Genomic DNA, 144,179 nt, shown 5'->3' with positions numbered 1-144,179 from the left:
TTTCTCTCTTCTGGTCTCTTTTTAAGTAAGTGAAGCTGATATACAAATCATGCAATTACTGGCTTTTTTCTCCAGACTGTTTTCCTTAAAGGGAGACATTATACTTGCAGCTTTGAAAGCCAAATATTAGTTATGAAATGAATACAACAAATTAAAAACATTATTAACATGAGAATTAATGAACCTAGAGCCCTTATTACGTCTGTCAGACATCCAGAAACCCAAAGGGTGTTTGCACTCATACGAGCCAGTGACCTGAAAAGATTAAGCATTACCAGCTAATTATGATGTCCTTATAGCAGGGATCCTTTGCATTAATACTGAGACTTTCCCTTTTTTTGCCCCAGAGCTTTTGTGGACCATCAGAACTACAATCTGTGAGTGTGTAGTTACTGCCTTTTCTATTCGCTGAAGAGTACATCCCTGTGCCAATAATAGTAATTGCCTGTATGGGAAAGAAACATCATGAGAGCACTTAAATGTATTTGTAGCTATTTCTAACTGTTGGAAGTGAAGAGAAGGAGCCAGAAACATGTGAGGAGGCAGCTGCTGTTGGCAGCCAGTCCCGTGTGCTCTGTGGGACACAGTCTGAGAACCTCTGTGTTGGAGGAGGAGGCTAGATTGCAGTTGCAACCTATGTTGAAAAATACTGACAGCAGAGCTTTGCCCACTGAAATGACACCAGAGAAAAGTAATGAAAACTTTATTACAAAGTAAAGTAGTATTACTCAATATTGAGAAAAGTAATACTTAGTTAGTATTACTTAGTTGTGCACCTTCAGGTGTCTTGAATCACAAGACACACACAATCACAATTAAATGATATTTTCTAAGCTGACTACAATGAACCCTCTCTGGGACAGCTGATGAATTCAGTTATTAAAAGAACTGCTGTGTTGGAACAGACCAAGCAAAGATTTCTCTGTCATGTAATCCTCTCTCCAGTATTGCCCCAAGATGGAAGGAAAGAATATGAGAAACAGTGCAATGGAAGGTGTGTCCTCCTGCCATACCCTTCATTCTTCCAGAGAAAGGAAGCTTGGGAACTCAAATAATTGGCTGTTAAAATCCACCAGAAACACATATTTGGTTTGTGTTTCACTCCACTGCTGGCAGCAGCAATTGCCTCCATTGTCATTCAATTATCCTGGAAAATGTCAATTTTGATTAAATCTCTTGTTGCATTCCACAAAGCTTTGCCCTAATCCCAGAACATTTATATAAGCTTCTGTGACGTTGCTGTTCCAGTCTGAATATCACAGCGCTCCCTCCCTAATCTGACATGCTCTGTGGCCTGGCACATCCCTGTTGTGCTGGTTTTGGCTGGGGTAGAGTTAACTTTCTTCACAGTGGCTGATGTGGGGCTGTGTTTTGGATTTGTGCTGAATACAGGGTTGATGATACAGAAATGTTTTTGCTGCTGCTGAACAGGGCTTGCACAGAGCCAAGGCCTTTTTTACTTTCATACTGCTACGTTGGTGGGAAGACTGGGGATGCATGGAAGGCTGGGAGAAGACACAGCTGGGACTGGTGATCCCAGCTGACCAAAGGGATATTCCAGACCAAATGACATCATGTTCAGTATATAAAGTGGGGGGAAGAAGGAGGAAGGGGGAGACATTTAGAGTGATGGTGTTTGTCTTCCCAAGTCACTGCCATGTGTGATGAGGCCCTGCTCTCCTGGAGGTGGATGAACACCTACCTGCCTGTGGGAAGCAGTCAATTAATTCCTTGATTTGCTTGTCTCTATGGCTTTTGTTCTCCCTATTAAATTGTTCTTATCTCAGCTTAAAAGTTTTATTTTGACTGCCCTCTCCATTCCACTGGGTTGAAGGAAGAACAGGGGACTGAGAAAGCAGCTGCGTGATGCTTTATTTCCTTCATTTTAAGCTGGGCTTAAACCACAACTTTCAGCAGGACTTTCAGGGCTAGTCACACATCCTTGTAACTAGCACAAGGAAATCCTGTCAGTACTTCTTTTATCACTACCTTAGGTCAAAACTATCTTAATAGGAGGACTTTGAACCAAATAGGCTGTCCATTTTTTTTAGCAGGAACTTCTCTGAAACAAGGCAGATGTATATGAACATGTGCATCACAGACTCTGTAGTTCTCCCTCTGCTGAATGGGAAAGACAAACAGCAGACTCAGTAACAAAAGCCAATTCCCTACTCCAGAGGCAGAAGGAATTCAGTGAAGATGCCACAGACACAGTTAGGAAGAAGATGATCTTCTATTTAGGTATGTCTGGGGAACCATCTAACCAGTGTGAAACTAAAATGAAATTTATTACACTCGGCCTTCTTCAAACTAATGTTTTTACTTTGGCATGAGAAAAACAACACACAGGACTACATTCCTCTGTTTTGTTCTGTTTCATCCATACTCAATCACCCTGAAGCATTTTTGATAAAGGTGTCATCACTGTATGGAATGGATATTTCACAGGAGCTGTAACTCTCAGTGTGTCCCATAGCCCTAAGCTTCTTCAGGGAGCAATGCAAAAAGTCAGAAGAATTGAAAAACCTTTAAATAATCTTTGAAAAAGACCTTTAAAGAAATAGCTCATATCAGGAGTGGATTAAAAATATCAGTGGTGGCCCAACTGCTGCAACAGGAGCTGGGCCAAATTACTGAAATCTGAAAACTGGTCTAGATAGGAGTGGGAAGACAGACTGGATTTCCCAAGGTGCCTTGTAGGCCCCTTCTAGTCCTGGACTCAGCTGAACATGTATGTGGCCTGCAATTTGAGCCCCTTTTGGAAATGCTAAACTTTTCCCTGGAAGGTAATAGCAGTCTGTGCAAGAAGTGCTCAGCTAAACTCTACCTTACAAATGTCTAGGGAGCGAAGAGAGTGTACTGAGAACAAGAATTCTTTCCATGAAGTTTCCTAGAAGCTCTACAAGGCAGAGCTGGGAGGGGATGGGAACACTAACCACGTAGAACAAGGTTATAGATCAGTTATCAGACTGGCAAAGAAATCTTTCCTTCTTTTGACAGATTGTTTGCTGAGGATCATTAAACATTTAGGACATTTTTTTTCCTCTTTCTTCCCTAAATTTTTTTGGTTGCAATTCCTTTCAGACCTAGTTTTATAAATATGAAACACCATTATGACAAAATAATATCCCATTTGTTTTCTGAAGCCAATCGTTCAGTTCTGATTAGAGAGAAGAGGTGGTGGAATTTAATATATTCAGTAGCTCTGAGAGCAGACTGCTCTGTAGAGGCATTTCAAGGTCTCAGTAAACAAACAGAAATGTAAACAGTGCTCCTGCCATTTAAACTTGAAGCCAGCCTTATATTTCCAGTCAAGGATGTCCTCAGGCTTAGCAGAGGAAGGAAAAGGAAAGAGGGACCCATCTCTTCTCCAGTGAAATCTCTCCAAATCTTACAGCTAGGTTCAGTGTGATGAGGGCATTTATGTGGTTTTTTTCAATTTCAGTGATTGCCAAATGGTCAAAATAAAACCATCATTTCCACCACCTACCTCATGATGAGTTCTATATTCAGTGTCAGTAATGATTAAGTTATTTTTGGTTGTGAATGTCATTTTTCTTATGCAATTGCTACAGCAATACAATCCCTAGAAGGAACAAGCCTGAAACGGGGTAGGATTATTTCTATCAGTACAAAGTATAGTCATACTGAAATGGATATTTCTGTATCTCCATAAACAAAGAAGGGTTTAAGCTGTATAAACATGAGAATCTGACCCAAGTGAGTGAGGCAATAGAAGGAGGTGTTGGATGACATGGGAAAAATGGGAAAATGTAAAATCACTACTGTCTTGAATGTAAAGAGAAGCCTCTATGAAAGTCAATGAATCACAGACATCAAGATGCAGGAGAAAGAAGAAGAGCTGATTGGAAAATCAGTTTTTTACTCATATATTTTCTGGTAGAGAATGAAAAAACCTTGAATAAGGATCATTGTTTGAGACTTTAACTGAAAAAAAATGAACCACCTACCACATTTAAACAAATGCTGGCTGTCACTATTGACAAACAATAAATGAAAACCTAACTAACATCTCTGCCCCCCACCTCTACTTTTGATGAGAAATGAACTTTTCCACAGAAATGCATGTGCTAATAGAAAAAGCCAAGGCAGGGGGACAGACCACAATGAATAAAAAATTTCAGACACTTTGGGTTTTCCTTTCTGCTATGCTTCCTGAGGCTGGACTAGCTGCTTCCTAATCTTTCTTGAGGTCCATATCCAGAACACAGCCGGAGCATTAGCAAACAGCCCTAAGGATCTTTTCTGTGCTTCTGCACTGCATGTGCACAGCACTTACACTCTAACAGGAGTTGTGCAGGCCCTCAGGAGCAGAGACCCTCTGAAATCCACAGCACAGACAAAGGTGCCTCAAAGCTGAGCTGTACCTGAGCCTAGCTCAGATATGACTCCAGCAGTTCCCAGTGATGATGCTGGTACTGAAGGAGCACATCTTCCCATTGCAAACCCTTCTCTTAAGCTGAGTGCTTTCTAGTGAGGCTCAAGTAGGCCATATTGAGAATATATGGGTTAGTTCCTGCCCAGCTAACACCCAGAAACAGGGTTTCTTTTCCAGTTCTCTACATTTTCTCACTACTGAAGTGAGATAAGAGCCTCCAGAGGTGATTTGCTGCATCTGTGAACAAGTTTTTAAGACAAGCAGGAAGAAAATCCCTTAAAGAAGCTTCAACATAGTTTGCACAACATATTTGCACAGCAAAACCCTGCTAAAGTAAACCCCATCTGTATTGTTGGCTAACTCCTGGTGTTGCACTGCTTGGATTTACTAAGTCTGTGTGTTGCACTCCATGTTCAAAATTAGAAAAATACTCTTCACATAGAGCAACAGGCTCCCCAGGGAAGTAGTCACAGCATCAAGTCTGACAGAGTTCAAGAAGCATTTGGACAATATTCTTAGGCACATGGTGTGATTCTTGGGTTTGCCCTGTGCAGCTGGACTCAATGATCCTTGTGGGTCCCTTCCAACTCAGCATATTCTGTGACTGACACAGTTCCCAAACTCCAGGAGCCCAGAGCGTCCTTCCCCAGCTCTGCAGCTCCACCACACACCTATGCAATAGACACAGCCTTTTGGCCATCTCTGCAGATAAGTTGTCATCCCCGTCCCCCCCCGTGTTGTAGGGCCTTGTTCATGCATGTAGGTTGGATTTGCAAATGTTCACTTCCTCTGACTTCCAGAATTAGAAGTAATTGTTTTTTTGTAAAGAAGGCAGGTTAAGTGTTACACTTGCTATACCCAACTGGTGCATGCCATATTCCTGCTCCTTCTCTGCTTCCAAGTGACCCACCAACATGGAAGGGCCAGTTCTGAAATGCATCCTTACCAGCTGTGACCTCCCTCAGAAGGTTGAAAATCACTCCCCATTGCCAAGAGCAAGAAGACAGTCTGCAGCTTTGAGGCAAGCACCTGTTTGCATAATAAAAATAACCAGTTTCTTGCTATGTCAATAGGAGGCAGAAACTTCTGTTGTTCAGTGAAAAGCAAAAATAAAAGAGGGTATCGCTTGGCTGTGACCAGGTCATAAACATCCTGCAAGCACTGCTGGTGAGCTGGGCAGAGCCAATGGGAAGCAACAGCCCCCCCTATTCCCCTTTCTCCCAACATATCTATGCCCAGCAGGTGCATGAAGCAAGAGAAGACACTGGGCTGTAATTTTCCTCTCACAGCAACTTTACAGGATGATGAAGTTATTCTTGGTTGCAGTACTGGTCCTGTGGCTTGTGACTGAGTAGTGCTCTACTCAGGATTCTTCTTTTATCACTTCATAGCTAATGGGGTGATTTCAGAGTGTTCTCGTATACAGTGGCTGAAGTTTCATTATATATTTCAGTGCAATTACTGCCTTGGTTCCATTCTCACACAATATCTCTTCTCAGGACTGCATTTCCCCCATTCTGTTTTGTCATGTTTGCTGAGTGAAATCAGAAAAGAGGCTAGAATTGTTACTAGATGTGCAATAGTCCTTTGGAGCTTAAGATTCCTGTAAATTTAGCTTCACCCCTCCCAGGTGCAAAATTGCTTGTTATCTCAGGTTGAGTAGGACCATGGAAGAATGGAGGGTAAAAAGAAACAACCAGGAGGGTTGTAAGACAATAATGAGGGAAGAGGTGACACAAACTGATTGGCACATGGGAGTAGTTAAAACAAGAATGAGGAAGACAGGCATACATATATGTGTGTGTATATATATATATATATATGTATGTATAATAGAACCATAGACTTATAGAATGATTTGGTTGAAGGGACCTTAAAGATGCTCTAGTTGCAATGTCCCTGTCATGGGGAAGGGACACTTCCACTAGACTAGGTTTCTCAGAGCTCCGTTCAACTTGGCCTTAAACACTTCTAGGGATATAAATTTACATGTTTATTTCCAGGGAATCTAATGATTTCAAGACAAATCTTTTGGACCCTACGCGTTAATATGCTTCTGAAAGACTGACACAGAAAGCAAATCAGTTTGGAAGTATTACAAATTTCACAGTACAGCAATCTCGTAAATTGACAAGACTGAGATAAACCCATTGTTTTTGCTTTAAATTTCAGATTGTCTTATATAAAAGGTACCCTATTGTGAGAAACTGATTTGTAGCGAGTTAAACTTCAACCAATATATACATATATACAGGCTTCAGTATAACATTATTTTCTCTGGCCCACCTCAACCACACCTGGAAGCAGGTTCCCAGCAATGCTTACACCACAGGTAATTCCATGCCTCTTTGAAATTAAAAGGTTGCTATAACAACATGATGCATTTGTTTCCATATAGCTTTCCTTTGCTTATTTCTCATAATCCCTTTTAAAACATCAGTTGCCATAACAACAGAACATAGTATCTTAAGTGCACCTTTCATGTATATTTATACGGTATAATTAAAGGTATGGGATTGGGTCAAGCTCTGGGTTGGTTTAATTCAAATCTCTTCCATGAAACATTCCAACATTCCCACTAGAAGTAAGAGTAAATTCAGATAGGCCCAGCTTTGCATTGACACTGCCTCTTGCAGCTGTAAATATACTTAATTTTGCAATGCCTCCACTGTTAATTAACTGTTGATGAGTCTTCTAAGTTATAAGCTATCGGCATGGTTTACTCTTTGGGTCTTTTTCTAAGCAGTGATTTCTACTAATTATAGTTGTGTTTCTGTTCTTATTAGCTATTTCCTGAGTGAAGCAGAGAGCTGAAACAACGAGCCATCTCGCTTTTTGAAGGAGACTGACAGGCAAGTTCTGGCACCCAGGTTTTTTCACCACTATAGTGGTATGACCCAAAATCACCTTGAAAAGAGAATGATGTCTCCTCATGTAGATGGACCTATATCCCTGAATCTTCCTTTTATACAGGAATAGTCAGAGAAAGAGGTCATGTCGAGCTGGAACAGAGCACCCAGCTCCCACATGCTGCTGTGCTGGCTGCAAAGTGCTGTGAGTGAGAGCAGCTCCAAGTTGCTTCATTCAGAACTGTATTTGTCAGTGGGGTGAGCACCACCCTCCATGGGGACACAGCCCATATCCAGTCTATTCCTTTTGGAGCTTGTGAATTCCCCAAGGACACATTAGAGGGCTCACTCACCCAGAAGAGGACTCAGAGAGGGATAGCACAGGAGGAAGCAAGGAAGATACTGTGATAACTGCATCTTTCATTATGACTGTGGGGACAGTTACTATAAAAGGAAAGCAGGGATTTCTGGTTTATGGCCAATATCTGTACTTTTTCATGGAGAATATTGTGTGATCTGGAGTGCCTTGAGTTAAGATACAGGGCAAAAGCTGCATGAAAAATGAGTTATGGAAATGATCTCTCTGACCTCCATGCTAACTGTTAGTATGAGCATAAAAATAATCATTGAGGAGAGGAATAGTAAAAGATAGAAGTACTGATACTTTCAATTTTAGTCTTTTAACATTGACACAGAGTCATAAGTGCAAATTACTGCAATCACTGCTCTGAGTGACTAGGTCAGGTTGATGTCATACTATTCACACATACTTCTTTAGAGAGAGCTCTGCTCTGGATACCACAGATTATAAGTCACCACAGGCTATCAGCTCTCTGCATGACTATCAGAGAGATCCAGAGTCCCTGCAAAATCCCAGCCGGAGCATTCTGTGATTATCAAAATGCAAAGGATAGGTCTTTGTTATTTCTATTCTGCTCTTTTTCAATAAGCCAGTAGGGCTTTGACTGAGGTAAGCCAGGACTTCTACCAGCCCTTCAGCCCCTGCTTCAACAGTTTTCGGTGCTCCCCTTGACACCTGCAGGTTTCCCAGGCAGTTGCAGTTCCAGCTGTTTAGCAATGAGGGCAGATGAGGCACAGCTACCCTCAGGAACACCCTTGGTCTCTTCACTCAACCATGGCATTCTGCCACATGGTCATGGAACGAACGGGGCATCTTGAGGATGCCTGGACAAAACCCACCATTAACCCCAAACACCACCCATGGGGTGTCTCTAAATAAAATGGAGCCATAAAAACAACCCAGTCTTAATATGGACAGCACTCAGAGAAGTAAGATCATCCCCCGTCTTCAGGCCTGTAAATTTATAGGGATTTTTCAGACACTTACTTAGTACTTATTTAGCTTCTACTAGACCATTCAAAAATGTAAGCACACTTGTGTCCTTGTCAAACCCATATTAGTCACACAATACTCAGGCTGTAATGCTTTAGTGGGTACATCAATTCTTCAGACTACACTATGGGGTTGGTGCATCCTTGCATCCACATCGAGGTTGGTATTAGAGGATTACTGAGAAAACTACAAAGCATTCCCACCTCACTTCCCTGAGCTGTTGGCAAGAACTCTTTCAGTAGCAGATTCCCTAAGAAGACAGATGGATATGTCCATTAACATGATGGTTACAGATCTGTGACTTCTTATTAATAATCTAAAAAAAATTGCGTAATATCCTCTCATTCTCCCCCACACTCAGATTGCCAGGACCAAGTGCTCTTTCATCAATGTGGTTAGTACTTCTGCATCTGTCAAGCTGAGCTTGGTCCTGAAGGTCATTAACAAAGGGAAGCAGCTGTGTGATCAGGATGTGCCTTAATGATCTATGGCCATATGTGACTATTAAATGGTTGTAGGCATGCACCAGACAAATGAGGAGTTCAAAGATTTTCAGGGGGAGAGAGAGTGCAGTGTGTGATAGTCCAAACCCCTGTTTGGGTACGGCAGGACCATGTGGCTGCAGAGCTACAGTGCAGTGTCCTGCTCACTGCAAACTGCTTGGCCAAATGTGCTTCATTCTGACCACACACATTCTGAGTATTTGTCAGTCTTTGTCATAAGGCCATCTCTGCACTTTGAGTGTAATCCATTTCCAGCATAAGCAGGCTGCTCTTAAAGAGAAGGGGAGCCAGGAGAAGTGGGAGTGGGGTAGAAGGGACAGTGGCCTCACAGCAAGATCACGGTCCCCCCGTAGTGAAGCAAAGCAAGCAGAGCAAGTCTAGTGAGGGTAACCAGGATCATCCTCCAGCTCAGCAATCATAGTGAAAAGGAAGGTCCAAAGCCAAACCAAGAAGATAATTCAGCACAGCAAGGTCAGGATTAGCAAGTTATGAAGATCTGTAAGTGTACTTACAGTAAAGCTAAGGAAAGAACAAGTGCAACAATTTAGATATGAATATAAGTCTAGAAGCAAAGGAATTAGCTGTTGTTGTCACAGCTATTCAAGATTAGGATGCTTTTCCTGCTTTGGAAATGCTGGTCTTTATCAGTGGCTTTTTGTCCTGCTGCAGAAATGTTCCATAAAAAATCAAGAACCATTTGTCTGACAACACTGATTGTTGGCCTTCAGGTAGAAAGGAAAGAAGTGAAATCTATGTAATGAGAAGAATTTCAGTGATGGGAGTGGCAGGCTGAAATCACTTTTGTTTCTAACACCAAGAGAAAAAAGCAAATTCTCCTGGAATAGACTGTAAACCAGTTCCAGGAAAGTTTGTATGTTGCTATGGTAGACACCTGGGATATGTGTCACAACGGTTAATATCAGCCTCAAGTCCCTTGAAAAGATGAGCCGCTGTGTTTGCACTTTGGATGCAACTGAAGGTGAATTCACCTGCTTCTCATGAGCATGTGCTGGAGCTTAAACACTCTTTTCTTCATAAGCAAGTATCTCCTTCGTGTAAAGGTGCCTATTTCAGCAGCACAGCTGAACACCTGGTCACTTTTTTGAAAGATTGTATCCCTGTGAAAAAAGATGATAAGAAACAAACTTGCAACAAATCTGGGAAATATTTAAATTCTATAAAACTGATTGAATAAGTGAAGACAGACATTTCATCCTGATTCTGTGAGTTGATCAGTCATGCTAGGAAATGTGACCACTGTTTCTTACTATTTGGTCTGTGGCAAGAAAGTTAAGACACAGAGAAACTGTTTATTCATGTGTTTGGTCTTCATATGTGTGGTCTATTTTTCTAGCCGAAGAACTTCAGGTATATATGTGTCCACATGCATATGTGCATACATGCATCTATATGTATCTATTTATCTATCTCACATAGCTAAGGAGATCAGAGTGTCATTGAGTTTGAAGGTGCTTCAGAAGGTCATCTGTTCTACCCTTTCAGTAGGGTCAGCACTGAATTGAGACTGGGATGTAATATATCCTCATCTTTCCATTCAGAAGACAGAAAAAGGTAGCTCATGTGCCAGCTCTTTAAACTTTGCATTTCCAGCAACTATTTGTTCAGTGCGACTCCTTCGTCACCTCTAGAGCCCCAAACAAACAACAGAGTAGCTACTCTTCAGAAAAGCAAAGTTAAACTCTCCTCAGCAGCAGCAGAGCCATCCCTGAATTATGCTGGGGGTTGTAGAAATGTTACTTGTCATTCAGCTTCTCTTCTCCTTTCTCAGCTTGTGCAAGGAAGGGGAAGCGAGGGGGGAAGGAAGGTGCTGGGCTGTGCGTTAGAGCAGATGAGATGAAAATGACCTTGTCATCGTCTGAATTCTGCTTTGAGCAGTGCTCTGTATCCCTTAGAGGTGGTTTAGGTTTCTACTGACAGGCTCTGGGAGATAGAATTTCCATTAGAATTAAGGGACGAATATCTATTAGATAGATACAGCTCCTTATCTGCACCTTGTCTCCTTCTCAAACTGTCTGTGTGCTATCTCTAATTCTCCTTGCCTGCTCTCACAGTTCCTCTGCTCATCAGATTTGTCTTGCTCTCTTCACCTCTCCCTGGGCTCTTCCTGCAAAGATAAAATAGTTCCTTTTGCCAGACATGTTGTGCCGTTGCTTGTCCTTCACTTTCTGTCTTTGTCTTCCAAACAAGGGGCTTCTCCTGCTGCAAAACGACTGGACCAAGCCACATGCAGATTGTGCAAACCCACAACATGCCTCTGTTTCCAGCAGGCACAGAGGGAACTGCTGGGGAAACTTGTCCTGAAATCATCCCAGGTCTCTACCCAGCACCATTAAAACTTCTTTAAATTAGGCCAACAGGTAAATGTAGGTTTGTACTCTGAAATCACACAGGGGTCCCAGCCTTGTTATACAGGGTCATCTACTAGTGCTTAAGCAGAAGGGGGCCTGAATCTGAAGCTTTTTTGCACTCTAGTTGAGAGCTGTACTGGAATAACAGAAGTGGCCACAAGGATATATGTAGCCATCAGTCAAAGCTGTGCTCTTATTCCTGCAGTCCCTGTTGGACTCTTCACTAGGAGTGTTTCTTGTGCATTGAATATTTTTTCCAAGTCAGAGAATTCTGTTGCCACCAAACCTAGGAAAAACTCATTTTGCAACAATACCCATAGCTGAACCTGAATAATTCAACCTTCAAAATTTCATGCAAAACAAGACATACTGTTTTTACTTTACAGAAAGCCAAGAACCAGTGAAAATTAAACCACTCTAGTCCTGACTTTTGTAATAAGACACTAGATGCCAAATAAAAAACACTATCAAATGGAAAATTTTAATGTTCACTCAGGAAAGAGCCAGGGGAACACTTCTCACACTTTAAAAATAAACTCTCCTCTAAATTGACCCATTTGGGTAGAATCACAGAATCCAGAATATTTGCCATCAGTACCACTTGAAATTTTTCTTGTGAGCAGGTTGATGTCTGCATTCATGTTCCTATGAAAGTCAAAATACATTGCGAGTGACCGTGAATTTACACAGCACCACAAACCAGTTTGCACTTTGATCTCTTACGTCCACAGGACCCTTCAAAATATCTGCTAGCTATGCTTGATAGAGCAGTGGGCTACAGAATAGCAAATACCATCAGCATTGTTTCAAAACACAACATTTTCTGAAGTCTTCTTACTGTGATTGGCAACCCTAAACATAGCAATGTTTTATAATAAATATCCACTCATGGATATTCATGCGTGGTAATTCCGACAAGCTGGACAGTTGTTTTGCATTTGTGTTCTTCAGCCACTGGCAAAATAATGTCTACCCTACCTCACATCCATATGTTTTCATGACTAAGATTAATTCCTGCACAGCTCTCACAGTCCCTCAACTCTCATTCTGCACTGATCTTCCAGAGTTGTCTTTTGAGAACTGGGAGCTCCTTGAGGGAAAAAAAAAAAGTATTTTGAAGCAGTATCAATGATGCAAAAATCTGGAAACTTGAAAGCAAAAATACTTTCACATGAGACAGAACATTCAGATAATTTTGTGGTAAAAGAGGATGCTGCATTAAACACATCATTGAAACCTCCTTTCTAAATGTAAACCATACCACATTGCTTTCTCCTTTGCACTGCAACATTCATTAAAGTTTTCAGCTGGGAAAGCTTGCTAGTTTCTCTCTCCATTATATGCCATTTATGACTCCTCTCTTTGTTTTTCCAAAACAAGCATGGATTTGGTACCATGGGTTGGGTAATTCGCTCCCATCTCCTGGAAACCTTTTCTGTCAATAAGATACAATTAGGAATGCCTGCCTGCCCTGCTTTGCAAAGGGAAACTAGCAATACCTGTGGGTGAACATACCATGTTCATAACAAGACCTGGCCTCATCAGCTGCATAGATTGAAGCAAATGGTGCAGATAAATAATGTCCTCCAGTTCATTCATCATGAGTCAATGTAGACCTAAGTTGCAAGTATGGGTATTTTATGATGCTTGTTTCAACTGTAATGTTATTCCCCAGCCCTCCTCCCACAAAGTCCTATTGGTACCACAAGCTAATGTCTTATTTCAGAGAGGAAGAGCTATAATACTGTTTTTTAAATACAGTAATACCTTTCTTGAAAATGCATCAGATAAAAAAGATAATTAAGCCATTATACAAACACCAGAGAGAGAATCTTAATACACACAGGCAAACCTTACAAATGAAGCAGAAGACTAATTGTGGCATGCTGTCTCCAGATGCACTGATTTATTTTTTGCTCAGAGGAGCAGGAAACTCCATTGTGCCTCTTGGCCATTTTTGGCCATTTCTGCTGTCTTGCAATCAAAGGGATGGAGTATTTGCTTAAAGCCATGCAATGGAACAAGGAATGTAAGAACAAACAGGGTTTTGAGGATTTTAGTGAGCAACCCTAACTGAAAGGACATATCTGAAGTACTTTGTACTTTGCAGTATCTCAAGGGCTGATGAGTCTCCCTGACAAGAGATTCCTTATGCACAGAAGAGCCACATAGTAGAGATCAACTTTCATTGTCTTCTGCCACCTCTGAAGCCATGTAATGACAGAACTACATGCTGCATTTGAGATACTTTTAACTTGCTGAACTTTTATTTCAGTTGCAATTGACTACCAAAGTTCCCTGAGGCTGTGAAACACAGCATGGTGTAACCCTTGTTCCATGGTAAGGGGAGAAGGTTGTAACCAGTCCTTTTGACAGCATTAGGAAATGCCAGGCACAACAGAGTCTGGCTCAGGTAGCTAATTAAAGCACCATTCTCTAAACTGTATTCTTATCCTGCAGATTTCCCCCAGAATTTAAAGTATGTCACAGTGGGCAAAAGCCCACTGGTTCTGCAAGAGAGGGTCTGTCACTAGTGAGATGGAAGTTCTTGGCTAAAAAACATTTAGTAATCTTATCTTAGTAGATTTACATCCTGACATTATGACCTCATCTACAGTTTAAAATAGACTCTAAAGCAACACCAGGAGCATCTCTTTTCCCAAACAGAGATGTAAACAGAAGGACAATATAAATGCATACTCCATCAGAGTGAAAGGGAATTGGCAGGCATAACCTGGCCCTATGGACAATCTCTGGTGCTGCTGATATTTTAGAGAAGATTCAGTTACTTGCCTGGGAAAAATATTTTTGAGAGTTATTAGTTTGAAGTCTTGGCTAGAAGTTTTTTCACATGTAGGATAGCCCTGAAAGTGCAGAGCTGCTTTCCTTAGAATATGCCAGGAAGATAAGGAAAAGAGAAAGGTTTTGTCCCCACCCACTATCTGCAGGTGTTAGTTGTTGTGAACAGAATGCAGCATCAGAGAACCATACCTTTGCCAAATATTTTATGTACACAAGATCCCCAGTCCATAGAGGGGTAACCATTGGACCTGAACATTTCTATTTCTACATGTCTCAGGAAAATGCTTATGAGAGCTTACAGTTTCCATCATCATTAAAGGCTGATAATGTAGTGATATTCTTCTCTCAGTCTTTGTAAATCATGGTTCAGATATGTGTGTCTTTCTTGTGGTGGAAAAACAACTGTAAATTTGGTTCAATCAGTGAGACAACTTCAGCTTATGGCTTGTTGCCTTACAGTAACAGCTCAAACCAGCCAGAGGACACTAGAGAATCTGGCCTTATATATCAACTGAAAAGGATGATTTAAAGTCTGAAGCTAGCACAATCACCAGGGCTATTAGATCCATCTATGGTACCCTAAGGTTAAAGATATTACTCTTTCAGATTCTGTCCCTCCAGGTCTCCTTGAGATCAAGGCCCTCCTTGCTGCTATGAGAGTCGGACAGATCTTGTGCTAATGTCAGATGGAGATTCAATACAGAAAGCTCCGAGGGCTCTGAATTCCTATTAATGGTTTGTAAAAATGTACAGTAATCTGTGCACAGAATTAGCTCAGCAAAGCTCACATTATGTTCTCAAAATATAGATTAATTTCTTTATGTTTTAAGAGTCAAACCGCAGTGTGTGAAATCATGTTTTGTTTTTAAAATGCAGTTTTGCTCAGTTTAATTCAATTCAATCAACCTGGTCTAAGCCAGGCTGCTTTGTGTGCGGGCCTAATGCAATGTTTTATCTGTTACAGTACTGCAGACTGGAGCTTACATTTTGGGATCTGCTTACTGCCTTCTTTGTACATCCTGACCCAGGGCACCTTTCACACAAGCAGCACATTAGTATAAATCAGCCTCAGGCTTAGTTATGTTCCATCTAATTATACTAACTTGGGGCAGCTTCTTATAGAAAATTGCATTCTCCCTGTCTTCTTCCTTACCATCACCCTTAATGCTCCCAAATGCCCCCTAAGTTAAGGAAGGTCTGGAGGAGGAGGAGTCTGGCCAGCTGTGCAGCAGCTGGTTCTTGCAGGACCTGTCCTCAGTGCCCAGGTTAGCAGCAGTGAATATTCTGTGCTACAGAGGCTGCACAGACCTCAAAAATGACACCAGGGATTCAAGAAAGCAAAAGACTGAGATTCAAGTGGCCCCTCCTCAAAGGGCTCAGATTTCTGACTGTAGTCAGCCAGGTTCTGCTGCCTGCCATTTTGTCTGAATTACATAAACTGATAATTTCCTCATAGAAGTAAAATTTTAAAAAGTAACTCCATTCTACACAGTTCGGATCATTTCGAGCATCAAAGTTTGAAGTCTTAGGATTAAGTTTTCCTTGAGATCACATGGTATTTTTTCAATTAAGGAAAAATAAATCCTGTTTAATCCACCAGTAATTCCAATGATTTATGTTGTTTCAAGAAGCTCTGTTGGTAAATTTCACCAATAAAAATGCTGGCCCAGAATAAAACTGAACGTGCCAGAAGATATTTCATGTTATTTTTGTGATGTTTGTTTGCTTAAAATTAAGGAAATTGAAAAACATATGAAGTGCTGCATAATACAAATTCAGAGCTTTAATTTTTGTTTAGTCAAAGCTTTTCTTCATATCATCAGATGTCAAGCATCAGAAGGTTTCGTTTCTGATGCTGAATATTTCTACATATTTCTAAATATTCAGCATCAGGTGATTCTCCCCATCTTCTTTGCTCCTTTGAAATCCCACCTGGAGTTTCACATCCAGGTCTAGGGTTCCCAACACTGGAAAGACATGGACCTGTTAGAGCATGTCCAGAGGAGACCACTGAGTTGATCAGAAGGCTGGAGCTGCTCTCCTGCAAAGACACACTGAGACAGTTGGGGCTGTTCAGCCTGGAGGAAAGAAGGCTAACAGGGAGACATTATTACAGATGTCAGTAGCTAAAAGAGGCTTACATGAGAGCTGGAGAGGAGATAGGACAAGAGGTAAAGGCTTTGAACAGAAAGAGAAGAAATTTAGATTTCAGGGGAAAAAATTCCCTGTGAGAGTAATGAAGCAGTTGAACAGGTTGCCCAGAGAGGTTGTGGATGCCCCATCTCTGTTCAAGGCCAGGCTGGACTGGGCTGTGAGCAACTTGGTCTAATGGAAGGTTCCCAGTCAGGACACTATGGCTGGAACTGGATGATCTTTAAGGTCCCTTCCAACACAAGCCATTCTGTCATTCTATGACTGTAAAAGAATATACCAAGCTTATAATCAATGTTTAAAATATAAAAATAAAATGCTCTAGATCTATTTTATCATGATCACAGCTTAAATTTCTAACCCAAATAACAAGCAAATTATAAGTTGTTTCAAAATGAAGTATTGAAATGTTACTGCTTAAGTATTTTTAAATAGAAAATTTTTACCTTATGAAAATAACTTTTTTGTCCTGTCTTTCCCTCTGTCCCATTAGATGATGTGCAAATCTGCATTTTCGTATGAGAAAATATTGGATTGAAAAATTTCTGCTCAGTTCTGTTAATTAAACTTTCATGTGCACAGTTCTGTTCTTGTCATTTGAAAACGAAGATGTTTACAGACCTCTGGTGTTCAGTTTTATCTTGCTGGGGAAATTAAAATAGGGTAATGAGTCAGGCAGGCAAGAGATGGAGGAGCGAGAAAAAATTAAATATAACCCTACCAATTTAACTTTATTTACAGTGTGGTTTAAGATTCTGGTTCAATAGAGAAAAGAGCAGGTATTTTAGGATTATATGTCCCAATAAAAATATGAATTAATATTTCCACCAAGCCTGTGCTTTTCATTTCTCATTATTTTTATTTTGATCAAAGGAAAAACGTAACTCTAGCACAGAGCAGGAATAAAAGCTGTCAGATTAAAGCATGTTCAAGCAAAATGCACTGGACATAGTATTAGTAGTGAGCTTATCATGTGGCACTATTTCCATATTACACATCAGAGCCTTTTGGAAATTAAGCCATCTTTTTTATATCTGTCCTTTAAGCAGCAGAGCAGGAAAATGGTATATTAACCAGCATTTGCAAAAGTGTGAAAGAATGCAGTGGCAGCTGGGGGCATCAGGCAAAGGATATTGATGAACTTTGCTGAATATAGTTGTAGAGAGACAGCTATAGTGCATAGAAGCCTCCTGTGTAATCACTTCTGACATCAGTTAACTTTTCCATTATCATCACTTCCAAACATCCTTTCAGCCTCTTTCTTCTAGACATAGAACTTCCTTTTGTTTCCAATGCACTGCAATTTTATGTTGTCCCACTGCAAACAAATGTGAAATCAATTTTGTGTTTTTCAGCTTGTACGCTCCTTTTAGTCAGGCATCAGCAAAACTAACATCAATTCCAGGGTGGTTCAACCTTATTTAAAATATTCACCACTTAGAAATTGTACTAGGCTCTGTAAAAGGGGTGAAGAAGGTAGCCTGGAGGTGGTAAACACATTGAAGCATCACCTGAATGCAGTTAAGTAGTACTATTAATATTTCAGAAGTCACTCCAGACCAGACCAAGAGAATTATTACAGAGAACTCCAGACAGTTTCCAAGGTACCTCACGTTGTTCTGTAAGACCTAAAATAGATTAAAATACAGAGTGAAGAATAGATATCTATGACAGTTACTGTACACCTTCTACCTGGTATTTATCCTTGGCTTTTAGGTGCTTTCCCAGACATCATGAGACAGATAATGATGTGAGAAAAGAGAAAATAATTTCTTTCTAGTGACAACTAAAGTGCAGGGCATCTTACAACTACCTTAAGACAAACCCCAGCCAGTATAGCTTAAACTTGGTTTATCAAGAAAGGAGAAAAAGGAGATGTCAGCATGGAAATGTTCTGTGGGAAGTAACCAGCCATAGACATTTAAAGTGAGAAGGTCAAACTACTGAGGTACACCCAGTTTGGAGAGAAGAAAGATGACCAGCATTTTCCAAAAGGGAAGAATGTATTCTTGTAGGGGTTTTTTTTGGTTTTGGTGGTTTGCTTTTTTTAGGCAGGTCCTGTGAGGTCCATTAATGAGTTTTATCCTTCCTGTAATCAGGTTTTGATTTTACTTCTTAATTTTTAGAAATATAATTTCACTTTTGTTGATGTGGAGAAAACTGAGTGCTTCTTACTTCTCCCCTTCTTACACACTCCCTTTGTCTCACCTTTTGTCTCTAAGACACACATACTACCCCCCCCCCCCCCCCCCCACACACACCTTTTTGATCTATTTTTGCTCTGCACTGACACTTCCTTCACACAGCATGGAGCACTGAGTTTCCCTGCTCAGCTTTAATTTCTAGTACTTTTCCATCTTCCTTCGTCTCCCCAACTCTGAAGACCCACTCCTGAGAAGACCACAGATTAGGGTCTTCCAACCTTTTTTTTTCTTTGTGTATAAGAAGAAATCTTCTAGATGGGCCTGACAACACTTTCCTAACTGCTCTCCAGATGAGGTAGCTACTGAGTTGAGTTACACTCAGAGGAGGCAGGTTTACATGGTTTTCAACTCCCCATTACCATTATTGTACTTATGCTAAGCACATGCTATTGACATCATATCTGTCATATTTACTATAGAATAGTAGAAAAGAGAAAGCACTCTTCTCTGATTTACAGGATATTGAATATACCTGAAATTTAATCAAGAACACATTTGTAATGAGGCTGAAAATGGCCTGTCAAATGCTAGCTGATGATTTCTTAATTAAAAACAACAATCAATCTTCTATATGAGAGGTAAGAATATTTTATTAAGGTATCAGTGTGGGACCACATAGAATTCATAATGAAAAACAAAAGGAAGAAAGCTGAACACCTGCCTTACCACCCCCCTCCCCCCACAAAATAGCAGAAAAATTCTCATCTTAATTCTATTTTTCAAAACATGCACAAATACCAATCTAAAAGTAATAAACCAGGCATGACCAGTACCTTGGAGGGACTACTCAATAAATTGCCGAAAAAACATTACCATTCTTGGTCTGATGTTTAATGCTAGAACTCAGCTCTTGTTTTTCATGCCTTGCTTCAGCAGTATGCCAGCTCAGTGGCAGCCCTCCTTTAACAGCTATCGACTTCATACTTTTAAAAGAAAAGGGTTCTTAGAATTTTCCCAGAGACTGAAAAGTGAAGTCCAAGCTACTTAATGCAGGCAAGAAAAAAGACTGGATATATTGCACCAGTCCTTCACATGCTGTCCATAGAACTGATCACAAATATTTATGTTGTGGTTTAACCCCATAGGCAACTAAGCCCCACAGCCCCTCTCACTCCTCTCTGTGGGATGGGGAAGAGAATCAGAAGGGCAAAAGTGTGAAAACTCATGAGTTGACATAAAGCCAGTTTATGAGTTGACACTCATGAGTTGACATAAAGACAGTTAACTTCTGGCCCTGCTGCCACCCTTCCTGCTTTTCCCCACAGCTTTTATTGCTGAGCAAAATGTCATGTGTCGTAAGTTAACAAATCTCCATTTTTTCTATTGGGTTGAGCTGTCCCAGCTGTTTCTCCTCCTGCCTTCCTGTGCATGCCCAGCCTCCTCCCTGGCAGGCCAGTGTGAGGAGCAGGAACAGCCATGATGCTTTAAAGGACTGTCCAGAAATAGTTAAACATTGGGGTGTTGTCAATGCTTTTTTCAGCACAAATCCAGAATACAGAACCAGACAAGCTATTAGGAAATTAACTCTATCCAGGCAAAACCAGTATGATTAATTTGCTCTTCTCTTTGCACCCAATGGATCACTATTCTATTTGTTTATCTTTCCCACAGATGTCTGCACACAGCACACATATTTTCCCAAAGGAAAAATGCCTAGTTTTGACTATGCTTCCCATACAAATCTAATCTGGGCCCCAGTGGGGCTGTTCTGTTCACAAGCAAGACCACAATATACGGATAAGATTTGTCATACACGGCCAAATCAAATTTACAACTACCATATAAGTCCCACAGGTATGGGCTGTGCATGTCAAAACAAGACTCTGAGCTCCCTGTCCCCTCAGCCATACCCCTCCTGTACTGTTCATATGGGGTAGGGATTGCCACCTTCCAGTCTGAGCAGTCTTCTAGACCACAGCACAGCCTGCAGGATCTAGCAACTCTTTGAGAATATCCAGCACCAGGTATCTCCAAACACCACACAAGAGCAAGTTTGAGGGCATGCACACATCCTTACCTCTGTGTCCTAGCATCTTCAGAAATAAAAAGCGTTTACATTGTCCAAATGAAATCTGGGGTACACATCAGCCAGCTCTCCAAGAAAGGTGATGGGAACACTGGGATTCCAGGACATACCACAGTTCCTATCTCCTGCAGAGCCTTCTCATTGCCTTTTCTGCTTTGGAGGTAGAGATAACCTTAGCTATAGCTAGGAGGTCTAAGGGAGCATTCCCCTTTACTTGGCAGTCCTAATCCTGCATGTAGAGTATTCTGTCCAGTTCTGGATCCCTGTTGGAGAGAGAGTGATAGCTACATCAAATTCGGTGGAGCGTTATGAAGATGGATAGATGGCTGGAGAACATGGTCTGTGAGGAAAGATGGATGTAGCTGCATTTCTTCATGCTGGAGAAGGGATGGTGGAAAGGGATTTAATTTCTTCTGCTACAACTGAAATTAGATTTATAGGGAAGATGGAGCCCATCTCTGAGGTACACAACAAAAAACCAAAAAAAAAAAATCAATTATCAAAAGTCTCAGAAAAAGTAAATCTGACTGGATATAAGGGAAACAATCTTCACTGTTGAGAGTGGTTAAGCTCTGGAACAGGGGACCAGAGAGGCTATGGATTCCCCATAAACAAACTGGAGAACTATGGACTGAGTTGATGAGAGAGTGGAAAACTTGCGTGGCTCCGACAGTGGCAATCTACAGTAACAAGTCCAGCTGATAGTCTTATCAATGGCATCCCATAGGAACTAGTACTGGGACAATATAATTTGTTATGATTGTTAACAACCAGAGTGTTGAGAGACAGTTCACTCCTGGCAAGGCTGCAGATGATACCAAACCAGGAGGAGCAGCTTTCATGAAAGAGAGTGTGACCGCTACTCAGAGGGACATAGGCTGTGATAATGGACTGACAGAATCATGAAATTCTAGGGAGGCAAATGCCAAGTTCCCCACAAGGGGTGGAATAACTCCATGCAACAGTGCAGGCCAGGGACTGAAGGGCTGGAAAGCCGATTTGCATAAAAAGACACAGAGAACTGAACATGACTTCACAGTGTTTCCTTGTAGCAAAGGCAGCCAAATAGGCACTGGGAGGTTTTAGGAAAAGGGTAATCAACAGGCAGAGGGGAAGTGATTATTCCATTCTGCCTGGCACTTCTGAGACAGCATGTCCCCAGTGCAAGAGCTGTTGACATACGGGAAAAATCCAAAATGTCACTTGTCAAGACATTTCCCCTGGGTTTTCTTAGCTTCTGCTGGTCAAACCTTCCAGAAGTACCACAGACACTCAGGAGTGTCAGCTTGACTGACTTTCCATTGGATGTACTCCTTAGGATGCTTAGGTGGTTCTGAAGCTGTTGCATTTAAGAAGGAAAGTAAATCACTCTGCAAGAAAAGACAAAACAGGTTGCAGTGCTGGCAAAGGAAATCCAACTGAAAATATGTTGTATCAGCTCCTTGCCCATATGCTTTTCTTAATAGTGCTGAAAAAGGTTTTGTACTCACTTCAGCTAAACTGCTCCTATCCTTGCTCACCAGGAGTAATTCTCCTCTTTTCTTGGCCCCTGCATTGGTAATTGGAAAGAGTGAGACAAGGAAAAAAAATAATCATTATAGAACGCAATTTGAAAATGAGAGAGGGAAGGGGGGAGATAGGCTGAAAAGATCTGTAATTTTTCCTGATGTTTCTTGGTGTAGAAGGCACTTTATGAAACCCAAAATTCTGCACTAAATGTCCAATTGAGATGGTTCTTTCTATTTCTCATTTTGGTTTCTCTTACATGCAGTAACTATTTACCCACATTAGACATGCAGTCCTGAAAAGAAAGTCTGACATATAATTTCAAAGCCATGTGTTGCTTCCAAATAATTTATAAAAAGAGACTTCATAAATATCCAGAGATATCACTCCTATGCTATGCAACAGTAACAGATATATTCAAAACACCTAATGCAATTAAAGTGCTCAGGAGAGGCAAAGATACAGCAGTGAATTAAAAGTAAATGGCTGCCAATGTTTAGAAAAGTATATAGTGAAATAATAATATAATAAATTTGAGTAGAGAGAGTCTAAAACAATGATAGCTAAAAAAAAAGGTTATAAATAACCATTTAATTATATCACACATGACATGGGTACTGGTGCTTGGCTCACTGGTGCTTTCTAATCTTTCTTTTTGGAAGTCCTGTATGACTTGGTGGTTTTTCTCCCATGAGCAACTGAAGCACACAAACAGGAATGAATGCTGCATTTCTAGGTCTGCTAGTAGCTCCAGGAGGATAGTGACCTTGGGAGACTATCCACAGACAGGTGAAGCCCAGCACCACTTGGCCCCTGCTAGGTGTCCTGCTGATGGCACCTGTGTGACCGGGGAAAGAGAAGAGCACCCTGCCATGAGATGGATGTTCACCATGTGAGCAAAGCACATAGCCCCTGAGATGTGCTGTGAGGAATGGATGCAATCCTCCAGCTTCCCTAAGACAGTCTGCTTTCACTCTCAAATGCTGTTACAAAGAGGAGGGATGAAGTCCTGACACCATCAATGTTAGTAAGAAAAACAGACTCCACAGAAAGAAAAGTGAGAAACCTGCACTCTTTCATCCTACTCTCCACCTGCTCCCACATAAACCTCAACACTTGCTTTTTATTAAGCTCCACTGTTGCTGCCCCTTTTCTTGGAGTGGATGTTGCAATGTGCATTCTGGGGTGTAAGGCCATAGTCCCCAGAATTAATGAACATGTTGGAGATGCAGAAACATCCTACGTGTCTGGCTACTCCTGTTTCCCACTGCCTTTTTCTAGATCATCATATCTTGACATTATTGCAACACTGTTTTGGAAACAGAGGACAGGATACACTTAATTATACATTATATCTGTAGGCTATCAGGATGACAGTTTGGTTTTAACAACCAAACACTTGATGACAATCAAACATAATTTTTGAGTTTAGCTGACAATGTGCCAGCCGGAAGAAGCCCAGCAATGCAAAAGATGTGGGGTCTTCTGCAAACATGGCAAAGCCATCCATCCACCTGCCTGGCCCCAGGGCGAGGACCCCAGTGTTGTGCTGCCCAGCAACCTCAACAGTCAACGTTGAGCTCTACAGCATTTGTCTACCAAAGTGCTGTAAGGAAGATTTAGTTTCTGGAAACTTTATTTTGACAGATTGGTGAGAGGCAATAACTTCATTTCTTTTCCTTTTTCGTAACCTCCTATGAGAGTCCTCCATATTCTCCTACTCTTGATTCAGCATCCAAATATTCTCACTGATATTTATCTGGTAAAGACTGAGCAAGGACTATCATCTGAACCACCCACAATGATCAAAAGATTCTGAAAGATCATGATAGAGAAGCAAAAGCTCTCTCTATTGTGATATTTCACCTTTGTATGATTGCCAATCTCAGATAAATACCACACCAGGTTTTCTTTACAGCCAGATCTGAATTTACCCACCTCTCTACACTGCAGTGCTTATAAAACCAGCCTTTCCTTTCACATAAACCCTGCATCATATCCAGAGCACAAAATGAAGCTTTTCTGTATATCCTAAGAACTTTCAGCATATTCCTAGTCCTTTTTGTAGCCTTGGTCAGCCTTTTTCTCTCTGGTGGCCAAATATTGGCTGCAAAATGCCAGACTTACCCATAGATGCTCTTTATCTCCACTGATAGTCAAAGCTCCAGGTACAAACACCTTCAGGCTCTCAGCTTCACAGTCTTTGGAAGCAGCTTTTATTCTGTGTACACACCTTCATGAGACATGCCTAGAGACCTCTCTCAGGGCCTGAAGCTCTTCTGTGACACATCCCACACTGCCAATGCAGTGATACAATGGAAGTGATGCTTCTTGTAACTGCAGACCATTGCTGGACAAGGAAATTTCTGACACAGTGAAGATTCTTTTGGAAACATTAAAATCAATTTTTCCCTATTGCTCTCACCACCTACATGAAAATGTAGTTATTTCATTCTAAGAAGGTAAAAAGGAAAGTGGTTCTCTGTAATAGCTGAACCATAATAATAATCAGAACAACAAAACACGGAGAACAGTTTCTTAAGAGAGAAATTTGTCAATACTTCAAAATTATTTACTCTGCTTTATGTAAAAACAAATACTCTATTATGCAATCCTCCACAGGAATGAAGACTCTTTTAAAACCCTCTCTGGACCTCCCTTCTCTCTAGAGGTTCATTTCCTTGTTCATTCCAGATGGGCTGCTTTCCTGTCCTGTTCAATTTCCCTCTTTCCTTTGTAGGAAGCCGGAGGATGAAAAGCTGAGTTCCAGCTCTTCCCATCGCTTTTGCCTGTGCTATTCATAACAGATCAAATTGCTCCTCAGACAGTTACTCCCAAGTCCTGTTGCAGCAACCAAGGTCTTTAAATGCTGGGGGTGTTCCATTCCCTGGCACCAGGTGGTGATACTGGCATGGACAGGCAGGGTAGATTTGAAAGCTGCAGGCGTGGTTAGTGTGAAGCTCCCCTTGGCAAAGCCTCCATAATCACAGCACCCACTGCCTCTGCTGGGCGGCCATGGGAGCTTCTCTCTGCCACCTTTCAGTGGATGCTCAGTGCTCAACCCTTCTGCACAAAATGTGGATCAAGGCCTCCAATGGATGACTCACTCTGGAGTAATCTTTTTGTCCAGTTTTTCCACTGTTCCAACTTGGAGTTGTGATAAAGATCTAACTATAACATGAAAAAGTACAAATATAGTAACAGTTCAAAAAAGTGTTCCAGTGACAGCCCCACATCCAGGGGAGAGGAAGTTAAGAGTGAGGTACATGTCTCACATTTACCATGTAGCTTGCCAGCATGGGAGGACTATTTGTAGTACAGTTGTGATATTATTTAAATAAAGTAATTTTGAATCTGAATTATAGATGATGTTTTGTACTTTAACAGATCTCAGTGGCTAAATATTTATCTTTTCCTCTTTCAGGTGTCTCCTTTTGTTGGCAGATTTCCAGTTCTCTCTGCATTGCTTCTCTCCTTTGGAAATAAGGCACTGAATAAGGATCTCTCTTCTTCAGAACTTGGCTCCTCTTTCACTTGGCTCCTGGAGCAAAAGTAATTAAGAGCAATTGATTGCTATAGTAATATTAATATTTATTATTGGTACTGCAGCAATATCCTGAAGCTGTGATATAAATATATGTGAGAGCAATAATTGTGGTAGGGCAGCTGAGGATTATTGCATTGATCACAAGGTCAGTAACTCTGCCATCACATAGTTGGGCTCTGAAAGAAGTGAAGTAAGGAACCTCCCAGAAAAAAACACTGCAAAACACAGTTGCAATCATTTGCAAGTAACACAAATGCAATAATTTTCAGCCCTGTTTCTCTTGAAAGGGTGTCTGGGAACGGATATCTATGACTCAGTCTTTTGAGAAGCCAATGAATATGAATTGAACGAGGAAGAATCCTCCATTTAAACTTTTTTACCATGGGTCAGCATAGCTTCTGCAGTTGTTCTGAAGCACATGCTTCATTCTGCTGAAAGTTTACTGCAACTATCAGAAAAGTTTGCCATGACATTAGCACAGCAGAGAAGCATTTCTATATTGGTGTGCCCGGACTACCAAACCATCACATTAGATCATTAGCTTCTAATATTTCATCTAAAGTGTGTCCTATACTATCTTTCTTTTAAGGAAGAATATGATGGTGAGATATGTGAAAGCAGACAGCATTCGTATCACCTTTCTACCACTTCCACCTGCAGTATCCCTGTCTTTAGCCAAGACTGAAGCAATTTTTAAGGTTTTCACTCACAAATATTATTTTGTCCAGAAAGTCAGCATGAAAATAATATAATTGCAGTAGGTCCCAGATGATACAATTTCAAGGTACTACAACAGAAGGGCTATGAGCAAAATTCACACATTAAAGAACATTTGGGGTATTTCTAGTTTTTCAAATCATGATATAATTGTCTGAAGAACATGAGACATTTCTTAATGAAAATTCCTATGCCTTATTCCTTTATTCTGCAAAAAAACACTTCAAATAAAATTTCACCCTATAGTGCATTGGTGTATTCCTATTTATGTACACAAAGATTAAGAATATATACACATCAGGAAAGTGTTTGAGTGAGTTTTTAACAGTTTTATCTACTTATCCATGAGTCAAGAGGGTTATAGTTAGATCATGGCATGGGATGACAGTGCACTTTAAATATATAAAGAGATTTTATAAAAATGATGAGGGACAATCATTCTAATTAGCCAAGGAAGAGAGAACAAAATGTAAAAGGATTAAAGGAACACTGTCAAATTACATTTTAGAAACCAGCTAATTGTCAGAAGTCTGTATTATGACAACTTACAATTTTAATAGCATGTCCTGGTTTTGAGGTTATTTAAAATTCTCTTAAGAAGGAAATTTCCACTTCCTGTTCATTTTTGGAAGAAATATGAAAACTGGTTTCTCTCCATAGAAGTCTCATAAGTAATTATATGTTGAACAGTTTATTGGGTTTTACATAAATAAGTTAGAATAAAATAACTTCTTCTAATCTGCCAATTACAGCCAAATTTTCATCTTAGTTCCATTAAAATACATGGGGTTTTTTTAAATAAATGTGGCATTTCTCTACCAGACAAAGAGAAATATGATGTGCTGTGTCTGCTATGCTACTGTCTGTGTTCCAGTGATACCATTTAGAACAGATATTCAAAAAGAAATATTGGTTCTGGGAATCTCCTTTTTCAACTTCCAATTTGGGACAACTGAAAAAGCCCATTTTTCAAAGTTGCAGTACTTAGGTCTTTCTGAAAATTAGGTTCCAGCTCAATGTCTCAGAAAATGCAGGTCCCTAAAACAAACAGCTGTTTTGAAAAACTGCAATTTAAAAAACATTGCATAAGCTTTACAGAAGTAGCACATCAGGGAGTTAAGAAGAAGCCTTTGGTGTCTTTTGGTATTTTCCTTCAAATGTGTCATCTTGTGACAGTAATTCTTCAGAGGAATGATGGACTAACTACAACATGCTAGCACAATTGCAAATATCCTCTTTCCTTTTCCTGCAGAGATACAAATCTAGATTTAAAATTCTGTTATGTAAGTGTATTAACTAGTCTGCCCTAAAAAATCATTGACAGTCTTAAATGTCCCAGTTCAAAATATTTTTCAGTGACATCAAACATTGTGTGGATTATTTCTTGTTTCGCTTGCTTTCTTCTTCTTCTTCTTCTTCTTCTTCTTCTTCTTCTTCTTCTTCTGCTTATTTGCTGTTTTTTTTTAATGCCACAGAAATATCCCACATGTTTAGTTAAGAACTAAGGTAATTTTTTCTTTCAGGATAAATATTTACTATTTCCTAGCCAGCCACAATGTTTTCCTAGATTAAACCTGCCGCGGGATGCTGCTAAGTACCATTGAGAACTGCTTTCCATTCCAGGTACTGCTATTAAAATCAAAAACTTCTTGAAAAATATGAAGATGTGCAAATAAGTGCAGTAGAAAGCAGATATGCTGGGATAATAGGAGAGCTAGGGATGAGTGTAATGAGTGCAATGAGAGCCAAGGATCTGTTGGATAACTGAATGACTCCATGAACTGGCTTACAGACAGATGATGAATGCTTGGCACAACTAGGTTTTCTAAAAAATGAATGGTTGTTGGCATAATCTGCTACCTGTACTCATAATAAAGAACAAATAATAAAGAGAGTACTGTTTAGAGGGACATAACTGGTCATGACTTGACTATTGCCATAACCTGAAAGTCTTGACAATGCAAGTTATAGCAAGGGAAACTTCCTGACAAGATCTTCAGGTTGTTCAAAATTACAAAGCAGGTCAAGGAAGCTGAGTGCCTTAGGCTAGACTGGGCAATAGTTCAACTTGTTGAGTACACATTTTACCATTTCTTGAATTTCATATCAGGAAATTCTAGAAAATGTTTTAGATGGCAAAGCCAAGGTACAAACAAAGAAATGTTCTTCAGCATTATAATTGCTGACCCTGTTCCACAAAAGCTCTGCAGAAAACTTTCAAGAAAGGACCTTTCTGCAACTCTCCGCTTCTGTCACTAGTACAAATAGAGAGTGCAGCCGTAAGCCTTTGGAGGTAAGATGAACTAGATGATGCAATAGATCATATTAATCTCTATTTTTCATGAGTGCACAAACAAATATTCATGTCTGGGAACATTAATCACTGTTGGGTAGAGGTCTAAATCAAAGAAGGGAAATAATGTTTTGTTCATGCTCAGCACACACTGTTCTAATGTTTATAAGTATGCAATTTCCAAACCAAATTTCTTGAAACACAGCAGTGTACATCATTCAGGAATATGTTCATTTTCAAGGGTGAAGTTTCAAAACAAAGTTGTTTTGAGTTGCTGGGGCTGAAAAGCATATGTAAAATACCTTAAACGGTGAAAAGAATTTTTTCCCCTCCTCTTCACTGGATAACTTTGAAAAAAAATGTAAACAGTTGGATTGATGTTTATGAAAGTTTCTAAAACCAATTGAGTCTTGAACTGAGACTGAGCATGAAAAATTTGAGCTCCAAAGATAATACTTTTTAAATAAAGTTATAAATGGGGGTGATTTAGAATTGACATGTCATTTTCAAGCTTGTCAAGATCATCACAACTGCAATGCTACATTAAATTGTGTAGTGCAAAGCTGTAGCAATAATAGAAAAGCAAATTCTCCTAATTTCCACTGACATGCAGCAAGTTACTCTGTCAGAAATCTGTCACAAAAACAGAAAACAGACAGTAAGAAACAGGATGAGTAGAACTAAGAAGAGAAGAAAAGGAATAAGAATGAATTATAATCGGGGGAATGAAAAACAAAACAGCAACAAAATAAAATGGAGCAGAACCATTTATCTTCAATTCCTCTATTTCCCCAGGGGAGGATAAGAGTTCTTTAGTCAATGTTCATTTCTCACCACACAGTGGTGAAAGATACAAGACATATAAATGGTAAAGAAGAAGCCAAAAAAAGAGATGAAGATTGGAGGGAAGGTAGAAGTGGATAAAATAGGGAACTTAAAAGAGAAATGATCAAGGGAAGTAATTTTGGAGGTATTGCCAGAATTCCTTGAAGAGTCCTGGAATGATTCTCTCAGTTAGAATTCAGTGAGAGCTCCACTTAAAACCATTTTTAGAAATCTGCAAAAGCAGGACAAAGAGAGAAGTAGGCTGTGTGGAGTCTGGGTGGAGAAAGAGCCTGGAATTGTCCAAGGCTGCCAAACCATATTTTTTATTTCCTACCACTTACTCTAACAACATAGATCTGAAGCCTTATCAGTTTTCTGCTGATACCATTTTCACTCTTCTCAGATGCAAAACATGTGCCCTGTATTCTGCATTTCCTACTTGCCACCAGGTTGTATTATATGAAGGACTCCTCCACAAGTTTGAGCCACAGGCCTCACTCTTATCTTCTTCTAAACCACCCTCAGGGGGTGAGCATCATTCCTAGTTTTTTCCTGGATAAACCAGTTGTCACATTACAAACACCCATTCAGGTTCTGATTTGTCTAGTTAAGAGTGAACTGTTCCCTGCTTCGTGACCATAACCTCATATGGACAGGCAACAACAGGAAAAATCAACCTCCCCTCTCCTCTGCCTACAGATATCCTCCTTTCCCTACTGTTATTTTAAACTAGCCATCCTTGCTCCCTAGCCAACAGCAAGAAAAGTTCAGTGACTCATTTCACCCATTCTGGTCGTGCTGACATTTAGAAACAAATGTCAAGTTGATAGCTTCTATGGGAGACGAGAAAGGCATTGTCCTCAGCTATTCAAAGAACCTTGGTGCAACATTCTTGGCACTTTTTTCAATATTCTACATATTACATATCTTAAAAGGTATAAATTATATACAACTTCACCTTTATTTTAGCAAATTCTGAGCAGGTAATAAAAGAGTATGTAGCAGGCACATCAGAATAAATAAAGCTGATAAGAGAGTGCTTTGATCCATAATTTCCTTCTTCCTGGGAATATATATGTATGTTAGTTTTAGGGACATCTTGCACAAAATGCAAGAAGCTTCACTTAACCCTAAGGATGCCTCATGAAATGGGTGTCACATAACAGAGCCCACAAGCAAACATTAGGTACAGTGTAAGGGTGGTGAAAAGCAGGTATCTGGCAGCATAGATTCAAAATTCTGCTATTTGAAAAGTTTCCATTAGGACTGTTTTTCGAAGACAAATATCTCTGACAAATGTGTGCACATAAATATTTTGATCTGGAAAATGCTGATTCTGTAGAAAAACAAAGCTCCTTAAAGCAGAACACATCTATAAATCTCTATCCACATCTACATCTAAATAGAAATGAATTTTGGTTCTCACATACATCAATAACCATAAAGATGCATTGCAGGACAGAGAGTCTGGTGTGTTGAAGTTCAAAACCTCTGCATTGGTTTGAAGTTCCCTGGAGAAAATATATAATTTTAAGTCTTGTAAGAGGCTGTGAGGCACTCCACAGGCAAATAGCTCTATAATACTGTGGTATGGCTCTGTTTATTGCATCTCTGAGACAAACAATTTTTGCACCAATATATATGGGGTTTATTTCTTCACTAGTACTTAACTACTTACATCAGAAGGCAAAAATAATTTTCAGGTTAATTCTTTAGAAAACAATAACATGTACAGTAAATGCAAGCTAATACACAGGAGTTTTCAGCAATAAGGAGGCTTAAAATGAAAGCTGGTCTGGGGCTTACTCTGCGCCCTTAGGGGGAATGGGTAACAGATACAAAACTTCACAGGACTGTGGTACTTGTTGACTTCCTAACGTAAAAAACAGTGAGATGCCTCTCTCATTCCCATTACATGGTTTTGCTATTTTAAGGACAGTAAAAAATTCTAGGCATGCTTTATACCGAGAGATATACAAGGATAAGATGAAATTTCATTTTGAGGGAAGCTTTTAGGGATAATTAAATCAGCTCTTACATAATTTAGGTGAACGGCCTAGGCAGGCAATTAGAAATGTATCCCAAGCTCAACAGCTCTATGACAAAACATGCAAAGACAAAGTGGACTTAATTGCTTTTTTTTTTCACATTAATAATTCTGCCAGAGGGAAAGTCTAAGAAACATTAAATAATTTGTCCAAAATGTCCCCAAAGTTGATGGAAACACAGACATGGTATCTGACACGGATTCAATAAGAATAATACTCTATGCAAACTAAGTACGTCTTCTGGGTAGCAATCACAATGGCTCAAGTCTGCCTTGATCAAAGCCAGGGTCTGATTGTAGGATGAGACCTGACAGCCTCATATTTAAAAGATTTGAAGACTGTGCAGTTGAAAGTTACAATGGTTATCTACAGCAATGGGATCTATGTATCTTGAAATGAAAACAGGGTCTGTAATGACATCTAGTCACTTCTGGTTTTAGTGAAAGTCAGAACTTAACTTTCTCTTCAAATGGGGATACACTTTTGATCATGAAACAAAGAGGAAAAAAGAATGCAGAACATACACTTTTTATGTAATTTTTTTTTCTAGAGAGGTACAAAGGTTCTAGGTGTTTTCAACAGAGACTTTGGATGACTTAGTAAAGGAAAATATTCTGGAAATATCAAGAGCAGTACTCCATGTGGCAGCCTTCAGCACAAAAGATGGCTTAAGGTCTTTCTGCCCACTGCCTGCTTTCCTTCCTCCCTCATCTCCAACACTCTCTTGGTGCTTACCAGCACCTTATCGGTGCTCTGCTCCATATTGCATCTATGGGTAGAGTTTTCTTTAAGAGAAAGGAATCTCTTATGGAGAGTTTTTGGGTTCAAAACACAGAGCTTTATGTGTGCATGTGTATTAAATAGATTTTCCACATCTTTAAACCAATCCCATACAAGTAGTAGGATGAAAGGAGGTGAAGGAGTAACTTTTGTCAGGATGTAGTTCACTTAAAGTAGCTCTGCCACCAAAGGGTTCATAACATGAAAAAAAAAAAAAAATTGCAACACTGGTCTCAAGAAGAGCAGCATTTTCCAGTCTTACACAAAACATGTTTCTCCACACAGACTGATAGATTTTTATTGAGCTTTCTGATTGTTCTATTTTATCACTAGAGGCAAGCAACAAAGCTATTAGAGGTTTGTTTTAATTGTTTATCAGGTGCTATTGCAGTCTTTTGGGTCTGTTTGTGCTACACTGTTTTTAATTAAGAGGTTATGGACCTGCTCACACCCATGAGACTCCATTAAATGCCGCTGGGTGGTACATAATGCTCACTGAATTACAGCACAAAATCTGTGTGACTGTAAACGTGCTGTCTTAAGATATGTCCAGCAAAAATGCAATGAAAAGTTTAATGAAGCTTGTCAGCTTGTCTAATAAAGAACACTGCCACTGTACAGAGCTGGAAAGCACAGAAAATTTTGTCACAGTCTTTTTGTCAGACAAGATGAGCACTGAAGCCCAAGCTGAAGTATAGACTACAAACAATTGCTTTTCATTTGACATAGTTAGTTGCTCCCTTAAACAAATTGAGAAAAGATGTGGAAAAGGGAGAACTGGGAGTCTGGAAGGAGAGAAACAGAGAAAGAGAGAGAGAGAAGGAAGATAGTAGTTTGCATTTTGAAATAGCTCAGTAAGAGGTAAAATGAAAGGAGGGCTTCTGTTGAACATCTGGTGAATCCAAGAGTTCAGAGTGTCAGCACACAAAGAGTTTTTGGGTGATTAGAGTTGGAATGACTGCTTTGTTAGGAAGGTCTTTCCATTCATACCTGGGTCCTAGTCTGCTCCAGGAATTTGTTGTGCTGTGGGGTGCTTATTGCAGTCCACTGCATGGTTTTCATTTCAGTCTGAGAAAAGCAGGGATTCATGTATTTTAGTATTTCTATTGCAGGATCTCTGAAAATCTTACTAATCTAAGAAAGCAGTTGTTTTTACATTTGTTTTTCTAGCACAATGTGGTTGTTTCTTTAGCACTATTTAATGTTATTTGCCACACTCGGTGTTCTTTACAGGTGATTGGTTTGTGGAGGAATATGTGGCTGTGCTGGGGGTATTGAACATGACTGTTGCAAAATGCATTTATTTTGTAATGTTAATTATGATAATTAGAAAGTGGAGATTGGTGAAATCCATGGACACTCTAATGGTCTGGTGGTTGTTAATAAATTGTTGAAGAAAATTGCTGTAGGATTTTTAGGTTTTAGGTCAGATTAGGAAATTGTCCTCATACAACATAGATGTCCTGCTATATACAACTTCTCACAAACCTATTAAACCATGATATTTCTCTGATTATTATTCCCTCAAGAATAACTGCTTGTATCGTTCCATGGGAACTGGTGAAACTCCAAGTGAGTGAGGAATAAATGAACTATTTTGCATTATGCCCAGTTTTAAAATCTGCATGCTGCTATGTTTTTCAAGGTGAGACTGATGGTAGAGGATCCTGGTAAAATGCATGGATATACTCTGAATTATCAGAGAGGTTTTATGCTGAGAAATTTTTGAGGTATAGTTTGTCTGAGAGAAAAAATGCTGTCTGATTAAAAAAAATTGACACAGATATTCTATGTATCCTACTTCTATTACAAACGTGGTTGTGTGTGATGTGGCTACCTGAGTTCCAGTATTCATCATTATTGAGAAATATAGAAAGCTCTAGGGAACGAAGAGAGCTGATAGTGCAGCTTTTTGTTGGAACTCTCTGAGAAGTCATTAATAGTGTCTTTGAGTTTAAAGACCCAGAAGTGTGTGGCTTTTTGCCTTGGGTTCCTTTTTCTTCTGAGTATCAGAAAATCACTTGGTTGTATTGCTGATGCAGTCTTGCCTATGCATCATTTCTGTAGCTCTTACAGAACTTAAAGACCATCATTGTTTTCAGTGAGAGGTAAAATATAGCTTGAGTGGAGATTATTGGTTACTCTCATCCATCTACATGAATATAAGGTCAGATTTTGGGCTTTCAGATGTGTCATTCCCAAAGCAATCTAATTTAGAGCTTGACAAGAGGAAGAGTGTCTAAAAGCAGAAAATATTGTTCCAGGAAAAGAAGTTATTGATATGTAGCTATAGGAAAGAAGACTAAAATCTGTTTTACCATAAAAGTCCCCCCAGCTGGGCTGGCCATCACACACCATGAAGGATATCAGGTCATCCATCCTCATTAGCTCTCTTCCTACCACTAGCTGTCTGCAGAGCAGGGAGCATCTAAGATGAGACAGGGGCCAGAGATTTGGTGGAAACTCCCCATTTACTCAGTCCGTGTGAAGAACAGAAACTGTGTTGGAAAGATAAGAACAGGAAGGACAGAGGAGTGCTGGACAGTTCCTCATCAGTTCCCCTCAGCCCACTATTCTCCTTCCTTCACAGGAAACAGAAATGGAACATTTTCCAAGAGTATATAGAGAAGAGAGAGAAGTCGTGCAAAGGGAAAAAAAATGGAGCAGAAGAAGAAAAAAGCAGCAAGAAAAATACTGACATTTGTTACACTGTGGCATGGCCTGAAGGTCCCATTTTGTTTGTGTGCCCTTCTACACACTATTATTTCAAACATCACAAAAATATAGCCATTACTCTGGGAGTGTAAAAATAAACAAATCCTGCAAGAAACAGGGGAACCAGATTTACTGTCAGAGGTCTGAAAATGCTGGTAGCAACAAAACATGTTATAGGGAATGGATATAATAAAAGAGAACTGTACAGCTTCTTAGTCAAACCCACATAGATTTCAACAATACCCAGGTCCTGCAAGACATCTTTCAACACCATCAAAAGACAAGGAAAAAATTGTCCTTACTGAAAATAACTTTCAATGTGCTCAATGGCACAAAAAATCTTTTGGTTGCTGGGACCCAGCATACCAAAATCTACCTGCAGAACTGTAAAATATTTTCAGGCATCAGCAGCTATCTAAGAGAGAGGAAATCAGGCTAGTCTAGAGGATGTATTTTACCATTGTAGGATATGCCAGCATGGCAAAATCAAAACCAAGCCTCCTTTGAACAAGCAGAGTGAAAGAGATTTTGAAACAAATTCCTTGAGCATTTTGTCCCCAGCTACTTGGGATCTTGGATTCTGATATGCCATACCCTGGGAATATGTGCATTGCTGGTGGAGGAGAGGCTTTGTGCAATTGGAGTCCAGCCTTGGATAAAGGCAGGAGGAAGGACCAAGCATCTGCCAGCAGCTGTGCAAGGATCACATCTCACATAGCACGTTGGTTTTTCCAGGCAGCTGGTCAGAGTTCAGCTCTACTCCGCTGACTTTTTGAAAAAATGAGCATTATGCTTGCTCACTGGAATTTTAAAGCATTTTTCCAGGAACATTTAGCCCTCATATGCAAACACATTTTTTTAAAAAACTGCAGGAAAACTCTTATTTGCTCAGAAAACTCTGGCAAGCTTTTTTAATGCATATGTTAGAATCTCTAAGAAAGCCAATGAGGAGAAGAGTGAATAAGCAAATAACAGCTGATTCTAAGGTTTAACTAGTAACAGGGAAACTGGTATACAAAGCATGTACTAATGCCCATGGAGTAACAGTAACATTATTATATAACAGACAGAGAGAGTAGTAATGCTCATTGCTATACAGAGTACAGTTATTATGCTAAATATGCCTTTTCTTTTCTGTTTAAGAATTTATCCATGTAAAGTAATATACTCAAAGACAATTACATATTGTCCCTAATTGCAGCAAAAGGTGTTTCAATCCTTTTAAGGAAGGTGAAAAGGGGAAATACTCTATTCCTTTGATTTTCGTTAATGAATTTGTTCCATTTTTGTTTTTTGAAAACAGATTTTCTAATATCAAACACAGACATGACATTTGCTTGCTGGGGGAACTGGGAAATAAAGAAAAACTCTTCATTAAGACTGACAAAATTTAGTACATTTTGTATGTCAGAATTTTTACACTCATTAAAATTCTCTAGACCTACCAAACTCACTTCACATTTTCCCTATGTATTGTGCATGTTTCTAAACTCCCCTAAACCATCTCTTCTGTGTATTTTGACTCTCATAACACTAAGTCTTCCCTCCTGCCAGGAATATGAAGCAGCATCTAGAGGTCTGGAATCCCCCACTGCAGAGACCTGGCCCTTCCAACAAATAGTTTTAGGCCACAGCTGTGAAATTTGTGCTAGCTTCCACTCCTGTACTTAGGTTTCATAGACAACAAAGGTCTACTGACTATATCAGTTACTCTGTTAACTGAAAAAGTAGGGGTTCATGTTGGCACCCAGCCTCCCAGGGAAGGAAAGAGAGTTGTTCCACTTGAGACAGTTTTGGTGGAAAAGCCAGGGTGCAAGTCCAGTGAAAAAGTAAGCTAGCATGCCAATATTAAAAGTCTGAAGAGGCAAATTGTAAAGCTGAGAAAATGTCAAAACTGTACTCAGCAAGCATACATTGCTCTCTACTCCAGTATTCTTGTTCAATACACAGAGTGGATAATGGAGGAGAGAAGGGATGAACAGAAGGGATGTTCTCTGTTTCAAAAGCTGGATGGCTGAGCTTTATTCCAAATTCAGCTGCCACTTTTGTACAGAATGATGGAAAAAAAGTGTAGCAATAATAGATATATACAGGAAAGGTTGATTATGTTGTGCAACTCACCTTGAATCTGCTAATTCTTAACTTGATTGTCATTTCAAACTTAACCATTTTTTAATACATTTCTTTCAAAAAACATTTTAATATACTTTAAAATGGGTCTGTTTCTCACACCCTGGAGTGCCTGTTGGCAGGCTGTCCAGTGCTGATCTGTTGCATCCAAGGAGCTGTTTTTCTTTCTACTGCAGTCCTGTCTGCAGGAGCCCTGCCATCTCAGTGCCTCACTTACACTGGCATATATGGCAGTGTGTCTTGATGACCATGTGGAGCTGTTCATGGGCAGGCAGAAATCAAGCAGGTTTTAAGCCACTGTAGACAATGCCATGATTTTAATCTAGTTCTCACTGGTTCTTCACCATAATAATTATGAAAACATTATAAAATCATCTGTATTGTCCATCTGAGACCTTGAATAAACAGCAAAAAGTCTGATAAATGGTAAAAAGTCTGAATAACAGTAAAGAAAGTGCACCCAGGCTATATGCATGCATTGTTTGGAGATGTGTATGTGTGCATGTATTCATGATGTATTACAGGCTCATGTCATAACCTTTCTGCAAGAACGCTGCATAACAACATACTGCTTTTTACCTTGTAGTTGACTGAGTTTTGCCATTTTGCATAATTATCAAAGAGGAAAACGCAATTTTCTTTCAGTTGTTTTTCTCCTGATATTTGTGAGAAGGCTGGAATCAGCACTGACCTGTGCTAATAGGAATCACTAGCCAAAACATCACAGCTGAAGAGACTGACCTTCTCCAATAGTGAGTTCGTTTTGTGGAAACCAATGGACAGGGACAGAGCAAGAGAGCGGGAGACAGCTCCAACAGTAATGGGCTGTAATTGAGTTCTCAGCCTTGCTGTAAGTGCCTTGGTGCTATTGTCTGTGAAAGTTGCTCTGTTTGATGCTCTTTGTTAGGTTCTGTCAAGCCCCATTTAAAATAATGAGGCCCCTTCACTCACTTTCTCCCCATGCAGTTCATAGCAGACAAGAGAACTTTCAAAGGAAGAACAAAAACTCATCTGCAGAGAAGAGGGGAGCGTTGTTAATTACTGATACCCAGGATTCTTGCAGAGGCAGTTAGCCAGGTGTGACCTTGACAAAGGACAAATCAAACACACATTGTCCAGTACTTTCAGCCAACACCTTCTGTTCCCAGGAGATTCCAACTCACTCTGGATGACCTATAGAGCTCATGCTCTCTAGCAGCTGATCACATGTCACAGGAGCAGGATGGATATAAAGAATAATGGGTCTTAGAAGTGCCTTTATGAAAGTTGTGTTTGAATTGGGAGCAAAGGCCATGTGTGGAGAGATGCTGAACACTCACAACCATGCATTTCTCCAACAGAGCTGAAATGCCCATAGTTCCTTTTCATGTAGGACAGCTGTACTATGAATCGATTGATCTCATGATTGGGTATGTGCTGTAACTATACACAATTGTTCAGGGTGCAATAACCTGCATATGACACAATATCCATTAGCTGATCCTGCTACTAGAGGCACAAAATGAAAAGATATTTTGCCCTTACAGAACTCCTCTTAATCACTTTTGAACAAAATGTAAAATATTAACCGTTGTTCTAAGACAGAGGTGGGCACAGGTTTAATTACTACTTCCTTCCCTTGTTCTAAGAGGATTGGAAATCAGACACAAGTCCAGCTGACTGCACGATCTTTACTGATCAAAGTAGGAGCTTAGGGCTTGAGGGTGGAATGGTCTATTACTTCTGGGCTGAGGAATGAAGATCCAGTTGGTTTGTCTCTATCACAGCAGCACCAAATTTCAGCATCTCTCACTTTATAACCCTGTTTTGAGAAAGGGGTAAATATCTAAAACTCTAAGATACAAGTTTCTTTTCTTCTCCAGAATGGGAAGCCAAAAGAAATGAGCTGATATACTGAAAACCCTATGGAAAAGACATAAGTACCTGGCAAGCAGAAGCCTGGAAAAATTCATCACATGACACCCATTCTAGCACTGGGGTTGCTTGCAATGTATGAACAAACCATTAGATGTCCCTTTGCGCATTGTAAAGCTCCAGATAGGGCATAGTCCCTAGGTAAAAAAAACCCTTCAAACAGGAAAAAAAAAAAAAAAAAAGTTGGACCTCATGCTGTGCAGAAACCTTTCTGACTTTTTTTGCCTGTTGTGGGGCTTTTTAGTAAATTCCACTCGTTCAAGAAAGAACATGTTTCATGATATAAACAAACTGCTGGCATTCTCCACTCTCTGTGTTAAGCATATTCTTCTAGTATGTTGGCCAGTTTTGAACTTCAAGGCTATTGAAGCATTATGTAGAGGGGCAGGTAGATAATGTGCTCATGCTAAGTTTAAAAAGGAGGTCCAACTCCAGAGCTTTACTTTGCCCTCCTGCAGGAGGAAAAGTTATCCTAAAATACTGAAACAGCAGCAACAAGTGCATCTGCCAGAAAAAAATGGCAAGCAACATGTGGCTGGGAGGAAGGGTTTCTCAAGGTTGTTGTGGTCCAGAGGAGGGACCCTCTGTAAGGTATTGAACAACATCCTTTCTTCACAGGAAGCAAGAAGATGAGTTGTCTTTGTTCTGGATGGTTGCCTCTTAAGCCATCTACTCCTGTATTGTCAGCAGCTTACCACATTCAGCATATGCCTTAGGTATAAAGAAAGGAAGCACAGTTTATTATTTAGTCATAAGTATAATTTTATGATCTCTAAATTGGTGAAAAGACAAGAATTGTTTGCTGTTCCAGCTCTGACCACATGCAGGGCTGCAGAAAGTGACACAAGGCTGAGTATGCAAGAAACTTTATCATAACTCATTGCTAACAATCCCCAGAGCTGCTGCTTTTCTTCCACAATATTGCTTTTCAGAATTCATTACATTTTTTTCCTTCTTTCCCTTTGAACACTTTTCTTTTGCCTTTTCTCAAACATCCCATTACCAGTACTCTCACCTTGCTTCTAACTATCTCAGAATCAGCTAATATTTTTTTACACTGGGTTGGGTTTTTTTCCCTCCTTCTTCAGTGCATAACTTTGTTCTTCTGAGTATAAGAAGACTTAGACAAAGCATTGTGAACTCCGGTCTTTAAGTTTGGCATTTATTTGCCTTCTGGTTTGTTTTATCTTTAGAGCTATTTATTATTGGCTGTTCTCTTCTTTGGTGCTTCTCAGTGGCTGGCACTCGGCTCCTTTATTATACACACCAGCTGAAATTTATATTCACTGTTCTCTCATAATAACAGTAAAAAGAAGGGAAGATATGTTGTTATGCTGTCTGTTTATTAGCAGCCTGGAAGGTCTCTTTGGCACTGGTGTTGCTGATATAGTTCTGGAGCCACCAGATTTGAGACAGAAAGTGGCATTTGCAATGACAAAGACTTTACATTCCTCATCCTTCTGACTAGCTTACTGTCAATTGCTTGGTTGCATTTTATTAAGACAATGTTTTATGCTATTATTTTTTACTTTGCTTATGTTGCTCGTGTACTTTTAGAACTGCTGTTCATCTTGCTGCTCAGGGCTTTCTGCAGCACAGGACGCACATGGACTATGACTTAAGGCTGTCTGTGGAAGAACTGGGGAGCTGGGAACTATGTGTTCACAGAGCCTCATCCATTAAATGTTAGGAACTTGGTTTGGGTGGTAGCATAGAACTCCAGGGCAATAATGTTCTAAAGGTACATGCTCTGCATGTATTCGCCCGTGGCACAGAACAGCACAACAGGGGCTGCCTGCCAAGCAGACACCCCAAACTCAAGGCAGAGAGCACATACAAAATAGCCAGAGGAAATTTTTGAAGTACAACCAGTGCCACACCAGTAATTTAAGAGTTATGTTTGAAAAAAACTGTGCAGGGTCTGGGGACAGGTTGTCAATTCCATTTTACCTGAACCACACCCTAACTTGAGGCTAGTCTGAAAAGCTGACCAAGTAACATGCTCTGCCATGAGTCTCTGATATTCTTCAGTGTGGGTGTTCATTGCAGTAGCCAAGTAGAAGCTTGGAGGCTTTAACTCATCTGCTTGCTGCATCATCACCTAGGGAAGAGATTCAATGTCATATTATTGTTATTGGACTCAAGTTTTAGCTTTTTTTTTTTTTTTTTAGTTTTATTTAAGTAAATAGCTTTTGTCTATTTCCAGTCATTTCTCAAAGGTGGCTTGACTTTGGCCATGTAAGAACCAATCCCTACAAGACTCATTAGTATTGTAACAGCAGATGGATTGCACTGTTGTCGTTCTTTGTTTACAAGAAAAATGTTGCATTTTAAGTAAACCACCCATCTTCATTTGTGATCATTCTCTCTCCTTTATTGTAGCCAAGTCAGTAGCAAGAGAATAGAAGTTAGGTGGCTGGCCCATGCTAGTAATAGTACAATATTTGCAGAAATATGAAATCCATGCTGAGATCCTCATCTCAATCCTAAAAGCGTGGAAGTCTCTGCTGGCAGTCTTGAGCCCCAGTGAGATATTATGGCTCAGTACAAGAGCCTCCAGGTGTGCATCCTCTTGTTTATGCTGATTTTCAGGCCTGTGAGGCAGTGCAACATCCAGAAAGGTCCACTTTCTTGCAAAACTGGTTGGTCTGAAGCTGCAATGAAGTTGCCTTCCTATGATAACTGGTCCAGCACTGCAGGAAGTCAAAATTCCACCTTAGGATTTGGAGGAGAAAGGAATCTCTGGGATATAAAGAGCTGCCCCCTGTGAGAAACAGGACTTAGGCAGATAGCTGAAGAAGTCAGCAAGCTCCTCTTGAGCTGGATGGGATTCAATGAGTTTGGCATAGCTCTAGGAAGCAAGAAGAATACGGGAAGAAATATTTATAAGGAATCCACTTACTCTTTAACTGTAATCTGGATTTCAGTTTTTTTGACTTGGATATTTGGGGGATGTATAGAAAGAACACTTGAGTTCCCAACAGCAAAACCTGGGATGCAAAAAAAATATCTAGAGGGAAGGCTTTCTTTTACTTTGCTACAAATCACTTGTCACAATCTTCTTTATGTGCCAGCCTGCAAGAGCCTTTCATGCCTCTGATCTCAGTTTTAATTAAACTCCACTCAAAACTCTGTCTCAGTGGTTCTCACAGGAGACAATACAGCAGCCTGCAAAAGTGATTCAGGTGAGAGGTGAGGAGCAGGACAGTGATGGAAGTTCCACTTCTATCTGGGCTATTTTTGTACTGCTCTCATCAGCACAGTACCAGGATGCCTTCCACTAGGACAACAAGCTGTACAATTAGCATCTTGTAACTGTGCCTCTTTCTCTTCCCTCCTGCCTCCGCTGTGCACAGGGGGTTTGTGGTTTCAGCCAAACACTTTATATGCAAAACTAGAAGTTTATAGATGTTCAGTACCTGATACCAAAGATGGTGCGTTGTTAATGGCTAAGCCAGAAGCATTCTGACAATGTAATATAATATAACATAACATAACCCAGTGTAGTGTAATGTAAGCGGTCTTCACCCATAGCACTTATTTCTTCCTTGAAAAAAGCTAAAACCTAACCTATAGAAAGCTACCAGCATAGTTATTGCCAGCAGGGAAGATATAAGAGCCACTTCCCAACAGGAACAGTAGGCATCCATGTTGGTGTCACGGGTGAGAGGTAAAGGCCAGGTAGGTGTGTTGGATGAGTAGCAGTGGTGAGTCAGCTCCCAGTGACCCCATATTCACCACAACAGCGAGGCGGACAGGAAAGGGAGGCTGAAATACAGCAAAATGAGAAGGGAAGCTACAACTAAGTAAAACATTTTTCCTGGGCTACGAACTGGGGGAATACTCTGGGCCTCACGTGCCTGCCTCCTTCAATGCCATTTGATCTCTAATTGCTGCAGCAGCTTTGATGGGCTGTGATCCCCACTGTGGCTTTGAGACGAAGTAAAATATGGGCCAAGTAGGAAGAATCATTGATTCTGGTACATAATTAATAAAACTCCCATGTAAAAGATCCAGTTCATGAATTCCAAGTTGATGAAATATTCAAAGGAAGATAAATATATTTGCAGGTATTAGACTCCCTGGCACTTAAAATCTCTCAGGACATTGTGCCAGAGAGTTCCCAGCCACATTAATCGTGCTGTGCTGTGAGTAACCTGCTGCAGAGTGCATACTCTGCCAGATAAGGAGAGGTAGGAGACCAGGCAGCTGGAGAGCTATGGATGGCACCAAAACCACCATCCTGGCTTCCAGTCATCAGGGTCTTGGGGTAGCTTGGTGCACCCTATGGACTTCTTTGTGAGAGGATATTGGACAGAGTGAGAAGCCTGGGAAAGCCCCCAGAAAATGTTTCTTCCAAGCAGAGAACTGGGTTGTTCTGGTCTGAACCAGGGCAGCACTGAAGCATGGAAGCCATTGGAGACCAAGTGGACAAGGCACTGAAAGGTCCTGAGTGGGCAAGGGAGGGCACCAGTGACCAAGTATGCAGTTGCTGTCAGTGATCTCTCTGGCATATTATCATGGCCACCATCAAAAGCCCTGGGGAGAGGGACTCTGTAATGTGGTGTTGGGATCTCCCATGCACCAGGGACTGGAGACTGCAGTCACCACTACTCTCTGGGCATACACATCTTCCAGTCCTGGGTTCTGCTACCTTCCAGCATCTGGGTTCTGCTACCTTCAGCTCCTAGGGACATCACATCTGACATCCCAGAGTCCCTCACGGCATCAGGTACACACCCCACAAAGCATCCCACACACCGCACAAAGCATCATCACTGAAGGCACAGACACATCCAGTTTCACTTTTGAGGGAGACATAGTCTTTAAAGTCTTGCCATGATAGTCAAGTCAGTTGCACCTCAGTGAGCAGAAGGTTATATCAGTAGTTAGAAAATATCTACCTGCTGAAATATGAGGGAAGCTTTACCCAGTAGAGCTTGTCATCACCTCTCTTCCCTGTTAAGCTAGTCTCATTCTGTAGAAGGAAGAAAGTCATACTCCCTTTTCAAAGCTCTGGTGTGAGACTTGGCCAAATACTGTATCTGGCAGGATCTGAGCGGTCTTTTGCATGCTAGACAAGAAAGTCAGCCAGATGCAAGTTGAGAGGGAACAGCAGAGGCCATTGAATTGGAGCTTTTGAGGATCTAGAAAGTAATATGTCAGAAAAGTGTCTAAGGTGCAGCAATATATGGACTTCCTGGTGTCACTTAGCTTATGAACTGCTGTATTTTTGGATGGAAAAATCTGGATCTTGGCTGGAGTAAATATTTCTTTTCTTGTCCATTTTTTTATATGTTTTAGCTTTATAGCTCAGAGTTTCAAGAATATGCTTATAGCTGTTTTCTGTTTTCTCTTCTTGGATGGGAGTTAAAACCTCAGATTATATGATGGCAAAAGGCAAGGACAAGTCCCTGCAGTGATGACATCAATGCAGAAATATCTTAATGGTTATTATAAGCATGAACTTCTTACTCAGTATCTAAGTGTGTGGCTGAGAAAACAGGAGTCACAAAATCTAAATTATGGGAATAAAGCAACACTGCAGGAGAAAAACAGTCAAAGATAATCTGAGAAATATTTCGTAGTAATCACCACTGATTGGTAGTGTGTCCCAGTAATGTATTTCTTTGTATGCTTCTTTGTAGGTTTCATAACCAGTGCTGGAAATGTGTTTCCACTGTAATTCTGGGCAGAAATCCACAAAGTCTCAGAGAGGTGTCCATATGCTCCTAAGCAGTCACGGGCATATAAATGTAATTACAAAGATAAAACAAATCCAGCTGGTGAGCTGAGGAAGATTTGCTCTACCTCTAAGAGTCAGTCACCCAGTGCCCAGAGTAATGGCAATCAGATCGTCCTTTCTTCTCCAGAGCAGTGAAGATGGAACTAGCTGATATTTGGTACAGGAATGTCAACCTTCCCCAATCTTCAGATTCCAAATGCTCAGGATAGGACAAGTTTGTCTAAGGTCAAGAATCAACTGTTACAGAATTGCAATCAATGTCGTCAGGAAGGCAAAACTGTCTTAGTTTCTATTTTCTTCTCTTTCATTATTAATGCAGCTAATGGGCCTAGGGTAAATAGGAGCAGAAAATATTGTTGCCAAACATCTTAAAAGGTTTTCAGCTGGAGTCCTGAGAGCTATTACATTTCCAGAGAGCACAGAATAATTTGTTTATCTCTTCAGTAGTTATACTCTTTCATTGAATGCAGTTGTGAGTTGTTTTATTTTATTATACTAGTGCAAACAGATCCATAGAGAGACTATTTACTTTCAAAATGAAGTAACCTATGTGTGTACATTAAGATATGAGTATGAAGGGTACTCCTAAAGGCTAATTTAGGTAAAAATAAAGGAAATCAGCCTGCTCAGTCTTTTTCCACAGTCAATGAAATGAGAGACTCTTCTAAGCAGGCCAGCTCATGGCAGTTAACATTACGTATGTAACCATTATCTCTCCACAGGCTGTAAAGTGAGGCTGGCCTGCCCCATATTATCATTATTCTCATAAATACCCCTATGGCTGGAGCATTTATTGACACAGTGACATTGAGGAAGGTTAAATCCAGCTTTAAAAACCAAGTGCATTTATAATGGATTAGATAAACTGCATTAAATCCTTGCACAGCCTCTGGAAAATGGAAATAAACTGAACTGAATAAAAGCTACATTTGTTCTGAAGAAGCATCCATCACAAGGTTTAAATGGAGTCAAATGGGTTTTAAATTTTTTTTCTGAATATTACTATATGGACAATATTCCTACAAGTGTCAGCACAAAGTATATCACCTGCTGTATGTTTATACCCTGCTTTGCTGTTCCGTGTTTTTTCTACAGACAGACTTGAGAGACTAATGCATCCATCCTGGAATTGCTCATCTGCTTCCTACTAAGCTATTGCTTTTGCAGAGGGATCTCGGTTTCCAGACTTTGCTGACTAACCTGGAAAGACCTAGAGAGGTTAATAGATTTCCAAGTGAAAGTGATTGATTTTTTTACCTCTCTTTTTATTATTTCTTTCACAGTATCTTGTTTGGCAAATTGTGCCAGGTGATGTTTGTCTGCATTTCCCTCAAGACACGGATTATACTTTATCAAAACTTGTCCTTTGTTATTCTTTATATCTGGTCTGGAAAAATTCAGTAGGTACAGACAAGCGTTATCTCAATATCTCACTTGTGACTTCACAAGAATTATGGCTTTGACTAAAAATACAAATGAAATAAAGATTCCCAAAGAACATTGCAGGTGGTGCATGAAGAAAGATGTTTTTGAAACAGACCTAAACTGGTATAATTGCAGATGGTTTCCCAGGTCAGAAATGAGATGCATCATCAGAGCCATCAGGCAGAGTTGCAGATAGAGGAAAAGAAGTGAAGTCCTGGTCACTGCCTGATTATGGTCTCATTTGCTTGCTCAGAGTTTGCTTGATGGTATTCATTCCTTGTCTTCCCTTCCTTTGGCAATCTGATTATGGAGGAGCATACAGGTGTTCACTGTAAAACTTGCAGAAGCATGTTTGCTATCTTAATCTTTGGAAGCTCTTTAAATTCCTGTGGAGACAAAAAATGCTATTTGAAATGGAACTGATTTAGGATGCCATAAGGTAGACTTTCTTCCTCGTGCATTCCACATTCCTTTATTCATCAGAAAAATATGGTCCATGGATAAAATACAGAAAATACACCCAATCACAGAGTGTGGGTTGATAGAATAGATGTTGCAGAAGATTTCAAGTGTAAAAGATCTCTTCCAAGCTGAGAAGCATCACCCAGGAAGCTTCTATAAAATGAATTTAATGCTGTTGTTTGCCTGACACTTGAACTAGACTTAGCATTAGTGGCCAGCATCTCACACAAGAATGTGCAAAATGCAGTCACAGCAGGTCACTCACTGGACTTTTCATGGAAAGACAATGTCTCTCTTTTTTGCTTTAAGTACTTTAATTCTGTGATGGGCACAAACAAGATTTAGTACAGAACTGTCAGTCTTGACACTATGGGAAACAAAGGAAGATTGAAGTCCAGTTATCTTGGGATGAACAGCTACATTATCAAGACCCACTGTGTTTCAAGGACCTGCTCTTGAAGGAGACTTTTTGAGATAAGCTAAGTTTTACAAAACTGAGCACTGATCAGTCGCATGCAAATAAATAAAGCAGCAAATATCCTTTCAAAAAGAGATTAGGAACATCATAAAATATTCAACAAGGCAAACAGGACAAGGTTTAAAGTGAAGAGAAAAAGCAAATTATCTGCTGAATGGCACTTCACCAGCTCAGCTCTTTCACTTCCACACCAGAGATGGCTACTTATCAAAAAAAGGCAAAAGATTGTACCTATACAATCATAGGTCAGATGAGAAGAAAAAGTGAGACTTGGTTAACTGCGTAGTTAGATAGAAAAATATCCAATATCTAAATATCTAAAAATATTGAGGAACAATAGCATCAGTGGACCCAGTAGTTCAGTATATTTTCCCCTCTACCATGGCCCAGGTCTCCATGTCCTCTGTCTGACATTTTGTAGCACAACCACAAGCATGGCTGTCCAGAAATAGCTAGATTCACAGACAAAGCAGAAATTACACAAAAGGATCAAATAAGGCCTTAGTTTTGTGCCAGCCCTGATGATGTGTTTGTGTTTTCATAGAGGCTTTGTTATAACCTTGGGGAATGTCATGCTACTTCTAATTCCACACAGGATCGAGATGAGCTGTCAGTTCCCACCACAAGACACAGTGAATAGCTTTAGAGGGAAAAAGTTCCCACTGCAAATTTGAAAGACCAGCCAAGCACAAAATCTGCTGGTTTATATCTAAATAGTGGGGAAGGAGACATTATTGTCAGATTCATCTCACCTAACTTCCATTTGACTAAAGAGCAGTGGCAATGATGCAGTTGGATATATCTGAATTAATGACCTTGGCTTCCCTTCACAGCTAAATGAGACCTTGTCACTGTAGCCAGTAGAGACTAGACAGCAATTCTTCCTTTTCCCAGCTTTTCACAGAATATTTTCTGGTAGTCCCAGAACCTGTGTCATGGAGGGTATTGACCAGTGTGAATAAACATGCTAAGAATCATTACTTTTCCCAGAGTATTTCTAGTTTGGTTAGTCAAGACAGAAAAAAAGTGGGAGAAAAGCATTATTATCATGTACTACAACTGTGCTGTTTCTTTCCTCTTGTTCCTAAGTGATGCAAACTGCATACAAATTAAATTTAAACCAGGGAGCATCAGGGGGATGTGAAATAGCATTATTTGGAACAGAATTCTGAAGGAAAGTGTGCAATGCATCACTAACTGTGATGCAGCCAGACCTTCAGATCACCTTTCTTGCAGGGCCAAGCATACATCAAACTGCTTCATGGAAAAATACAAAATACAAATAGTGTCTCTTTCCACCAAAACACACTGATGACTCATGCAAACGGTCACATTTAAGCAGTGCAAAAATATTGTGGCATGGCAGATGGCCCACACTTGCACACTTAAACTCTGGCTAATGCAATGCCAGTAGAGTGAGCTCCATCATGGTGGTTTTTTTTTAAATAAGGTATGGAGAGGCACACAGAGAGCTCCAGAAATGTCACAGTTCTGTGGGTCAGCAGAGGTTGATCACGAGCCTGAAAATGAGATTTAGGGGGGATCTTATTTTCCTATTCTAATTTGTGATTATTGCTGTTACTTCGCACAGAGTAGGTCTTATTCCACAAGTATTCCCATCAGGCTTAGGTGCAAATTTTGCCTCCATTTGCAAAATATGCAGAACATGAGGATAACAACGAAGAAAAGACAACATGTTGCTGGACATCTGTGGAGGAAGTAAAATTGCTTACACACAAGGTAAGACAAGATGATTCATAATTGCCTTTTAATCCATGAGACAGGACTATCTGAGAGGGATAAGGGAGATAAAAATCAGAAAGGAATGTAAGACTTTGCTCATAAGTCTTGACAAGGTTACTTTGTTTTTAAATTTGAATGACAATAACTACCCACATGATCATCAGATAAATCCCACTAAGAAGGTATTTTTTTTTTCTGCAGTGAAGATAGGATGTGCCTTCGAGTATCCCATCTGAAATTTGGCAGGAAAAGTGTCAAACTGACATTTTTTTCAACACTGTTGATACGTCTTTCATAAAAAACAGCAAACAGCAGTAGGAATAGGAGTAAAGTTGGCTATCCCACCTTTCTTTGGATAGAGCCAAAATTAATCTTTCATGAGTTTCTTGCTGGTGGAGGTGAGCTTAAACAAAGTAAAATTTGTGTTCATATTAATTTTCCTATTTGCATTCATAGTAATAAACTCAAGTGACAGAAATCTAGCTTGAAAAGTGTTAAGAACTGAAAAGGCATATGGGTATATATGTGTGTATACATATATAACTGGAATTACAGCTACTTTATGGAAGAGTGTAATATCAAACACAAACTCTCTACCCACAGATGGTATTTTGAGAAGACACCCTGCACTTATTTCTAGAATAAGTAGTTGTTATCTCTAGATGACTTATAATTGCACAGAACAAGATATTAAATGGTAGAGAAAAGAGGTGTATGTCTTCCTCACTCCTTGAATTTACGCTTTATGAATCAGCTAAAACAAATTTAAAAAAATATTTCAGCATGCCAGCATAAGCTTTATAACCCAGATATCTTTATCAAGAGAACTCTATTCCACTTACTCTCAATAAAGCTTAATCTCTTAAGGGCCTCTTATTTTGAACATGGGACTTAACTCCAGATCCTCAAAGATATTCAGTCCTGTAGCATCTGGTCATTTGAATGGAAATATGTTTGAGAATACGAACTCTAAGCAAGTACGTGAGAAAATGTCACTCTAGCATTACGGACATATCTCCAGCTGAAAATTAAACCACATTCTACTAGAATGTACATTTGAAGTGTAGGAAATATTCTGGAACAATTCTGTGAATGAAAGTACATGATCCTCCACCAGCAACCTGTGGTATTTTAACAAACAGTTGACTTATGGTCACACTAACACTCTAGTGGGGCAGTTTGTGCACTTGCTGCTTGTAAGGCAATGAGGTTTAATATGGAGCATCATCTGATGATACGAAAATTAGTACTTTTTTCCCCCATAATCTGTAGGTGGGCAAGCTTACTTAGTGTTTTGCTTTTATTCCACTAAATTCACTGTCCAAGCAGACCACATTAAAGTGAAGTGGCACACTGTTACTCTTGAGTATGTCTGTACCTAAATCAGTCTTTCAGGTAAAACCAGGCAGTTCAGCCAGACGTCTGGAAACTTAGGTTTCTTCTATAGCCCATAAAAGTGGTGGAGAGATATAACCATGCTGGAAGGCAATTCATCCTCTTCAAAGACAGCATCTAAGAGTCTCTATCGGCTGGAGAGCAAATCTAGGCAACCAGGCTGCAGAAATCATTTACTGTTTAGAAGGCAAAGGTAAGAAACATTAATCCCATCACAAATGTCCAAATACATTTGTATGAGCTGTTCAGCAATTGTGGAATAGGGTTTTTCAAGTAATTCCATGCACAGGATAGCTTTAAATCTTTATAAACTAACCACAGTAATATGTGGAACACCAGACATGACATCCATTTTTATTCTAAAATTATGGGGGAAAAAAAAGGCAACTACTGTGGGGCTCTTGCTTACCATGTAATATTTCAAGAATAAAAATAACTGAAATAATTTAAAATTTTGCAGTTCAAATAGAGCTTATTTTTAGGAAAATGCAGCACTTATATTATAAAACAAAGATTAGAATGGGAAGTGAGATTAGAATGGTCCATCCCTCCATGATTTTCTTGCACGCCAAAATACTAGATTTTAGGGTGGAATTTCTAAAAAGGTGGCTGAAATCATCATCATACAAAATTATTTACTTGTGATATTTTCTCATTAACATAGTGTTGTATCTCACGCTTCAGACTATAGGCTTACAAATGAATCAATATGAGCAGTTTACTGAAACATCTAGTCTGTGCCATATCTTTACCCTGGGAGGATTCACACATAGTAGTTACCCAACTGTAAAGCACATCTTTCATTAACAGCTAAGAAAGGTGAAAAGCTCTGGAGTTAAGGTCTTTGTTTAAGGGATCAAACAAATACTTAAACTCTACCTGCAATTCATTACAGTCAGTGTCTTTTTGCCACTGTAAGAAAAACACAAGTCAGTTCTTTTGAATACTGCTCATCAATATGCAATGCAAGAAGAAATTTATCTAATTTTTATCACTGGAAAAGCAGAGCTGTGTAAGGTTATGGGGATACACTGATATTCAAAGTGACCCAGTTGCTTCAGTCACATGGTCCTGGAAGTAACCAAATGCATTTGAACCATACGTTTGTGTGTATGAAAGGCCAGAACTCTTCCTGACCCTGTGCAAGTGAAATTCAACTTCCCTTATATTGGGTTAATAAAACTATAAATGTTGTCAATGGCCCTAGAATCATTCATTCAATTTTAAATCTACTGACTGCATTTGGTTTGATGACCTTGTCTGGCAATAAACTAATTCTACAGATCATTAGTTGCTATTGGGAAATATTTGTATATTATTTCAAAGCTGCAAATAATGCCTCACAGGTATGAAAAAAAACACAAGGAGAGAGATTCCAGCTCCATGGCTCCATGGTTTCTTTTTTTTTTTTTTTTTCCCTCTTGTTATGCTGTAGGTAATTCTCTCTGATATGCAAGGCTTTCCACTAGGGTACTGGGACTCTGAGGCTGGACAAGGAACTGGCTTGCATGACTCTCACCATCTCTTGGAGCAGACCACACTATGCACTACATACACTCAAAGCAGGCCATGAAGGCAAAAGCAAATTGAAAATATTTATTTACAAATCCAAGAGAGATCTTATAGTTAGAAAGAGATATAAAGACATGGGTGACAAAATGGAAAGAAAACTATATTTGAACTATTTATCCCAAGATGAAATATAAACTTTGTTGTATTCCCTTCTGTGTAGCTGACAAGCTTTTAGACAGTTTTTTAACCCACATGGTTAGGGAAACAGTCATTGGGGTCAATCTACATCTTAACTTACATTTATAGGCAATACACTTGAGCTGCAAAAATATGCTAGATTTCATGTCTAATTATTCCCTTCAGTTTTACTTGGAGGTCAGTGTAGATTCTTAAATCTCTGTCTCTTTTAATTTCTTCCCCTTAAGGATTATTGATCCTTAATTAATTTCATATAAATATGTCAAATGACATCCACATTTTATACAGACTTTTTTTCTGTTCCTTATTGAGCCCAGACATAAGATTAGCCAATCACACAGAGATGATGGTAAGTCTGGATGATTTTTCTCCACCTTTGCTTTTATAGGATGAGGAATAGTCCCACTTTTTTTCTTCATGTATCTTCTATTCTGGTGGTTGGGCTGAAAGAGCAGCACTGTTTCTTTTGGTTCAGTTTATGGAAAAAAAAAAAAAAAAAAAACAACAAAGAGTGTTTTTGTCTAAAGTATCCTGGTTAACATGACCCAAAAGTTCACGGACAAGTCACTGCAAAGAGAGTGAATGCTCACCACTACTGTTCCACTCAGAGCCCCCTCTGGTGCCCCTTTACCCTGGCCCTAGGCTGCAGTAATCCCCTACAACAAAGGTGAGCTAGCACTGCAAATTATACCCTTGTTCACAGTGTGGGGCCCTGGAATGGAGGGAAAGGTGCTGGCAGGGAGGGAAAGAAGTCCATGTTGATTCATTGTGCAGAAGGCCTCCAAACCAGATTAATGAGAAAAGGCTCCAGAGCTCTGTCCATCTCTCTCACTGCAGGCATCTAAAGCCATCTGGGATGCCCTGCAGTATACTCCTTGGCTTCTAGATGCTGCTTCAGGGTGTCCCACAGGTCCTGTGCCATGTCTTTCAGACCTCTGGGAATGTTCCACTTACTCCTGGGGTATTTCAAATGTTCCTAATGCTTATGCTTGGAGGGAGTCAATTAAGTATTCAATATCTATGATCACACCACTTACTCAGAGCAATGACATTTATTATTTGTATGCTTCTCTCACACCTCTTGTTTGGCAGTTAAGGACCTTCACCAAAATCAGAGCCTCTGTGTGCCAGGTGTTCTGCACAAAGCTAATGAGAAATAGTTCCTAACCTAAAAGGATGGGCGAGAAAAGCAACACGCTTTGCCCAAACTTACACAAGGGATCTGCTGCAGAAAAAACACCACAAATTCACATCCTCAGAATACAGACAACAGCTACACAATCCAGACTCTCCTTTTGTAGGGTAATTTTGCAATATCTCCTCTGTCTTGTCTGCAAGAAATCTAACACCTTGTGACCCAACAGGGTCAGTGAAGGAGGACTGTCTGAGTCTGTAAAATATAAGTTGAATTAAGACAAAATCAGACCTGCAATGCAATTATCCCTTTTCTGTTCCTTGAAATATCTCCACTTTCCCTGCTTTTTCCTACCTTCATTTCATGCCACTTGGAGTAGGATTTATTTTCAAGCAGAAGTAGTGAATTATGTCTACTGTGCTGCAGCCTCTCATACCCTATATATCACAAAAAGCTCTTTACCAGCAATGTATTGCTAACAGTATTTTTGCAAAAACTTCAGCTACTCCATGGGGATTTCCTTACACCCACACAATGCAAAAAGCAGTTCACTGTTATGATGTTTATATCTTTTATTCTTGTTCTGTTCAGACTGGAGGCTGTATTTTGCTTGCTCTGCTCAGATTGGAGGCTGTATTTTGGGGACCTACTGGGTGTCAAGTGGGAGTGGATTTCTTGGCAATGACTCATAATCCCTGCCAAACTAGAATTTTGAGCAGAAAGGACCACTGAGAAAACAACCCAACCCTAAATCTCAATTAACTTTGGAGAGCCCCACATTGCCCCCCTTAAGGCAGAGTTCCCAGGGATTCACTCCCAGTTTCACAATGGAAAGAAGAAAATGTACACAAGACACTGACCTGTTGGGCAGTTGTGACATTCAGGTCTAAGGCTGTGACTCTCAGGGTTAGCCTCTTGCTGGTAACCACTTTGCCCTGCATCATCTGGCCTTTGCAGCACAGATCAAGCTCAAGGAAGCATTGCAAAGCTCTGAGCTTGCCTCAGGCTCAGGGCAGAACCATTGCTGACACCCAAACACACAACACCCATCACCAGGTAGTGTTCTATACAGCTGAACCACAGGTTGGCAGCCTGCTGTGTGTGAATGGCACCACCTTAGCACAAAGGAATAAGTCTGAGCTTTGCCCTTGTCAGTGCTGAGGCTCCATGTGCTTCTGTTTCCATTTCCGTCTAAAACTATGGGCTCAGACGCGACTTTTATTTTCCACTCACTCATCACTGGGAGATGTTCATTCACAGGTCTAGCCACTCAGCACATACAGCCAGCCACCACTTCCATAGTGAGAAGAAAAGAGACTGAAAAAGAGAATGGAAGAGAGTTCCACTCCCATTAGGAAAATGTGGAGCAAATGTTTCAAAAAATTAAGGAGGCAGACTATACCAGCAAACCAAACACCTTGCCCCACTTCAGTTTAACTAGAAGCATTTATTTGATGAGATGTTCTGAAACATGTATCAGAATAAACAGAGACAGATAATAACTTCAGGAATTGCTATATAATGCCAAACCTTTTGCCTCCACTCAGTTTTGGTTTGTTACCAGTTTTAAGCAGCTAAGTGCTGTGAAGACTAGGAGACCATGCCAGTTAAACACTGGTTTGCATTGCCCTGGTCAATCTCATAGTGGAAAGGCAACCTTATGACAAAACACTCTGATATAGATTGCATTTCTGTGGAGTTTCCATCAAAAATAAGTTGTTTTTGTAGCCTCTCATTCTGAGAAAGGGTCTGATCAATCAGATATTGCTGGAGAGTGCTGACAAAAGGATTCTTGTGCTGCATAATAGAAAGTACTCCATGGACACAGCAATTAGTGTGACATCTCCACCAGCACATGACCGCCAAGAGACTGCCACATTTCTAAAGGAGTCTGGGTGTCTGTGCACTGCAGTGTTGTGAAGTTCTGCTGTTTGTTGTAGTACTTCAATTGGTGATAACCTACTTTGGAAAAAATCTAGTCCTAAAGATTTAGTCCTTTGAGTCTTTGATTCCGACTGTTGGAAACAACTGTACTTAAAAAAAAAAAAAAAAAAAAGGGAAGGAAAAGGTTTATTTGCCTGATGAATCCCCAGCAGGGAGTCACAGACAGATATAAATTAGAATCCTTAAAAAAAATAAAATACAAAAGAAAAATAATCGGTAATTGCAAACCAACCTCAAAAAGCCAAATTGAAAAATCAACTAACTGCAAATCAATTACATAGAAATTGATAAAGTAAAGAGAGAAAGAAATTGGTTGTCTGGTTGGTTTGCTTTGCTTTACTGTCTCCTGTTGCAGTGGATAGGACATGCACATTAGCCCCAGATGGATTCATAATGATCAACACAGGCATTACATGACATAACAAATAAATAATTAATGAGAGAACACAGAGTAGAAATCATCCCTTATGCAAGTGGTGGTCAAGGGTTCAGCATGCTGAATTGCCAGGAGGGAGCAGCAGTGCAGTTACTGTTCCCAGTCTCCTACTCCCCAGAGAGTAGGAGGCACCATGACCCAACATTTCTTGGTAAGTGTCTGCAAGGAAGGCAGCTCTTGCACACCATTTAGAACAATCTTTTTGCCTAACTGAAGACTGGCACGTTGTGGCTTCATCCAGTGTTTGTATCTCCTATTCAGAAAAAATGCTTTTGAGTAGTACAATGTCACAAAGAGGAAAATGATGGGACAAGGCCTCTGAGCTCATTAGCAGACACTCAGGCACACCAGGATCAACAACTCAAAGAAAGATATCTGGTATGTCAACCACAACCTGAAAGAAAAGAAGGCATTATGAAAGGAACAGTTGGTTTGCTGAAACCACCCAGATCCTTCACTGGCTGCAAGAGATAAAATAGCTGCCACCTGCTCTTCCACACTGTCTCCCACATCTCCTAAGCTGGCTGCTGCCATCTGGATTCCTGGGGCTTGGAGCTCTGCTGTCACTGATCCGTACCACCACCTGTGGGATACAAGCACTTTTATTTTGTGGGGCTTTAAATGGCTCTGGCGTTAGCTCAGAAAAGGTTCCCAAGGCCTGCCAGGCAATAAACACAGCTCAATTTTTTAAACAAGCAAGAACTTGTAGAAGTCCAGCAGAGACAAGTCTGGGGGTTTTATTTTGTCCCAGGCATCAGTGTGTCTTCCTTCTTGGATAACACCTTCCTCTTTCCCACTTCTTAAGGGAAAAAATTAGAGATGTTTGGAGAACAGTGTGGAGGAATACTTTGGAGTTGTTTCTTTGTTGAGGAAGTTTCTTCTGGAACATCCTTTCTACTTTCAACTGTGGTTATACAAGGCAAAGAAAATAGAGATTCTGTCATCCCTCAATTTTCCTCCCTTGTGTGCATCAGACTTCCTAGAGCTGTGTCAGGAAAGAGTTTGGAGTAATTTGTTTAATTTATATCTCATCTCCTGGTGCTTTAAGGATTCCTGAGGTTTAGATTTCCTGAGGTCTCAGTGAACAAATGAATGTTTTGGTTTTTTCTCTTTTCCATTAGGTCAATTTAAAAAAAACCCCAAAACCAACCAGCCAAAAAAAAAAAAAAAAAAACCCAAACAAAAAAAAAAACCCACCCTCATTGTAGCAGTAATACATGGTTTTCAATAGGTAGCAAAGGCAGTGAGTCAAATCTCCTTTATTAGCCACAAAGGAAAAGGGAAGATGCTGTGCAAGGGCACAGGGATTGACTTGGGAAAATGTGAGAGAGGGGACCCAGAGTTTTTGGGAAAGGAAAGGAAAGGAAGGGGAGGACACTGCCCACATGGGGGCAAAAGGGAAAGGGAATGTCATGACCTGGGGGTGGGAATGCAGACTGGAAACCTTGGGGGAGCAGGGCTGCTTCTGTGGCTCAAAGTCCTAAATGAAGGGACTCACATGTTTCACTTAAACTGGAGAGAACAGCAGTTCTGTTGCCAGTTAACTCGATACAGACATACTGTCAAAGGAATATTTGTGCTCATGGAAAAACCCCAGTGATGGCTGCAGCTGCGTTTTTAAACAGGGCTCTGTTTCATCGGCGTGAAAGCTGGACTCTGCATGGAGGGACGGCACAGGCAGGGAGGATTCGATTCCAAGGCAGAGGTGCTCTCACTACCTCTCTGATTTGTGCCTGGCTTAACCTGCCTGCAGTGCTGTGGCTCGGGGTTGCTGTCTCTGCTCCCTCGTATGTTAGTCTGGCACCCAGCAAGTCAGCGTTCAGCAAAGAGTAGCTCTGCTTTGTTTGATTTGCACCCCGCTGGCATGAACGAGGTCACAGAGTGCTTGTGTTGCCAGCCTCCAAAGCTCTCTGGGGTGGAGGCACACCAGAGTGCCTTGGGAATCACATATCCCTCCCGTGGAGCACGGAGGGCAGCACAGCCAGCCTAGGCAGCAGGAGGGTCAAATCCAAATGCAGAGGAGGGAAAGGCCATCACTGTTTAAGTGGAGACATCTCTGATGTGGGTACTGCTGGTGTCAGCCTAGAAACAGGTCTGTCAGGAGACCAGAGCAGAGCATGTGCAGCTACTCCCTTGTCTTTGCACCCCAGGAGAGCAAACCATGCTAAGGGGAGATAGCTCCTCAGAAACCTTCATGCCCTCCCACAAATCCAACCTGAGCTGTGGCTGGTTTTACATGATGAAGCAGCAGCCTAACTAGTGTGAACTTTCTCCTGGCTTTTAAACACCCTGCAGGTTGTGAAGAGACGCTACTTAAGCCCAGTTTAGTGTGCTCAGCTTTCAACTCTTTTCTGGCTGTGCTCACACTGCCATGCAGAGACAGGAAAGACATGGCTGGAGCAGGACTGACCAGGCAGCTTCAAGGCCCGGATGCTGAGACCTTTCATGGGAGCCATGTGAACATTTGCCCTCGTTACAGGGTTTCATAGCTCACACCTCACAAAGATTGTAACTTTCCAAGAAGAAAGACACACACAAGCACCTACAAGATGTACTGCGTGGCTCAGTACACTTCAGGAGATGTGAAGTGTAGCTTTTCTGTTCTATTCTCAATTCTGCTGCTACTTTTTCTTGGTACCATCTTTCAAAGGCCAACTCGTTCTGTCTCATATTTCCTGGAAAAGGATTGAAGAAACAGACCAGGAAGATGATGAGGAAAAAAATAGATGAGACCCCCTCAGTCCTTGCATGGCAGCTACAGACCTTTCAAGTCAGGGAGGGTGAGACAGCAGCTGGGTTGGACTTACTATACTCCTGGAAAAGTTCAAGGAACACCCCTTTCTCATCTTCTTTTATCTCCAAATCTCTTAAGAAACTTGCTGCTGCTGCAGCCGTGTCTCCTGGCCAGACCTGATGGAGTTAAAAGGATCCAGCAGTGCAAAGAGAGGAGTCCCACAGCTTCCAACTGGAGAAATTCTGAGTTCCTGTCAGTCAGTTCAAGAAGGAGCAGCAGGCAGTCATTTTTGTGCCTTTCATCTGGAGCTGTTTCAGTATTTGTATTTATTTTCTTGCTTTCTTTATGTCTTTCTCCTTATTAAAAAAAATAAGAGGAGAAATAAAACAAAATGGGATAAAAGGGAACAGCTCTTGTCTTCTATTAAATTTGAAGGTGAGGGAATGAGGATGCAAATTAGCAATAACACATCAAAACAGAAATTATGATAATGTGTAGTTAAGTCTTTTAAATTTCTCCTTCAGCTCTGGGGGTAAGACAGGAGTGTGGCAGTTCAGGAGTCTGTAAAAGAACTAAGATTTGTATTTAACTTTCAACTAAGCAGCAGCAGAAATAAATCCTCAGGAGACACTTAACTGCACCTGTGGAAACCTATGCTAAGGGCTTGTGCTCAGGAAGCAACAGGAGGGGCTGAGAGATGCTCCAGATGAGACTTTCTGTGGATATTCCCTCTTCCTCCACAGGTAGAGACAGAGGAGGGAACATGATTTTTTACTGTTCCAACTTTTAACAGTAATGGGAAAAACTTGTAACTCTAGCCTTTCACTTTCAAGAGTGAAAGTGTAACTTTCACTCTTGTTGTGAGCTTCAATTAAGATTCTGGTTCCTCCATCCCCCTGTAGCTCACCCAGTGCAGGATGCATTGATCTGGGCTTCAGGTGCCAACAAATGATCACTGCCATCCTCAGCTGCTGGCTGCTGCTGGGGCCAGGGCTGCCTCATTATTGAACTCTTTCTAGGTGCTCAGAGATGGCTGAGTTGCCATACTGCACTATTATGAAAGCCACAGATCAAGAAAAATTATTGTGCCAAGTTATTTTTGCCTCTTTTAACACCTATTTTCTCTCTTTGTTTCTGTCATTTGCTTCAGCTACTACTGAGTAGCCAGTACATTGTCTTTTCCCTGTCAGAGATAATCTCCATTGTTACAGAACTGCCTGTTTCTTTCCATCTCTCATTTATCACTTCTACAGCTGCATGGATAGCAAAATAAATGTTTTTGTGTCCAATATCTAGAGTAGCAGTTTTCAGCTATTTGGCTTATGGATACCTATCAAGTCAAGTAGATGTAAAAACAACTTCAGATATTAAATAATAATCCATTTCCTCCACATCTTTCTTTCAGTGCCTGTGAACATCCAGTGACATCCTACAAGCATCCAGTAGCATTTCAGTGCCATCCTACAGGCAACAGACATTTTGCAAAAAAAACCCCAAAAAAAACCACCAAACTTCTCTAGAAAGACCCAAATCCTCTTTGGTTCTTATGTTTCACTTTTTTCCCCTTTTTCTTTCATTTTCCTCCCTTTTATCTTCTTCCTCTTTTTTCCATCTGGTGCTGGTTCTTTTTCCCTCTCCATTATCTACTTTTTTCCATACCTACTGATATTTATCTTTTCCTTTTAGCTCCATTGTCAGAATGGTGGAAAAACTCTTCAAAAGTTCTATTTCTTTGCTGCTTAGTGTCTTCTCCCATTGCAATATCAGGAGTGCTCCTGACGATGTGAATACAGTTTTCCATGCAGCTAGGAGATATTAATATCATGTGCCAAGACTTGTGCCTAAAGCCATTTGGATCACACCAATACAGATGGTCTTGGAAAGGCAATAATAGCTCACACCACTGAGTTCCCTGTGCAGAAATGGGCCAAGAAAAAGTGTTTCTCTTTAGGAGGGATTTTCAATAGATATTGTTTGTTCCTGCCATAATGCCAACCATCTGTGGGATTTAATTACGCTCAAAAGTCAGAAACGTGCGAGAAGAAAAATTTAAAAGGAGAATCTGATTCCTGCTGAAGTTTTCTCTGGAATACTCATATACATTAAAATTGCACAGCATTCAGTTTATCTGTCTGGGTAAATGTGGATCTGATTGAGATCCTTAGGACTTTCAACTAGCAACTTCACAATAGGAAAGACAAATCTAGATGCAACATTGCCAGTCCAAAACATTCAGATAAATCAGGTCTGCTCCCCAAAACTATGAGATTCCCCCCTCTGACCCCGCACCTCAAAAAAAACAAACTCACATCTGGAAACAATAATTTCCTGGTTTCTGTTTCTTTGACTCACAAGCAGGAAGTAGGAACAAAGCCCTGCTGGACAAGACCCAGTGTGAATGCAAGATACTTAGCAATCTGCAAGTGAATTGCCTCCCATAGAGGAATGATTGGAAAGAGGATTTGGTACCCGTGTATCTACCACTGTACATAGCTGGTCCCCCGTATCTCAGCTAACAGCTGTGTGCAGGCTAAGTCTGCAGAGACAGATCTAAATGTGTATTCAGAATTGTATCAGATCAAACCCAAGCCTCATTATTACCACCAGGTGGTTTCTGAACTGGAGCTAGACTGCACCCATGCCTGTGGGCATGGCCAGCTCAGCCTCTCCACATCTGTGTACATGAAGGTGCCCAGAGATGCCTACACCCTTTAAGCCATCCCACATCACTTCCTTTCCTGACAGCCTTGTTCCCATGTGCTTTACTCCTTCCTTCTCTCTCCATTGCGTATTTTTTCTTCATCTCTTGCTTTTTCTCATCAGGTAGAACTTGGAGTCAGAAGTGATATGTGTTTCAGGGGAGCTCTCCACAGATACAGAGGTCCATGGCAAAGGGAATTTCACAAGGCTGCAGCACTTTGCCTGTGACTTGTCAAAGTCTTACCTGTATGTGTTTAACTTTAGGCACTGTGAAGGTGCACTCCAGGCAGCACTGAAGTCAGCTGAACTGCTCACAGAGCACAAAGTGCACTGCATGCTGAATGCATTGTGTGAGCGGAGCCTGAGGCTAGAGACACTCTGGGGCAGGACTTTTCTCCTTGCAGTTATTTCTATCAGAATGATATCCCACTCAGACAATGTGTTTCCCTTTTCCCCAAGGTGCATTACAAACGAAATCAGCAGCAGATCCATTCTGCAGCAGAAGCAGCAGAGGAGCAGAAGAGCATGCGGCACTAATGAGTCCTCTCACGTTTGCCGTTTAAGCCCTGTCCCTGCAAAGCGCCTTGAAATTTGAAGGTACAAGGTGCTCTAAAAAGCTGTCTTACTTCCAGTCTTGCTAGTTTATGTGACAGAGATGCTACAGCAAAATATGATCTTCCAGGACATGAAATGCTGTTTTATTCCATGAGTGACCCAGCTTGAGAAGCAGGCCAGTGTTCTGGGATGCTGGGCATTTGATTCTGTCAATATTACACATCATGCCACTGCAAAATGGCCTCTCTTACTGCCAAAGCTTGGGAATACCTGTGCTAATTAAAAAAAAAAAAAAAATTAAAATCATTACGCTGAATTTCACAGTTTCTCCAGGAGACAAATATTCCCTATCAGTTTTGGCTTAATTTTTTTTCTTGTAGATGTGCCTTTTTAAAAATTGAACTACTTTCTAACTGCATGAAGCAAAAGGTGGCTGAATTTTCTTCAATGTTTTGGAACTGCTATACAAATTTTTAACCTCTCTTCTCCATATTCCCCCTCCCCTCAAATGAATTAAATTAAAAAAAAATACAGGAGGCAGAGGGTCTCCCTAGAGATACAGGAGTAGAGCCCGCCTTTTCCTTTGCAAGTCTGCACAGAGAGTGTTATCTGAACACACAAATCAGAGTTATTATGCACTTTATAAAAAGGTACATCTAGTCTATGAATAAATTTAGCATAAAATTCACTGTTCTCCTGAAACTTCAGGAATTAGTACAAAATCCCTTGCTGACTCCAAACAAATAGTCATTATAGGTTTTTTAAGTGATGACCACATTTCCTTGGTGAAGCATCTGGTGAAATTACCTAAATCAACTCCCACTGCTTGGAGTTGTAATGTTCTCACCATACTGAAAATCTTTTTACGGAGTTTGGGTGAGAGTGAGATTTTAGGTATGATTTCTTCTCCATCAAGAAAATGTTTCCTGCATTGTTGTGAACTTGGTATTGCCAAGTTCAAGCAACCTTGAAGTCTTGGGAAGCTCCAAAATCTTTGATTGTATTTAAAACTCCCTAAGATTTTTAAAGAGAAAAATAATGTGATATTTTTATGTCTTTATTTTGCTGTCAAAGAATAACCAAAGTGTACTCAAGTTTTGTGGTAATGATGGGAAATTGAATCTTGCCATCTGAGCTGAGATAGACTAAATTGTTTCTGTCCTAGAAAATGAGACTAATGAGAAAAATTCTATAATCCACGTGTTTCATGTGTCAGAGTTCTTACAGAAAGTCTATTGGTTTCCTATGGACAAACCTCTCATTGCTGTCAGAAGGCTGCCATAGGATAAAAATTTTGTGTGCCATACATTTGCCTTCCATAATTGTCTGATTTTACCAGAGTCATCAACACTACCCACAAGAATGCTCAGGTAGGACCAAGGCATGTGAAAATAGGACCTGCCTGTAACCTCTGCATTACAGATCTATGCTACAGATTTTCCAAGAATTCTGAGGACAATCATAACAAGTACAGTACATTGAGAAGAACTGGGAAGGAGAGGTTAACTTTAAAGAAGCAACCTGAAGACAGGTTGAGAAATTTGTGTTGAAGCACAGACTGTGCACAGACAGTCTGATGCACTTATGCATGACTGGCCATAAGGGATATGGCTCAGAGGGCTTACTGGCCCTGGGAGAGGGAGCTAGAAGACAGATCCTGCTTTCCTCATTTCCTCATTTCCTCCTTTTTCCTTTCTCCCCTACTCCAGCTTCCAACTCTGACACTATCCTAATGATAGCAGAAAACACATTGAGAAGAAAAGGAAGTAACTGCCCTTTTGTCAGTTCACTGAGCTGAATCAGGTTGCTGATGGCTTGGAGGAGAGCTGGAGAGGACACAAAGTAGATGATGGGCAGGGATGAGCACGACAATCAGTTCAGCAGAAGTCATACAGTCAGCACAGTCATTTTTGCCTCCTACATCTTCATTACAAACCCCTGGCTGCACTGACAGCAAAGAAACATCAGTGCATATTTCCAACACAGCCACCAGTAACTTGTTGGTTACCTATTACCTACCAATAGACTCTGATTTCTGGAATATATTTTCTTCAAGTGCCACACACAGTGAGCAACAGGCCTATTATTGTAGCGAATTGGAAATTCCCTGTGCAGTTTACATTTTCCTTCCTGTAGAACTGCTTATTCATCAAAAATAAATTATTCTTTGACACAGTTTAATTGCAAATGAAGTTGCTGCAAAACCACTGACAGGCTTCCAAACCTGACTGGAAACTTCACCTGGCCTCCTACCAGCCTGCCTTTCCAGCTGAAGGGCAAGAAACCTCATTTTTTGGACTCCCCTCTGCTTGACAGTTCACTTTCCTGTCAGGCTGATGAGGGATGGAAAGCCCAGACCCTGTGGGATACTGAGTTTACAAGCTTCAAAGTCCCCAGCTCCCCACCTCCTGCCTGTCACAAGGCATTTAGGCTTTCATTACTCCTGGGCTTTAGGAATGCCGGATTGCAGCTAAGAAGTGGAGCTGACAAGGAACTGAGAACCTGGAAGCTCCTTATTCAGCAGATACTGTGAATAATTTCTTGTTTCTCCTCCCCAGAAGAAGTTGTATTTCAGTAGAAGTATGATTGTTCTCACTTACCTCATGAATTTGAAAACTTTTGATTTTCTAGGTTTAAAATGAAAACAGCAGCCAAACCCTGGCATAAAATTTCTGTATAGAGTTCCATCTACTAGTGTCCTTTGTAAATAAACAATACAAACTCCCAGAACCTCTCTTGGGTAGAAGTCTACAACCTGTCAGTCACAGTTTTTAGAAGCATTACAGCCCCATGATAATTATAAAAATAATCATACTCATCTGTTTAAAGAAGACAAAATTCCTTTCAGAAACGACAGTTATTTAACCAATAAATAACTCATTGTGGGTCCTGCAAGGATATTATTTTGCATTCATTTTTGTCACAGCACGTACTTATTGCAATTGCACAACTTATGAAGGAAGCCACGGGCTTTACAATTACTTATGGTGTTATTTTATTTTATTTTAATTTCTTTTTCTTTGCTGTCACTGTACTATTAAATGTAGTGTTATTACAGCTTAAGCAAGGCTCCTCTCCACTAGGTCAGTTAACAATAGCAGAAAGCTCAGATGTATCTAGAGAGTATTACCCTAATTACTGAAAAGCTACATTTAAATGAAAATCAAGAGGATCAGAGATAAACATAGGAACAATGAATGCTCCCCAGAGGGCCACCTTGCTTGAAAGATGTCATGGTGTCGCCTGTATTGTGCAGAAAAATGTTTTTTCTGTAATGGAAGGTCCATTTTCAATTCTTTAATGAATCCAGAGGAAATGTCTGCACCTATAAAAGTATAATCAAATCAATATAAAAATGCAATTCCACCAAGCAAAACAGCCGGATCAAGAAAGGCTTTGCTGTTTCTATTTTATCCCATGCCAGTAGCCCCTAGACACCTGCATCCATGGACAACTTGAGAATTCCAGTCTTGCCAATATCACTGCTTGCATGAGGTTGATTGCTCAAGACAACTTCAGAGATGCTGCCATGAATACTGATCATGTAGTGACAAACCAAGTTATGTCCCTGACAGCAAGAATTTCAATATAACAAAGACTGAGACATAATGAAACATTTGAGAAGACTGAGTTTGGACATAGGGCTGACAGTAGAAGTTTATAATGGAAGTAAATTGCAAATCAGATTCAACACATCAGAAATGTTAGTACAGTAGGAACAAAGAAGCCTCAAAAAGTCCTTCATCTGGGTCTGAGTTTTACTTTGCTATCACCTCCTCTTGTGAAGAACATTTTCTGTCCCTTCAGACTTTGCTCTGTGGGTCTGAGTAATGGGTTTTTCAGTCTGCTGCCTTAATTCTTCTTTTTCTCATATCTATCTAAGCTTTGGTTTTCACTTCCATGTCATCTTTAGCATTTGAAAAGTAGGCCACAAACTACCATGTAGAGACTTATTGCCCTCTGCTACAAGACAGATATTTCTGTGTTCCTTTGTCTGATATGTGTTAGGCATCCAGGGTCCATTATATTGAAGATAACACCAGAAGACAGTTGATTCAATTGACTCTAGAAAGTCTCTGAAAAGGGTGGAGGCCAATCTGAGGGGCTGACAGCAGTCTCTGTAGCTAAGAACTCAACATATGAGGTGGCTGAGATCCAGTGCAATGTAATGGAAGTGTGAATGACTGAGTCCACAGTTCACTGACCATGAGGACCAGACAGATTCTGCTACCCAGGAAGATATTACTGAAAAGAAATTACAAATGTCAGTATAGGTCAGTTTAGCACAAGAGGCACACAAATATATGCCTACAGTATCAGCTGAACTGGTGAATCTTGGGTGTGTGCATTCAATTCCTGTGACACCTACTACTGTAATTTGCTACAAATACAACAAAAATATCCCTTTTATGAAACTAGTACCTGTCTTAATGGAGCCAACATGCAAAGAACCGTTTGAAAATAAAGGCAACACTTGACCTGGGTGGTGGTATAGTCATAAGTGTTAACAGCTGAAGAAATATCTGCAACTTGGTAGCACCTGTCTGTTCTGTGTGATCACCAAATGGCTGCATGTGGATTTGAGAAGCAACAAAGGCAATTGACACCTGTGGTAGCTCTGAGCTCTGAGTATGGTTCTAGAAACTGAGAGATGCACCATCTTGGCAAATTCAAAAAGGCATTGAACCATTAAATAAAGATGAGGAATGAGGACCACAGATGACAATGAAATGAGGCTGGATCATATTCTGAATCAAGTTTTATACTTGGAGCTTTCTCAAACTACCCATTTTGGAGAAGAATGAGGATTAACAGAAAAATACTTATCTGTATCAACTGAAGTTGTCATTGTAAGAACATCAGCATCTCTATGAAATTTTTGTCAGAAAGGTTTCCTAAGCCCAGGGTAGGACTTTAGGTCACAGCCAGAAACAGAGCCAGTCGTTTCATCCTGATACAGATGAGGAAACAAAATGTTCATCTTTGATATTTAATGATTTTTGTATGGGCAAGTCTCCAAATCATGTATTTTTCCTCATGAATTTTTAATATTCACACAAAGTAGAACACAGAAAAAACCAGTCTTATTTCCTACTGTCATTAGCTGGGTATTTTCCTGGGCGAGTCCAGTTTCACATCCATACTCTGAACTGGTGAAAGCAGAGGATTTGATTGTTGGTGTTCTGGGGGGAAATTCGAGTTCTCAGAATATTTTCCGAGAGACAAAGTCATGGATTGCTTTAAGCACCACTGCTGTCTCCTGGTTAAAGCTGGAACTGCACAAATAACATGTACAAACAGTATTGTTAACTGTAAATTAACTTTCTCCTAAGCACTTTGATCTGTGCACATCCCAAAGTGAGCTATGAAAGCTCTGCAAAGCAAGGCATTAATGACAATTTTTAATTCTGTAGTAGAAAACTTGCTTCATAATCCCTATAAATGGTAGCTAATGACTCTGTGAAATAGCTGTAATTGTATTCTTATTTTAGGAGAGGGTATGATACTTTTTTGTTGTCTCCTCTCACATAAGCTGTACTGCTGTGAGAGGGACTCATGTTACCACTCATATCCAAACACTGGAGAAATACAGTTTAAGAACAGTGGTCAGGTCCTTAAGCTAAATCTGCTTAGCTTGACCTAAATTCTCCATCATTATTCAGTTGCTCAGATACTGACTAAAAACAGAGAAGGTTTTTTCCACTGCTTTGGCTTGTTAAGCAAAGAATGAGAGAGGATAACTCTGTCTCCAGTCAGGAAAAATCAGGACTCCATTATCACCAAGTATTGGAGATACATCATGGTACCTTTAGGGTATCCATTCCAGCTCCTCATTGTGGTGCTGTTACACCACCACCACCACTTCTCACCATAAGGACTTGCTCACAGGAAAATTATTTGTATTTTCACCTCATCAGCAGCAAGGATTTATCATCCCTGCTATTTAATCCTCATTAGTATTATCTTTTGGAGATATAAATTTGATACAGCTTCAGGAAGATATCTCAGAGATATGATGAAAACTTGGCCAAAGCTTATAATCTATTACAAAATATTAAGTCTTCCTCATGTTACTTGCTATGCTCTGTGCATAAAATTTGCCCAGAGCCTGGTCCTCAGACTGGGAGAGAAGATATTCTCTACTGACACCCGAATCAACCTGTTTTGTCTCATGGCTGTGGTGGCTGCCAAGAATCCTCCATTCAAATGGATATATTTCTCTCCCCTTTGATATCTCTAGATGTGTGTTCATAAACTATAGAAGTAAAATGTGTCTTCATCCCTGGAAAAGGTTTAAAGGTTTAAAGGAGATTCATGAAGTGTTGCTGGCTTATCATCATTTATCACACTAAGGAAAGTTGACTTCATGGCAAGTTACTGCAGCATGGGTCATAGCTAAGCAGGGGTACATGAGTAATGCACAGCTCTGCTTGCAAGCATCCCTCTGCTCTTGAGGTGCAGGAAGGACTGGAACACTGCCAGAGCTGCCTCATTTTCTCCCCTAAATACCTAGTATGCCCGGGGAGAATGTGGCTCTCTGGTCTCTGTTACCTCTGACAGGAGGAGCTGTCATGGGTCTCTTGGTCTCTCCACTTCTGTTCACAGGTCTCTTGGCTTTTCAGCACTGAATCTCATTCCCCTAAACTTAAACCTTCACTCCTATGGCAAAGCAAGTATTTTGATGGAGATTATGCATCAGTATCTCATTAGGATAATGAATTAGGTAAACCTTGGGAGATAAATTATGCAAAGAGGGTTATTGTGTCAGTCTGAAGAAACCAAGGAAAACCTAATTGACTCTTCGACTAATAAATCTTCAGGTCTTTTGTGTTATTATCTTTAAATACATACTACTAAATAATTTTTATTTTTCTTGAAGAGGCTGTCTTTGAAGGTCTGCACCTCTGTATATATCCCAGGAAATGGGTAACTTACAATTCGTAAGACCTTTGTATCCTATAAGTACTAATTTTATGTGATATAATGAGGTCCTGGCTGAGTATTTACATAAAGCCCAGTTCTGCCTTTTGGCAGCTCTACATAGTAGTTTACATTAACAGTAATGTAAGCCCTTCACATCCATTCAAGACCTTAATTTAGCCCTAGGCAGTATCACATAATTTCATGGTAAATTATTTCTGTCTTTTAAGGCACAGAGCAAATTGCAGGTAAATTATTAATAATATTACTTAGATCTTATCTTCAAAGGACTTTACTAACAGTAATTAATTCCTGCACGGCTTTGAGGTAGGTAGTTGCATTATTACTTACATTCTTTACAGAAGGGGGAATTAAGACAAAGGAAGGATGAGATCTGTCTGGAGATGCTATGGGATGCTGACTACCTGGCAAGTGTGGGCAAGCATCCAGGACCAGATAAAATGCTCTGCCTCCAACAATTTACCATTTTACCCTGCTGGAAGTCACTACTTCTGAGACAGACTGAAGAACAGGACTCAAAGTCAGACCCTGTCCCAGCCCCTTCTTTTTCAAGTCTGGCACCTTTAGTTACACCTCCCATTTGGGGCTAGCAATTAGGGGGCTGCACAAAGTTCATTGGACTTTGTCTGGGTCTGACTCTGAGGGTCTGACTCTGAGGCTGGTTATCTCAACCACTAGAAACAATACACCTGGGCTAGCATCAGTTTAAACCATTAAGTCAAATTTACTGTAGGTTATTTACTAGCAAGCTCAATTTCAAATATGGAAGTAGAATTCCAGAAAAAAAGAGAAAAAAAGTCAGACTCTCAAAAATATTTGTTTTTTTAATCTTCCAGTATTTCTTACCTGGCTTTCAAAAATAATTCTGAATTTTGTGTGGGTTTAAAAAAAAAAATTTAATTAGACCATATGACATTTGTTCCTACTGCTGATGGTACATTAAAATATGAATGCAAGTGGTCACTGAAATATCCTGGTATTTGTCTGCTTTCAATTATTGAGGGCAATCACATTGAGCTAAGTAGAGTATCAGTTTTTTTTTGTGAATTGGATTAAATCCTACCTTCATTAATATCCAAGAGATTGCTTTATTGTACAAAAATTAAAATGAGAGCATTTCAACAGTGATCACATGAAAGAAGGCATACACAAAACAGAAATATGAAAAATGCATAGAAAAGTAGTACCGATACAATTTTCCTGTTTCAAACTGAAATTTTGAAATGGCATCCTAAATTAATTTTTATTTTAAAAGTTTTTCTCTTGCAGGAATTCCACAGAAATTCATACGGTTTTGCAAAAAACTAAAAATGAACTTAATTAAAACACTTCTTTTCTAATGAAAACTGTCTGGGAAATGTTATCTAATCAGCCTGACTCTAGATAGCTTCCAGGATTCTGCTCACACCTCTACAGCAAGCTTTGTTCTCCTTTGAAATTACATGGGGCTGTATCATCTCATTCCATAATGAAACCTCTGTTAAATAGCCTCAGGAAAGGAAATCTACACAACAGTGCCTTCACAGAATTATAATATGCGCACAACTCAGAGCTAATCTACTGTTGGGGCTGGATTTATCTTCCCAAAATTCATCTGTCAGCAGGTGCAGAAGAAGAGCTGCGGGTTTCTGCAGTCAGGAGTGCTGGTTGCACCCATTGCCCTCTGTAGTCCAGTCTGCTTATATCCAAACCATGGGCTGGAGGTGCCTAGCTCTGTCCTTTGGCAATGAAAGAAGCCTGGGACGACTTTGGTGATCTAGGTAAATGCCTGAAGTTGGGGCAGTTTTGCTATAGCAGCTGTGCAGTTGAAGGGATTCAACTGTGGCCATGGGGAGAATGTGTAAAATCTTCTCTGAATTAGAAGTGGATGTGGTCCACCTGTGTTAAGGACTCAGAAAAGTATTGCAGAGTGTCTAATTGCTCACAGATATCTGCTGACTAGTTACCATGGAATCAGAGAATGGTTTGGGTTAGAAGGGAGCATTCAAGCTCCAACTGCTGTGCCACTAGACCAGGTTACTCAAAGCCCTGTACAGCCTGTCCTTGAACACTTCCAGGGATGGGGCACCCACAGCCTGTCTGGGAAACCTGTTCCAGTGTCTCACCATTGTCACACTATGACATGAAATAATTCACACAAGCAGGCTAGATGTAATAGGAAAGAAAAAGAACCAAAAAAACCCCAAACTTTATTTTCTGACTCCATAGAATAGCAAAAGTGACAGTGGATTGGAGGGTGAAATTACCACCTCTCCAACCACACTGGTCAAACCAACAGTCCATCAATTCTCTTCACCCACAAAGAAGAATGCAAAACAATCATTATTTACATGAACAGTGTGAGAAGATTAAGTAGAAATATATAAACATCAGAAGGCACAAGAAACTTCTAGAAGAACTTTAAAACTCTCAAAAGAACAGGGCAACACACCATCCTCACAGCAAAGAGTTTCTTCCTAATAACTGATTTAAACCTACTCTTCCTCAGTTTGGAACCATAACTCTTAGTTCTATCACACATGCCCCTGTAAAAAGTCTCTCAGGTCAGAAAACTCAACCAAAATAAAAGAAGTTCCCACTGGAACACCAGTAACTAAGGATCCAGGACGTTGTGCTCTTTTTCAGGTGTTGGTGCCTTACAAAGTGTGATCTGCTAGTTGTTCCAGCTCTAACTAGGAAAATCACTCAGCACATACTTAAACCCATCCTTCTTCAGCTCAGGCTTTAGTCCATGCCCAAAATGTGAAGAGTTATCTGTTTGGAAAAGGTTATAACAAGCAAAGTCAGCTTGGCAACAGCTAGGGAGACATCTATCTCCTCCAGTGTTCTTGGTCCAGACAACATTCCAGGACTGGAGACTAATCATTTCAGTGAAGGAAGTCCAGGGATCTGTGCTGAGGACAAGCCACCCCCTGTCCCATCTACCTGCACCCTAAAAATGACCTAGTAGCAAAATAGACAAAACTGTACCTGATTCTTAAGCAGTTATTTCAATTCCTGTTGCACTGGAGTCCAAGCTGTAAGCAATGGAGAGGACACAGCCCTGCTGTTCTTAAATGCATTTTTTTTAAAGTTTTGTTTTACTTTTTCAGTTTTCATGCACCAGGAGACCTTCCCGTACTTTATATTTCCTCGTTTTAAGGGCATAGCATGTGACTGTGTGCCTGCATACACACTCAGTGTCTATAACTACCACTGGGAAAGAGCCAGGAAATAATTAAAAAAAAAAAAGGCCCACAAAGTTTTACTTTCCTCACACTCTCAAGCACATTCTAAAGAGTATTTTTATAGGACAGGATTTAGGACTGTTTAAAGCCATCAGCTACAGACTGTCAAACTAGGCTAGTGAATTTATTTTCCCCTTGTGCCTGGCTGGGCCTCTGTTGCAGCAGTGGGAGAGAAGCTGCCTATGCAAGACACTTTATGTCCATGTCTAGATAGGTGATTCAGACACCAAATGAACATAGGTCTGGTGCCACCATCTTTTACCAACTCTTGAAGTTTAGTTTCGTTACATACTTTTTGTATGCATTTCCAGCAAATCACACCATTGTCACACCCTTCCCTTTCCAACAGTTTTTAAGACTGGGCATATGTGTTTGGTTGGTGACTGCACAAATGAGGTGATTAAATGCTGCTTCTAATATTAAAACTGGAGTGTGTAGCTCTGGGCTTCTCATAATAAAACCAGCTGAAATTAATATCTAGTTTGGTAGTGTGTAGTCTTGAATTTTTTTTGTTGTTTGCCCAATAGCTTCAAGACTATGTACAAAATCCATACTAAACTGCATTTACTTCTCTGCAGGTGCCAAGCCTTTAAGGAATGGGACAGATCTCAGACAGACATCCCAAAAGTCTGACTAGATGTCCACCTACATACTTTACTGTTTTTACAGGGAGGAATAAAGAAATAAAAACATCCATCTGTATTGAAGCTGAGGCTATGTAAAAAGCTTTATGAATCTGTGTAGCTATTCCTCAGAGTCACTTCAAATTTAGTAGTACCTGAGGTATTAAAAGGCAGATTGGTACTTTGAATCTCAAACAAGCCAGCAAAAGATAAATTGCTGAGATGTGGATCCATATAATCTCCATTTGATGCCCAGCATGTGGGCTGTTCTTGCATGGCATTGCAAAGAGAAATAGCAGTCACCTGAGAGAGGGGGAGAGAGAGAGATGAAGAGAGAAAAAGTAGAGGCACATGGTACAGGGAAAAGAAAACATAATCCCAAGACATTCTTCTGCCTTCTGTTTATGTTTCCAGGGCAAATATGCTTATGGGAGCAAGTCTGCCTGGAAAAGGCTCTGTTCTTGACTGGTCCCTTCTGTGTAGCAGCTGCTGAAAAGAGCCATGCAGTGCAAGATGAGATCAGAACTCTGATTTGTCTCCTATTCCCAGCCTCAGTCCAAGCTTGAGTGTCCTGTCTCTTGCATGGGCAGTCTAAACCTCTCAGCTCAGTCCTGCTTCAGCAAATGGGGTCTGAGCATGGGGTGGAGGGGGGAGAGAGCACAAGGTGGGGCTCCTGCCACACTCAGGCAGGTTGATCTGAACCCCTTCCTGACAGCTGAGATCAGTTTGGGGAAAATAGCAAACTGTGTGAAGCCAAAGCCCAGGGCTCAAGTCTAGGATGAAAATACAGTGTAAATATAACCATTCAGAGATGTGGAGCATCTGGCATACTTGGGAAATGCCAAGGGCACTGCACAAAATCTCTGAGTGCAAGTATTGGAAAATTTTCAGGGGCATTAGCTGTGCTCATGTTAAAAAAGGCAGGGAAAATAAGGTCAAGTAGAACTCTTATTGGGATGGGTATCAGAGCCAGTATGGGCACTTCTGAGCTACACTGTGCTGTGCTCCATTGTTGTTTTGATGTTTTGGTGCCTTGTCAAAGATGCAGCTGCATGCTTGCAATCCACTGATCCTCAACAGAGCAGGGCAGCAAAGACTGAGACCCTCTGAAAGCACCATAGGAATAGTCCTTTTCAAGCAATTCTATAATCTACAGGAATATTCTTTAATTTTCCTTCAAGTGATCTGGACAAAGAGGAATCTCTCTATTGGCTTAGTTACATTAAAATAAATATTTAAATATAAGTGACCAGATATCTCTAGTCCTTTCCACAAAAGCTTGAATCCAATATTTTTACCAGGAATGCCTAATACAAGCTGAAAAATGGGTAGATTTTTCCCACCAGTCTCACTGTAAGGCTGGTAAATGAGACAAAGATTGATTACATGACTTGGCCAGGTCAACCTGCAGGCCAGTGACAGAGCTGAAAGCAATGCTGTCGTCTCCTGAGTCTCATCTGGATCCATCAAACCACAGCATCAAGGCAAAGTTCTCATCTTTAAGCTAGAATGACAGACTACACTCGAATGGCCAAACATGATGCCTTGACAAAGAAAAAAAAAAAAAAAGAAGTTGCTTCAAAGCCTAGAAGAATAGAACTATCCTATTATAAAAAAATAATTCACTTTCCTGGAAGACATGTATTTCCCAGTCACTATTTCTCTCTGTACCTTCACATACTCGATCAAGACTAGAGCTTTCCTCCATCCTTCTTTCCTTGCACTTACATTTGTATAAATATTCCTCTCACCTGTCTTATTTTTAACTCAAGCAAGACCCTATGTCTGGGTCCTTTTATTACCATAGACCCATTCTGAGCAGAGAGACATTAATAAAACCTTCCTTTGCTTTATTTCGTTTTCTCTTCTTGCTGACAGAGTGCATTGAGCTACATGATAAACATTTACAGCCAACAGCAGAAAAGAAATGAGGACTTTAATAGGGTCTTGCTTTTTGTCTTTCATTTCTAAGACTGCAGCAAATATTACTCAGGCTGCAGGTGCTTTGGGTGGATTGGGTACCTAGCTCACCTTTCTGTGGCCTCTAATTAAGATCAGCCCCATACTCTACCTCCAGTGGAGGGAGAATCTCTCACCTTTGTTTTCAAGGTTATAAACACCAGAGAGGATAAGCAATGACAGAGGGGAATGGTGGGAGAGGCTGGCAGTGCTTTCTGCATAGCAGCTGGCAAAGACCCAGTGGTGATTCTCCCAGTCCTCAGTACCCATGATCACCTCCTTCTTCAGCTCTTGGTGGGTGTGAAGGGTCAGGAAAGGAAGGGAGGCAGGGTAGCACAGCCAAGGCAAACTTTAAAAGCAGTTCCATAGCTTCACAATAGATTCAGCTCCAAGATGATAATGACTATGTCTAGCAGTTTATAAAAGCTGAAAAAGGGAATTGAGACATCTCCAAGCATGTCCCTAAGCCTTGGGAAAGAAGCTTCATTCAATATGGTTTTGTTTGCTTTCTTTTCTTATTGCTGTGGGATTAGGAGCCTCAGTATTTGTTGGGGAAGGAAGAATAGTCAAGCAATCACAATGCAATATTAGATCTGACTCAGGGAAACTCAGGTGATGATGGTTGGGCAGGGAATCATCTGGGATACTGGAAAAGTATTGGAAACCAGAAATCAGGGTAGCAGTAATGCTAATGGCAAGCAAAATTTAGAAGGGACAGTGGGCTGTGGGTGAAATCAGCATGCTGAGAAGGAGGGCACTTTAAAATGCTGATGGACCAAAAGAAACTCAATGGTGAAGAGGGAAACTCCCTGTAATGGAACCAGGTCTGGTACTGTTAACAGAGTACTTTTGCTGCTGCCCAGGTTAGCTGGGCACCCTGCATCTCAGAAGATGGTCTAGCACTTATTCTCTGTTTCAAACTGCCTTTCAATGGCAGTTTGAACAACATTCATTTTAGGGTTTGTTTCCTTCACTTAGTACTAGAATTGGAAAGTCTGTCCAAACCGTGAAAGAATTGTATGATACAGTGAGAGTGAAAAGAACAATTCTTCTGAAGTTCTTAAGAGTAAGAAATATCTGAGAAGAGATGCAAGATCACACATAGAGCTCAAGGCCTCTTCATAATTAGTATGCCCTGGTAGAAACAGGAAAGGAACTGGGCCTGTACAGAAGACCAGGGACATTATATTATGATTATTTTGTTTTAATTGTGAGGAAATTATGAGGAAAATGGTAGAACCCTTTCACATGGAACTACTTGAATAAAGTCTTAGTTAATGAACCAAGAACAACTCTACATTAGGAAGATGTACTGGGTAATTATTTAGTCTCCAACATGTTATTTTTACAAACTGCTTGGACAGATCTGTTCTTTAACCTCCTGACTCTACAGAATCACCTCTCTACCTCTTTCAATCTGCTGCAGTACTATTGACTTTAATGAAACAGGGCCAATTTTACCATCTGGATTGGCCCATGACTACTTTTTAAAAAGGAATTATTATCATAAAAAAATATCCGACCGAGGATTCATTTCCAAAGGTACTTTTTACAGTATATATATTGGATTCATGTACTCCTCTCAGCTTCACAAAGAGCATGGATGAGAAACAAGTTGCACATGCACAGTTCAATCAGTGTTGCAAACTACAAGGTAAAATCAAGAATGAATATTAGCAGGACACCATTCTGGCATAGGTAAAGAAAGAGAAGGAGCCAAGATTCTCCTAGACTCATGTGTGTGACAGCTGCACAGGAAGAAATTTCTCTCTGGCATATTTGCTGCCACAGGAGAGCAAATGATGATTGACCTATGTCTGTTGATTTACTTTAATTACAACAGATTGCTTATTCTCCACCTGCCCACTTGATTTCTTTTAAATCCCAGTGGGAGGTAGGGTGATGGTCACCACTGAGACAAGGATGTGCAGACTTCAGGCAGAGATGAAGAGGAAGCAGGGCCCTGCAGGTCGCACTTTCTGTGACAGCAGAGGCAGGTGTGAGGACAGACTGCTTAGCAGCTCACTGTACAGCACATCCCTGTGTTTACCCCTGAGAATGGTTAAAGCCCATGAGGCTCTTGGATAGCATTAAATTTACATGATTTAGGAATACAGCCTTCTTAGTATACAACATCAACAAGAAACTGAAATAAGGAGAGGCTAAAGGCATTCTTAAATCCTTGAATAACTAGTTCAGGTCCTGAAAGATTTATTCCTTATGAAGAAAAACTTGTCAGGTGTTGCTCTGACATCTGTGCTAGCAACTTCTCCAAGTTTCCCAGGTTTCTGTAGTGAATTTGTCTTCCTGGAAAGCCTTGCTGGGAAAAGACAAGCTGCAATCTGACCCCTGACAGCCCCAGGGAGTGCATAGGAAAGCTTCACCATCACTAAGTAGCAAGGCATGCTTTGAGTTTGAACCATAGCATTCCAGCTAGCTATCTTGCAGGAAGCAAAAGGAGTGGGAATAAATGGGAGGATGCAGAAATAGCTTTCTTTATTGAAAAAAACCCAAGTCCAAATAACAGCATTTGAGAAGCTTCCAAAACCATTTTAGAGCCACAAAAGTACCTCTTTGAAATTTCAAAGGAGACATGTCTCCAGGCTGGCACCTGCTATTTACATGTAGTACCTGCACATCCCATTAATGCAGATAGTAGAAATTCAGTGCATAATATTTTGTCACAAAGCAGAACAGTCAGCAGGCTTCAAATTCTTTGAGCCAGCCATAAAAGAGGAAAATTGGCAGATGGAAATAAAGTATTTTCATAACCGCATCACTGCATGGAAAGAAATGGTAGCTCTTCATCCATTGCTTAAAAGACCAAAGATGATGTGCCTCACAGCAGTCCCCACCACTGTGGAGCTGACCTCTATAGGGATGTTCCATGGGAACCACACACAGCAAAGGGAACATGCACAGAGCATCAAACATGTAGGGGAAATTAAAAACTGCAAAGGTAATTCAGAACACTCTCTGTTCAGGGTCCTGACTTCTCTCATGCACACCTTTCCTTCCTGTGTTATCTTCAGACCATAAGAATGCCAAAGAAAAAAACTATTATATCTATCTACAGAATTGCTTTTACTTGTTTGGACCTTCTTAAATTCAATGAGAAAGCATTTTTACTGGTTTTTTTTTTTTTTTTTTTTTTAACAGGGAGGCCAGATACTATCTCATCTCCAGGGATTTCATTTCCCCCTTGCCCTCTGATGAGCAATGAAAAAAGAGAAGACACAGTACCCTTCACTACCCACTGTAGGTAAATAATTCTCCAGAGCTGTTAAGACAGTACTTTTCACTGGAAACAAATTCCTGAGTTTGTGAAGTTTGCTTTTTTCTATACATTTTGCAGTCATCTTTAGAGAGGTGGCAGAAGAGAGTTAGCCCTGCTGTGCTGGCACTGGGATAGGGTGGGGAATCTCTTGCAGATACCTCTCAGCAACTTGCACATGTTCCTCAGGTCTTTCAGTCTCTTCAGTCACATGGGAGCAGACTAACCTTGCCCTCCAAAAATTTTAAAACATCTTTTACTAAATGTGTAGTCACTGTATTGTTAGGTTCATTTGATCCTCTGAGATGTGAGAACTTCAATAGGGGCCTGAACCCTGGTACACTGTGAGATACCTCTCCTAGGGTTCATAATTCATGCTTCTTTTCCAGGTTTTGCTGTGCAAATTCAGGTACACAAACCCATGTCAAGTCAAACATGTGAGCTCAGCAGTTTCCCATGAGATCTCAGACACAACATTTACTGTAATGTACACATTTCTTACTCTTCTGCCTCTATGGTAGAAATTAATGTGCCATTTAAATCTCTTGCTGGCAATATGGCTTAAACAGCTGCATCATCAGTTTAGGAGTTTCTTCTTTTTTTTCTGTGTCATTGCAAGCAGGGGAATGAGATAACAGGTAGATGCATCTTATAAATGACTTTGTTACCTTTTTCTTCCCTGCTGGCCAATTTTGGGTCCTTTCTGCATGGAGTGAGCTGTCCTTGCAGTACACTGAGAAAATCTCTTGGAAGATTATTTTGCAATTATGGCTGGCAGTGAGGAGGTTAAGCGGATACACAAGGGGTGGGGACAGGTCTGACTGGAACTCTGAGGCACAAACCAGTAAGTTTGACTAGCATCAGCACTGAAGTGAGAATAAAATCTATTTTAAGAATCTGTTTTTAAACAGCTGTTCTTTGAACTGATGTGCATTTTAGTCAAGCTGAAATTGGTTACAGAGTTATAGAGAAGGAGAAGAGGGGGAGAATTATTTATTTACTTAAAGGCAAGAAAAGACCTATCTGCAGAGTTTTCTGACTGTGCACTCTGTTATGTAGAGGTTGTGCCTACAATATAATTGGCTGGGAAGGAGGGGTCCTGGAAGTGGGCACAGCTGCTCAGGTATATTCTGGAAGAATGGATCACCATAGCACTGGGGGCACATGAACATTCAGGTACATTACACAGAAGTGCTTTATACCTGTCAGTCTCACTCTTAATAATTTATTTTTTCTTCTATTTTCATATACAACCTTCCTTGTCCTCCTAATGAGTTTCCCATGAGGCCTGAATTTGGATCTCTCATAACAAAAATCATGAGTGAATCTATTATTGATTAGGAGCTAAGGCACTTCTGGGGTTAATGTTAATCTCCTGTTTAGGCTCCCCTTTACCAGTGGGGAAAGGTAAAGGCTGTACCTGTTCAGTAAGAGTTGCCACCACAGGGACCCAATTCCTCATAAATGATCATCATAGAATTCTTCAGGTTCCTTTATGGAAATTCCTGTACTTGCATGCTTACTCAGTCTAATGGAAGTCAAGAGTGCTGCCTGGAAAAGGGACCCATGCACAAGATGAGCTGCAGCATCATCCTCATTGCTGCTAATGCACCACTGGATTCCTTTCAGCAGCCATATCTGCATTTCACCATCTGGGTGAGCTTTTCTCTTTTCTGTTTCCTACACATTCACCAATCTTTCAAATGCTCCTCTCTAATCAAGAAAAACAAACCTGTACTGTGCTAAATGCTCAGTACATGCACTGGCTAGTGGAGCAGTTAAAACACCAGCCTATAATTAGACAGCTTTCAAAGCTTTCCTTTTCCTTCTGTTCTTCCCCATCCCACTCTGATAAAACCACTCTTTCCTTTCTCACTGAGGGGGGCCAGAGGTCTCCTCCCAGGCATTCATTGCTTCCCATTAGTGGCCATGGGAGTCACAAGAGCTCATCATAAACTCTTAAGGGAAAGAAACATTTGACAAAATCCAGCCACCCTGTGCTAGGGCTCTGTATGAATTCTAAGAGGTTGGATCTAAGGGAAATGAGGGCATATTTGCCCAAGAATTTCTCTGAAGTACAGAAAAGTCTGTTTTACTCTGTTGTGTCTCTGAATGTGATGAAAACCTCAGATAAGGCTCGCTTATGACTGGTATGTTGCAAAGTGGCAACCTTATTCAACTCTGGTAAAAACTGAAGAGAATGTAAAAGATAAGTTGATCCCTTTCCTGTGATTTTGCCAATGGCATCCTGGCCTGTGTCAGGAAAAGTGTGGCCAGCAGGACCAGGGCAGTGATTGTTCCCCTGTACTGGGCCCTGGTGAGGCTACACATCAAATCCTGTGTCGAGTTTTGCACCCCTCACCACAAGAAGGACATTGAATTGCTGGAGAATGTCCAGAGAAGGACAATGAAGCTGGTGAAGGGTTTGAAGCACAAGTCTTACCAGCAGGTTAAACATAACCAGATGTGTGTAAGCAACAGCAGCCTAATAAATAGCCTAACCTAATTTCATCTTAGTGAAATATTTACTTTTTTTAATTAATCTCTGTTAGTAACAGAACACTGATATGATCCCATTCTTCTAATTACCTCTGGTTCCCAATTAACAGAAGAGTTATAACCTCTGTAAAGGCCTCTCACTCAACAGCCCATTAGGAAGAGGCCAATGATCCAAGCAAAGGAACCTCATTAGTTAAACCACACATTAGTCAGCATTCAGTCACATACAGGGACCAAAGGGAACCAACCTCATAGCCTCTCTCCTTCTGAGACAGAAATCAGACAGTACTTTGTGTATTTCCTTACTGCATCACATCTCTGCTGTCTTATGCTGGAGACTGGCTAACTCTCTTGACTTCTTTGGAGTTCTTCCAGATTTACATCACACAACTTCGGATCTCAGCACTCCTTTTCTGGATTAAATGGAACAACACTTCTGATATTTGTTCATTTCTCTCATTATAAGAGGATAACTTTGTTGTGTAATTAACATGCTGGTAATTAAGGATTCCAAGTTGATGTACTAATTTCCCTCTCTCTCTCTCATACCCACACTCTTTCAAAATGTTATCAGCAGTAATTGCATTAACATCTTTTCTTTTCCTGTTCCCTTTGGGAGTTTATTAAGCTTTCACTTAGTCTTTTTCTCATTTCATAAATATACAAACATTTCCTTCACTACTCTGAATATTTGCTTCAGACTTGTACACTTTTGAGCAGCTTGACCCACTTCCTGTGCAAATACAGGGGAATCTTCAGTGCCATTCATTTTTTCAAACGTTTAAATGGAAGGTGGAAACTTGAAACTTATACTCTATTTTTTTTCCATGGATAGAAGTTCAGATAATTCTTGTGATAGCAAGATCGTTCATGTTGATGCACCAAGTCAGCAGAAATTGAGATGGATTTATGATTGTGCATTACTATAATGAAACTCTAAGGAAGTCTTAAAATTGTCCTATGGACAGTTCATTGCTTGTGGAACATTTCTTTTTAGTGATCTTAGGTCAAGGTGTAGAGGACTGTAAAACAGCCAGCAGTTTTTTCCCAGTATGATAAAATGCATAAAACAAAGTTAGCAGACAGCAGAGGATGGTTCATCTTAGTTCTTATTAATTTTCTGTCTATCATTTCCTTAGACTTTTACAATATTTTATTCCAAGTTTGAACTCTATGGCTGAAGTTACAATGGGGAGCTTAGTCTGTGTTGCTAGTGAGTTTAAAAGCTAAAGCATAAGCCCAGGATTTTTGTATTCAACCTTACAGCAGTTGTGCCCCCACCTTGATACCCTTGCAACAGCATTGCTCCCATAGTTATAAGTCACAAGCAACATAGTCTTTTGCTCTCACTGTTGGTTTTAGCTTTCTCTTTCCCAGCCATAACACATTCCTAAGACAATGATGTTAGGCATCCAGCCCTGGTAAAGCCTTGGTGGGCAGTTGGACATGCTCCTTTAAGCTCATTAAGGTGTAGCTTCACTTTGTTTCTTGCAGTTTAAATGTGTGTGAATCCCTTTAAAAACAGTCCTAGTTTCTAAGCTGAAATATTAATATTTATTATTGCCCTACTGCCCCAGCTGTGAAGAGTGAGGCGGAAACATGATCCAGCCTTTGAATCATAAGCTCAACTCAGGTATTGACCTTGACCTGCAACTTCAACTTGTCCAAAGTCAATTCCCAGTACATGCCTGAGTCTGAAAATAATAGCTACCCATTTATCACCACACTCTGACAAGAGTGCTCATTCTTTTTTCCTATCCCTTCACTTTCTGCTGCATTTTATCTTTCATCTGCATTTATTAGCCTGTCTCTGTTTGTCTGGGGAAAACAAATTTGCTGAAATCTATGACCATAGTGGCAAAATCACAGTGTTTGGTTGCACGCCAGCTTGATGCTGCTTAGATGATAAAATGGGCTGGGAAAGAAACAACTAGGTTTGTAGCTTCCTTATGTGTATAAGTTTAAAAAGGAGTAAATCTGCATTTTTTTCCTCTTCTGTGACTGAATTTTGCCTGAGACCACAAATGTGATCCCTGCTTATGTTTCTGGCCAGAAGGAAGGAAGGAAGAGCTGCTGTCACTGCCAGAGCAAACTCAGGATTCTGTTTCTGGAAAGTGAGATTTTGCTGTATGGTTGAAAGGACAAACTTGAGGCAGCTGCAGTTTTAGATTTTTGCAGTGAGTGCTCACCCTGTACAATGTGGGGGAACACAGTCATATCCAAGCTGTTTCAGGGATGGAAGTGATCCAACTGTGCTACCACAGAGCTAATGCCAGGCAGTTAATGCCTTCTCTATGTTGTCTCTGTGCTTGAGGTAGGAAACATCTCATGCCGTGGTTAACTTGCATGACACAAATATTTATGCAAACTATTTCAAGTGCTTGGGAGGTAAGAAATTGCTAATGTTTGGTGTGATAGAGCCTGATGAATGGCCTTTTGTTTTGTCAGGTGAGATAGCTGGTGTTGATGCAAAGAAGAAAAATGCACCCAAAGCTCTCCTTGCCCATGCTGCCCAGCGATGAACATTTCCATTTCCACTGACAGGCTGCAGTGCGAACTACATGCTAAGCTGATACTTGGTTTCTCATTTTTCACATCTTAAGATTTCTTCTTCAGGAGTAGACTGATTTCCTTGGGAAGGTGGAAGGATAGGATATGAAATACCAAAATACCTTCTTAACCGAGCCACACAAGGAGCCTGTAACTAGCGGAGAAGATTATAGGTCGGGGAAAACCTCAAAACTGATAAAAAAAAGCTGAATGCATCAAAGAAACATGTAGTTTGTTATACAAGATTAAGCTATCAGTTCTTTTATTTATCTGTTATGTATTTAATGCTGTTTATCCAGGAATAAGGCTCTCTGTGGGATCCAGTCAACTGAAATGAAGGCTGTATGTAGGGCAAGGGTCTCTCTGCTGAAGCAGAAGTGGGGAAAGAGAGAATATATGATGAGAACATATGGGATTTTTAGTCTGAATGGAAAAGATAACCCACTACCTTTGCAGCAGCCTTATTTTGTTTGCTTTTATACAAATCACAGTGTGCCCTCCATCACTCTGACATGGGAGAATTCCATGGAAACAGCAGGACTCCATTTAAACTCTGATGCCCAATTTCCCTGTCAAGCGGAAATCAATGTGTTGGTAACAGGAGACCCATTCAGAGTATCACTTAGATATGTTGCTTGTGCAAAAGTCTCTGGAGGAGTGCAATGATCTGCCTTACCCCATCACTGTTCACCTGGACATGATCCACTGCTTCACTCTTCTTTCCTTTCTTTCTTCTATTTAGTCAGCACTATCTTCAATTGCATTGTTCACTTTCTCTGCCTGACCTCACATGTAATTATCACCCTCCCTGTCTGGGGGGTTATATAGAGAGGGAATTGGCAGTGCCTGGATAAGTGTCCTGGTTCTCTACCCAAAATCAGGAGCATTCATGTAGCTGGGAAGTGAGGCTTATTTATAAACTGGAGCAAAAAAATCTAAAAAACTGAGAGGCAGACAGAATTATTTAAAGACACTTTTTCATGTCCAGCTGAGAGGGGAGAGAAGAGAAGGGATGGAAGAAAAAGAAGAGCAATGAGTTCCTTGAAGCACATCATAGCCCAGATCTTTTCTCAGCTTATCTTCTTACATGCCTCAAGCAACTACCTTTTTTGTCCAACTAAAATTGGTCAAGAACTTTAGATCTCTTTTTGTGGATTCTACTACTTAAAGGTAAACATGGTGCTCCAGGGTGCTCCTGTGTGCTTCATCCCAGAGCATGGGCATACCGAGAGAACATTGATCCCACACTTCTCAGCTGTTCGCCTTCCACTGAGGAACTAGAATGTGACCAGCACCCTCCACATATCAACCCAAATCGAGCTGTCAAGATTAGCTCCCAGTCATGATCCTCTGTCTCCCAGATATGCTCCAAAGGCAGAAAAAGCCAGGGAAGGAGCAAAGAATGCACTATGTTGGTGTCAAAATGGGAAAGAATTGTGAGACAAGTCTGGTGAATGTGTTAATATTCTTCAGGGTGAAAAGATCCCTTTAGAAAGCTCTTTGCAAGAGGAGGTAATTTGGAGGGCATCATTGCAGGGTCACAGGAAGACCACCACACCAAGATTTCTTTCCTTGAACCATTCCCTCTGATGGCAAAAGTTGGGGACACAGTCATCCTCCAGGACTGTGGGTCCTGCGGGTTATGTGAGGGCACAGCAGTCCCACTCGGGACACACCTCATAGCTCCTGCACATGATGCTCTCCCTCCAGCTAAATATTCCCCTGCTATCACGTCTATGTAGGCATGAACCCAACTCCTCTCCCCTTGCCTTCATACCTGCTCTTTGCCTACCCACATAGCTGCAGAAGGAGCTTAGCTCTCTCTGACATTTTTAGGTGGCCCTTGGACTCTGCAAAGTCCATACAAAAGATGCCACACAGAAGAGCTTCTTTTAGTCTTCAAAGCCTGAGAGACCAAGTCTAATCTTAGAAGGATTTCAAGAATGATACAGGGGTTTGATATTCAGAGTATGAACTTTTTCAGAAATGCAATTTATCCAGCCCTTGCCATCAGGTTTTTCTTTTCCCTTTTTCTGGGTACTTTCCAAGCTTTAATATATTTTTAGGTGTGGCCCTCAAATAAAGGTATAAGTAATTCAGACAACGGTGTCAGAAAGGGAATTGTTTTAATGGGAAAGGAGATGCAGAAGAAGGGAGATGTATTGGGAGGCTGAAGAATACACCCTACATTAATGTAATTAAGTACAGATGAGTGTAAGACCCTGGAGCTCTGGATTCCCAGTCCTAGCCTTTAATCACTGCATATCTTTTCTTGTCTTAAACCATAAGCAAATCTTAGGCTGCAGATAAAGGTTTCAAACTAATCATAAATTACTGTCAGCCCTGGGATAAGGGCTCAAGTACACATACACTAATCTTCCTAAAGGCTATTTTAAAAAGATTCTTACTTTTTAAAACCTTGTTAATCTTCTCTGCATATGTATCTTGTATCTTTTTGACTGCTGGCTAGTGGAACCTCCCTCTGCCTGCTGCAACTGCATACTGTGGGAAAACAGAGAAGTCCTTCTTCTTGCATAGCTGAAACAATGGAGAAGCAAGATCAATTTATCTCAACATAGTAACAAAGCAAAAATATCAGACTGCTAGTTTATTCCTGTCAACCTCACTTCAACATTACAAATTACACTTTCTGCCCAGCCTGTCAATCAGGAGCTGTAATGCATTTAGGAAGGTGCTTTCTCTTGATGAACAAATATTTCCAGGGTGGCAGGAAGCGGGAGGAACCTGACCAGCCTCACAATCGGGTTGGGAAGGTTTCACAGAAGACCCTGCAGTGCAAAAGGCAGCCAGGAACAGAAACTGGATACAATGCTGAAGAAAACTCAACAGAGAGCACTGCTAAAGTCCAGCTGTTCTTTGTATTGCAGAGGGACATTGCCTTTTGTTTACTGTGACCACCTGCAGCATTGCCAGGGAAAGCCCAGGTGATCTTTGCATGCCCTTTGTAATCCCTCATGCCCCATCCCTGCTGTTTGCAACTTTCCCAGTCTGCTCCGGCAGTAGCATTTCTTGTGCTGGGGAATGTGCCTCTGAACCTTTTCTGCCTCTTGACATAGCGTGCTGCATCGAGATGTACAAAAGGGACCATTGTAGCCTTTCAAATGAATCAACTAAGCCCTGTTCTGCCATGAGTCAGGTTTATCTTCTGTGGGGAAGGGGAGGGAAGGCTTTATGTAATGTAATAGGAGCCATTGGGTTCCTGATGCCATTAATGAGAAGAGCAAAAGATGCTGTTAGTTGCAGGAGGTTTTGCCAATAAAGTAATGGAATCATTTGCCCTGGGTAGCCTGTTCCAATGTTTGATCAGGAAAGGGAAAACTGGGAACCACTGAATTGGGAAGACAGAGGTGAACTAGGACAGACAACATTGTGACAATGAAATTTGAAGGCTTGAGACAACCTCCTTCCCCACAACTTGCCCAGCTGCAGCTGGAATTCAGAAATCTCTGTCTCACTATTTCAGAGTGCCTGCAAGTACCTGTGAAACCCACAAGCATCTCTTACCCCCTGCTAGCCCTGCAAGGCTTTCCAGCACATAGAGAAATAATAATAACAACAGCAGCAACAACAAAATTAACCAACACCACCTCCATTCAGAATTATAAGGCTTCCAATTCAAATGGTCTGTCTTAGACAGTGCCAGAAGTCACCATCATACAAAACTTAACTCCTCCCCAGTTCACACACCTACTTTTCCTGGGAGCTCGTGTCTTGAGTTACAAAATACTACCCTTTTAAAATGAAACCTGAGCTATTGTTACTATTATTAGTAGTATTATTATTTTGCAATACACATTTTAATACAGTTAGAGTAAGGCAACCTAACTAGGATCAGGCTTGTCACTTCTAGAGGCTGTACTGAGAGGAAAAAAACAGGCCTGTGCCTAGGGAACTTAGATTAAAAATCCAAGTTAGTACAGGGAAACTCCCATGTTTTTTGGTGACAAATGGTGGTATTTGCTCTTAAATTTGCCTAGATCAAAGCGTAGCTGGAAACTAGCTGTCAAGAAGCAATTCTGTGGGTCCTTGCAGATTAGCAACTGCTGTGTGGAGTTGACAGAATTACTATCTTTAGCACCAGTGTTTTGCTATCTCTATACTTTCAAGTAATTTTTGAGCCAGAGCTCTTGTGGAATAGAATAAGTGACATCCATCCATTGAGCCATGATCTGAAATATTAAAAAATCTATACATTCTGTCTGATGGGGTGGATTTTTGTTTCCCCTGTGATGATATGTGATTGCCTTTTAAAGGGAGAAGCAAGATATACCAAGCAATGCTAATGAATTCAGAAGTATCTCATTTGAATTTGCCAAGAAACTCATAAGCAGAAGTTAGGAAGAAGTGGGATAAGCTGCATCATCCCTTCTGAAAAATCAAAAATCTATGTTGCTCTTTCCTAGCCACTGAAACTGGGTCTGCCTCCTGCTGCCATCACATAACCACCACACCTAAAAAACTTAATGGTCCCTCTACCTTCCCAGGCAGCCAAAAAAAGTGGGCTGCAATACACAGGATGATTAGACAGAAAAGTTATCAGTGTTAAACAGGTAGTTCAAGGAAATGACTAAGTAATTTTCTGAACAATGTGTTAGCTTCCTGAAACTCTCAGTTGAAAGTCATAGAAATTATACTGGCTAAAAAAAAAAAACAACCTTTGAGGGTTTGTCTTTCTGTGATGCTTTTCTTAGAAGGGTAGTTCTAGTGTCAGTAAAAGAGGAATTCTGACACTTAATGTAGCTTTCTCTGCATGCGTGCACATGTGTGTGTTTGCAGATAATACAGGGATTTTCCTATTAATGAGAGCTAACTAATATATTCCGCATATCTAAGGCATCCCTAACTTAAACAGTCACTTTCTAGAATCATGCATACATGAAATTTTAGATTGGGAATGTTATGTGATTAATCCTGAAAGCATTTCTCAGTACATTTTCATCTGAATTTTGAATGTAACAAGCTGCATCATTGTGATACACACCACAATGTTTTTATGTGGCCTCCCTTGGCAAAGCAGAAACATTGGCTCCTGTCTGACCATCTGTAATTTGAACAGACTATCTAAATGAACACCACTATCACCTTTGATCTGGGAGTGACTGACACCTTGCTATATCTGACATTCAGAATGGAATAAGATGTTCCAGCTGGTGCTAATAATGTTATGTTGTGCTTATGCCTGGCAGCTAACTGCTGTCCTCCAGTGTGTTAGATAAAGCTTATAAGGTTGTTGATTTATTAAGAGTGGATTAATTATCCTGATAATTAGATTAATTTGTTTTGTTTATATCAACGTAAATTAAAATAAATTGGGTTAATATTTATTTTATGTTACACTTCTTAATTCCTTGATTTCACAATTAAAGCGCATAAATTGTAAAACAGGAGGACTGGAGGATGAGGTTTTTTCTCTCTCTGGAAATCAGGGCCAGGTCTCTGAGGAGTTCTGAAGAAGCTAATACCAAGCAATTGTGTGTCCCATTGATAACATATGCAATGAATCATTGGTTACTCTAACACTTGTGACCCCCACCTACAGAGGATACATGGGCCAGTTTTGTAAAGATACTTTAGTACCTAACAATACATAATGAAATTTAGTTTTATTTTTTAGAACTATGGACACTTGTCTGCATCTTTAGGCACATTTGATGTGCAACACCTTTAAAACTCTAGACCACTTAACTTCTAAGAATGCCAGAATGTCTGGGACAGAAATAGTTTGGAGAGAACCATGTTTTCCAACAAAAGGAGATAAAATTTATCACATTTTCAACTACATTTTTGAATTTGAAAGGGAAGAAAAAAATCTTTAAACTTTTTCAATCTGAAAGATTTGGCAACTCTCTTTTTTTCCTTTCATTTTCTACCAATTGTCAAATAGGCTGAATTTTCAACGTGTTGATACTTGGGGAGGAAAAGAAGCCTGTTAATATTCTCAGTCAGCTTTGATGCAATCCCACTGACAGGACAAGCAATGCACATCTGCTGTATTTCAGATTTGTAACTCCCCCCCTCATACTGGTAATGATTATCAGTATGGTGCTATATAGAGATGCATATATATACAGAGACTCTTTTAGATATATATGTATGTAGTATAGATATTTAAAATACATAGGAATGCATTCCACAACCTGCACAAGGGAAATCAAAGAAAACCCACAGAAATGAAGGTGGAAAGCCTGTTCAGCAACTCCAGCATAACATCTGACATTCCTCATCCACCAATATGCTCACACTCATCATACCACAGCAAACAGAAATGCTTCTGCTGCCCAGGTCTGGGTGACCACAGGCACTGGAGGAGATGCTGGGATGCTAAAGACAGAGTTCATAATAGTGCCAAGAGTAGTGCTGGTTTTCTTGACTTAGGTTTGCCTCCTGACACAGCTGTTTCACCTTTCCAAAGCTGCATAAATGGTATTCCACAGCAAAATGAAAGAACCCTGCAAGTGGTAAATAAATATTGCATGACCCTGCAGGTACACGCTCTGCTTGCTTTCCAGATCTGTTCTGGTGATTTAGTTAGCAGAAATGTTCTGCCAGACAGCTGCAAGGGAATATTACATAATGGTTATGAAAAGTGAATTTTGAACTCTCTAGAGACTTTCATCCTAGTGTTACATTTGCCCAGCACAGGCAGAGAAATACCCCCACTAAAAACAAGTCAATGTTCCTGTGATTCCCTCCACACCATTTGTGCATGGTCAGTCCAGAAGCAGCAGGGGAAATGGCTTTGGAGAGAAGCAAGTGGGCATTTCACCAGCAGCTCTCTCCTGCCCTCTTGTTTGCACCTGAGAGGAATCTGTGGCCGGTGACATCTGGTCTTTTGGCTGCTTTCATACAAATGAGAAGGTGGAGGAGGGGATTTCCCTGTGTGCCTGGCCAGTGATGGAGCTGCAGCTGGGAAGGAGTTGGAACACATCAGGTGGAAGCTTGAGACTGTAGCCATGGTGAGAGCTCAAGTCCAGCCAAAGGGCCCCAACATGCACAGCTAGCAGCACAATAAGCAGGCACAAAGGGTTTGGGTCTCCTGGGAGGCACCAGGGTCCTGGCTTGCAGACTGGCTGCATCTGTCACACGGCTTTGGTTTTGAACGCTCTCTAGGGGCCTGCCTGAGGATAAGCTACACATGCAACATCGCTCACAGGAAATATTCAGGGAGTAACATATGACTGTGAGGATTGGTCCTCACACAGCCTGAGAACAGGGAGGAGACGAGACAAATTTTGGCAAGTAAATTACTCATCATAAAATGCATTCTTCCATCCCCCCAACACGCACCAGAGTTTATCCAGAAGGTGGCTATTGTATGTACAAGAGAAATGGAGGCTCTAAGGCCTTTCATCAATGCAAGACTGCCTTATTGAGTCATCCTGATGATGAATGCCTGAAGCCTGCACAAAAGTGCAGTGCAATTACTGCTGAGTAATAGCAGCAGGTGGAGCTTTTCAGCTGCAGCTGGCATGTGAGAGGTGATGGTGAATCAATCAGTGTGGAAGAGACCTTGGTTTGGGAGACAGAGGGGAAATATGGAGGAGAGATTTTCCTTGAGTAGCCCCTGAATTTAGGGAAGAGAGAGCTTAAATTGGTTAAGAGTATTATGAGTGACTGGAGTCAAATTTATTGTTCACTAAAGCTGCACCTGAAAGGAAATATATCTGTGCTCTGTGGAGCAAAGTGGTAACTATCCCTGTTTAAACAAGGAAGAGATAAAAACTCTAACAGGGCAAAGGAAAGAAGTGAGAATTGAGCATGTGTACTTGAAAAACCCCAAATAATTACAGCAAGTGCAATCTGCTGATCTTTCTAAGAGCTCCAGGACCTTTGGGAAGGCTGTTTTGAGTGCCATGAGGTTTGTCAAAGTAAAATGCCAAAGAAAGTGAGAGACTGGGCCCTCATTTTCTTTCAGTCAGGATGTTATTTGGTGTTTTGAGTGATTTTCTGCTTCTTTTCTGGAGAACATGAGCTGCTGAGTCTCTGAAAGCACATCACTGACTAGAGTAAAAAAGGCTTGGATTTCAAGGCTTGGCTGGTACTTTCATGATGAAGAATTGCCCAACTGTGGCTGACACAGATGTACCAGGGAAAAAAAAAGGCAATAAACCACTGTTGTTTATTGCATGGGGAGGGATTCTTTTTTAATGCTTGAGCTAACCAGTAATTCCAGCCAAGGTTGCAAACAACCAAAGGAGCAGCTGGAGCCCAGCCAGCATAGGTTTGTATGCCAAGGCTGTCCATGTTTTCTTCACACCCCACAGCTCCTACTAGAGAGCAGGAGCAGAGCAGGGCTAGGACTGATGGGCTGGAACAACCCCTGAGATGCTCTACTCTTCACATGCTCCATGGGAAGAATGGCATATCTGTGTTCTGCTGGTAGTTGACATCCTGGGTTGGACAGTCTAATCTGGAGACTGACAGAAAACTCATCAAAATCAGATACTGGGGTAAAGAATAAAAAACATATTTAAGGAGAGGAGAGGGAAGCAGAGACCATGGATAAAATTGATACCAGGCCTTATCAATCTTCTGCTTGAAAATGACAGGTGATGCCTATAAAACCTACTTAAAGCTCCTGTGTGTAATAGGGACACATATTACCATGTGTGTAATAGGGAACATTCTTTTTTCCAGAATCTTGAAATAAACTGGACAATTATATATTAAACCAGATTTTATTTCTGTTCACCTGTGTTTTAAAGCTCTGAGCTGTGCATGTTAGATGATATGTCAGGCAGAAACAGCAAATGGATTATTTATTTCTCTGTAGGGAAAAGGCTTGACCAAAAGCAAAGGAAGCAGAGGTTCTCTGCTGCTACAGTGCTGACTAGAAATAAGGAATAAAGTTCCACTTTGTCTTAATAAAGGGGTAGGCAAGAGAACGGGCCAGATGGACAAACTGGAATTGAAATGGACCACATCTCCCCTGGCTCTGGCTGACTGGAAATACTCTTTAGTATTCACACTGATACTGAGCTAATGCAAAGGAAATTTATTCCTAAAAAATGTAGTAAGAGACCCAGAAGCTTCATGGTAATGATGAAGTTTGAATCACATGGTCTCACTTAAAGGAAACACAGACCCTAAATCACTGCCCTTTCCCTCCAACCTTGCTGGAAGGAGAAATGTTTATTCTACCTGGCTGTGGTTACTGCTCTGGGCTGAGAAGTCTGCAGCTGCAGATGGAGCCTGAGTAATCAGTCCAGTATTCATGTAACAATCCCCCTTGACTACTGCCTTCCTGGGAAAAATGGGACCAAAGACTCTGATCTTCAGTGCTCTTCTTGACATGCAGTGAAAGAAAAAAAATGAACAAAAAAATCCTCAGCAAGTTTGTTTGTGTTCTGTTCCTATATTAAAACGCATTGTGGGAATGGCTAGAAGAGGATTAACAGTGGCTATCCTCTCTTCAATCTAATCTCCTATTGACTGAGAAACATCACATAGGGACGTCTTGAAGGAATTAACACAAATCCTTTTAAAACTCTTCAGTGCCTTCCCTTTTCCCTTCCCCCTCCTCAACCCCAGCCCCTTCTCCCTGTGCCCCCTTATGCTGAATTTGTGGCAGAGGACATGGCCGAGGAACATGGGTAATCAATTAAGATGCAGACTTTACCATTTGAGATGCATTATCATGGTCCCACTGACACCTCCTGAAACACAAACTCAATCCATCACATTGCAAATGAATTCAAAGTGGAAGATTAAAGAGGCAGAGAGGCATACAGTTTCAACATAGAATTCAATTAAAAAAAAAAAATGGGTGAAGAAAAAAGCATGAAAACAGGAATAGCAGAAAGAAACCTGCCCCACCTATAGCCAAACTTTACCCTCTGTCCTATAATTCTTCCAATAGAATCAGATAGGAACAAGGATAGTTCAGGATAGTCTGAACCATGACCTGGGTAAATAAATGGACTTTTGTCAGTTTGAAGTACAATGAAAGCACTTGCACATAAAGACACTTCTCTGTTTTCTATTTAGCCTCTCCAAAAGGATTTCTCAGGCACAAAATGGATTGAATGAATGTGTATTTGTTTGTCACCTGTGGTCATTCCAGGCCAGCAAAGCACTTCACCATTAGTCTGGGGTGGGCACTAGGGAACTAATAGTATTCAGAGTACCATGTCTTCCATGGCCACAAGCCTTTGAAGTACAAAATGTTTACTCCTCTCCAAGGGGGTTGGTGCTTGTCAGTACTCATCACCATGACTTTAGAGAAATGAGCCTGCAGCCTAAAAGCAAGATGAAACTCTTGTTACTCTGGCAATTTTATAGACTTAGAGTAGATACTTTTACTGCCTTACTGCTTTACTTTTCATTACCCCCTTGCCTCTCTTCAAAGGTTGAGATGAAGATCTTTCCCACCCTGTCCAGCATTCCTCAAAGGTCATGACATAAAGAATAGAAAAAATTAGAAGACATTTTAAATTATGCAAGACCTTTTCTTCTCCGCTCTCAAGTTTTCTGCAATTATTCTGATGTATTTGTATTTATTAGATCAATACCATAAAAGCATAAAGCTTTGAGATGAAAACAAAATGAATACAGCTTAAACCAGAACTGTGCATAAGTATGACCAATATGTAGGCCAATCCACAAATAAGAGCCCCCAGATTACATTCCCATCTTTATCTTGGCTCCCTGGGCTTGTCCTTGGAACACATCCAAATTCTGTGTGTGGAAATCAAAGAACATATAAGATTGAAGGCAGAGAATGAAGCTGAAGTCATATTTTGGATCAGTTTTTACCCACTCCAGCAAGGGGTTTGACTTTCACCCTAGAAAACCACTATCTGCTAAAACCTGTCTGCCATTTCTAACTTTCTCAGTAAAAAGCATAAGGAGCAGTGGTGAGTCTGCTGAGGAACTACACTAATTACACAACTGCCAGAAAAATACATGTCCTCTTTCTTTAAAATGAAATTGTTATGTAAATCCCACCACTGGGAGCCTCCATGTGTCACAGTCTAGAGTGGCTGAGGTACCAGAGGGAAAGACGACTGCGAGATTCGCTTGCTTCCCATCTGTTTGCTCACGCAGAGCTGGTTAAGGAGCCCTTCCAGCAGAGACAGGAGACAGGCACACACAGAAGGTAACAAGGACATGCTGTGGATTCTTTATCAGCCATGGCTCCATTTGAGATTTATTTTAGTGCTGGAATTAATTTGATGCTCGTGAAGGGGACAGGCTGTCAGCACTGACAAAAGCCTGCCTGACAGCCAGAGGCAATTGGTGGGTTTTCTGTATGTAGCCTCTGCCTGGACCCCTGGTTCCTGATGTCAGCACCAGCTTCCCTGGTCTCTGCCCCACTGCTATGCAGCCAGCAACAATCCTGATCCTAAGTTTTTTTGAGTCCTAACATTTTTGGTGAGGTACTTGCCTAATCTTTATTGATGGGCAGGGTAGAGGAGGGAGAAAAAAATGAAAGGAGTTATACAACCTGGAAATTGAAAGAAACAATTCTTCTGAGCTGCCAAGGAAGTTCAAGAGTCCCAGTGCCTTCACCTGGAGTCCCTGGTTTAGTGACTGGTTGAGTTATCAGTCACTGTTGGCAGTCTAATACTATAAGAAATACTCTGGTTTTCAAGAGCTCTCACTTAGAAAGTGGTACTGAATTCCTGGGATGATCTCTCCTGAAAGAAGGTGCTGAGGAAAATCTACATATGTGCTGTCTGAACTATGAAATTGTTTCTGTTTCCTGTTTCTGCAGTAAATATTTCTACTTTTGCCCTATGCAGGGCAAAACATTTTTGTTGAATTTTTGTAAAAGCAATTTCTCTTGTAATTCTGTTCAGAAAGACTAAAATGCTTCAGCAGACAGTTCTAGTTTAACCATTTTAGAGTGGATTTAAAGGGCTTCCAAAGTAAACACAGTGCTCAAAATGAGCCTGAAATATTGTATTTTGTATAATCCACTTTGGATGGCTCACTCATTACTACAAATATGTCAAATTCTTGCAGCCTCTGGAGTCATATACAAAATTTTTAACAATGCACATCAATGTAATGACAAATTGCCATTTACAGAGACCTCAATCCAAATGTCAGTTCTTATTCCTTGCTAGCATCCCCTCAAGTACTGATGCCTGATTTTACTACCTCCACTTGTGGAGAAGGCAGAAAAGACTCTCCCAGTAATTACGTCCATCAATAGTGACTTCTAGATTGTAAGGAAAGAGCAACTGTCCCATTTCCTGTCCTCTCCCTGCCTTTCTTGTTCAGCCCAAGTAGGTGAAAAAAAAGGAATATATAGTGGCCTTCCACATTTTCCTGCTGAAATTCCACAAATATTTCAGAAACATGGAAAATTACCATGCACGGTGCTTTTATTCAAAAAAAGGGAAGAATACTTTTACTTTGCCTCAGCAAAGGAGCAGAGAGGAAATCCTACTGCAAAAATCCAGACATAATCTATCTTTATGCATCTGCAGTGATGCATCTGAAAAATAAGGGGCTAGCAAAGGATTTTCTTTAAAATAAGAGAAATTCATAAACTGGGCCAGACGTAGCCCTGATGTGGAGGTTTTGGCTGCATGGCAGTGCAATACCTCTCCTGTCTCACAATCAGAAGCACACTTATTTAATCAGGCAGCACTGGCAGGGAAAGAGAGAATCTACATCCCATTTTTATTCTACCCCTGTGAATCCATTCCCAGGAATATTGATGACCCTTCATAAGAACCGTCATCTGCCCAACAGAGAGGGGAAAAACATATAGAAATGAAAAACCAAACACTTGAAAAGCAAAATTATAAGCTTGAAATACATCAGACTCTTGCCATGCTAGCACACAAGGACATCCTGAATGCAGAACTCTGTTTCTCTGTGATAGAAAATGCAGAGCAAAGGAATTTGGGTTTCTACCTACTGCCGGGTGCATTTCCATTTCCAAAACAATACCCTGGAACTTCGTTTTGTTTTTTCAAGGAGGCCTTCACACACCTGAAATCCTTCCATCATCCCAGAACTGAGAGAGAAGAAAAGGATTTACTGGGTATGTATTCTGTCAGTCCATATTTCTGAGCATGCTGTTTGATAGTTAAATAGACACAGAACTACACAATACATAGGGCTGAAAAGCACATACAGAGAAGATACCCATGTATTTCTTTACTTTCCTCCACTCTTCTTTACACATTTGTCTCCTGCTAGTCCTTTATTGCAGTCTGATGAAAGATATGTAATAAGGATCTTCCCTCATTGAAGTTTGTAATATTACATTAAGATATTCCCCAATTTCAAAAAACAATAAACCATGGTGGCTCAATCCAAATCCATCATTCCCCTCAGCATGAATTGTTTGTTTGTTTGTTTGTTTGTTTTTCTTTTTTTTTTTTTTTTTTTTTTTTTTGGGGGGGGGGGTTGTTTGTTTCTGGAATACCTGACTGTATTATAAATACAGAGACTACACTGTATCAAGGTGGGATTTTGAAGGGAAAAGGTACCCAGAAGTAGGCCATTTGTCTCAGGAAGCTGGGAAAAATGCCAGCTGCATGCCAAAAACACATGCATGTGTGTGGAAACATCATACTGAGACATTCAGTAGTTCAGCTGTTTTGAAAAGCCTGCTTCTAATTTAATTTTGAACAGAAAATACCTCAAACTAACTGACTTGATAAAAAGCCAGAGCCACTGAGACAGGATAATTACTTTTGTTTCTTATATTTTAGACATCAGTGGTCCTGCAGAGGTGACTGGAAGGTGTGCTGTGACAGATAGGTAAATAGCTGTGATGTCTTCACACCTCTTATTTTAACTGTTCTTTAACCTTCTGCTCTTTCTTCTTCAGTCTTCTGGCTTCCACACTCATGGCCTTTACTGTCTGACCAAAAAAAAACCCTTTTAGAAACTGCTTGACCCCCACCTTGCTGGCAGACAAATCAAGGTAGCCATAATAAATTAAAATTAGCTACCAGGGTGCCATTTCAGATAGAAGAAAAGAGTAACTTTAAAAAAAGTAAAATTTATAAGATCATCAGAAACCATAATAGTGCCAAGCAATTTTAACACCTTTAAAGACATTTGAGTGGTCACTTCTCAAGCCTGAACTCTCTGGAATTCCTTTCTATCACATTTTAGATACATTTTTTTTGCTGACTGAGGAGTTGTAGAGAGCTTCTTCCAAAGTCAGATGAGCAGAGAATTTATCCATCCTATTTATATCTTGGCAGCACAGATTTGTTTTTATGAAAAAGGATCTACCCTTTCCCACCTCCTCCTGCAAAGTTAACACCATGGTTTGATACTCCCATCATAAAATAACATGACTTCCTGGCCTCAACAGCCAGTCCAAAACGTCAGAGTTTTGCAGGTTCTTGCTGTCAGGAAATGAAACATTTGGATGATGAGGGTCTTTGGACACACTCCTGTAACTACAGTGGGATGCACCACAGTCCTGCTGTTTTAGAGGAGGAGGAAGTGAGCAGTCAGAGTTTATCTGCTCACCTGCTCCCGCTGTTCTGTTGTGCACCGGCTCACAATGCACTCCCTCCCTCTTCCCTTTCACTTCTTCTGGAGGCACTTTTTGCCTGTTCTTTAGACACGTTTTTATACCAAGGGTTTGTACTTGATCAATTCCCTGGAGTTTTCCTTAATTCTCTCTTCTTGAACTGTTCCTTTTAATTTCATGGGTGTACCTGTCCTCTCAGCAAAGCCTTTCTAACAAAAAAACCTTAAAAATTCCTCAGCTGCTTGGCATTTTCCCCCACTCAGCAGGACAACATGTGCTTGCCTTTCTGGTTTGGGGACTGCATCCCTGCCAAAGCTCCCTGCTTTCACAAGAAGATTTAGGGATCCTCTCAAGCAAATAATTAACTGGTTACACAAAATTTTGGTAGATTTAACACTCAAACTGTGATAATATTTTCCATTTTAAATTTCCAAAGGGTTTAGTCAGGCTAAATAGGTTTCTAATCCCCGTGTGTTTCAGGAACCTAAAGTGGGTACAATGTATATTTGTATGGGGAATTAATGAAACAAAAGAGCCAGCAATTGTATTCTGTTCAAAGCATAGAAGGCATAATACTCATGTTCTGGGACCTTTAAAATTTCTTCACAGGCATGTTTTAGAAATAAAAAAATAGATAAAAAACAAACAAACAAAAAACACCGAAACACCATTATTTGAGATCTCTACAGGAAAAAAAGATCTGCATTCAATTTTCAAAATTGAATAAGATCAAATAAATTTATAAGATATAATGAAGCTGAAGTCATATTTTATTGCCAGAAGGTTATATCCATTTTTTTCCTTTTGAGAAACAATAAAAATGTATTATTATTATTTTATTCAAAAAGGAAAATCCTTGTTTGGATCAAAAATCACTTTTCATTGGAAAAATGAAAACCCACTAATGAAAACTCACTAATCCCATATACTTTTTAAAACAAGTAGTGTGAACATAAATGGGCTATTAGTTCCAGCAGAGTTCCCAGGACAAACCACTTTTTAGGACCAAATTTAACCCTGTTATGAGCATTGGAATTTAACAAACTGAACTAAAAATAAATGTGGAAGTTGCCTTTGTTTTGCATTTTTTTAGCAGTGAGACAAGTGCCATGAATTCATACCTGGCTGTCATTCAGAGATGCAGAAAGACTGGAAGTGTTGAATTTTATTTTTACCTGTATTTTGTAATGAGGAGGAAAACATTCTATTTTTAGTCATAATTTCTCCCACAGCACCTCCTTTTTTTCCTATTTTAGACAGGACTGACGTTTCCCAGTGCGGCCCCTCTAGCCAGGTATCTGCAGGACATTTCAGATCAGGAGTTCAAACACGCTGCAGGCTGTGCAGTGACCAGCTGAATGAACTCACACCTCCCACAGAGCCAGTACCTTTAAAAGTACAAATGGAACTTCTGACAATTCCGTGTCTCAGACTGTGCAGTTTCTTCAAGATTTGCAAGCCTGAGTCTGTAAAAGCATTTTTTTTCAGAGCTGACCTTTTCCCAGCTATTTTCCCAGCTTCTCTAACATTGTGAAATAAAACATTTCCTTGTAGATTGTGCAGCCCCTGGCTCAGAGGGGGATTACAGAGCAGCAGCTCCTCTCAGGTCATGGACCTGCTTAGTGCTGATGCGCCAACACAAGCTGTGATAACTTGTGGGTTTAGGGGCAGTGATTCCCTGGTTCCATTTACAGTGTGCTGGTCAAGATGACAGTTGTCATGAGAGACAGGACATCCCCTGGTGACACACTGATTTCAGGCAGCAACAGGGACCCAGGGGTAGAGCTTTGTGATTCAGCCCCATAATGAAGACAGAATAAATAGCTTTTCTGGGCATGGATTTGGTTTCATTCTAGCTTCAAACAGAGGCAGGCTTTGCAGTGCCATCTGCCTTCCTGTGCTTATGGCTGCCCACTGGTGCCTATGACTAAGATACCACTGGACCTTTGAACCTGTCAGCACAAGTCAGCAGAGTTGAAAACATAGGGTGCCTCCATTGAATGACAGTTACTAGATACCTGGCAGCTGCAGTGCTTCCTTACAAAGTCTACTTTTCCTCATAATCTGTACTTAATAAATTAATTTTGCTTTGCTTTCCCCCTCTCATAGGAAAATAGGTCATGTGAGTTATAGACGGTAGAATTTCCACTGTCTTCAGAATAGGTATTTTAAAATGTTTAAGTCAAGGACTTTTGTCCCAGGAAGAGGCTTCTGCCACTGAATTGCTGACAAAACAGTTGCTTTCACCAGGAAACAGCTGTCAAATAGAAATTTGTCTCATGAGTAGTAAAATAAATGATAATTTGCTAGGCAGCAGGAAGATATTGGAGACCAGGATTCATGGGCCTACCCTGGGCACGGGACGGAAGTGTGGTGTAAAACTTACAGGCAATACTGAGAACATGACACTTGATTTGAAATGTATCAACCAACATCAACTAAAGCAATTTACAAGGTGAAAGATCTACATTGAACCCCTAATGCAGCCTGAACTGTCTCCAACCATAAAGGTACTTTGCAAGAGAAAGAAGCTAATAGGGCCTGTCTGGTGGGCAATTTTGGAGATACAAGATTTTTGATCAACATGAAAGGCTGCAAAGGGCATGGAAATAAAAGGAGTGATCCATACAGGTATTATCCAGCCAGCACAAAACACTCTCATTACAGCATTCTGGATAGGAACTCTTACTCTGCTGTAATTCTAAAGCCCTGTGAGCCTTACTGACAAGTTCATTAGTCAGTCTGTGGTCCCCTGGGCAAAACTCAGACACATGTGAGGGGCTTTGTCATCCAGACAGTTTCCTAGCAGTTACAAAGATTTATAAGATCATTTGTTGCCGCTGACGTATTTCTGTGTCTGCATAACATGAATTCACACGTTCTATGCTTACATGTTTGCAATACACACTTGATTTTGGTAAGCCCCTTGAAGTCTAGAGTAATGGGATGATGCCCCTTTAGACAGCTTGTTCTGCTTTCCCATTGCCTTTGTTATATTTCATCCAAAAGCCAACAGTCCATGGCTGTACATGTGTACAGCCAGGCCTCATGCTGCTGAACACTGCTAACAGACTTGGGCACTTGGCTCCTACTGGGCCCAAGGGGTTCATTCTTGTGATCTTTGAGGGAAAGAAACATTACTAACACTCAACTCACTCTCTGGAGAGAAGCAATAGTCTCTGGAAAAGCACTGAGAGATGTGGCAGGCTGGGGCTGCCTGGGTAGCAAGCCCCATCCGCAGGCCATGGGAAAGACACTTCCATGAAATGCTAAAGTGCTTCAGTCAAAAGAAAGGCCTCATGATGCAGCTTAGAAGTAATTTGGCTCCCCTCAAAATGAGCATCCACTCCCCACACTACTTTTCCAAAGCTTTAGGAAAAGTAATCAAAGGGAACTGAGTGCCACTTCTGGGCAATGGTCATAGCACTTCAGATTTCATACACATTTTTCATTTTCTTCTCCCCACAATAATGACTTTACCAGTTTGTTAAACTTTTCAGCCTTTCAAATTACATGGAGTTTTCATTATTACTCTAACAAAAAAAAACCAGAACTTTTTTGCTACAGGTTCTAAATCGCATTAAGAAATAACTCAATAAGCTTCCACCTATTGCAGAATGATTAAGCTGAACCTAGCAAAATCAAAAAAGCCTCAAAACCCAGAGTTTTTCTTATTCTTATTTTCTTATTTTTCTTATTTTTGAACTACCTGTATCTTTAGGGCAAAGGTAAGTGTATCGTGAAGGAAGGTCTTATTTTCTCCAAATCAGTTATCATAAAGCTACAGGATGACTGGATATTGATTTAGTTGAGGAGTTCTCCAGAATTTGTATGTTTATCATCAGCACAAAAGTCCTGATTTTTTAGGCATGCAATTCTTGTTCCTACTGCCATTTAGCCATGGGCTAAATTTCACTTCCAGTAAGTTTTACCTATTAACCACCATTGGCCTAAAATATATGGTTAACTGTTCAACTGTTAGGCGGTTTGGATTGGAACTGTGCACAGCCTTTCCCTTGTCTTAAGAGATTGATATTAAATACTCTAATCTGAGAAAAAATAAATTGTGCATAATATCTTCAGTTGAGCTACCTACTCACAGAGCTCCATCAAATTCTTAAATATTTGCAATATCTAAAAAACACATGGAACAGAGAAAAACAGTTTAGCTGGTGATGAAAGGGAAGTGAGTAAAGAAAGGCTGTTTCAGAGATGAAGACAGAAACCGTAAGTTGTGTTTCTTCCGTGTTACTGATTTTGAGCCCTGAATAAAGGTGTGTTTGGCCCCTTTCTTGAATTTTCTACTTGCAAACAATATGTGTAACTTCTTGTGATCTTGCTACTTTTCTATATGACCTAAGGAATCTCACCTCTGCAAGCTGTGTTCTGCACTGCTGAAAGAAACAGGCTATGTCTTGTCATAGCCTCCTTATTCTAATAGCTGTTCTTAACAGTTTCCAGGATTTCATCCTGAGCAGCAGTTGTGACAATCACTGTCTGCCCTTCATCAACAAACAGCTTTTAGGCTGCTTTCTGAAGTGAAGACAACCATACCTGTGCAACTGCACTTGGCATGTCAACTTGTTTATTCTCTCCATGCTACTAATATTCCTAACTTTTGAACTCTGGTTGATTTCAGCTAAATTACCAACGGAACAGTCACGTGAAATATTTTAAGCTCATTTAAACTGCTGTTGATAGTCTTGAAGATAAATATATTCTTAGTATCCATGAAAGAGAGAAATGTGAAGGGTGTATTTTCTAAAGAGGAAAAGTCAATTTACCTTCACACCTCCTTCACACCTTTAGAAACCAATCCAGAATGTTTTATGGGTAACCAGACCGCCTTTGATCAGCCACTTACAGGAAGACTTGCTGAAGGCAGTCTCAGCTTTGCTTAGCCATGGAGATATTGAAAGAGTCTCCAAAGAATTCAGCTTCTCCAGCCCCCTCTCTGCCCCTTACATTTGCATCCCTACTCTGTTGTGTACATACAGCAGCACTCTCAATTTGCTGATTAATGTAGCCAGGGCTAAAGATGAGTTTCCCTGTGGCAACTTCCTCACTTTCTACCTTTTCTGTCCTTGCAGGCTTGCAGGTGATGATTTCAAACTACCTGTGCATATCTTGCTGCTTTAGCTTTCCTCCAAGCCTAATGGCTTCCAGAAAGGCTTCCTCTTTTCTAATAAATTTAGGCTTATTTGAGCAGCTGTAGGTAAGAACTCTGTCTCTCTCTAAAGTTGCCAAAGGCCCTTGGCCATACTTTTCTGCTGTTTTTATTCTCAGATCTAAATGTTATCAGTGTGGAACAGATTTTTCTGGAGAGTATGTTTCCTGGGGAAATGCCCTGACTTCCCAACACATGCCAACTGACAGTTTGCCAAAACCATACCCTAAGGCAAGAATTAAATTTAGGCAAATGTAAGTGCCCTGAGAAATTCAGGCCAGAAACAGAGCGGACACAGCAAGCAGACAAGAAAATATTTGATGTCAGCAAGAAAAAAGATCTGTAACTGATGGGAAGTGTTTCCATTTTAATGGAAATTTGCTTTTTGTGCAGATTTTAATCCCAAAAAAGAGATTACTCCTCCCTTGGCTAATGTGAATATAGCCTGTCTGTCAGCAGTTCTGTTCACCTGAGTTTAAAACCCTTCCAGGACTGTTTGGCTTTACAGGAAGAAAGAAAACTGTCTCAAGACCAATAATGATGGGGAATTTGGGATCCTTCAACTCTAATCTACACTCAGAGCTTTGCTGTTCCCTAAAGACATCCCCATGTGTAACTGCTGCCCTCCTGCTATTGCCAATATGATTGTTTATACATGCATCCCTGTCGTTAGATAATTATGATGTGGTATCTTAACAGGAACATCATTAATTCCCAGAAACTGTAAAAATAGCTCTCTGACCCTGGGTCCTCTTGAAATCTTTCACCTGTTTGCTGTATTTTTAGGTAAAACTTAAAGATATCCATTTTATTTTTAATATGAGAAAATATATGTCTTTGTTACAGTTTAATAATTAGCCATCCCTTCAACTAAAATTTTAGAAACAATTAATGTTTGACAACAGACAGAATGTCAAAAATACAGCAGCCATGTAAATTTTATCATCTTTTGCCCACCACTTCATGTAAAGCAGAGCAGAATTCAAACTTCTTGTGGCTTTCATGTACGATTTCAGTGTTTTAGCTCTGCATTGGTTTTACCTGCTGTACTTCACAAAAAAGGACACTTCTTTGCTTTGTTTCAGATGTGGTATTCAGAAATCCCTTGGCACTAAGCCTTTGGACAGTTCTGCCACTGTTCCAGCAAAGCACTGTAACCTGAGTACTTGTTTTTGAAGCTTAATAGATCAGCATGTCCAAACCTAAGCTTCCTCTTAAATGCACTTTTTTCCTGCCAAGGTTCTTTTAAAGGCACGGTGTCCCCATCAGGGTGGTCTTTTCTCCTGCTCTTGCAAAATCTATGAAGCATGCCACATCAGTGATGCCTTTCAGCCTCTCTCCTTTCTTCAATTTTTCAGCTACCTCAGTGGTGTTTAAACCCTGTATCTCAGTATTCGAAGTTCCCTGAATTAAGGGTTGTCATGCTATCTTCCAAAGTAGCAAATAGGGAAACCTAAGGCCTTTGTCAGCTCTGGCCTGGGAGTAAAGGATGTTGTCTAGAGCAACTGAAGAATGTTTAATTATGCATTTTTTCTGTCTCCCTGCACTACATGTACCTTCTCCTTTGGTCAAGTATTTATCCACAATCTTCTTGAATCCTTTCCGACAGTACTAATGAATAGCATCTCAGGGAGCTTTCCCTTTCTCTTTCCCAAATTCTTATGTGTTGTCTGTCCCATAGCTCTCCTAGAACTATCCATAGTTCCTATCCCAATGTTCTCTTTCCCATGATTCCCATTCTCTAACCAAGCCCACAATCAGCAGCTGACAAGCTGTTTCCCAAGGACAGTTTTCATTTTCCTCAAACTACCACCACCACCACCTAGTACCATCCTGTTTGTCTTCAAGAACAGGGATTGCTCTCAAACTAAGTATTTCTGATAATTTTGTCTATTTTCTTCACTGGACTGGATACCTAACTGAGGTAGGAATTCCCTCTATGTGCAGCCAGGTTATACCATTAGCCTTGTGACAAGTCTTTCACTTAGCACTCAGCTCCACAACTCACCTTGCTATAAGCCTGCAAGCATTGGTCCTTTTTTCATCACTCCAAAAGTTCAAAAACACCCAGTCTAGCAGATGGACCTGTGTGTTGAAACCAGTGAGCTGATCCTTGACCACCCTGCTACCAAAGCAATCATTCTGTCATTATTAGCATTGAGCTGTGAGGAGGCACCCCTAGTTAAACACTGAAAAACTAATATTGGGCTTGCAGAAGCCATTTCTTAATGATCTTTCCCAACCCTCCAGAAAAATCTCATTAGCAGCAGCAGAAACCCTGGAGCTGTGCGGAACACATCCAGCATGTGTCGAAGGAGACCATTAGTTTGCCTCCTGATGAAAGAGGCCCATGACTCACAGTGTAGAAGTCACTTGGGGGCCAGCAGAGATTTTGAGAATAGTGAGAAAGGACATCTAAGCAATCTAAGTGGAAACTCAGCAGCAAAAGAAAAGTCACAAAAGGGGTAGCTGTAGACATTCTGAATGGAGAACAAACAAGCAGAGTGTCAGGTTTAATATTTTTCAGCTTTTGAGGCAGAATGCCAGTTTAAGTTAATTTGGAGGAAATATCAGCATGCAGTAAAAAATGATCTCTGCTACATGACTTCTCTTCAAAGAGAAGAGTTCAGCACCTTTGGTACAAACTTGGCCAAAACTTGTTCAAAGTTTTTTTTTTCTCATTGGCAAAAGAAATGATTTTCCTTTTCCAGTGAGTAAAGTTCAAGCAGGAGTTATTCTGTCCTTATCTCCTCAGTGCAAAACTAAAACATTCAAATGGACAGATGTCAAAATACCTTCAGGATATTGTAAATACTTTTCAAATTCTTCTGTTTCAGATTATATCCAGCTAATGTAGCTAGAGATGCTGCACCAAAATCACACTTGATGTTTTGACCTAGGTGTCTTTTACATTTACATTCCTTGGTCACCCTTATTTTTAATGATGCTCAGGAACATTTAAGAGATTCAGCTGCTTGCATCTCTCCATTCTCACCCTCTACTTCTCTGTCAGAGTCAGCCTTCATCTTTTTCAGGGAAGCAATACTTGCAAAGTGCCAGGTATGCTCAGCTGACATTTAACTGAACAGAAATTGCACTGCTCAGTCTTCTGAAATAACTGCACAGATCTTTATTGGACTTTCCAGACATACTGACCTACAATGGACTAATTGGAATTGGGACAAAACCCTTACATTGATTTGGCTTGAGCTAAGCAGGAACAAGAATGAAATTCTTCAGAGATTATGGCTATCCCAAGGGTCTTTGCTTCTTATTCTCCTATCAGACACAATTCTCCTATAATCTGGGTTTTGTTGTTGGTTTTCTTGGTTTGGGGTTTGTTGTTGGTTTTGGTTTTGGTTTTGGTTTTGGTTTTGGTTTTGGTTTTGGTTTTGGTTTTGGTTCTGGTTTGGTTTGGTTTTGTTTTGTTTTTGTTTTGTTTTGTTTTTTAATAAAGGCTACCTTGTCCCCAGTCAACAGGGTTACATTAAGGCTGAATATTGCACTGCCCATTTTCAAGATTTTAAAAGTCTCACACTCTGGTTTCTTGTCATATTAACTAGCTTTCAAACAAGAGAAGATAAAAAAATATGCTTATGAAATCTAAATGCCAGAAAGTCAAATAAAAGGAGACCTCACCTTATTTTGGTCCCAAAATTCAGCTGCAAGATATTCAAAGAAGATTTAGGACTGGTGAGAGCTGCTGACTTTCCATAGCTGCTTCTTTGCAGAGTCTGTCTCCTGTAAGTGCGACACAGATTCACAGAGTTACCCTTGGTCATTTACATAATGGTGTTCATCTCCCAGACTCACCTATTTGCAGATGCAGAAAGTAAGAGGATATGCCTAACAGCAGCAGAATGTTAAATAAATCACAGGTATCTCAGACAGTCCATGCCCTCTTTATCTAAAGAGGAGAGCATAGGATACAAACTTGGTGCATACCTTCTCCTATTTTGAAAATCCAAAGAAGGGGTTTAAACCTGCCAACAGTAATTAAACATTTCCTGATCCCAGATGCATCTCTATCTATGCCTGGTGACAGATATTCCTTACCTTAGCATGATCTTGCATGTTACTAAGTGGTTGTTAACATCAGCAGAGCTCTCCATTTTATGGATACACTGAGGCCTTGACCTCTTCCATTCTCCACTATGTCATAGAATCAGAGAAATGGTAAGGTTGGAAAAGACCTCCAAGATCATGAAGTCAAACCATCTTCACCACTAAATCATATCCCCAGCTGCCACAACTAGGCATTTTTTGAACATTTCCAATAACTGGTGATTCATCACATCCCTGAGCATTCTGTTTCAATACTTGACCAACCTTTCAGTGAGAGAATTTTTCCTAACATTCAATAAAACCTCCCCTGGTGCAACATGAGGCCATTTTCTCATCTCTCATTACCTAGAGAAGGTATCATCCACTGATTAAGCATGAGTGGGTCAGACTGCCCTGAATGCCATGAGCATAGTTATGTGCTTAGCAGGCTGTCAAAGGATCAAAGGGAAGACAGGGTAAATCATAATCTCTTCTTTTGCCAGGATTTTAGATGCTTTGAACGGAAATTATTTTATGCCATGGTGACATGGGTTCCATGTGCTGGCAGTGACTGAAGGGTGCACAATTATATCAATTCTGGAAGACACTTTTCCCACATAGAAGAAGGCATCTGTTATTGAAATCTGCATGATCACTGGTGCTTTCTCCACAAACTCCTTCTATCTCTCTCCTTGTCACCTAATTTAGATTTCCAGAGTAAAGCAGGATCATTCTACCTGATTTATCACCTCAGTCTGATAAACCCTGAGAAAGGATGGAGGCAAGCTAAGGGAGAGAAAGAAAGTAGCCAGCATCAGACTATGAGATGTAATTTTTCCCACTCACACAGCATGTGCCTGAGGGAAAGCAAAGAATAATGAGCATGGCAGTCTTGTTTTAAGGGTTTGTTGCTTCTTTAAACAAAAATTAGAAGGCAAAACAGAACTCTGTTAAAAGTTGAATGTTGTATAACCCTCTGCATTTCTGTTTCAGAAAATCTGGAATATCCTGTTGGAGCTATTGTACCTTCCTTGTAAGTGGGAAAGGAAAGGAAATAGAAAAGAAAGCCGCAGAAAACACAATGCTCCTGGAATTAGATGCAAGCTACTCATAGAAAAACCACAGCATCAAGACTCGGAAAAACATGACACAGATACTTATTTTTCTGGATCACCTGGAAGGTACCTATCGAATCAAGCATCTCTGTCTCACCAAGTTCTGGAGTGTGTTCATGTTCCATCCTCTCTCCCATGAAGTACCACAAAACCAAGTGCCTCTCTTTATGCATGGCATTCTGAATCAAGGCCACATTCCCAAGGACAGTACCGCTAAACTACAAGTGAAAAAGTTACAAAACCTCTTCAAAACAAAGCTTCCCATGTTGCTACTTCTTGCACTCCATCTCATGTGAAACTGAATTAGTGAACATATATAGAATCTTTGGCAAACTTCCTCCATAACTTCCTCCATGTGTCTTCTGTGTAAATAAATACTTGTTTGTGCAGACAAGGGAAAATACATAAATGCTGAATATGTAGGGATTTGTATCAGTCAAAGAGAGAAGGCAGTGCAAGTAGATGTGAGTATTCTGTGCAGTTACAGACTGTTGCAATAGAGGAGAAAAAAGCATGGATAGGACCAAATAGCGATTAATGAGGGGACAGCCTGTGCAAGAGTATGAGACCGAGCTTGACTCTGAGAAGAAAAGGCATGTTTCCACAGAAGCTAAAGATGGAAAGCAAACCATTCTGATGTGAAAGGGAGAGGGAGCACAGAGACAGAACATTAAGTATTCAAAACATGTAGATAGGTCACTAAGAGATACGGTTTAGTGGTAGCCTTGGTAGTGATCAGGTAATGATTGGACTCAATGATTTTAGAGGTGTTTTCCAACATAAAAAATTCCACGATTCTTGGATTCTGTGATTCTGTGAAGTTGCAATGCCATTAAGGGAATGTCGTGTTTGTTGAAAGGAAATGGAATCTAGGTGCATTTGCATGACATGTCATCTTCTGCCTCCTTATAGAGTTTAGGGTGGCTGTCTCCAACACAAAACTTTAGAGTACAGAATGATTTTTTCCTTAGATGAAAGAACAGACTGAAAAGAAAAACTGAAGAATTGGATTTTTCTATAAAAAATAGAAGCAGTGTGAAACCAGTTTAGAAATATTTAATTATACATACAGGAGGTCTGTGGCACACATTTAAGCAGACAAGGGGAAAAACAGTGTGCAGTAATGGCAAGGTATATGAATATATATGTAAACATCCTCCAAAAACTAGACCAGACAAGGCTGGCAGAATCAATGAATGGAAATTACTGTCAGGACCAGGGAAAAGCATTGTGATCTAAGTATTACTTACATACAGTTCTGAAAACAACCTTACCTAAGTATATGCTTAGGTGTTTCATCAAAACAAGATTAAAACATTGCCATTGTCCAAAGAGACTCTGTAATTAGAACTGGACTCCCAGGATAGCATATAAGCATGAAAAATTCTCTACCTTTTCTTTTTGATCATATTTCTTTAAAAAAAAAAACTCAGAAGAGTTTCATTTACATGTCACAGACAGCTTGATCTATATTCAGAAAGAACATCGTCCTCCTTAGATGTCAAAACAATTTTATTTCTTAACCTGAGTTTGGAGTCAGACATCAAGGATGCAATTCATGTGGCTCCCATTAAAGTGTTAATCTGTAACACCTGCAATTCACAGAAGTTGCTATACTTTAAATAAACTAAAACTTTTCTTTCCTATTCCACTTCTATGCAGTGCTTAGTTGCAAATTGTTTTCCTAACTTGACTTCCAACTTTGAAAAAAAATGCAATTTAGACTTGCTACCTGTGAATCTTAATTCAATTTCCTGTTCCATCATAGCATCATAGATTCCCTGTGTGTCTTTAAGGAAGCCACACAGGTTGTGATTTAAGAGATAGATTGGAGCTTTGCTTCCCTTTAAAATACTTTGTAGTTCTGGCCTTAGTCTCTATGACTATCTATAATATATATATAATGATACAGATGTACAATCCTGTTGGATATAGCTTGTAGTGGATTAAGATTTTTCTGCCTACTGGCTATCCATCATGGGCCTCTGCCTGTCTTTGAAGCCAGCCTGCATTATGAGGTTGTATGAGTGTTTATAGCCTGCTTCAGTACAAAATCAGCTAGTTTAGCCTGAATTGTGACTGAAGGCAGTGTGGGCTATTGGCACAGCTCAGGGAGCTGAGGGAGAAATAACGCCTGGAAGACAGTCAATTCAATAATAAACAGTGGGAAAAAAGGATGGGGCAAGGAATAACTTGATCAGCTACACATCTGCTTCAGAGGACAGAGGACAGAGGACATCCCTGCCTTTAGGCATAGTCATGATCCTCAGTAGCAGGCAGACCAAAGCAGGATGAGAGTAGACATGCTGGGATTATGGTACACCAAAAAAACCCATCAAGTCGGTTTGTCTGAAGACAAAGAATACATAGACAGCTGTACCAAAAAGGGACACAGTCAGAAGTTTGTGTGTGTGCATGTGCAATGGCTAAACACCAACAGGAATTTAAATTCTAAATAAACCGCTCTGTTACCTCTACCCTTTCTGGTAAGGGAGGGGCAAAAGCAGAGACTATGGGTTGAGATAATAACTTACTGCAAGCACAAAGCAGTGGAATAAGAAATGCACAGTAACAACCACAATATTAATAATTTAAGTGTTCAAAAAGAGAAGATGTTTTACCCACCAGAAGGCGTTGACCACCCGGAACAAAAACAAAATGTCGGCCGCGCCCCACAGGCCACATCCCCGGCTTCCCCACAGAGAGGTAAGATGGCGACTGCTCCCGCAGGCCGCACCACACGGCTGGCGGGAACAAAGACGAGGTGGTGAGGGACTCCCGCGGGCAGCGTGTCCCACCCCAGCCAGCAGCTGGGGACAACAATGGACTGCAGTGACAAGCAGACCCCTGGAAGGTAGGTTGGCCGAGCTGGGTCGCATTGCCGCTCTGCTGGGCTCAGATCCTCTCAGGTGCCTACGCCGCCATTTTGACCGCTCGGCTGCACTGCAGTGGGACAAGAATCACAAATTACTGGGAAAAACTCCCTTCTACCCAGACTCTGAAAAACAAGGATTATGTCTGAGATCCTCCCTGAATTATAGGCAGCTGACTCTCTTCCCAGGCTGCTGAGATATTTGATAGATAAGTGAGATTGGAAGATGGTGAAAAACACATCCTTTGCAGGATTTTGTATCGACATATTCATTTTCAATCAAAGCAGCAACTGTTGCCTGGAATCAAAAGAAAAACTTTCCAAACAATATTAAAGTGGTATTATAGAGAGCTGTTCTTTAATGAAAGTTTTCAGATGCACAAAAGTACCTATAAGCACGTGTGGTATAGGATTTCTACAATTTTTATAAGGTTAATGAATTATTCTATGTAGCAGGTACATCCAATAGGAGAGCAGTTGTCCTGGTGACCCAGCCTTGGGCCTGGCCCTTGGAGTGTCTCCAGGGAGTTCTTTGCTTTATATCTTGTTTTGTCTCTCAAATGCTAGTGCAAAACAAGATGTCCTTGCTAGAAATTCTTTTGTTGAAAATAACACTAAACAATATTTCAAGAGTTTGACATAATCTGTTAGAAAGGGTTAGCTATAGTTCTACAGTGTGAAAAAGACTGAGAAGGTGGGAAAGGGTAAGAAGGTGCTAGAAACTATAAAACTATAGATTAAATTCTACAAAGCTACAAATATATGAAAAAACTAAAAATCTTTAGGCATCACAGGTCCTCTAGAAGTGACATCCATGTTAGAAAAGAAGGCAATAGATACTTCTTATTCTAAAACATTTTGCCCTAAGTATTTGGAAGCTAAGAATTCAATTTTGGGTTTATCTGAGATGCCTCTTACAAATCACTGGCATTTTAGATTGTCCTTTCCCTCATCTCCAAAAGATAAGTTGTGTTTGCGTCACAGAATTACTAAAGTTGGCCTTTTTCTGCTGACAAATCTAACCTCCAATGAACCCTCATATTAGTAAGCTGTGTTTTCTTTAATGAGGTCCTTACACCAAGCATAGAGACTGCTTATGAAAATTGCTTTTAAAGAGGTCACTTACCACTCAGCATTTGGTTGACCCTGTGGAAAGGTGAGAATGAGCTCTAGTGCTGCAATGTCAACAGATCTAGCGCAGCAAGTGTTGTGAAACCTGGTGTCTGACTTTATTGTGCAGCTTCTGGATGTTTGTGACTATTTGGAATTCTAATCTGTGGTAAAAAAAAAAACAAACAAACAGTTATGGTAACAACAGAATTAATAATTACTGGATTTCTATTTACTTGCATCCTGCATCCGTTCATCTTTCTGCCTGCCCCTACAACGAATATCTCAGCTAGTCCTCTACCTACCCTATGTCCCTCCCATGCAACCAAACTTCAGGTCTATAACTTTATATTTTTCATCTTCAGCCCATTCTGAAGACTCTTGTGTTTGTGCTGAAGCTTTTGCCTCAGTGACAGTATTAATCTGAGGTTTCCTTTTTTTCTCAGCTATCAATATTTGTGAAACTTGTCAGACCTTTGTAACTTTGAGATACTTTGCCCTTTTGCTGATTCTGGTAGGACCAGCCAGCTTGGTCAAGGGGGTGAGAGAGCCAAGAGTGAGCAAATAGACAGTTGGACACAGATTTCAGTCACATTTCTCTAAAAAGCCAACCTTTCAACAAGTCATTATGGTCATCAAAGAATGCTCACACTAACGCTAATGCTTAAAAGTTAAGTTGCCAAAAAAGGCGTCTCAAAACTGTTTCGTAATATCTAATAATTCTGTGGACAAGGTTCATTACATATTTCATCAGCAAGTCTGTATGTTATATGTCTTTGTGACCTCCTCTAGCCTTTTAGATAGCTAGCTTTCTGCTAGCACACATTTTTCTGGAGATATGTGATTGATGTCACAAAGTCTCATTCTTGTTAATTTGTTTCAAAATTATTTTCTGAAACCTCAGAAAAAAGAAAGCACCTTTACTTCTGCTATCCCATAGGCTGTACAGTGTATAAAGGCTGCCGGTCCCTAACTGTGCAGTGAAAACTGCATTGCATTTTACTCCTCTCAACAGAAGGTAAAACAAAATAGGTTTTCCACCATGAAATTACTCTTACTCTAATGGTCTTAATCTTCCAGGTTTAAAGGTGCTCTCCACAGCTCCCTCTCTTATATTCAGCAGAGTGCATTGATGTTCAGTTTTGCTCTCCCCACCACTTCCTTTTATGCATTAGTGCTTGCATTTAAAATGAAGAAAACCCTGGGAAGCTCCCCTTGGAAAGGCAAGCTGACTTTTCCCACAGATACAGCTCATGTCATGTTACTCATTACCCTGACTGCCTCTCACACACTGGCGTGCATGTGAGAAGGGGGTCACAGCAGCTCAGCCTGCCCTGGAGGGTGCTCACATCGATGCCAGGGGCTATCTGAACCAGAAACAAAGCATGAAAGTGCTTTATAACCACCCCACTGGGACAGCAGGAATCTGAGCCAAAGCACTTTGCTGCCACTGGAAAAAAAGCCTCCATCAATGCTGTCTTCACAGCTGCTGGCACAGCAAACCAGCTTGTAGCTGTGTGAGCTCAGCCCCAGAAGAACAGCAAGGCTTAGTTAGGGGTTCTCACCTGCCCAAAGAAAACAGTGACTTCTGTCTGTGCAGAATCCTGCCAGGTACATACCAGCCAAACCCCAGAAACACTGGATTCTCCTTTGTCTGTGAAATCAGTCAGTCTGAATCTCATATGCAAACTGTGTCTAACCTCAGCTGCCAGTCCCATAAATCAAAAAAATACACACTAAAATGACATGGTTCTTATAAATCCTGATATGCTCTTTACACCTTTTGAGTCATTTTAGGTTCTTGAAGCCTTTGGGGTACATTGACATTATCTTTTCCAGATTTGCTCCAGAAAACAAAATAATGAGAAACTGTGTTTGTCTGTAACACTGGAGGGCTGCCAAGGTTTCTGCTCTGGGTTGGCAGAGTGGACAGCTGAGCTTCTCCTGCCATTTATAGGCACAGCCTTAATCCTGACATTTTATGGCAGAACGAAATCAAGCTGTAAACTGCAATGGCTCATGATAAGCTTCATGAGCACTTCATCAGGAATGGGAGGTGTGAAAACATAAAACCCAGCAGCAGCCTGAGGGAAAACTTGCCTTTTCATTATCTCTAAGTTCACTAAAACTGGGGGAAATCAAGAAATTGCAAAATTCAAGAAGTGGTGAGGAGATGAAATAGCTTCAGACAGTTAAATGGTATTAAGATTCAAAATACTCTTTAGATTTGGAATCCCTTACTATACTCACACTCTCACCTGCCTGATGTCTGAGAAACACCTCCAGCCAGGAATCAGCATAGGATTATTCAGGGAACAGTGTCTGAAGTGTCATACAATTCTAGTGCCTATTGAAGATTTTCCATATAGTGTCTGTGCATCAATTTTCCTCATTCATTGTGACCTGTGTATGTAATCGATCTGCCTTGAAAAACTCGTAAAAAGAGAGGTGGGGTTATGTTGGCCAAAAACAAAAGTTGGAAGTTGGAATGAAGGAAGGAGTCTGTGACTTTTCCAAAGCATTATTGCAAAAAGATAACAAAATTAGAAAGAATAATTTTGCTGAAAAGCTGATAATGGGCATATTACCCTTTGATTTTTGTGTTCTGTCAATATATGTCAGTCTGAGCCATGGGGTTTCACAGGTAAAATCCAGAGCTGGTGAAACTGGGACTGGGGCTTTTCAGACATAATAGGTTCTTGTACAAGTCAAGTACAGTGAAGTCCAGAAGATTTAGCATCTTCCTTAGGGTTTAAAGGACTATTAAGACTTACAAGTACTGCAAATGGCATCTACTATGCAGTGCCTGGCATCAGCTCTCTAATAAATGAAGACCTGGTCATCTATAGCAATATAACATTCGTAGCTGAGGACGGAAAATGGGAAGATGCTGCAGGAGGTTTCCACTGTTCTTTTCATGTGAAGGCTGTCTTTTTCCACATTCAGCAAAGACTTGTGTGATATATTTTCTTGTCAAGCTCAGACTTCAGAGGTAATTAGGAAAACACTGCTTTTTTGTAGTCTATAGGATATATTTTTTTAATTTTAATTTTTATTATTTTTATTTTGCTACTCTGTACCATCACTTGATACTAACACCACAGCTGTCTCTAACTTCTTTACTTCATATGCTAAGGACAGGTCTGACAGCAATTTAACCAGAGTTAAGCAAGTACTTAACTGATCCCTCAGGAATGAGGTCTTTTAATGTTAAAGAAGATGAAAAAAGAGATGAATAATAATGATTTGAAGTTCCTCTGTTTCTTGGTGCCCTTCTGGAAATACTTAAGATAGGCTTGATTTTTTTTTTCTTTTTTTGATTGAGAAATTTCAAACCACCAGTCATAAATTAGCACATAAGTAAATCCTCACAGTACTAGAATCCAAGTATGTTGCATAGTGGAGAAATATTTTGTAATAATTTAGACATGTTTCATAAAATGCAATGAGTGATTATCTAATATTATGTTGTGGCTTTCCTGCAACAGCTATTAGAATCTTTTGAACACAACGGAACATGAGATAACAAGTAAAAAAAATAATTCAGACTGAAAGATGGCAATGAAAACTGAGCAGGCAAATGCTATCTACCTGAGACAATGAGGCCAGATTTCTTGCTGATAATAATTCTGCATAGGAAAAACCATATGTGAGGGAACTGCAGCAGGGCAGAACTATTAGCAGAAGTGCAGCTGTCTCGTGTTCAAAGCAGTCATTGGGGTGATAGCTTCCAGTAGCTATCTAGGTATTCTCAAAGGAAATAGAGCATGTAGACCCAAGATCAAGACTCTGCAATGAGTATCCCTGATGAAGGTCAAAAGCTGCATTACTATTACCCAGTATTTTGCAGAAGAACAATTTACCTTGCAGATGAGCAAAGGAGAAACTGCTACTATTGTTGCCAGAGATATTTTTGTGTGCTGTGGAAATAGTCTCTTCATCCCTTGAAGACAAGAGCAGTTTTATAGTTCAGGCCAGGAATGCTGGGCATGATGTTAAAGCATGCCAGAGCCTGCTTGCATTCTTGTTCAGCAGACCTGGACAGAACACAAAAAAAGTTTTTCCAAACAAATAAATTGAGACTATTACTATAACTAATAATATTAATTGTGGCATTAGTATCATAATCAATGATACTATAAATATCCAGTGGAGCTTTTGCAAATAACTTATAAGCACTTGTACTAGAAGGAATGTTGCTGAAAAGTAACGTATTTCGTATTCTGTCTTTAATATTTGTAAAAGTGTAAACTTCAAACAAGTACCAGGAATTCAAGAGTAAATTTTCAACAGGCGGAATCATAATGTGTGCCCAATTTAAGATGCTTCAAAGGGCCCAGTTTTCCAGATAAACAGCGCTCAGGTCTTCCTCAGAAAGGCTTTAAGATGTCTTACTTCTGAAAATACAATCCCACATTCCCAGATTCCAAGAGTTAGGCTTGTTTATTCAGGGATTAGAAACTATTTTAAAAGCATTTGCATTTCTCAAGTCTCAGTACCTGTTTTCCATTAATATTTCAAAATCTTAGTAACTTTTCTAGTCCATAAATTTCTTGGTCCATAAAGTCTTCAGGTAGGTCTGGGATGCTTCTTCCCCTAAATGAACTCAAGAGATCTTCTAGAAATAAGAACCTTCCCGTTTATCTGTATAATTCACATGTGAAGAGGGCATTTCACAGATGCAAATAAAAACAAAGATGTCTTTTCAACTTTATAAACCTCAATGCACATATTTGTTTTGTTTTGTCTCCCTCCCTCCATTCCCTCTCATTTTTCAGGGTCTACTCTCAGTTGAAAAGTTGATTTGTACTTTCTGAAATAATGATTTTTTTGAAAGTAAAATACCAAGACCCTCAGGAATCTGCTAATGAATGAGACTCGAAACAGTATTTTGTCAGGCTAATTGCATGCTGTAAAAGATTCTAGGTTAAATCTGAAAAAATATATGTGGCTCGAGGTTGCAGTGTTATGGATAAAACACTAAGAATGTCCTTCTTCATTATTACCTGGGTTATTTCTTTGACTAATAATAACAGTCTAATCATTGCCCTTGGATATACACTTGCAAGTCACTCTGAAGACAACAGGATTTTTGCTGCATGTCCCAGGGCAAGGTTTTGCCCTATTTCTCCAGTGATAACAAGTATTTTAAGCCCATTTGTAATTAATAGTTCATCAGTAGTTCTTTTTTTTTTCTTTCTTGCTTGTGAGTAAACTGGTTAAAATGTCTAAAGTAATAGTGGCATATGTCATTCTGGCTGGCAGAAAAGCCGGTATAGCAAAAGTGACAGGCTTTGGTTCCATTTCTTAATCGTTATGAACATGACTACATGCTGTTCATACATCCTTAGCTGTATGACACGGGCACAGTATGGTGATATCTTGGTGGGATTTAGTTTGTTCCTTGTGTGTGTAACAAAACTGAAAGATTTAAATTGCATGTAATGAATCTGTGCAACTTTGTCTTGCTAGGCAATTCAAGCTATAATTTTATCATAATAAGAGACTGAGAACCCCTTTTATCCACAGCATTACCTATCTATCTTTGGAGTGTTTCCCACAGTGCATGTGCTGACGTTGTGATGAGCTAAATTTTAAATGTCCCAGGTAATAAGACATCAAGACTTTCCTATTGCCGTAACTCTTCTGTAAAAAATCCAAGTGTCAGGAGCTTGCTCAGTTATAAAATAATGCATTTTTTATTTTCCATCATTTAGCAAGGTTCAGTGCTTTTAGGCTATAACTGTACCAGAATCTACCCCCAAACATAGTTTTGTATCCCATTTGAGCGCCCACCCTTGCCCATGGCCCATCCCTTGTCCCTGGATGATGCCAAATGCCTGGGACACTTTGTCCCCAGTGTCCTGCTCCTTGGCTGGAGCTGTGGATGGGCCCTGGCAGCCAGGACCTGTGCCACCTTATGGCTGTGCTGTCCACAGGGTATCACAGGTAAAACCCCTCTCTGCATGTGCTTATCCTGTTATTGATGCCCAGTGTAAGAGAATGGGATCAATACTATCTTGGGGATGAAGCTCTTACAGAAGTTTGTTGGCCTGTTTTAATTTTCACATGAGGAAATGAGAAGACAATTGCTGTTGAACAGAGTCCTGCTGGGGCTCAAAATTTACAGGAGAAAATCAGAAGCCCTGGGTTGTCAACACTTTCAGGAAATGGCACAGCATAGAGAGAGCCAGGCTGCAGTTACTGCAGCTCCATCACACTCCCAGCCCAGAGGGACATCTGCTCCTGGTGAGCAGAGCTGCTCCAGGGCAGAGCTGCTCTGGATTTCATGAAGATAATGCAGGAACAGTTCAATTAAGAGAAGAGATTAATTAGAGAATTGCCCCGTAATTACACTTCCTGAGGCAGCTGCACTCTCTTTGTGTGGCTACAGACATTCCTTCACTCTCTAGGGTTGCAGAAAAGATGGGTTTACTTCTCACACCATCTCCAAACAGGCCTTTGTATATCAGGTGTTGATCAGGGGGTGAATCAATCCCACTGTGTAAATGTTAAATACTATTAAATAATATTAAATAATAGGAACAGAGTGTGACCAAAGAAAGCTGCAGTATTGCCTAGAGGAATAAAATCTTTCAGTGGAAATGAGGGGAGAAATTCTGAGAAGACCTATCAAACTAGAGAAATTTGCAACACAGTAGCATATTAGATTTATTTTAGACAAGTGCAAGGTAACCAGCACTGGAAGGAGCCATTTAAAATACTGATATATAGATACTGATGGATTCAGAATAAGCTGCTATTTCTTAGGAAAATAGTTCCAGGCATCATTACAGATCATTCATTGAAGACATCTTCTGTGCATGAAGAAGTAGCAAATAAGATGTTTGGCGGCATAGGAAAGGAGATGGTGAATAGCAAAGACAAAATTATATTAAATGCCATTGTATACAACTGGTTCTACAGCATGTCCTTACTTTGAATACTACATTTACTTTTGGTCAATTCAATTAAAGATAGCGTGAGAAAAACCAAAAAATATATTCAGAAAGGGAAGTGAAACTTATTAGAATCACAGCAGAATATTTCAAATAGGGACAAAACAGAAGAGAACTAGATGCATTAATTTGGTTAGGAGGAAAGTGATAATGCTGTGGTTTAACTCCAGCTGGCAACTCAGCCCCACACAGCCAGTTGTTCATTCCTCCCCAGTGGGATGGGGGGAGAGTAAAGGTGAGAAAGCTCATGGGCTGAGATGAAGACAGCTAAATAGGTAAAGCAAAAGGCTTGTATACACACAAGGAAAGCAAAACAAGGAATTCATTCACCACTTCCCATGGGCAGGAAGGTGTTCAGCCATCCCTAGGAAAGCAGGGGTCCAGCATGTATAACAGTGACTTGGGAAGACAAATACAGTCACTCACTCCAAATGCCCCTCTTCCTTCTTCCTTCAGCTTTATAAGCTGAACATGGTGCCAATGTACTGTAGAATATCCCTTGGATCTGTTGGGGTCAGCTGTCCTGGCTGTGTCCCCTCCCAACTTCTTGCGCACCCCCAGCCCCCTCACTGGTGGGGCGAAGCAGAAAAGGCCTTGACTCTGTGTAAGCACTGTTCAACAGTAACTAAAACATCCCTGAATTATCAACACTGTTTCCAGCAAAAATCCAAAACACAGCCCCGTAACAGCTACTGTGAAGAAAATTGTCTATCCCAGCCAACAACATCACAGATAGAAGAGAGCTCTCCAAAATACTGTATAATTAAAGAGAAAGTTAAGCATATTATACTGTCTCAATTATTCTATAATGTAGAAAACTCAAAGAATGTTCTAAAATAACACAATGAAATATCGTTAGATTGGATATTAGTAAAAAAATTTTCACTGAAAAGGTGAACAAACATTGGAAAAGACTTCCCAGTGAAGTGACATGATCACCATCCCAGGAAACATTCAAAAGGTGTGTAGATATGATACTTAGGGACATGGTTTAGTGGTGGACTTAGAAGTGATGGCTTAATCTTTGTACTGAAAGATCTAAGAGATCTTTTCCAGGCTTAATGATTCTGTGATACCATGATCATTCATAAAATAGCCTGAAATGTCCTGGGATGCAGGAAGAAATTGCAGCAAGACTATTAAGGTCCTAATTATTCATTAATGATAATGACTGTAATTTACAGGAGGGTCTCAAAACAACTGCAGGAATGCTCTGTAAGTGCCTTACTATAAAGAAGAGTAAGTCCCTTATTAGAATAGGTGAAGAGGCAGATTGGGCTAAAATTTTCTGGAGTTCAGAGAAGATATTAAGGTTTACAATATCTGTCACTAACCCACTGCTGTTGACAAAATGGAAAGGATGGCACCATGACACACAGGATCTTAGAGTTTTGTTAAAGTAAAATTTTAGTTTGCAGCACTGAGCATCAGCCCCACCTGCTAGACTAACTCCTGGATATACACAGATATCCCCAAGAAGCCTATAGCACCTCTGCCCCTCCATGAGCTGTGCTCATTAATCTCTGTGGGACATTCTTCTGGTGATGTCTGTGGGACATCCTTCACAGTTTTTTAACCCACAGCTGGATTTAGAAAGGTCTTTCCCCTTTACAAAAACAGGCAGTGAGGCTGAGGACAGAGGGAAATGAATGTCTGGGACCTCACAGATATGTGGACGATGAAATTAAGGAATAGACACATGCATGTGTTGGGAAAGGGATATGTTAAAGTAAAAAATCTTCAAATGAATGATGTAGGGAGAAAAAGGTGAAACATCTAAGAGACAAGAGGGTATGACAAAACATTAGAAAAGGTGAAGACAAAATGGAATAGAAAGAGACTGGAAAGAAAAAGGAGTGGAAGGAAAAATTATAGCACAGATTATTCAGGGGCCATGAAGAGTAGGAAATAAAAAGGCATATAAATTTGAGGGAAAAGGAAGGTGTGCAAGTACAGAAGAAGCAGAGAGAAAAGGCAAAGGAAAGGAGACGTAAAATTAAAAAAAAAAAAGAAAAATATGTGAAAAGACAGCTTGAAATTTGTCACAGAACAAGTAAGAAAGACTGTTTCCATAGAAATAGAAGTATCAGCAAAGGTTGTGGAGAGCCCTCTAAATGGCAGAAAGTAGATAGACTCAATTGAGGATGTATGTAAGGTGAAATCTGAGAGAGAAAAACATGCACTGCCAATGCCTTTCAGTGTGGAACAGAGAATGAACCCTGCCCCAGCTGCCACCTCCAACTTGGAGTTTCTTCTGTGTAGGGTCAAAATGAAAGATCCACAAAAATACAACATAATTAATATATCTTGGTGGCATAAATGTTTGACAATTTATAATACAGTGGATCTGAGAGAAAATTCTGCTAACCATCTTAGAAGAAATTGTGTATTTTCTAAATACTGGTGCCAATCCCCAGGGAAAGTATACATTCTGCAGATGTGCTACAAAAATGGACCAGTTTTGTGTCCTTTCACAAAAATGTAAAGCTAATGCCTTGTAAGTTCTAGTGCACTGTTATCTATGAAGTAAAATTAATATAAATTAATTTTAGATAACTTTCAAATTCTTTAAAAAAGCTATGCAATATCTAATTATTTTCTGATTTTAGAATATGACTGCTACTCAAGGCATAGGAACAAATTCTACATTTCACTGACTTTCATTCCTTCCTGACATGTGATTTTACAATGCAGTTCCAAAACTCTGTGTCATCCACTCTGGCTATTTTGTACTTGTTAGGCCCTGAGATCCAAAAACAAGTAAGCCTGATATCTGTTCTCCTGCCACTTGTTTCAACAGCTAAGCAGGTTGGCAGGGAAACAGGTCTAAAGGAGTAGATCTCAGAATTTTGGCCACATTCTTGGGAGATGTCACTGGCTATTGTGACCTTTTACAATTCTCATTAACAGTGTTACCTCCCTTGCCTTTTGCCCATTTAGATAGTTAACAGTTTTGTGCAAGGTATTCTACAGCCTACCTGTGCTTAAAGACATCTGGTCATGCTGCAGGGCAAGGAGAGTAATCCACTAAAGGCAGTTACTGCACTGTCCTTGGCTGTTAATTGCAATCTGCTTAGGTATTCACTGCTCTCACGACACATCTTGTCCTGGTCCAATAAAAGCACAAACATCAGATGTTTGGCTTTTTTTCCTATGTATTTAATCAAAATAATAAGCATTTGACGTTTTTTTCCTGACCTCCTACTAAGCTTGAGATAGAGATTTATACTGTAATTAGGATGTAGTTAACAACTTCCTGTGAGCCTTTCAGCTTTTTCATTTTTGCAGGTTTAATCACTGTCAAACCTCCACTTTTAGAGATTATTTTTTGGTTCCTGAAGAGACTTCAGTCATCTCCATAATCTTTTTTTATTTCGCTTCATTTAAATTTTGCAATTAATTTTCAGAATGGGACAATGAATAAGCTTATGACTGGGTGGGGATGGTTAAGAGACATTTTTGTTTCTATCAGATCTCCTTTCTATTGTGATTCATTTTCAGAAGTAGCAACCCCTCTTTGAGTTTCCAGTGTTGATGAAAAGGAGAAAAAAAAAAAGATGGAAGAGACAAAAAGATGGAAAGAAGCATTGGTTTAAAATGCATATTAAGAATTAATTACTATCTATAATTTAATATTACTTAGTCTTTTTGCTCACAGATTTGAAAGAGTGATTTGGTGTAGGCAATTTCTACAGGTCTTTGCCAGTGATGTCAGAGTCAGGATTTTGCTGCTGCTTGTCCATTTCATCTGGGGCTTTCTTTTACTCCCCTCCTTTTTATATGCTGAACAGTAGCTCTGTATCTCCCAATCTATCCCCACCCCTTGGCAGAGCAATGTTTAATGGAAATAGAAGTGAAAATGGGATTTACCTTCTCCACAATATTTCATTATCCATGAGACATACAGCCAGGCTCATGTCCCCAGACTTTCCCTTAGTTATACCTCATCATCCTGGTTAAACTTTTGGATTCCCATCATAACAGCTCTGCATTCTGTACTCAGCTTAGAAAGGGATGGATTTCTGTGGCTGCTCTCAGCAGTGGGGTGTCTGATGCCCTGTGAGTCTTGAATCATTTTTACCAATGGGAAAAAAGGTCCAGATTTAAGCAAATCCTCACAGACAATAATTTCATATCCACTGAATTTAGCAGAGCTGCATTAGTGCTTATAACTTCCTATCCTTTATCTGCACTCCACTCACAGCATTAAAACAACTAGTTTTATGGCTCGTTTTATATATGCTTGTTTATCATTCCCAAGAATAATTTGATTTTATTCTTTGAAGACCATTCTCCTGTGGCATTTTCCTGTTCAAATTCACCATTTAGCAGTTATGGCTTCAGTTCAGCAAAGCACTTAAGCGCATGCTGAAGCAAATGCATTCTAAACGTGCAGAGACATATGTTGCTGATATATCATTAGACTTAATATTTATATGGACACACTGCCTAGCAACCCAGCCCTGTTCCAGGAGTTCTGCTGCTGCTGTGTGTTGTGCTGCCACACAACAGAAAGACAAGCACTGTACCCTGAAGCTTTCAGACCTGAGCTTGATATACTCTATGTCCCTTGAATGTGTAATGAATATTAACCAGTGTACTCACTGCATTATGCTGAGGGTTGGAGAGCTAAGGTAGCTCCCCTTTGTTGATTGGAAAAATTAAGCAGCAAAACAGTTGTCAGTGTCAGCCCTTTTGCACCAGTACTGCAGCTGAGCCCATGACCCCTCGTGGGCTTTATTTATTCTTCTGGATTTAGGTTTGGCAGCTGTACCAAAGCACTGCTTCCAGGATTCAACATCGAAATTGAACATTCTGTTCATCAAGAAAAAAAAAAAAAATCCATGTGCTATATTGATGACATGACCATAGAGGATTTGCAAGATCTTAAAAATATGTGGTACAGCAGATAACAAATCAGTGTTACAAAGAAAACCAACCATTATATTAAAATATCAATTTGCATCCCAGCATAATTTTGTTCTTGCATGGTTTGTTCTGTTATGAATTTCTAGTACCTTTCTGTCAGGTAATCAGTCTTTTCTGGTTTTGGCAGTCACTCTGGAAAGCTTTATTTTCATTCTGTCGCAAGATGGGTTGAAAAGGCCATATTTGTTTTTTTAGTCCTCACACACTGGGCTTTAGAAACTCAAACTTCTATCATTGTGTTTTATATATGTTTCATCTTGTGCTCTCCTGACCCAGACAAGGCAGAGAAATAATTTTAGATGCAAAATGGAGAATAAATTCCTCCTCCTGCTCTCCTTTCCAGCATATAATTGTTAAATTGGAATGGCTCTGTAAGAACATTATTCTGGAACAGCTCAGCTTCTAATTTACCATGCCCAAACTGCCTTGTACACTCTTAGCATTAGATCTGTCTAGTCGTGTGAATGTTAGGTTGGTACCAAGAAGATAATCCACCCGCTCTGGAGACCTCTACACATCTCTCTCAGGTCATTTTTAGAGGCAGATCAACAAATTAAAAACCTTTTGTGTTTAATCCAGCATGTTAGCCTCCTTAATAAATTACGAGGATTTGATTGTGCCCAATCTCATGTGATAATCACTGCTGGTCTGTGTATTTACCACCCACTAGTTGTTACTGTGAAAAAGTACTGGGACCATCAGGCCTTTGGTCAGTCATGGTAGGGACCCTTCTGGGCAAATCTCTTTCATGTAGCTTGACCTGCAGATGTTTTTCAGAGCTATTAAAACATTGCCCATATCCTTGTGTACACTGACACACTCAACAAAAAGGCTCATTAGGATAATTAAGAAGAAAATGTAGTCTTGTGCCTAACAAGGACGGTATTGCAGTCTACTGGCTCCCATTCTGCTTCAGGTGGCTTTAAGACAGTGCCTGCTCCCAAATTCCTGCTGCAGAGCACCCAGCACGGCTTGCAGACACCACAGCTTTTCTGCATCAGTGCTGCACACAGAAGCCTTGTTCCCATGTGACTGGCAGGCAACTGCTTCTCTGTCACCTTCCAGGGATGAATTCCCACCTCCGCCTGCCTCTTTCCCCGCTGGCACCATGGATGGAAGGCACTGCTTTTGCATCCCACTTCCCAGTCCCATTTCCTTTGGGAGATTTTGATGGTTTTTAATCAAATGCCTAAACTCATAACATTTAAACTGAATATTCCTATCTTCCAACATTGTTTTTCCTTTATACTCCAGGGTTTATTTCCTTTTTATCCTTTAAAAAAGCATCAAATGTTTTTAATGGTGAGACAAATAAAAGAAACTGATAGACTGTGAAACAGAAGCAGCAAGGAATCCTGAGAACAGAGTTTGGTCATCAACACAAAAAGAATGTGCTATAAGAAGTGGAACAAAAGCATCCAATTCACTAAAAGGCTTATTCTTCCCTTTTTCTTTCATCCAGAAGTAGCCAGTAAAGGCAAAATAGTAAAGAAGGCACAGAGAAGCATACTGACCACAGCAGCCAAGAATCCCAAAGAAAGATTTTTGTCATAAATAAACATGAATTTGGTGTCTCCTGTTTAGCTTTTCTTTACAAAGCCTGAGCTATATGCATTTCTCAAATGGATAATTATTTGATAACTAAAATTTCAGTTTGAAAATTACTCATTTTTTTGCAAATCCAGGTTGGATTTGCAGACTGCTTTAGCCAAAATGAATAAAAGAAATATGTAAGGGGGAGGGTAGGTAAAATTGAAATGTTTCAATTCAACATTTTTAACAACAGTTTGGTTTTTGTTTGTTTTAATCTTGAAGAGTGCTTTGAGATCAAGTGGAACAAAATTTTTATTATTTCCCCATTTTCCATTTCAGTGTTAATAAAATCATCTTTATAGATTTTTTTTTTTTTGGTGCAGAAGAAAATTTCAAGTACTTTTTGACAAGAATATTTTCTTTATTAGTTTCAAGCTATTATCCTTTGTAGTCTCCTCCTTTCAGTTACAGAATCAGAAGTTTTGAACACTAGAAAAATCACAAAATTGTTTTGTGCAATCACCAGCTTTGTTTGACAGAGGCAGAAGATTAGAATAGCAAAGGGACAGATATTTATTAACAAGGTCTCTGGAGTACAGTTATGTCTGGCACTTGAACTTGAGGAGCTTCAGAAACAGTGCTACACACAGAAGAGACACCACACTGGCATGGCATAAGCAACTTAATATCAGATAGGGAACAGTATATTAAATTAGAGGCCAGCAAATCAAAATAAGTTCAGGTAATTTGAATTAAGATGAGCTGTCACAGCTGAACCAGATCAGCTGGTATAAAACCCAGGGAAAATCAAAGGTAGCTTGTGTTGTTAAAATATGAACATGCCAAACCTAAGATTACATCTTTCGGACTTTATCGAGGACTCTGCAAGCTTCATGTGATGTCTGTGTGTGCCACTGCCACCAACTCTAGCTTCCCTGGTACTTTAGTAAGCTTGCTTGCTTCCTGGAGCCTTCTGAGGTGTTAATTGACCCACAGCAGTAGCCACCTCGCTCCTTGTTGTCCAGTAATAACCAGCCCCTGTGTCATCAGCATTAGCTGTCAGCGTCATCAAACAGCAGAGAAATCTGGGACTGAGAGTTGTTTCACAACTGCTGCTTGTGGCCTGACAGGGAAGAAAGCTTTCCAACTCCACACTCTCTCTAATGCATTTTGAACCTTGTTCTTCACCACCTAACAGGACATACTTCCAAAGCTTTTGGGCCCTTTTACTGGGCTTGAGGAGAAGGATGGAAATGACAGAGCTAGCTACAGGAATTAGAAAAGAGGAAGAGAAACTCTGTAAAACAGCAGAGATAGCTGAGGCTCACATTTCCACACTTCCCAGCCAGTGGCCAGCACAGGTAGGAACAAACTGTTTCTGTGAACGTGGTTAGTATATCCTGAGCAGTACTAAAATTTCATATAGTATTGGCAATTTCAGCAGATAACCTGTTCAATGCCACTTTGTGTTCAGTGCAGTTCTGGGATAACTGTAGAGCTGCCACACCACATCCCAGTCTTTCTGTGTTCAGCATGCAACTGGCTCTCCGCAGACTTGCAACCAGATTGGCATCTCCAGGGATAATTCTCAAGGGATTGGTGGGAAGAGTATCCTGTGAGTGAATGCACTGCATGATCGTGCTCAGGAGTCTCAAGTCGTTACAGATTCCCCGCCTGCCCCTATTGCTTTTCCAGATTAGGCAAAAAGAAACCTCTTACAGTTAAATATTCATACAACTTGAGTGGGAAAATGTTGCTGCTCTTTGCATGCATTAGCCTCATCTTTTCAATTGAGAATGGAAAAACAATGTTCAATGTTCAAAATCCGTAAATTACTTGCATTAATACCTTTATCCCTTAACACGTGGAATATAAAATTCAAAGTTTCACTGAGCCTTTTTCAAAATATGTAGCGCCTGTTCCTGAATTTTTGTAAGGACCACTCCAGGGAAAGTGTATAATAACTCTGGTGGGAAGTCTGTATGCTTAAGGAAAAAGAAAGGATCCTTGTATCTTCAGCTTAGCAGATTCACTGGCTTACCTATGTGGTTGCATTTAAAACTTTGATATAAAGCTTATATGTACATGTAGAAATGAGGCTCTCTCCTACAGACCCTGTGTACTGTACATCCATTGCTCACTGACTGCAGTTTTACTTTGGATTCTTGTTGTGACACTGAAGATGAAAGAGCAGGCTTTACCTGAGGAAGAAAGAAAAGGGGAAAAGTAGAGTACAGATAGGGAAAGAAAGGATGGAAAAAACAGTAGGAATGAAAATGCTTGATGTTGCATTTGCCAACTTCAATTGAAAAAGGTAGAAAAGCTGTGAAAAATCACATTATCCTTAACCTGAGGAATAGGGGCACTGAAGATATGGTTACAGCTGGGTAGGGAAAATATGACTTCAGCAGTCTGAAGGGTTCATGGAAAAAGAAGAGGTGTCCCCCACACAATGCTAATAGCTCCTAGTGCTGCTCAGAGCAACTCTAGCAGCAGCTCCTATATGCAATTAAGATGCTGCTGGATCCAACATAACTTGGGGTACCACCTCGGTGTGTTAACCTAGGCAGCTGAGCTGGTGCTATTCTGCTCCCAGGTCCTTCTGATTCTTCCAGGGACATCACACTACAAGCAATGGATTCCTTATGTCAGCCAATCTATGGATTTCTCTGATTAGAAAGAAAGGCATACCATGAGAGGGAGACAGAGTGCCATATGAAATGTGTGTAGTTCCAGGGTTTTTTTTACTTACTATGAAGCCAGATATATCCCTGCATGTTTGCTTACTGTTATTGATTTGACTGCCCACTGACATTCAATTGCCAGAGTTTTATTTCAAATTTACTAGGTTGTGTTTCCTTTGCTGTTACCTTTTGTCCTGACAAAAATAGGTCCAAATCAACTTCTCATTGAGAAAATGGGCTCAAATATTTCATATCTTCTGTAATTGCCTCCTTTCCTTCTCTTTTTATCTCTGTCTTTCTACAGCATTTTCACTCTTTTTCTTTTCCTTTTTTGTTTTCCTTTATGGCATATCCAGGAAAAATGAAGTAGGATGAAGGAGTGACTAAAAATAAATTAATGTGTGGTTATGGGCATGTCTGCATTTGATGATGGTGAGAAACAGAAAATCTACATACAGCAAATCTGATAGCAGAAGTTAGCTAGGCTTTCCCAAAATTATTCAGGACCACAATTGACCTATCAGCATTTGCTTCTGGCAAAGGAAGAGCACCTTTCCATTTACAAAATCACAGAGTCACAGAATACGCTGAGTTGGAAAGGACCCATAAAGATCATTGAGTCCAACTCCTGGCCCTGCACAGGACCATCCCCAACAGTCACATCATGTGCCCAAGAGTATTATCCAAACGCTTCTTGAACTCTGTCAGACTTGGTGTTGTGACCACTTCCCTGGGAATATTGTTCCAGTGCCCAAACACCCTCTAGGTGAGGAACCTTTTCCTAATTTCCAACCTAAACCTTCCCTCACACTTTCAGGCCATTCCTTTGGGTCCTATCACTGGTCACTACAGAGAAGAGATCAGTGTGTGCTCCCTCCTCATCCCCTCGCAAGGAAGTTGTAACTGCAGTGAGGTCTCCCCTCAGTCTCCTTTGCCCCAGGCTGAATAGACCAAGTGATTAAGCAGGTTGCAGGTTGGAATATGAGTGGTATTTATCTGCATCACATAACATCTGATGTTAAGCCAGACTCAGTCTCAGTGCTGGTTCACCCATAGGGGTGAAGCCCAATTTGTGCAATGTGTGCAATGTTCCCATCTGGCAAATGATACCTAGGGACCTCTCTGTAATATAAGCCAGGGATTCCTAGGGAGCAAATAGTGTTCAAATAATCACTTGAGCAGACTGGTGATGGGACAGATATAAGTTTACAAGCCCAGGCAGACATGGAAGTGTTATTGCTCCCACAGGAGACAGCTGGTGCCTGCTGGATAAGTTTAGGAACAGTTCTGCAGTTCAGACTTCAGTGTCATCCAGCTCTGAGCTCAGCTTTTACTTTTTCCTTCCCACGTATGATTTCCAACAGCCCACTGCCAGGCTGACATTTCTTCTCATTGCTGCCCATGGACGGCTTCCTTGCTGTTTGGAAACTCCAGCGGGGCGTTGTGACTGAGCCATGTCAGGGGGGTTGACAGGTTTGTACACACAGTGGGTAGAAGCATCCAAAAAATACTGATGATATCTCACATGTGAAGGCAGAAGAGAAAATGAATTTGCTAGGCTGAAGAGCAACCAAAATAGGCTTCAGCCCATGATCCTTGAGGAGGCAATCCGGTCACTCAAGAATTTGAATTTGGTGCATCAGATGCATGAAGGGGAGGCAAAGATGAACAGATTGAACAGCCATGGGAAAAGAGAGACATTAGATTAGTAGAAGAATTCAAGGAAGAACAAAGGAAAACCACAAAAGAGTATCTTCCTCACCAAAGATGACTGCTATGAGCTTTGCGCTTCCTCCTTACCACACCCCCCTTCAGGAAAGGAATTACATTTGACTTTCATGCTTTCCTCACTAGCATCCCCATGAGGAAGAACAGCCCTTTGATCTTTCACATTGGCAGAGCAGAGCAAATCTCTTTCCTGGCTCCATCAGGAGATTCTTATCACTCTTCCTAACCTGTCTAACAGAACACTTCTTTTATAGGTTTTATATTTACTGCAGGTCTTCCCTACAAGTCCAATGATGCAAGTATCCATTTGTATTAACAATATCCCACCAAGAGGATAACATGACTGACCCTGAATTTAAGTCACTGCGCTGCTAATCCAGGAGGATAGGCTGAGGTCCCAAGCCAGCTAAAAACTGTGGAGTTTCCTTTGGTTGCCATCTGCCCACTGTAAAACGGAAAATAGAAACACTCCTTTCTTCCTTTATTCAATGGGACTCTGCACATGGGTAGGCCCAAGAGATGCAATCACTCCTCCTTCAGCCTAGAACCTGTGCAACAGAAAGCAGAAATGCCAAAATATCTATCTGAGGGTAGCCATGAGGGTAGCCTGGCCAAATATTTCCTCTTGGTGGGAGGAAACACTGAAAGGGCAATCCAGGATTGGTCAGTCTTCTCTAGTTAGGCTGTAACCTTTTGGAGGAAGGTACTGGCTGCCAGTATGGGAATTGTTCACCTGTTAGGGAATTATGATCTTAGTTTTCTCTCTTGTCCCTCTTAGCCTTTCCTCCCTCATCATTCCCCAAGAACATTGTGGATTTCAAAATATTTTCTTGGCAGCTTTGTTTTGTTTTTTTCTTTGTTGTCAAGAATGTCTAAAGAATCATCTGGAGGTGTATATGCAACGTGAAATTTCTCACAGTTTGGGCTGGTTTATGTCTGTGTTTTTAGCAAGGTCAGCTCTGAGAAAGGATTTGTCTTCTCTTGTATGCAAGCTTTGTCATTTTGCCATTTGTCTGTGCTGTTCACCAAGTTTCACTGAAAAAGTCAAGCTCTATTCCACTCCTTGCAAATCAGGGCAGCAGCCATGGCACTGCACTGTGCCTACATGAAATGCATGTGTGTCTGTGGGCAGGGGGAGCAGAAGCCACCCCTTTATGGCTTGTGTTTGATCCAGCCCTGCTCTACTTTGGAGACTAGCTCTTCCTTGAGCAGGGTCATGTATCAGGCAATATCCAAGAGTTGCTTCTGACCTATGTTGTTCCCTGATCCTGTCTCAGTGAGACAGGCTGTAACACACAGAATACCAGATACCCTTATTTGCTCTGCCATACTGTCTTACAGGGAAAATCTACACATTTCAAAAGCCAGTGACCAAATTTTAGCTCTTCATTCTGGTCACTAACGAAATAAATAGATCACATAGGAGAGAACATCTGTTACTGAAGAAGTGAATCAAGGCCACTTATATATATATTTCACTTTAAGCAACCAGTTTGAAAATCTCAGCATCCTCAAATACAAGTGTTGTCTGTTGACACAGCTGCTACTCGCTTGCCATTGTCTCTCAACCTTCTTTCAGCCTGATACATCACAACAACACAGCTGAAAGCATCTCTGGCGGCATTGTAAGAGGTTTCTCAGCTCCCCTCTTTCTTCCTATGCAGTCATAGCCCACGTAACCACTGTGCATGGATTGATGACACTGTCTGCTAAAAAGCTGTTGCTTGAGAAGAGGTGGGTATATTCCCAAAGACCGCAGCTTCTGCTTTAGGCTTCTTTATTTAAATATATACATGGACTGGAGGTAAATTTGATCCAAATCCAAAACTCAGCATGCATCTGGGAGATTTATTTGGGCCCCCGGATCTCCTTTTAAAGCCGTTTGGATCACAATTCCTCCAAGTTTCACAGCTGTCTAGATGTTCGCAGTGAATAGTGATGGAGCAGGTGTGGTAGGAGTCCAGGACACTATAAAGTGTGGAAGCAGAATTCTAGTTCCAAGTAAGATGTCTTTCATGGTTTAGTATGGGACCCCTTCAGAGGTAATAAAGTTCAGATCTGTGTGCTCAAGGAGAGCCATACCTTGCTGATACTGCCAGCGATGCTCTCCTTCCTGCGTCCATACTCTGTGCAGCAAGCCTTCATGGTAGGAGAGTATGTTCTCCAACTGGAAAACTACTGACAAACCTTCTGTATTAAGAAGAGAGCACTGACTTGGACACAGAAGCTGAGGGAAAGAGAAGGTGATTTCAATTTTGCAATAAAAGAAGAAATAATTATGCTAAAAAAATACCAACCAATTATTTTGCTTTTAAAATTGGTTAAAAAGCACTGGAAGGAGTTTTTCTGTCTACTCCTTGACATTTCCCTGCTCCTCCAGGAATTCCTATTTAGCCTAATTAGGCTCTGTTTCTCCTTCATTTGGGTTCCATAACTCATTAACTTCCAGCTGGGCAACTCATGATTCTAGGATGTTTAATTACCTTCTTCTAGCAGATATCCTGATTGCCTCTGGTCAAAAAATGCTGATCCAGTCCCCTCAGCTGATCTGAACTGATCTCAAAATGAGTTGTGTCATTAGCCCCTTCTAATTTCAGCCATTCTTTCTACTTATTCCCCTTGGCCAAGATCAATGTCTCTTGTGACCTGATGTGACAGAGGACCAAGAATGTAGCACAGCTGGTATCTTAAAGGGGAACACTCACTAACTCTATTGGTCTGCATTATTTTGAAAATATGAAGAAGTTTACTTGAGGTTACTGAGGCCCATAGATGGATAAGTATCTTCATCTCTTTCAACTAACCACAGAGGCCAGCTTTTTTTATCTCTTTTTCAAGGGTGACATTAAATCCATTTTAATCAGGTATGAGACCCTAATTCAATTTTGACTATTTTCTGGGACTGTATCCAAAGTTAATTTGTCACAGTCACATTCAAGTTTAGCTCAGTCAGATTCAAAGCAAAGTTTATAATATTCTTTTCATTTTTGATAACTACATCAATGTACATCTAGTCTTTATTAAGAGGCTCATTCCATTCTTTTTGTGGTTCAGTTTATTCAGATTTAATTGACCTATTTTCTCTAAAGAAAAAAATCCTCCTGGTGCAAGAACTAACCCTTATTTATTGACACAAATAGTAATTTTTGTCTATAATAAATGTCCCAATCACAAGACATCTGTTGTAGCAGGGAAGAATTGCACAGTTCAAATTGTTAAGATAGATCAGGATTGAAGTGTTTTGTTGATTTATTAATGACAGGTACTTAAATGTAGTCAGCAAAATCAACATTTGGGACATAATGTCAGCAATAAACCAGATGATAAACCATAAGAGCAAACTCTTACATCCTACAACTGTGTATGCATGCACATTTCTAAACATCTTTTTGCAACTTGTCCAAAACTTCTAATGCCACCAATATACACACAAATAATTAACTTTCCAAAGGTGGGTTGTGTGGGTACCTCCACACCCAACTATTAGAGAGCTATAGATTATCAATAGCTGGGACTACGTGAGTGAGCATCTACCACATGACCTCTTATGTTTGCTCTAAATGGCATTAAATTATGTTTTCTCTTTCATGTGGTCTCCTCCTATGTTGCTTTCCCAAGCTTTATGTGACAATTTCACTTGGGCTGCAGAGAATTTTGAAGTCATTCCAAAGAACGATTTTCTTATTTCTCATTGCTATAGACTATTGTTTCCAGACTAAAGGCTGCAGCTAAAGTGTCATTTTCCTATGTGAAAAAAGAGACTTATCCTCTCCCTAAAACAAAAGTGTCTGCCTATTGTCTGTCATGAATAAAGGTGGCTTTATTCTAATATAGTCTCACTAATAATAGAAAAGTTCTGTGCTGATATTCTGCCACTCACCATGCTCTGGTAATTCTGTCACCTGGAGGTGATGAAGACTGTACTTCAGCTGTAATTGAGACAGTCCCTCCCAGTCATTGCTCAGCAGCTGGTCACTGAGTACAGGGCTGTTACAGTCACCCTGAAATCCCTGCTCTGATCCAGGTGCTTATGGATACAAGAGACTGAGGAAGTGGCTTGTCTTGCCATTTCCAGATTAGCATCAGTATTTCAGGTAGAATTCTGTATTTATGTGGCAATGATATCTGGAGCGAGCCAGGGACACAGCAGTGAATTCATACTTGTGGTGTCACTGCAAGTTCATTGAATCTGCTTTTCAGATGTGGAAGTTGAGACCTGGAAAGGTGACTTATTTAAGACCACACAAACTAGGTCAAAGGGATCAGACTCTGGAAAATATGTTTAGCTGAGGGACTATGACTTTTTTCTTCAGGAATTCTGAATTTCAAAACATTTATCAGATTATGTTCAAATTAAAGCAGTAAGGCTGATCATAAGTTTTAAGAATTTCCACCCTAAGAACTGTATATTGACTTCATTTTCTCATTACTTCACCAAATATTTTGATATCCAGTTGTGAATTTAAGTTTCCCTTGAGTTGTTACATTTCCCCATTAAGTGACAATTTTTCATCTGTCATTAACAGGCGTGTCATAAAGACCCTGGCTATGGCATAGAAAGAAGATGCCTTTATGAGGATAAAATATTTTGCTTTTGCAGCAACCGTGTTGTCAGAAATAACGGGTTTTTTCCCTCAAACTACTTTGATGGAACATTATTTCTCCTATGCCTATTTTTTATAACCTATGATTTGGTGGTTTTTGCTTTTAGCGGAGATAGTTAACTCCTTGGCTTAGGCGTGTTGACCACTTTGTCTAAGTTCACATGGGTTTGTCAGGTATGCAATTTATATAGTCCTCTTGCTGACATAGATGACATGTGGTGTGTCCTTCCATAAGTGAAAAGACAGATTTTGCTGTTAAAAGGATCATATGATGCAACACATTTCACTATTTCAAAAGAATAACAACTTCGTAAGAGTAAATAACATCTCTCCAAGAAGTTACTGCTGCCTCTTTAGCTGCAGGTGAACGTGCTCCCTCCCCACTACACTCCAAAAACTGGGTTAGCTGATATTTTGCCCTGATGTGCCAACAATAGTATAATATGATAGATTAAACCAAGGCAGTCACAATTAATTCCTAACCAGTTTTAATTTAATTTTCCTTTTTACATAAACCTAATTTACCTCTGTGGAGGTGTGACACATCTGATTACACACAGAGATGCTGGGAGCAGCCATGCTTGGCGAGGGAGGGGGAGGGAGAAAGAGACAAGTGTGAGCTCTGTGCATGATGTGATAAGAGATCAAAGCTAACAGAGCTCCTCAATATTTCTATTAGCAATAATTCAAAGGAACCTGCATTCCAAATGTACCTCTGTAACTGCTTTAATTGCAGAGATAATTACTCTGAATCCTGGTAAAGAAAAAGAGTCAGGGGTCGGTTCTCTAAGCAGCAGAAATTATGGAAATTAGAAAGTCTAGTTAAGGTAAATAATCATTGTATCCTCCTGCTTCCTCCTAGCTTTAAAGTACTTAGTTTTCAGCTCTTGAGAGAGTAGCTGAGGAGTGGATGGTAAGGTGCATTGGGCCTCTTGCAGGAATCAGAGGCAGTTTTACAACGAACTTTAAGCTTTACCACGGGCTTTCTGGTTTTCCTCCCATTCTTGACCTTCTATATCAGCTCCAAGAACAAGCTTTTAAAGCTTTTTTCAAATTTTCCTTTTCCTCGGTAACATAGGCTTGATTGAGCATGTGCGTGAGTTGATGTGTGTGTGTGCATCCCTGTGACAGCCCATGGCTTTGTAGTGATTTCTAATTCTTTAAAAGCTCATGGGCCACATTCCCAAAGAAGTCTGTTTAAAAAATTTCATTCAACTGGAATTACATATTCCAGAAATTTGAGAAGTTTAGCAGCAATGGTGGCTTTAAATATTTTAATATATTTGAAGTCAAAACCTTTCATTGTGACTAGGTTTAGCCTAGGTGAATATTAAGCAAGTGGTAAAGCTTAAATCACAGGGGCCATTGCTTGGGTGTTGTAACACTCCAAAGCAAAGGTTAGAAGGGAGAAAACTGACTGGGATTTTAGCTGTCCAACACACACAGGCAGCCCAAGGGCTTAGCATGTTGAGAGACATGTTGGTGAAAGGAGAAAAGGCTTGCACAGGAAAATAATCATAAAAGTGACACCCAGCAGGGATATAAACATCAAAAATCAAGTGGAAAGGTCCATCAGTGCCAGAATCATGCTAGGTGTTGGGGTATAAAGACATATTTCAAATATTGAAGAGTTTAGATTCAAAAATCAGACTTTGCAGCCCAGAGATGTACCCAGTTGCCCATCGAGAAATGACCTGTCACATGTCAGCCTGGTTCTCACCTGCACTGAATGGCTTTGACTTTCCAGGTCTCCGGAATCCAAACACACTTCCTGACAAGTATCTTGAAGCTCATATGAAAGGGGGTTTGCCAGCCTGAGTGTCAGGGAATGGGGATTGCTCACTGTGTGCTACAACTCTTCCCCGTGACTCATGATCTCTATCTGGGAAGGCAAGAGCAGCCACAGATCTGCTCTATCAGAGACCAGAGCCTAAGGAAGACCTTCAGTAGTTTTACAGATACAGAGCACAGGAAATAATTTTGAAGCCATCATTGCCAAATCTTTTCCAACTTTTTTCCATCTTCCACAACAGCAAGAAGGGAGAGCCCTGTCCTCTCATAAGTACCTGATTGCCATTGACATCAGTGGGAATAAGGCACTTAAATACCTTGGGGAATCAGGCAGTGAGATTCTCATTGCTGGAATGCATCTGTGTGAAACAGTCACCACAAAGGTGTGGTGTTTGGTAAGGTGTTTATTTGGCAAGGTCATTTCTGACACCCCCTACCAAAGCTTGCTCTAGCAAGCTCCACTTGTCAGGCTTGTAAACACCATGCAGACAGCATGTATGAAATCCTCATTCCATTGGATTCCACGTGGTGGCCCATGCCACAGGTTTTTAAATCTCACTATCACCCATCCAAAGTACAGCGCTGTGAAAGGTGTCAGGCAGCAACCCAGCAAACTTTTGAGAGCCAATGGCTTTGGTCAGACTATGGGGTTCCACACAGGGCCACAGGAAGTGATTTGCTGGCTTTGAATTTGATAATTTCTGAATCCAGAAGCTCCGAGTTGTACTGGAGCTGAACTAAAGCAGGTTGCCCAGAGAGAGGGATGGATACCCCACCCTGGAAACATTCAAAGTCAGGCTGAGTGGGGCTCTGAGAAACCTGATATAGTTGAAGATATCCCTGGTCATTGCAGGAGCGTTGAACTAGGTGGCCTTTGATGGTCCCTCCCAACCCAAACTACTCTATGATTCTATGATTTTATTATTGCTTTTCTCCTGTGTTATTTACCTCTAAGCAGTAACCAGGACTGCATGAAGTTAGGAATCAAGCTTTGGGTATGTTTAGCAGAGACTGAAAGCTACAGCTGTTTCTCTTTTGTTCTATTTCCAGTTACTTTGTCAAGATTTCTAGCTGGTTTAGAGATGATTGCACTGATCCTCAACCTTCTCCATCCAGTTTTCTATAAATGCAGAGTTCAGACTGTCTGGAGAAATCTTCCTCTCATTCATTTGATTTTTTTCTACTCATGATCTAGCTTAGATCAATTTTATTAACAATACAACTAAAATTTTTGCAGTGCTTTCCAGGTGGACTGAGGAGGTTCAAGTGTTAATTTTCCTATTTTCTCGCACATTTCACATTTTCAGAAACTAAGAAAAACCTACCTTAATTGATTCTGTGCCAAGCACTCTGTACTTCGACCATGTCCATTCAGTTTCATCCTTTAAATGTGTGCTGGAAAGCTGAAGGTTGTGACATATTTAATGTAGATTTTCATTGAAGTGGAGCATACACACATTTTTAAAGCCTACAAGCAAGAAGGATGCCAAAATTTTTATCACATTTGGATTTTGCTTCACATTTCCTCTTTCTATTGTCTCTCTGTTCAGGGACAAGGTTATTCCATACAGTTTCTGTGTCAGTAATGTCTATCTGCCATGCTTGAATGGCAATTAGCACTCCTCTCTCAGCACCTTGCATTCTTCATCTTACATTCCATCTTATACACCTCTTCAGCAAAGGAGAAGAGGGTCACCCTGAGAAAAACAGAAAAGCGGTGACAAAAACAGAGAAATTTTAATTAAATATAGAGATCTCTACCTCATTTTACCTTTTTCTGGGCCATTTTGCAGAGCCTTGCAGATGTAGAAAAGAATCTTTTTGGGGATGATGATGGTGATCTGTAATCAAATAGGCATTTACCTTGCTTAGGTACCTGCATTTGCAGTGAGGACCTAGCACTTTGGTTCCAGAAGTCTTCTTCAGGTCATCTTTCAGCATCCTTGCTGACTTCATTAAAGGTTTAGAAATTCATTTGAACAGTGGAAATCGTGACCAGAAAGCAAACAGCCTTTTTCAGTATTGTGTTATTATGACATTCCATCCTTCTCCTTTCATATAGAAGGCCAGGTTTTCTCCTGGATACCTTTCTAAAGCACATCTATTTTAACCAATGTCAGCTTTCCTAAATTCTACCAGAAATCCTTACATCATGAACATATTCAGGCACAAAATGGCCTCTTAAATTATTGGTCAAATGTTTGACTTTTCTTAATTCTGTGAAAAAAAAATCTGCAATTGTGTTTGTGGGGGAATCCCAAGGGCTTGTTCAGTTCCGTTTAGACCAATTATTATGTTTATGGCTCCAATCAATAGCATATGGCATTTAGGAGAAAGGACATAAATCTAAAGTATATACACAGCATTTGCATCCAGAATTCTGAATGAGAAATAAGAAAATTTAAAGTAATTATTTGCAGAGTTCTACACTGCATTTTATCAGGCTTGACTTCATGTTTCTTAAAAGAACTTTTTAAAAAGTTTAGAGGAAAAGTACTTCCCTCATACTGCATAATGGGTAGAAGAACAAAGAGCTGATATTTATTGAGTACATGAGTTTACTTTGTAGCAAGACCATCCTGACTCTCGGGCTCAGAGACTGACCTACTGATAAGGTAACCAAACTGGTGATTGGATGCTTTAATTATAATAATTATTTCCCCATTAGGTATAGGGATCCTGCTGCCTTCAGCACTACACATTAAGGAAGCAAGGTGACCCTTTGCTCAAAGAGCTGTCTAAGATGTTACACAAGCAGCTGCAACATGCACAAGATCAAATCCAGGCTGTGGCGGCTGCGTGAGCAGGCATAAACACAGGACCTCCACTCAGCTTGCTGGTATTGCCCAGTGCTGCCCTGGCAGGCTGCCTCTGCCCCCAGCTACTGAGAGTCAAGTGTGGAGGAGTCTCAGCAATCTTCAGCACTGCTCAGCTCACTTATTATGCTGATGTACACAAAGTTCTAAGAAACTTCAAAGAGGATGTGAGATGTGGTGCTGCATATAGCAATACGCTCAGTCTTCATCCTTCCCAATCTCCAGGTATTTTTGCTCCATAGCAGGTGCATGATAAGATTTACCACTGGTACTGCAGCACTGCTTCCATTTCATGTTGTTCCCACAGATCTAAGATGGGACCTAGCAGCTGACTCTCATTTTCTGTGAGAGCCTTAAAGGTTTGGACAGTCCTATGGAAGGAGCAGGAAGACTGTAGGTGAAACAATTCTAGTATAAGTATAAAAGCAAGAAAAAAAAAATCTTTTTGAGAGTAAAAAAGAAAACTTTTCATTTAAACAGATGAAACTTAATGAAAAAAACCCTAATGCTGCTCTTGAAGACAATGTTTTTTGCTCCCTCTGCTGGCTCTGACACGGCAGCTCAGCAGCAGCTCTTTGCCAAAGCAAGCTGCTAATGTTTCTGGGCACAGGGCTCAGCACAGCTGGTGTCTCAGGGGATGGCTGCAGGAATAGCTGCTGGCATCACTGACATTGTGCCCACCCTCCCCTTCAGGGAGAAATTTAAAAAAAAAAAACAACAAACCAGCAACCCTGAAAACACAAATCTGATAAAGTCACAAGAAATTATCATTACAGCATTTTACAGTGTGCATCAGGCTCGCAAATCTAACTACTTCTCACTTCAAGGCAAAATTAGTGGGAAAAAAAAGGAAGAAAGTTTGCTCTCAGCTCACATAGAAAATATTGTTGTGTGAAATAAAAACAGACATAAAAATCTCACATAAATAAACATACTGCTAAAACAATTTCTTATTAGAAAGATAATCCCTCCTTTAGTTGAGAGATTAAATCTATTCAGATCTCACCATGGCCACCTCTTCACTGAGCAGTTACAACCCTGATCCAGAATAAAGATTGAGTTAATTACATTCACAGGTGATACAAAACCAGAAATTGTTGCAAATCCCAAGGAGAACAGAGAAGTAGTGTGGATTGCATTTAATTCCATGTAACTTCTTGTACTTGCCCTGTAACTGTCAAAGCTGAGAAAGAAATAGAGTTTGAAAATAAAACAAAATTAGATTCAGCCTGGGAAAATGCACACAGGGGAAAACTCTTCTGAAACTAAATTTTTTTGAGGAAAGGGAAATACTTGAAGAGCTGACTGGTGAGAGATGGATGGTGGGAATGAATAAATGAGTTACAAGTCTGCAATGCAATGCACTGAAGAGAAAAGCCAATGTGATTACAAGTTTCTTCCACCTGAGGTTATGCAATCACGCAGGAAAGATTAAAAGATCTAATTCGGCCAAAATCAGGTTGTTGCTTTTGATGGGGTTCATTTTGTCCCAAATGCATGTCCCAGCTTACAGAGTTTGATTAAACTGTGGGGAAAGTAGCATCCACCAAGCGTGGTTAATTTTCCTGATCCTCTATAACACATAACTCAAAGCTTCAGGTGGTCACAGTCAGCAGCACATATACCTTGCAGAGCACACAGTGGGGAAGCACTGAGAGTGGACAACAGGCAGCTGGTTGATAGGGTTTTCCCAGGGATCTTGTTGTGGTACTGCAAGACCAAAAATGAATGTGGACCAGTCCCCCAGATCCAGAATGAGAAATAAATCTGAATTTCATGTAAGGTGTAGGTTGGCTATCTATGGCTAGTGTATCTCTAACCAAAAATAATCAGCAAAAAGAGAGGGAGAGCTGGATCCATAAGGGGTATGACTTTAAAGAAATTACAGGTAAGTGAGCAGAGGATTTGAAAGACAATTTATATGTTGAAAATGTTCTAGTAATAAGCTCTAATAGACTGCTGAATAATCCCAGGGGAAACAACAGAAGCAGTTCATACAGTAAAAAAGCCCTGGTCAAAGTACTAATGAAGAGAAAAATAAAGGACAATCCTGCAATGGCTGCAGAGAGATGACAAGACAAGCTGATACAATCTTTAACTCACATTATTCTATATCAAAATATCACCGAGCACACAGGAACAGGAGTGAGGCCAAATTTAGCCCTGGTAAAAGCAGATTAATCTGTTTAAGAGACAGGAGATGGTAGATTATGTGCACTAAGCTCCTGACAAATATTATCAGCCAGTAATTCCTGAACCATACACATGCATTTTAGTTGTTTTCAGTATTGATGGAGAAATTCAGAGTACAAGATGCCACTCAGCAGGTGGAAAATGTGTTATATCTTTTGATAAGCTAATTCAGCCGTTAATTATCCTGATTCTTTAAAACATGCTCTTTGCTTCCAGTTTGATTTTTTTACTCCTGTTTTCTAACGACTGGGCTTCGTCATGCCTATGCTAAAGAGCCTTCAAACACTTTCCTCCCTGCATAGGCAATGCAGCCTGCAAACTAATCTCCATGAAGTCAAATTAAGGCATTCAATCCCTCAAGAGAGACGTGATTTAAAACTCATCTCTCCTGTTGTTTTCTCCTATTGGCTAATTTAAGTAGCTCTCTTCTCAGCATGTTGGCTCTAGTGAATTCTGTTCCTTAGCACCCAACCCTCCAAAGTGTTGTTAAATCAGGAATGAAGGGTTTGAAAGCCAGGCACTGCAATGTTTAGTGTTTGTAGAGGAAATACTTTCGTTGATCTGTGCCCCAGGCTTTGCAACCCTAAAAAAAGAAAACCCTAAGTAGACATACCTATCCTATATAGATCTTGACATCTCCACACCAATATTTCAGGAGTGCTATATTACCTCTGCAACTCCTTTCCTCTAAATCTGAGACCTCGCTTTATGGAATTTCCATTGCAAGTTATAGAGAGAGTATTTAATGCCACTATTAACAGATGTTCTAATAGATTTCTAGATAGTGACCCACAGACATAATTCTAATGAATTATGAAGAGAAGAGGGTGAAGTAAATTCTGACATGTTATAAATGGATGCAGTGACATCAGGTTCATAGAAAGTCAGTTTTAAATCAGTCGTAGGTTGGGCCTCTGCTTATTTTGTGGGTCATAGTAAAGAATCACAACGTGTAGAAAGATGCCAAAAATTGGCAGGGCCTGCCATGGATCTACTAGATAAGTTAAGAGTGAGTCATTAACCTATTCAACTGGAAATACCTTAATAGAATTATTTGACTGAAACCTACTGGAGAACTAGTTACTTCATGGCTCTTCAGATAGATGAGGCAGCTGGAAAACCTCAGGAGTAAAGAATCAGGAATTCATGGTGAGATATACAAAGTCAAGTGCTTCACAGACAGACAACTAACCTTTGGGTGAGAGACAGAAAGGAGAAATGCAGGATTTTATAGGTAAAGTTTTGATTAACTGTGGGACTTACCAAGCTCAAAAGAAGCTAGTCTGGAGGCAGTTCAGAGGCACCGTAATTGGGAGAATTAGCCAGCTGGTCAGATTGATAGACAGCTGCAGGGAGTGATTCAGCCCAGCTAAAGTCTGATTCACCCTCTAGAAGTGCCAAGCTTTTGATTTAGATCTTAGGTAAGACTGATTCATTCCCTGAAGGTGCCTTTCTCCAAAAGTGGTAGAGAGACCCTTCTGTCTTTTAGAAGGGGCTAAAAGACAGCTGGAAAGACTGGGTCTACCCACAACTGATTTTCACTGCAACCTGTCCCAAACAGCTGAGCCTGAGGACAAATTGCCTTCATGATGGGAGTCTGGGAAAGGGTTTATGTAGGTGCAGAGTCAGAGAATTTGGTACTTTCCTGTGAGACAGAGTCATGATAAGAGAAGCTCCAGAGAAGTTATATCCCAGCAAAGTGAAGCACATGATATCAGTTTGCAGGTACCTAAACACACCAGCCTGATGAGATTCCCACTAGGAGCAGATTACAAGAATTGCATGAATGCCAAAATCATCATGTACATTTGGCAATTTTATAGCTATTAGTAAGTATGTGTGTTTCAGCTGACTCTGAAGAACTAACCTAGAATAGGTCATACCTTTCTAATCCAAAGTCAATAATAGGTATTTACTCTTTATTTAAGGAAGAATATTTAGTTGCTTTTAACTATTTAAGAGATCCATATTTTTGCCTTTACACATCTTTCTCTCTTGATTCCATGTTGTTTTGAAAGCTATCAGTTGAAACATGCACTGCAGGATGTGGAAAGTTGATCTTCCTACTTGATCCTGTTCTTACTATAGTGGTGATTAGTTGTTTCTTAATGCAATTGTGAAATTTTGTTACTTTGTATGAGGTGCCACAAGGCTCTTGGGTGGACAAGACAATGACCTTGTAAAAATTTCTGTTTGGATGGTGTATAAACTATACAGTTGACAGTCAAATCCAGGGATTAAGTATTGCCTTTTACCTGCTCCATGAAGAGAGGTACTACACAAAAATTATCTCCCAATTATTTCTGCAGATAAAACTCATTATTACTTTCTCAATTCTTAATCAATACTTTAAAGGCCCTCTGTTTTATAGAACATCTCATCAATATTTTATTTATTTTAATAATTTATCCTTTATTACAGAACCAGATGGAGCCTGCGGCATACTTGTCCTCAAGAAACCAGAACAAGGAGGAGAAGGTGCCCAGAATCTACATCACCTGGGATGAAGATTCGCATTTTCCTCCCTCCTGTCCATATGTCAGCTAAGTCTTGGGTTCAGTCACAGGAACTAAGTATATCCAGTGGTCCTGCAGTCACACTGTCACCTTGGGATGGCAGGCTTGTGGAGAGGAGATTGTTCTTCTCTCCTTAACATTGATTCCTAACTGTAGGAAATGCCATCTGTTCCTGCTGAATGGCTCACATCTCTCAGGAGACCTTAACATCATTTGCCAGGTTTCCCTGGGTGCTCTCTGGACTTGGGGGAAAGGAGTAAAGTGTTGTGATGAGAAAGTCTATCACATTCATTTCTCTGAAGCTGGGGAAGCAGAGCGACAGTCATCTCAGCTGAGGGGTCTTGGGTGCATGATTTTGTAAAATTGCCCCTCACTTTTTACTGCATGTATTTATAAATATGTGTGATCCCAATCAAGAAAAGGGATTTTTTTTTTAAATTTGAGGTGTAGGTCTGAACTGAGGGGCAGGTGAAACTGGTGATGTAGAGTAAACAAAGTAAACAAAGACAATAGACCGCAGAGCAGCAAAGGAAAGCTGGAAATAGAAAGTGCAGAAGACAACAAAAATCAGCCCAACTAGACAGGTTGCTAGATGTAAGATGTTGACAGAAATGTGTTCAGTTTTGTATCACAGGGAAAGCAGATTAAATACAAGAACAGTAGAATATGAAAGAAATTGTATAGAATATAATGGCAACAGATATAAAGAAGGGGGAAAAAAAGTAAGGGGAAGGAAAAGAAAGACCTAAAACAATTGAGACAGAAAAAGCACATCACTTTTTATTGTTTTGCAGTGCAGAACGACTAAAATTGGTTCCCTGTAAAACAGGCAAATAGGCAGACAAAAGGGTAAGATTGGACTGACGCTTTTCTTCCCTCCCAGGCACAGATTCATCCCGCTGGTAGTTAGATGCCTGACTGTGCTCCCTAAAGCCTGGAATATTATTGCCTTAAAATCACTCTGTAATCAATG

General features: G+C 40.3%; 1 long non-coding RNA gene across 3 annotated transcripts; it reads right to left on the bottom strand.

The window, feature by feature from the left end:
* Positions 1-57,411: 57,411 nt before the first annotated feature.
* Positions 57,412-110,231, bottom strand: LOC137474494 (uncharacterized). Of its 3 annotated transcripts, none has more exons than XR_010999379.1 (5): positions 110,097-110,231; positions 105,952-106,125; positions 85,078-85,207; positions 59,248-59,391; positions 57,412-58,696 (listed from the first exon to the last, which is right to left on the bottom strand). It is a non-coding gene; the product is annotated as an uncharacterized lncRNA (long non-coding RNA). The 3 variants fall into 3 exon arrangements; XR_010999380.1 differs by having other exon boundaries at positions 85,078-85,198; positions 106,004-106,125; positions 110,097-110,229; XR_010999381.1 differs by lacking the exon at positions 59,248-59,391 and having other exon boundaries at positions 110,097-110,228.
* Between the last annotated feature and the right edge of the window lie 33,948 nt (positions 110,232-144,179).

The sequence above is a fragment of the Anomalospiza imberbis genome, chromosome 5 (assembly GCF_031753505.1).
Source record: "Anomalospiza imberbis isolate Cuckoo-Finch-1a 21T00152 chromosome 5, ASM3175350v1, whole genome shotgun sequence".
Taxonomy (NCBI): domain Eukaryota; kingdom Metazoa; phylum Chordata; class Aves; order Passeriformes; family Viduidae; genus Anomalospiza; species Anomalospiza imberbis.
The sequence above is the reverse complement of the archived record's forward strand: the minus strand, read 5'-3'. Positions and strand labels throughout refer to the sequence as shown.